General features: G+C 45.6%; 3 protein-coding genes across 3 annotated transcripts; all 3 read left to right on the top strand.

The window, feature by feature from the left end:
- Positions 1-6,741: 6,741 nt before the first annotated feature.
- On the top strand, positions 6,742-15,497 carry LOC126525233 (glutathione S-transferase 1-like). The gene is made up of 5 exons (XM_050173268.3): positions 6,742-7,049; positions 8,852-8,910; positions 10,745-10,886; positions 12,898-13,068; positions 15,146-15,497. Exons 1-5 carry the CDS (start codon positions 6,909-6,911, stop codon positions 15,281-15,283), a joined length of 651 nt encoding a protein of 216 aa, XP_050029225.2. The 5' UTR covers positions 6,742-6,908; the 3' UTR covers positions 15,284-15,497.
- Positions 15,498-38,955: 23,458 nt separating this feature from the next.
- On the top strand, positions 38,956-54,904 carry LOC140216403 (glutathione S-transferase 1-like). Its single transcript, XM_072286757.1, has 5 exons — positions 38,956-39,098; positions 40,667-40,725; positions 43,608-43,749; positions 45,639-45,809; positions 54,753-54,904. The coding sequence occupies exons 1-5, from the start codon at positions 38,958-38,960 to the stop codon at positions 54,888-54,890; spliced, it is 651 nt and encodes a 216-aa protein (XP_072142858.1). The 5' UTR covers positions 38,956-38,957; the 3' UTR covers positions 54,891-54,904.
- Positions 54,905-58,720: 3,816 nt separating this feature from the next.
- Positions 58,721-115,486, top strand: LOC126525246 (uncharacterized). Its single transcript, XM_050173279.3, has 10 exons — positions 58,721-59,034; positions 64,077-64,135; positions 70,252-70,393; positions 76,725-76,895; positions 82,472-82,606; positions 93,373-93,624; positions 102,296-102,354; positions 109,112-109,253; positions 111,019-111,189; positions 114,778-115,486. The coding sequence occupies exons 1-10, from the start codon at positions 58,894-58,896 to the stop codon at positions 114,913-114,915; spliced, it is 1,410 nt and encodes a 469-aa protein (XP_050029236.2). The 5' UTR covers positions 58,721-58,893; the 3' UTR covers positions 114,916-115,486.
- The last annotated feature ends 11,896 nt before the right edge of the window (positions 115,487-127,382 follow it).

The following is a 127,382-nucleotide window of genomic DNA, read 5'->3' as shown; positions in this document are numbered from 1 at the left end:
GCGTGTGTGTTAACGGCCATCCCATCGCCTCTAAAATCACCCATTGATTTGAAGGCGTCGCCGTAGACCATAATATTTCCTGGAGCCCTCACGTAGCTCACATGTAGAGAAAACTTATTTTCATTATATTGCTTCACAAGTTTATTGCTGGGAAAAGGTGGAGAACATCTGTGACTTCTTTGTTGGAGCTGTAGAGAGCACTTTTGGCGGGGATTTCTCCGCTACGTCCAGGCAATGTTTTTATACAGGTGCAAAATGAACCTCCGCGAGCTACAACGCGTATGAGCCCAAGCACTGCGACTTTGTATGGGCCTTCCGTGGTGTTCTTCTAGATTCGTAATGGCCGCCATTGCCGAAGACTGCCCGGCGTGTACACACACAACCGTCGTAACACTCATAATTCGCATGCGCCACTTATCCCGCTTCAAATCACCCCATCTAGCTTCTTTTTCTATGGCAAGACCACGTGGCACATTTTACGATGCTGTGACTGTGCCCCATGCACCTCTTACATCAGCCTTCAAGCCCGCTTCGCAATCACCCACTGCCTTATGCTTCAGAAAGCTCGACTAACCAATGATATCCATGTTATTCCAATGAAAATCGACGTGTCACGGATGGCTGAGACAAGTGCTCTTACAAAAATACATCAGATATGTTCTCAGTGTGATCATCTATATACAAAATGCTCAGTTACTGCAAACGGCTGCTTAAGTGCGGCAGTCTACCCTTCAAGATCAGCATCACTCAGATTCAAATACCCCCTTGCCATAACTTCAACTTAATTGGAACTTGCGGCTTTCAGGGCAGCTGTTGACTACATACATGCACAGGCGCATAGCAGGACCAGCAGGCGGGCGATAGTTCGTGATTCACAGGTGGCACTCTAAGCAATGCGCTCAAGCCTACTTCTTGGTTCTCATGAAAAGCTGCTATCTCAGATAAGAAAATCTGACCATTCACTGTTGAAAATGGACACATAATAAAATTTCAATGGCGGCCGGGTTATTGTGGCATTATCAGCAACGAAAGAGTCGACGACGCAGTAAATTCCGCCTACGAACGAATTATACGGGCACCTATGCCATTTTGCAGACCTACTTGCTCGCCGAAGTACTTTACAACATTGGAATTCACCAGAATCCGCCAACCCACGCATGTACTCTCTCGACCCTTTATTGCAGCTTCGGCTACCTCTGGTATGTGCTGGTTTGTGTTCATGCGACGCAACTTCTCAGTCGTCAGCTTTACGAACGCATACTCTTTCTTAACTGGCGTGATCGGCAGTGCTCCGTGGAGCGTTTGATTGGTTCGAGACCAGAAAGCATATTGTAATAAATTGTACCTATTTTGACAATGATATACAGACATTACGGGTTGCTTTAAGCCCACTGGAAGACAATGCACATTGTTACGCTTAACCAGCGGGAGCTGGCGATCTTCGGGGAAGCGACTGTCGGAAGGGCGCCGGCAGGTCTGCTGCGGCGGCTCGCTTTGAAAACAACAATACCTCAGCCCCCGCCCGTTGGCGCCACCATGTCTTCTGCGACGACTCGCTTTGTAAGGACCACAATGCACCGCGTCCTCAACCGAACGACGCCAAGATGTCTACACGCAGTCGGCGGACCAGGTATTGTTAGTGGATTTGCCGTCACCGTCAAGGCTTCTTTGAAGTGGTGGAACTCCTGGAATAAGTTTTGTGGCGTCGTCTCACGGTTCTTAGATGTCGTCAGTCAATGGACAGACGCGGCGGCCACTGTCTGCGGGGTCGACATTGGGACCAAGAGGTGCCTGTTCAGGTCAAGACCTCTGTCTGCGAGAACCCTCTAATCTCGGTGAGTTCAGTGAAACCTATGCGGAAGTGAGTGGGTAAACCCTCCCCCTCGAAGGTGTGTTGGCTACCGTGACTTGAGACGCACCGAATTGGTCGACGGTTGAACGGCCGTTTACCCTCACCTAGGGATCTAGGGAGGACAGAGTGTTTATAAGGAGCTGTTGTCAGCTCTTCAGTGTGCATTGTCGTTCAGTCATGCTAGACTGATGAACTTTAACGTTCTCATGTAGATACTGTAAATAAATCCCATATTCCTCGTTCTCGATGACAAGTTTCTCCCTTCAACAACGTACTCAGCGTAGATAAGTTGGACGACGGCATGGACCAGCTATCATCTATTTCATGCCCGACCCCAAACATTACAATATTCTCACGTGGTAGTGACGGTGAAGAAAGCAGCAATACGGTGGAATACAAAACTAGCTTTTATTGGGCGAATCTGTGCCCACAAAAACGGGCTACACTTATAGCACAACGATAGCGGTGAACACGGTCGACGATCGTCGGAAATCTGATCAGCGGGTCAAGCGCCTCGGCTTTTAATGAACAGTCGTCGAATGTTCCAGACTAATCGTTCGGACCCGCGTGCCTTCCATAAAGTTCTACACCATTCGCGTCAGGTGATGACATCAGATAACATAAGGTTCGGCGACAACAGGCAGCGGATAGAAGCATCGATAACTTTCCAGAAACTTCGGATACATGCAGGCGCGTCCCACGCTGTGCGATTGCATTTGTTAGGCGGGGAAACGTGGATACCCGATAAAGATAAGTACACGTGTCAAAATGCAGAACAAAAATACTAGCACCACGGCCTCGACTGTAATCTGCGCGGTGAGCCACAAGCGTGACGATTCACATTTCGAACACGACTGAACTATGTGACCGCCTTCACCTCTGCCAGGTGAACACTATTACCTGCGTATGTGCGAACGCCCAGCACTTGTTGTTCCTTTCTTCCTGCCTGGTTTCCATAAACATAAAAGCGAAGCACTCACCCACATGTGATCAATGTCTCGAGACACCAGCTCTCCCGCTAGCCGACACCTGTTGCTGCTTGTAGCATCAGATCTCACCCCTGATCCCTAGTTGTAGCTGTGCTAGGTTATGTCTCGAATCCGGCTCCATATGGTAGCGTGGCGGAGGCTTCGGGTTGAAGAAGTCAGAAGCTCTGAAGTCGGGAAAATGGTAACCAATAGGTTTGCTGGCACTAGAAAAAAAAACTTATCTACATCCTTGAATAGGAAAAACAGAATCCAGTCAAGTGTTTAGCAACAAGAATCTGGATGAGAATGGTTTCCATGGCTCCTAGCAGCTTGCTTTCTCTCCGCACCGTTAATATAACAGCTGTGCTCCAACCCGTCTCATAGCGGTGTTCAATCACACACAGTTCACAACCCACCAGGACGACAGCTAATCAGGAAGCACAAACAACACTGTCGCAGACGGAATATCGGACCGGCAACCCCACCGAGTTCCAGAGGGCGCAAAGGCTGAGAGAGGGTGTGGCCATGGCAATGGGAGGTATCTTTGACTCGCAGCTGGTCTTCCCCACTACTTCACAGTAGAGGGCATATACTAGTTCGTGGCGGCTTTTTTCTAGGAAGCCTCCATGAGCCCTTGGCGTCACCTCTGCCTCCACCGGAGTGGCAAGACTTTCTTCCTTTTGTGACGCTTCTTCTCTGACTATAAGAGGTCGTTACAGGAAAATTAGCAGCACCCAGCATCGCATGGTAACTCTCCCCCGACTATCTTTCCAGCGTAATTCTCGCATTCTAGTCTTGCGCGTGGTAAGCAGCACTTGTCTACAGCAGTCATAGCAATGTGCCCTTCGCGAGGCCTGTGGCATAGTGCCGGAGCAATCCTGTGGTTGAATGTTCCAGTGTTCTGGACCGCTTCATCAGAATGTCAGAGAGATAAATATTAGAGGCCTTTAAGCATTATGCAAGAAAACATTCCTAAGCACGAGTTACTTAAGTACGCCCTTACACAAAAACATTGCATCTTGTCTTTTCTTGCGTAATACACAGCTAAGGACCCAGTTAATACGACAGGAAAACGCTCTTGCTTTGGCACGTGACGGTTATTTATTTAAAGCCTTCTTTATAGCGACCACTCAATGTTTCGATTTCAGAGAGCAACTACTGGGGACAGTAGGTTTGTAAACACAGCTGCTCATGTAATAACATTAAATCGTGACGCGAGTGCCGGTGTGCGAGATTCAATGTTCCTTCTTGTTTTTGATCATCTGTACGTACACACATACCACGCGATGTCATCGACGTCTTTATTTGATCGCTCAGCAGCGACAATTTTTGGCACATGGGACTCGCCGCCTTGTTAGACGTGGTTGATCCGTTTAAGCGTAGGTATCTTCAAACCAAGCGGCTTTCCCATGTCGTCACCCTGCTTGGAGGACTACTTTGTTCTCAGCAGCTGCCGAGATTCGACGACCACGTCCATGCTAGCGAAGTTTTGGAAACAGTTGGCTTGCCCGTAGGCAAAATCTTATTTTGTTTTACAGACCAAGCAAGTAAGAGTGCCTGGTGTTATAATGAACATCTTGAGCAAGAAAATTCGACCTTTCTGCCGAATTTTTTTAGGGCGAACCAGAGGTAAGGGCAAAATCTTTTTTTTTAAGACCGAATTGAGGTGAAGAAATATGGCTGCTCTTCAGCGCCGTCCACGTTTTGCGCCCAGTGGCGCGCACGCACTCTGTAGACTTTTGCGAAAGAGTGCTATCGCGGAGAAAGTTGTATTTTACTATAACCAGCCCTGAATGTGTTCGGAAGACGCCGACGACGGAGTATGCATGTTACATTGTTCCGCACTCGCCTTTCGCTTGCTGGCAGTGCAGTACAATCAACGCAGATAGTGCGGAAAATCTTAACGGCCACGACAAAAACAGCTGCATCGACACGAAGAGCATCACACCTCTACTAACAACCGAGGAACACTGGGAGTTCGGCAATAAAGGGCTGGGTTGTGGGTTGAGTGAGAGTACGTGGAAGGAGCGTAGTAGCCAACACGACCTGATTACTTAGCGCCGTTGTGGTTATGCTCATAGCTGTTTACGAACCAACCCCGTTGATATCAATCTCGCGAAGTGCTGGTCTTCTTTGCAGTTTCGAGCTTGCTATTGAGTGAAAACGGATAATAAATGTGTGTTAAGCCGTTTCTGCGTTTATTTTCGTTGTATACTCTATGTATGTCCACATAAATCTATCGCAACGTGTTTTGTTGCGCGATATTATATATCTTAGCAGTTCTGTGTGTTGGGCGTGTGGGTACGCGAACTTTGATCAGTTGTCTTGCAGAACAAAAGAGATCTGTTCGTTTGAGGCTTTCCCCATAATCTTCAAGCCTGTATGTTGTGTTTTGGTCACTGGTTTTTCACGTTCAATGCGTTTACACGAACCCGGCGCTGCTCGAGGCATAGAGTTTCCTTGGAAAATTATAGCGCGAACCGTGTCGCCAGTGTCCGCGGGGGCTGTAAACATCGTGATTCATCCTGCACGTTAATGATGGGAAGTACGTGGATCTGACTCAACTTCGCTGTTCCAGCCTCGAACGGCTTTCCGACATTAAAAAAAAATTCATTTCCAACCAAATGCTGTGTTATAAAACGAACGATATCGCAATATTCTTTCTTGACCGCAGAGTCTCATTGCCTTTTGGGTTAAGAAATTAGAGCATTGCTTCAAAATTCAAGCCGAAACAGAAGGATGAAGCACAGCAATTAAAGCCGCGTAAACGTTTTACGAAACAAGCATGAAGATCAGACAATGGCCTGCACCGAATATTATGGACATGCTGGCTGACCCATCGCCGCACCAGAGCTCCCTCTACTTATTTTTGTAGTAAGCTCCATGTTTCGAACTGTCTGACGCTCAGCGTACCCCTGAATATTTCTCACACTGTAAAAAAAAAACGAAAGGAATGACACATGACAGCAGCCAGTTTCACTGTAAAAAACAATTTGCGCTTATAATTAACACTAGAATAAGCTACATAATGCGCAACTTTAAGGAAGTGCCATGGAGCTGGAATTGAACTAGATGGCTCGCCAAGCTAAGCGTATTTCTACATGCGGTTCATTCGCTTGAAAACTGAAAACTCGCTTAAAACCTGGTAGAAGAAACAATTTTAAATAATTTTGTTACGTTAACTTCATGTGCGGGAAGTTTTTTTATTACGTGTTAACAGTGCTAGATAATTAAAATGAGCGTTGCGGCTAAATTCGTTGATGCGTTTATGGAACGTTGCTTTTTGTGCCATAAAGGTGCTGAAACGGCGCTTCTTTTCTAAAATATTTTTTGCGTTACAGGCACAATAGACCTCAGTGCACCTCTCACGTTCATGCGTTACGCACCTGGGATTAAAACTCACATTCGATCACCTTCCACAAACAAATGTATTATGTGCGCGCGCGTGCCGGCATTCTTGCGTGCACACGTGCGTTTTCGTGAGCGTGCATGCATGTGTATTTGGGCGTGCCTTCGTGTCTGTTTCAAAACTACTTGCGGATGATTAGAAATCCAGTAGCGCTACCATCACTATGTCGATCTCACTGGGAGTGGGCACGTTCACTAAACGGTGTGCGACCTCCCGGATACGGGGCCCACTTCAAGCTTTATCCGTTCGAGCACCCTCCGAACTATGGAAACTTGGACAATGTGGCTCGCTCCAAATGCCTCGGGATCGACGCCTCGCACGTGTGCCTGTTATCGGCACACCAATATCAGTTTCCCGCCTACCGCCCACCGCTGCCGCAGTTTCCTACTTTTACGCGAGCGTCGGCGAAGCGAAGTTCAGCTCTTCGCCAATACGTTCGTCGGCTCGCTATCGCGCGCAGAGAGAAAGAAAGTTTGCCCACGTGTTTTACGTGTAGCTGCGCTCAAGGCCTTTCAGTAACACCCCCCTCTACAGTGGCGCCGCGCTTCGCGAAAGCTGTCTACACGGCCGTTTGTGCAGCTGTCAGCTATAAAGTGCGCCCCACTGCCCGGTCGCCCTCTGTGCCATTCTCGGTCCATTAAGCCAAGGAGCAACCCGCCGTAGACGATTCCCAGCCGCCATGCCCGTAACTCTGTACAACTTGCCAGGCAGCCCGCCCTGTGGCTTCGTGCGCTGTGTGGCCAAGCACGTAGGCGTCGAAATGAAAATCAAGAACCTGGACATGGCAAACAAGGAACACCTCGGTGATGAATACCTCAAGGTGAGTGAACATTTCAAGACTCATTTCATTTTTTTTCAATGCTTTATATCTTTTAATTTATCATTATTCTACTAGGCAGGAAAAGTCCTTTTAGTTTTAGCTTGTCATTACACAGTAGTACTAGGGCTTATTTCACCTGGGAAGAACGTGTACGCTTTTGCAGAAAGTTCGCCGACTACGCTTATCCTTGAACTTCTGCCACCGAATCTTTATTTTGTGTTCGAATAACTTGTGATTACTCATTTTGTGTAATTTTGGCGCAGTTCGTGATTGAACCCAGTATTGAGCTTAAGGAAATTGTTTCGTGCTGTCGTTGTTATTCCGTATCTCTGTTCTCGCTAGATAGTCCCGTGGTATTTTTTAGTTGTTTCATAGTGGTGTTAACTCCTGTGTTCTTTTGTTTTTACTGAGGCACGCTGATTCCACCCAAGTGTTCAGTAACCCATTTCTCGTGGCGCGCCATGGTTTGAATTCGGCCTTGAGCGAGAATCCAAGAAAGAAAGAAGCAGAGAGAAGGAAGCGTTGCTTGCGCAAGCGTGCAGCCACTGGCGTTGTTTACGTCTCGGGTGTCGTTCTCGGACTGCCACGGAGGCTATTTTTATGCGTTAGCCAAGTTGCCTTTATCTAATCTTATCCAGTTCCCGCTAACGTACACGCCCGCGATGAGTTCAATAAACTGAGCAAGCAGTAAGCGCGTTATCTGCATATTCCTGGCTCTTGCTTTTCGCGTGTATTTGCTCTATTCTTCTCCCCGATTATATGTACTCTTAGGCTGAAACGTTCTTAGCAAATGCATAACGATATTGAGTAGCACCTTAAGAGCCGAACATGCTAGCAATAAATCCGAAGCCCTCAACTGCACCGTATCTCATGGGATGTGCTGCTTCAAGACGTTAAACGTTATCGCATTTAACGGACTACTAGCGCAACTCAGTCGGGAGTACCTATATTTGGAACTTGCCACAGCCTGAAATCACAATGAGCACGTAGGAACAGGGAATAAATGTTACGCCCTAATCCTGCGTCGTAGGGGCGTTGTAAAGAAAGTCGCGCTACACAGGGGAGCGTTTCTAATCAGGTGAAGTTACCGAACCAATGCCAGTGATTTCATTCTACATGACCACTTTAAATTTTAACGGGTAGCTGGTCTTTTAAGAAAAGTGCCTTCAGTTGTCAACATATATGTGGGCGGTAACATTTGTAATTATGCGGTTACTAATGTAATTAATTTAGTTACAGAATGAATTGTCTAGTCTTTTTATTGTAAACTGTGCCCAGCTGTGCAGTAATATGTGTAGTGGCATAATTCAAATGTCCTGCAGGCTTTTTCTAGATGTTCGAATTTAAAAAAAAGAACCCAATGTATACTCATGCGGCCAGTGTGCTGGCTCGTGTGGATAATTTAAATACTCAGCTCAATGTGATGTCCATTGTTTGTGTTGAATGGACTATACTAAAGATAAGTTTAATGAGCAGCTTTCAATTGGGGGGGAAAAGAGGATGAATGTGGTAATTTAACACTGGCCATATGTAACGTTATCTTGTGCTTATGGAAATGCAATAAAGTGTTCAGGGGTGTAGGTTGTAGTGCCTGTTGTTACATAATTTTGAGCATAAGTGTCCTGCGAACACACTAGGAAACGGCAAGGCAAGAGAGAGCAGAGTTTAGATCTTCATCTTATTCGTTCCATCCTCTCGGCTTCGTTTATTTCCCATTCTGTTTGCCGGTGCTCTCTTGCTCAGAATAGGTGGTATGAAGGTTATGATTTTTAGGGTTCCAACTGACATTGTTTCCTTCCCAGGTCAACCCTTTCCACAAAGTACCTGCCATTGACGACGACGGCTTCGTTGTTTACGAAAGGTAAAGCAGTGGTGTTTTCGAGTCACTGGTCGTACACGTAATTGTTCGCTTACATTTATTGCGGCTTAGTGACATAGTGCAGCTTCATGACTGTGTTTGTTACCAGTGCGTTTGACATCGTGAAGTTGCCTACAGGGTGATCTCGACACCTATGTGACGCTTTCTTGACGTCTGACCACGACCACTATGGACATCATATCATGTTCGATTGAAGCTATAATAATTTGACTGCAGGAAAAAAAGAAAGGAAACGCATACAATTTCAATAACATTTTGGCCTATTAGGTAGCATGGGATCATTCTGAATAGACAAATATGCGGCCGGTGAACTTAATTGCTCAATGTTCTTTCAGTCTAATGCATCGGAAGGCATACGAGCATGGTGAGATGCCATACAATAGTTCGCAAATATTTTTACCTATCAAAAAAATTTCGAATTACCTAAACGCCATTATGCAAAAAAGAGGTGAGGCTTGCAGACAGGACACAAGAGTAGAGAAGTGGACAACACGACACGGCGTTCGTGTTGTCCACTTCTCTACCCTTGTATCGTGTCTGCACGCCTCACCTCTTTTTTGCATATTGAATCCTTACCAACTAGCTCAGCTTTCTGTCGTTCTAACTAAAAGCACACGACTGACTTCGAATGAAGGGTATGAAAACATAATCTTGTAGAAATAGCAGAGATTCCACCAGATTTTTTTTTTTTTTTTCAGGTGCCGTATGTAAGGTTTGGTTGAATCAGCACTCCTCTCACTCGCTCAAAGTTCACACGTGTAAAAGTGTAATCGTATCTCTCTATATTCAAAAACGTTTACTTTTGCGAAATCACTTCTGCGGAAAAGCGCAAGGTGCTGGAAGGTTCATGAAATGGACACTTTTCCTCCCCCCAACTGTATAGTGTGCATAACCTACTAATGCTCGCGGATACACCCTGGCGTATCCGCGTGTCTGTGTCACGTGAGATATTCGAGATAATGTGCTCCTCATTAGCCAGATTTTTTTAGCCAACTAGGCAGGCGCTTGTATTAGTTCGTAACGTTCTCCGACTTCCGCGGTGCTGGCATGCTAATATAAAACAAATTCTTAGGCACGGGAGAGACTCATTATCGGCGAGACAATTTGCAGTTAACAATGACTTTCTGTGAAGAGATCACTGAATTGCTTATCTATTATGTTATGATATTCAAAGGCCGTCAAGGAAATCCGAAGTTTGCAGAGAACTACATAAGATATTGAAATCTTTGCACGCCTTAGGCAGTTCGCGTTTAGTTGTCTTCTTTTTGGTGTATTGCACCTCGAGATGGGTAGATTTTCTAGTTTTTTCAAGATTTGTTATCCTGTACGCTATTCTGGTATTCTGGATATTTTCGAAGGAAGGAAGGAAAAAGTGGAGGAGGAAAGGCAGGGAGGTTAACCAGTTTAGGTTAACCGGTTTGCTACCCTACACATGGGAGAGGGATGGGGGATAGATATAAAACCATCAATCCTGACTGTGCCATCTGAACCTTCTTAAGTTGCAGTAAATGCCCGAAATCTTAAGATAACTGTCTAGGCTTTTTTGTTTCGTGCAGTAGTGATAGCCGTAGCTGGATTGTTTCGGAGCTGAGCTCTGACGACTTTGATATCATTGAGATAAGGCAGAAGCTTGTCTGCGCAAGAAAATTTCGCTACAGCAACGTGTGAACGCTGACGGTAGGAGAAAGGCTATTTCGAACAAAATAGTAATAAAAAAAAAAGGCGCTTAGTTATATTGTGGCAGAAGCTTACTCATCCTGCCTATTGGACATCTTAAACCGTGCAGTCGCTCAAATCAGTCGTTCTCCTCTCGCAGCATAGCGATCGCCTACTATCTCCTGCGCAAGTGCGCCCCAAATTCTGAGCTTTACCCCGAAGACGTCAAAGCACGGACCCGCGTCGACCAGGCCCTCGCCGCCCTTTCCGGTACTATCCATCCCCAGGCAGCGGCCTTCTTCGTAAGTTCGCATTTTGTCCTTTCATATTTCGTGCATAAACGCTTCCATGTTGGGTATTTTGTTGTTGATAATGGTTCTAAAGTTCTCCTGCATAGTTCTGAGATGACACACACGAAGAAAACACGAAGACGGACAGGACTTCAGCAGGCGTCCATGTGCATATTGCACGTGCGTTAGCACTCCTTCTATTTCGATAGGTGACAAGGAAATTGCAGTGTTAAATCTACATAATATCGGTAAGCAGCAGAAATTCTAAATGAGCATTCATGCTTCACGCTTTCTTTCCTTCTGTTCTTTGTATACATGTAGACAGTGTGTTCTCTGAAGGTCAGTGAAACAGTCAATTGGTTCACTTTCTTGTGCATCATCGTTATTTCTTCGTCTGTCTTCTGTTTGAACGATGCAGCGCCGCTTAGCATCAATGGTCAATTTGCTCTAATTAGTCGTAAATGTCAACAGCAGTTAGTCGAAGGTTGTGATACTTGTTGAGCCACCCACTAAGACCCTCAACAGGGCAGATGTTTCTGCACTTGCTCCTTTAACAGACGGTCAATTTATGTGTGGTTTATTCGCCCGCTTGCCTTTTCTAGAAACATGCGGCACATTGCAGTGCTGCAAAACAGCTGTGCAAAAAGCTTTCACGTGTGATTATATACTATCGTAACGGCCGTTCAGCTGTTTCCGTCCAATTGACTCATTGTGAACCGATTCGTGAAAAAGAATGTCTCCATGAAACCTCGTAGTTACAGCGCAATGTTACAGTGAAATAGGGTGGGGCGGGGGGGCGGCGGCTCCAAATGCGGCAAACAAGAAACGCCGATTGCAAGTGTACGCTTGTTATGTACTCGCATAGACTGCACAGCTGCACCAGAAAGGTATTTAACATTTTCCGCTAGGCGATTCCATACTTCCACCTCAAAGCAGCGCAGAACTAGCTACGCGGAGCTTGACGGATTGGCTTGTAAACTGAGCCCCAAATTACGCGTCTACCAACAGTACATTCTTCCGCCCAATTTCTGTTCCAGCAGCAAACGAAATTTAATCTACAGAAGTCTGTGGTTAACACCTGAACTTACAAGCTTCTTTCCAGCTTCGAAAAAAAGTACCGAGTAGGTTTTAATTTCGAAGGGGTTGTTTTAGCCGTCTATTTACAATAGCGCATATCTCGCTATACCTAGTAATACGTGCGAGCTGTAGTAAGATTTCGAAAAGTAGCGAGAAAATAAACTGAGTGTAGGTATAAAGCCAATCAAGGTGCCTATATTGAGTAGTACTGGTGCAAGAGAAATTGATTTGAACATAACAGCCTACTTGAGCGACAATAAGTGAAGACCCAATTTCCAGAAAAAAAATGTTTCTTTCGAACGCTTTCATATTTTTGAATGATCCACTTTGAGTACAGTAATGCAAGTACACTGAAAAACGTCAAGTATAGCAGTTACAAAATTGCCACTTTCGAGTAGATGCACGACTGCTTTTTTTTTTTTTTTTGGGTGCCAATGTTTAACGGTCGCTGTTTAAACTTTGCCTACAGATAAGTCATAACATCCAGATTACTTCGTTTGTTGTAAATTATGCAACATCAAATTCTTCCACGACGAATGCTCTAGTCTTTTCGAGCACTTTAATTTCCAATAATTTATGCTTTCTTTACTTTATTAAGTACAAGTAATTTCCGCTGTGTTGTGCTTTTGTCAATGTTTCTATGCTTCTTATATCACTTTAATGTAGTGTTTTTTAGCTTTGCTTGATTAGCAAAGCTATAACCAGATAGCTGATTACTATTTCTTGGATGACCTTGTATTCATTTGAGTCGCACGATATTGGCAAAACTGTGGGAACTGCTAGACCTCTCGTGGTTGCACGAAACTCTGCAACTACGAGGCACCATGTGTTGCGTGAACTGCATGGCGATATCGTCATGGTTATGAATACTTTGCGCCACAAGCACTTTCTTTATTTTATTTTTTTACCACCGCGAATTTATTGTTGCCACTAACTTTCCCTCTAGCGCCCTCGCTTCTTTCTCAAGACAAAGGCCAGTGCTGAAGAAGTGACAGCTTACGAAGAAAATGTTGTCAAAGGTATCCAGAACCTCGTCCGGGATGGAAACTACGCCGTCGGCAACAAGCTCACCCTTGCCGATCTTGCAATTGTCTCGCACCTCGTTCTGGCTCTCGAGGTAAGAACGCGAAGGTTTCTTTAGGATTCGTTTGTTTCAATCAAGTTTCTCCCTTTACGTAGTTAGAATGACTATCTGCGTAGTTCCTTTTACTTGTAGTTTTGACTGGCATTCACTTTTCAAGGCAAAATATTGCTGCTTTAGAACAGCCTTTGTTTGCCATTCAGAAAGCATTACGATATTTAACATAGAAAATAGTCTAACTTTGTCAGCCCGTTATTCAGTTCCTTCGCTCGTTACTCAAATAGCCGTACAGCCTACTTAATTCATTGCCACATTTTGAGCAACAGAGAGGGCAGGCTTCATAGCAAAACATTCAGGTTAACCAACGCTAGCCATGGTTGACAACCCTGTAATGGCGCAAGAGGCAAACGGATGGAACGAGAATGAAAGCGCACATATTTAATAAAGAGTACGAACTTTACCCGTATAGCAGGCACGTAATCAGTATGTTTGCATAGGCCCGTGCAACTCGGCAGCAGGAGTGGCACAGACATAGCCTTCCGCGGAGAGTTAGGTTGGAAACACTGGCATGGAGTTCTGAAAACGCATGGATGTCATAGTCATCAAGCACTCTGAATATCATTTCCCTTTCAGTGCGAAAGTGCGCATGGACAAGCGCAAAGTAGTCTCTGAAAGAAATTGCAGGTATATCGCCGTTCCGAGGCCCTATATGCGAGGTTGCAAGTTCACACGGTGCCTTGCATGGCATTTGTGTGTTAGTTGTCTTGTTTGGACGCGCCTTCTTATGGTTTACTATTGATTGTAACTTGCATTTTCTTCTAGTATTTGAACCCACTCCTTTAACAGTCTCAAGTGGGACTAACAGTATATGCAATTAAATAAATTAACAACTTTGCACTTCTGCCTGATTCAGTATTCAGTTTGTATTTTCTGTGCTATTTGATCTTTGTTTACGGTAGTTCTAACACTTGGCAGCTTGTTCGGTGTTCGCACGCAGCCACTTTGACGTTTCTAAACTTAATTCAGGAACATAATTTTATTTTTATTTCATCTGTTTTGTATCGAAAATTCGGTTTTACTTGTGTGTTTGTAGTACAAAAATAAATGGGTCACAAGCTGTGATACGTATTTTATTATTCATTCTCGCCGATGGAATTAATAATAATGCTATTGCTTAGGACATTCTGTAGATATCAGAGTACACTCTGGCAAAAGAGTGCCAACATTACCGCATGTCTACTCGGCGTATATTTTATACTATCATGCACGAGGCAGCGGATCTGTGCTCATTTACCAGCTATTCGCTAAGGCAATTCCTATCGCGTCTACGCGCGTAGTTAGCCAATAGTGTCCAAATACGTAATGTACCTTCATCGCTAGCTGCGCCAGTAAGCTCCCGTTGACATCTGCACTATCCAGTGCAAACATCCAGTATTAGCTGAAAGCTACTGATTGCAACAATTAGAACAGATTTCCGGCTTTCTCCGTTCACTCTATTGCTTGTTACTTTATTTGTGCAATTCTAAACATTTAGCGTGACGTTGTTGCATGCCCATAGTCTGTTAAGTGCCGCTTTGCTCATCTTGAAATGAACAGTCAATGACTTAATGATTCGCGTGTGTTTACCATCGACCACGTTTTAAGGACGTTTTGGATTAGTGTTTCAAACACTCCCCGTCACCCTGTGAAGGTTACTGCGGCTTTTCAGACAGACTGCGAATTTCGTATGCAACGGTAAAAATTTGTGTGAGTTCTTTCTTTTGCTGTTTTCTTCATGAGCAAGAACTTTTATTCCTAAGCGCCTTCGTTTTAATTTTTTTGCTCTCCTTTCTCTTTCCTTAACATCTCACCAAATAGGAGGTCTACTTGGTGAGGAGGATACATAGGAGGTCCCGATACAGTCTTTGACTATGGGACCTCCTTATGTATACTACGCTCATGTAATTATCTGTACTTTTACTAATAAATTATGAGAATTCTTATGAAAACTTAAAAAGACTAGCTCAGTCCGGCGATTTAGCCCTTGTTTCTGTTACATTATATTTCTGCCTTTCCCAGTCTCTTTTCCACATTCCTATTGCAATAACCATTTGCTCTGCTTGCGTAATTTCAGATCGACTGTGTCGACCATGCCAAGTACCCGAAGCTTGTCAGCTACTACGAACGCATGAAGTCGGAACTGCCTTATTTCGAGGAAATCTATGGACCTGCTATCTGCTACGTTAAGCAGCACTGGGCTTCGCTTCAGTAAACTATGAAACTTACGCTAACCAACTAATAAACGAGAATGTTCATGTCGCGACTGAAAAGCCGTCCTTAAACGGTACAATGAAAACCACGTTGCTTGAAAGCTTTCTTCTTTGGGCTTACTTCGATAGTGCCTTGTGACTCCCATTGCGCACAAGCAGAAAGACCGCTGCTTGTCCTTTATTTTTAAAATAAATGTTTCTCCTCCTCCTCTCCCATTACGGAAGCCTTTCTTGAGTAGAACAGGCATGCAGCTAAGGCAGTTTGCGGTGTTCTAACTTCAAAAGCATTGTTTCGCCACTTCAACCACTTCGCGTGGTGTATGTTTAGTGCGAAAGCATTACTAGCCTACCAACGCGGATTTCGCCTGTCTGTTTGAAGCCTCTTCATAAAGCCTCTTGCGAAGAAGCTGTTCCCGCGCGTTTCGTGAACACAGCCTCTCGTTCTGTGCCCGCGAAGCGGCCAGCTCCCTCAATTTTTCTTGGCCAAGGCTCATTGGATCTGTCGAGCGCGACGTCATTGAAATCTACTGCTGTCCCTATAAAACCAGCACGCGTGTCACGCAGATTAATCACCCCTTCCTTGCGCTTCACCTTGTGTGGGAGCACGCCCGCACGTGTATGTGCGAAATAAACATGGAAAGTGAATCCCTGAAGTACGACAGATTGCACAAGCGTGCGAAGTGCACTGCCGAAACGGATGAACGAGAAGCCCGACTAGCTGCGGACGCTGCTATTCAGAATTTCCGGGAAAAGGGGCTGTCTCCCGATATTCCGTTGTTGACACAGCCAAAGCATCTGAATTTTTGTACCTAAAGTCTATCGCGGCAACTTGGGTTCAATGGTTATGGGACACTGGGTACGTGCCGATCCTTAATGAACCTCATTCACGCAAGCTTTGGTCAATGGATTTTTGCCGCTCTTGAATAAACCACTTACATGCCAGCTTGGGTCGCTGTGCAAGTGCCGGTCTAAAATGAACCTGTTTCGCACCAACCGGGGTCAATAGATCTACGCCAGTCTTCAGTGAACCTTTTTTAACACCGACTTAGGTCACTAGGTACGTGTCTCTGTGCGCGTGCCGATCTTCAATGAACCACTCTACGCCAATTCCTTCCGCTTCCTTGGCTACAACTTTTGTCAATGTGGAACTTGGTAACGACCGCACAGCAATGAAGCTGCAGCGCACACCGACGTCACAACGCGGAGACTCTAAGGTCGGCACTCTATGCCGGCGCCTGAGTGCCGACGCTGATAGACGATGGGAATAAAGATTGGTGGCGCGTGCTCAATTCGCAAGCAAAGCAGGTCCAGTTGCGTTCTAGAAGGCTGCTTCGCTGGTCCTTTTGTTCTGGCGCTCGCCTGCGACCCCTCGCTTCCCGCCTTTGTTGCCCCCGACGACGTGATAATCGCGGCACCAACAAGGACCAGTTCAGCGTCGCCAGCTATACCAAGCGCCGCCTGCAGCCATGGACCAACTTGAAGAACAGGGGCGTCCACCAAAGGTTGACGACCCTTCACATTTGTAAATGTGGCTCTACCGTCCGAACAGCCAAACTGGGGTTCGCGCAGGTAGATGCACAACTACACGTAAATATCGTGTCGTCGCAGCTATGGCGGTACCTGCTTCTCAAGCGATAAATTCCCCGCAGACGCCTTCTATGGTCTTTACCTTCCACCACCAGACCAGAAAATGTACTATGACCTCAGCATCGCCTTCTTTCGACATTTTTGACGTACCAATTCCCCTTCAATTACCCAGCAAGCCATAGTCTCAACGGCTGACGCTTCTCAAAGAGCGGCTTACCCTACGTCGTCCTCTTCGCCATTGGCGCCTCGTCAGAGCTGCAACACTGTTCGCAAATCTTCCGCCGCGCCTACACCACTGGAGACACTGTGGGGAGACAAAAACTTGGGAGTCGCTTAAGCTTTGCCTTTAAGAGTAAAACGTGATAGCATTAGTGGTTCCCTGTCTGCTTCTCACGCTTCCTGGCAACTGCAGATTATGCAACCGTAACCTTTACCAGGAAGCGCTTCCGGCGAACGCTGTGCACGGAGGCGAACTTTCCTGTTCTTTTTTTCCTTCCGCCCAGGTGCTGGCGCGGATGGTAGAAATGCGCCGCGCCGCGCCATGATCGGTTGTAAGCGTGTGGTGTGCGTTGCTCTGTGATCGATTGAAATGTTGCGCGTTCTGCGCTGATTCGTAGACATGTTTCGCTCACAGTCAACGAGCACCCTTAACGCCGCGCATGGCGTGCTCACTGGGCAACGGGGCCCTTACTAACGCTTTGATACGACAGCTGTGCCTCCCGCGTCTCGTTTGTCCCGCGACGTGAAACAACTTCCCGCCCCACCAACTACACAACCGGTGAGTCCTCTACTTCTCAGCAACGATACCTTGCATCCACGCCGGAGCGCACCAATGCGCTGCCGTGCGCCTGCCACGAGTTACATTGCCTTCCCAATCCAAGCCGTGGAGATGATACAGTCGCGAGCCGTGCATTGGCCGCTGGCGAGACGCATATCAATGCAACTGTTCCGAGTGAGATCCTGCGGCAACACTGCAGTGAGACTAGTCCGCCAACTGTCACTTGCACTGCGTTTCGTTTCCTAGCTACGCCGGTGTCCTTCACGTAGTACTCTCCTCTTCTACCCCCCCTCGCAGTGCACGTTCACTTTCTCGGCTTGCACGCCCGAAGACACTGCCTTGAAGCTTTCCGACACACATTGCGCCGTCCATGTACGCTAGAAATTTACGGAGTGCAGGTTGTACTAATAACTGTAATCTTTCTAAAGTTGTATTATGCAGTGTGCAAATTAGCGTAACAGTGCGTCGTGGGCACGGACACGCAAAGCCAACGCGCAGACATTTGAGATGTGCGGTAGCCAACTAAGATTGCTGGAGAGAGTGAAGCGAAGTTATTTGGACTTTTAAGCATCTGTAATTGTTCTGACCCAACGAAAGAAATGAAACAAGGCCATTTCACACTTCCACACAGTACTCCAGACATTACACTTAATGCTTCTGGAAAGTAGCCGCTAATTTAAAGTACCGCTTTTAGAGCGCAGCTCTTTGGCGTCCGTTCCTGGGTTTCGCGTCGTCGTCGGCGTTGTCGTCGGCCTCGTAACCAGCTCCGCCCCCCTTTCATCCCCCCAGCGCTAGCAGCGACCGACTGATACCGCTGGATGCCGCTGACGCCGCTAGAGAGTCAAGATAACGTGACTGCATAGAACACCGTCGCCGCCATGCAGAAAGAGGAGGAAAGGGTCCCCCCCCCTGTTCTTGTGTGGCGGATAGGGTGCTCTTCAGTTGCCGACGCGCCGGTTATTTCACGTAGGCCCCGGCACGTCGACGAATACGTGACCACCTTCCCACGGCTAGACCTGGTTCTTAGCGCTGCGGAAGCGAGGGTATCATATTGTTTGTGTCGGCATCGGCGGCGTTGTCCCTGAAACCAACTCCGCAGCTGGGGTTGACTCACTATCGGCGTCAGCGGCATCAGTCAGTCGCTGCTATCTCTTCCCTCCTCCCTTTATCGTGTTGTCCGCTTGCTGCGCGCGCTTCTGCCCCCATCGTTTGCCGCTGGGTGTACACGCCGCCCCCCTCCCCCCTCTTCCTGCGAGTCTCCGGTTGTCAAAGCGCCGGCTCGAACTTAATTCCTTTCTTCGCTCCTCCTCCAATGCAACCCCTGTGCGGTGGCAATCAGAGAGCCAGATCGGTGGGACGTCGTGCACTTCCTGCAACTCGCATTAACCGTCCATCGATCCACACCGATGTTAGTAGTGGGGGACTTTAATGTTGACATAAAGACAAACAGCAATTTCCTAACACTTATGCGGGAGAACATCCCGTTCCTCTCGCTCGTAACGCGTCCCACGGCTGTGACAACCTCGCGAGGCACTTGTATAGATCTCGTCTTCGAGAATCAAGCATTGGTGTACCAAGTCGAACATATATCAGTCTATTTCTCCGACCACAAAGCTTCCTTCATGACTGTCAAGAACTGTTAGTGGAGTCTTTGTTAAAGGAATACGTGTGAAAAATAAACAAAAAAATTCTGTGATAGCGCATACATGTGTTGCTCGATTTCTTTGCCTCAATCTATCGAAAAGGTGAAACAGCTTATTTGCTGCGCTCAAATTTCGCATTAGGAAGTAACGTAATCGTCGGTAATTTTTTTGTTAGTTTATCCACTGAATTCTATTCAATTGCAAAAAACTTAGTTGAAGTTTTTTATCTTTTAGAGCATAAAAAACTGGTAGTGGCACAAGACACGGGACATAGGAAATGGACGAAGCAATGACTGTCAACCAATAGTTTTTTTTTTTTTACGCACAGACTAAACATTTGTGGGTGCATGAAGTGGGAAGGAGAGAGAGTAAGCTACGTGGCACGAAGGAAAGGCTTCATATTGAAAAACAAATTCACTAAATGAGCACTGTCATCAATGTGCAAAATGCGGCATTACCTTGGTGACGAGTGATTTCGACGACATACACACGCACATGTGACCTTTTTCATCGATACACTAAGCCTTGCCTCTCTGTTGGGCACGCTGGTTGCGATAGCACCTTAGTACTATAGAAACCCTACTACTGCAAAGGTTATGAGCTTCAATGCAGGTCGCCAAGCCTCCTAGTTCATTAAAGGTATTTTGGACAACGGCAGCCAACACACCTTCATTAAGAAACGTGTATCCATAGGAATAAAGCTCAAGGTCTTAGGCTAAGCTGATCCTACCGTCAGCGTTTTTGGTAACAGAAGTTTTGGTCGAAGTACTTGTGGAAGAATAGATGAAGCAGCCTTACGACGTCAGCTCGACGGCATTCATCATCTGATTGAAGCACTAAACATCGCGTGCCACTCCGCAGCCCTTGATGATGAGCCGAAGGCACACTATTATATCAAAGGCCTCTAGATTATTCGTTGGCAATTAGTTGATGCTCTTTGCCTCCCTAACGTCAACTCAGAAAAAAGTATTGCCTTAATTATTTGATCAGACCTGTTGTGAAAGATTATGCATCCCCAGTACATGGGGATGAAAAATACAGGGGTCTGTTCTAAATAAAAATTCTACAAGCTGGGACATTTAAAGGAGTCGCCAACAGCAATGAACATTTGCCTGCATGAACAAAGGTGTATCATCTTTTTTTTATGACATTGTAAGAGGAGGTTTTGGCGCACTAATACCGCGGCAGCTACTGCTTGGCTATTGAATATGCAGTGCATACAAAATACAGTTAAACCATAATATAGACTACATTTAGAACATAGTTACGACAAAGTTGTGTTATCACACGCAAGTCAAAATAACAAGACCAGATTACAAAGACACACTTAAAGCAATGATACGAACAACAGCGTCACAATACAAATAAACACTCGAGCAACGTTTCTAAGAACAGTAAAGGCACATATACACATTTCCAGCAAAAATAAGCTCCTTATAAGTGATTTTCTCCGCGCATAAATGCCGCTGTATTGCTGTTTTCTTATTGATAAAAAATAGCAATCTTGCATTGCTCTTGTTTGTCACAGTCTGAATAATCTTTTTAAACCAGATCTTCTACACTCAAATGCCGTTTATGACGATTTACGTGGGCGTCCTGGTGTGTGACGGCGTGCTTGTATTCCAAGAACTGCAAGAGTTTCGGTAGCTTGAAAACTTATGGTGTACTCGGATGGTCATTTCCGAGCGCTCTAGAGGGCTCTTAAAGGTGGCCACGCGTTCGGGGGGTAGAAGTCGAGCGCTCGGAATACATTCGGATGAATCTTTCGGAGCGTCAGCCTCCGACTCTGAGCGTTCCCAACTGCTTTGACTTAGAAGTGAGAGCGTTGGCGCGATCTGGCCAAGAGGAGTGCCTCGCACATAGGTATCATATGCAACGAGATGGCGGACAGCCCATGGAGCGGTGCCTGGGAATCCATTGAGAAGAGTGCCTCAAGACGACAACAGACTCTTCAGAGAAGCGGTGTTGTGCCACTTCGGTTCTTTGTGGAGCTCACCTCACAAGCCATGTGTGATCAAGGGTCTCAAAAGACACCAAGCCACCTTACTGCTCCGCATTCGCACGGGCTCTGCTCGTACCCCTGCGTGTGCGGTGACATAGAACATTACCTAATGTGCTGTACTGTGTATAACGCGGAAAGGAGGGTGTTATTCGGGTCCCTCAAGAAGACAGGAGTTCCTCACAGCTCTCTTCAGGACATTGTTTTCCCGCGCGGTAACCGGTTGTGTAGGAAGGAGGTCTCTCGCCTTCTTTTAATTTAGCTACAGGACACGGATTTGGCCTCCGCATGGTGAACTGAGGAGTGACCATTTGTATTTGTGAGGTCTGTGTTTGATTATGATTTATTTATTTTAAGTGTCGCTACGGTGGAGCAACTGCCGGCAGCAACTGCAAGGCTAATCCCACCAGTAGCCTACAACAACTCAACTCAGCTCAACTCAACTGCCAGGTGGCAATAAAGAGCTAAATATAGTCCGACGTAGCATTACAGCGCACACCTTTCGTCACGTTGGCGGGAACAACAGCGTCCATAGTTCTACCAATGCTTCGACAGACTGGCGGAGCCAACGTACCCGGACGCTGCCAAAGCGCTCCAACGCGCCTTTAAACGCGCCCGGAGTCGAGCGACGCTCCCCCGCACGCCGAAAGCATCGGTCTATAAGCGCGCCTTAACCACAGGATAGGATAGGAATAAACTTTATTTGTCCAACGGTTGTTGATGTTGGTGCCCGGGGCTAGGCTGCCAGGGGTCCATCGCCCGAGGAAGATCTTTCGAGATCCTCGGCAACGGCCCTGACCCGCTGGACGGCCCACTCCTGGTCTTCGGGTGCCTCGCTGAGGAGGGCGGCTTGCCATCTCTCAGCGAGGCGCCCCGCTTCAGAGGGTTCCGCTGTTCTATTCCCCCTTCCTCGTTGTCCTTGTTCCACGTGGCGTTGGCATTCCCAAAGCACATGGGTCATATCGGCCCGTTCGTGCTCGCACCACGGGCAGCCGGGCGACGGGTGCAGCGCGGGCCACAGGCGGTGCAGGTGGTAGGGGTTGGTGAAAGCGCCCGTCTGCAACCGTCTTAGGTCGACCGCCTGGGACCTGTCTAGACGCCCGTGGGGTTGTGGATATTTTCTTCTTTCTTTCCTGTAGTGACCAGTCACCTCTCTGTACGTTGCCGGAAACTCCTTGACATCGCAGTCGGCGTCCGCGTGATCCCCAGCTCCGTCCGCCGCGATTTGTGTTGTATTGGTAACGACAGCGGCCGCGTCAGACGGAGTGGCAGCCGCCGTCGCCGTCACTCCTCCGCTGGGGTCCCACACAACAACGGCAGCGGCTGCCCTCTGGGTGACCGCGTCGCGGCGGGTAAGTTGCCTCGCGACGAGGTGGGCGCGCTCGTTGTGGTTGGGAGGAGTGTCGTTGGGTCTTCGGCCGTTAGCAATGTTGGTGTCATTGTTGCTGTTACTGCCAAGCTCCCAGACGTGCGCGGGGAACCACTTGAGGGACTTGTTTGTAATGGTGCCGGATCCGAAGTCCCCGGCCCGGGCGTTGAGCATGCGCGCCACATCCGCGGACACCCAACCTTTGATGTAATTCCGAATCGCTGATTTGGAGTCACTGATAATCAGGTTATCTTCCGCACCTCCGTAGAGTACCGCGAGGGCTATGGCCATCTCTTCCGCTGCTTCGGCCGATGGCAGCCTCGCTGATGCCGTGACTCGGATCGTTCCCTTTGTATCTACGACTGCCATGGAGAAGGCGGGCGCCGCCGCCGTCGCCCGGCCGTGTCGATGTTGCCATTGTTGCTGCTGCCGTTGTTGTCGTAGTAGTTGTAGTGGTGGTGGTGTTGGTAACTGCGGCTCGCCTCGCACATTCCCTTGTAGCGGTGGTGGTGGTCGACGTTCCTCGTCGCCATCAGAGTCACCGACTGGCCGCGGGTACCTGGCTGCATCGACGAAGAGGACGCCTTCTTGTCTTCCATGCTTCTCGAGGATTGCTACCGCCCTGCGTATACGTCTTTGCACGTCATGCACCGGGTGCATATTCTTCGGCATGTTTTCCGTCTGTATGGCGTCCCTGACTTCCGGTAGCAGTGATCCTTTCAGTCCACGCGCCTCGTGATATCGAAACCCGAGCAAGTCCAGGATTCGTCTTCCCGTTACGGTGCTGGACAGCCTCTCCAGCTGCGCGATTCTCTGCGCCTCGGCGATCTCCTCGAGCGTGTTGTGTACGCCCAACTCGAGGAGCCTATGGGTTGGCGTGTACTGGGGTACTCCCAGGGCGGTCTTGAACGCCCTGCGGATCGCCACGTTCAGCTTGTCGGTTTCACTCCTGTTCCAGTCGGCGTATGCGGCGACGTACGCTATGTGGCTCAGCGCGTACGCCTGTATCAGCCTCGTAACGCTGTGTTCCTTCATTCCTTTCTTCTTGTTCGCGACCCGCCGCACGAGGTGTGTGGCGGCGGCCATTTTCTTCTGCAGTCGGGCAACCAGCTCGCGGTTGGCACCGTTCTCTTCCAGCCACAGGCCGAGCACTCGCAACTTGGACACCGTCGGTATTCGGGTCCCCTCCCTCGTCGTGACGCGGACGCCCAAACGACGAGCGTCTAGCACGGCCTGCGGAAGGGGTCCTTTCTTGCGCGGCCTGTGGAGCAGGATCTCCGACTTGTCGGGTGAGCAGACGAGTCCCGTGTCTTCGAGGTGCCGCTCCACCTCCCGGACGGCCCGCTGCAGTCGGTCTTGCATTTCGCCGACGCTCGTGTTCTCCGTGGTCCACACCGTCACGTCATCTGCGTATATGGTATGATTGATGCCCTCTATCGCGTCAAGACGTTCCGGCAGGCCGATCATGACGAGGTTGAAAAGCATGGGGGAGAGTACGGAGCCCTGCGGCGTTCCCGCACCACCCATTCGGACCGTTCGTGGTGGGGCCCCGTCGATCTTGACTGTCGCCTCGCGCCCATTCAGGAAGCTGCTGACATATCGGTGGAACCTCGCCCCGAGATCGAGTCGGCTGATCTTGTCCAGTATGGCCATGTGCTTCACAGTGTCGAAGGCGCTCTTGAGGTCTAGCCCGAGTAGGGCGCGCACGTGCGTGCTCGGAGCGTTCACGACCTGTTCCTTGATCTGCAGCATGGCGTCCTGCGTTGAAAGGCACTTACACAGAACACTTACATAAATTTAGAGAAGGGAAACTGTACCTTTCACAGCGCAACGGAAATAAGAGTAGCGGTGGCGTTGTGAATGAAAGTATGCGACCGAAAGATAGCGCACGCAAAATCGAAACTAATATCATCATCATTACGTAGCGAGAAATGTGGGCGCTGCGCTAGCGGCTAATGGGGTTCGTTGCGCTGCTCGCTCGCTGGTCTTGGGCTTTGTGTTACCGCTTTCGGGGCGGTGTTCGTGTAGACGGTACTCTAAAATGACTACAAATATCTTTATTATATCGCCGGGTGACCGAGAGGCCTCAACTGGCAAAAACACGCACCAGACAAGTAAGCTTACATTGTTTATTGTCAATCATGAATGAAGCAGTACATGCCTACAATTTTCGTATAGGTCAGGTGGGGCTAAGGCTGTAAATCACTGAGTTTACAGCATACAGACACACAGATGGTAATTTATTTAATAAAATTGAAAGCTGAAATCAAGCGAAGTTTTCTCATCGTGTTTGGTGTGCTGCTAAAGCAAGGAGAACTGAGCTTCACACAGCGATATTCGTGGTGGGCTACGCTCGTACTACGTACAGTGTTGCTTGACGTGTTTCATATTATAAGTATATTGCCTGGCTTCGAATTTCAGGTAAATAAAACAATAAACACAAGAAGTGCTCGGCAAAGATGTACTGTCAGTAAGATAAGCTCAAGCTGCAATGTTGCATTGTTTTCATTACACATTGGCGACAGGCACGAAGTGTAGAGGTTAAAAAGAAACGTTATCCTAAATTTTAAATCACATATTGTCTGTTCTTGATATTTCTCCTGCACGTTTAGTGTTCAGGTGCAGCAGTAAAGGCTTTTACACAAGAGGAGTACTCGTAGGACGGCGAGGAACGTTATGGAGACAACAGTGCTTACAAGGACCTCTGCAAATATTGTGTAAAAAAAGGATACTAAATAAACATATAAGTATGCCCAATTATTGCTCACGGGTTCTTGGAAAATGCAATTTACAGTTTCTTTTTGAAAAAAAGAAAAGATCTCGGTCTATGCGTTCAAACAACGCAAATGTTACAAGAAGATGAACACTTTAGTTGAGGAACAGAAATGAGCAAGGGAAGCCTCAGCCGGTACCCAACGTTTCAACGATCAAACAGATTTGTGAGAGCCGTGACGAAGACAAGTTCGCACGCTGAGGCTTCCGTTGCTGGTCCGTTGCTGATTGGCTGAATGTTAAGGCAACCTTCGAGCATATTCCAAAAACTTTTTTGTGAACACGCTGTCCTCAGGTCTGTCATCTGCTGTTTGAAGATTAAGAAAAATTATTTTTATTGATTCCTAATGTTTTAGAAGTGAGGAGTAGGCAAGTTGTGTGAGGATGCATTTTCGAGTCATCTCTTACGGTGCAGGGCTAGCCTAGTCACTTATTTCATGCAAACTGTACATGAGACTTTTGTGGTTAACCAATCCAAAATAATGCATATATTGAGATCTAATTCTAATCCCAGCACTTACCTTCTTAAGGACGTCCTCTTAAATTTCTTCATGTCCTATACATATATTGGTGTACACATCACAAAAAACTTTCATTTACCAACATTCTTAACAATGCTATTCACATGCTCGGGTACTTACGACGTAACTTTTCCAAAAAGCTGTATACTTTGAAACTACACCTTTACAAGACTAATAAGCTCGAAACTTCAATATGCATCTGCAATAAGGGATCACAGTCACATTAATCGGATTACTTCACTTTACCTATTACAAAATGACTCTGCTCGTTTCATTCTTTCAAGTTATAACCGTACTGCGAGTGTAACCACAATGAAGCTAACCAGCATTTAATCCCCTAACTACCCACCGCAGTAGCCCGTGTTTCGCCATTTCATAAAATTCTCCATCATACCACACTTCAGGCCGACTTCATAACATGGCCTCAAGTACATTTCAGACAGCATCGATCATCGGAGTGAGGTGGGAATTGATTCTTGTTACATGAAGTCTTTCTTTCAATCTTTCATACCTCGTACATATCAGGAATGGAACCACCTTTCCTCAAGTGTCGTAGCCATCACCAATAACAAACTTTTTTGCAAAACATTAGCTAACATTGTATAATCAGGAGAATCATTGCGTTACCAGAACGCGCTACTCTTGTTCGTTTGTTTTTACCTTACTGATTCGTAACCGCTCCTCTCTTTAATGTCCTATGGCCTGAGGGTACTTTAAATAAAAAATATAATAATAAAGTTAAGAGTGACTGCTAGAGTTTCAGTCAACATGAAGCAACATTTATTCAAAATTGCACTGAGTGGTTTTCAAGGTTTTAAAATTCTTTGCAGTTTCGTGTAACAAACTAACGCTATGAGGGATCATGTGATACTTGGTGGCAATGCCCGTCAATCTGATTTGCAAATAGCAGATGACAGAGTTTGTGAATTAGCAAATAGGAGCCTACTGCATTTCCACTAATGTGCAGTGAATTTATCGCAGTGTATCATTCATGCAGACACCGCAAAAGCTATTTATTTTTTATACTGTACTCCATGTTAGGAATTCCAGCAATGTGCCAAAATACTAAGAGTCTTCTTTGAATTGCCTTTGAAGTGCAAAAACATTATCTTTATTTGGCACTTTCAAAAGAAATTACTACAGGAATCTGTTTTATCCGCCACGCACGCGAAGGAATTCAAAGTTGAAAATGCGAAACAGTGTTTTTTTCACTCAACGGTGGACACACCCGGAGGCTGCAAAGTTAATTCACTTTCGTGGGCAGTTTCCAAACAGACTGTGCTCGGTTCTAGCGACGAGTTTTAGAGCTAGCTAGCACATTTGCTTTCAAGCAACAGGTCATTAGACGGCCAGATGCGGCAGTTCACTGAAGACCGAAGCCGTGTATGTAGCCATTATGCCACTGAAAAGCCGAAGCTGTTAAATTCACCATCTTTAAACACATTGGCCTGGTAGCGGCTATCAAATGTAGGACGCATAAACTGGCTGATATATTATTGTTAGCTAAATGAAACGAACTTGTGTGATGCAGCTCAAAGGAAACGACCACCCCGTTCGCAAATATCACGACCGTACAGTTTGACTCGATAACAATTTGACTGCTGTTTAACACACGTGACTGACTTCTCTTCACCTTTATTCAACTAATAAAGCACGGACTTTAATAACGTAGGTCCAATAAAAACAATAGTCTGTTTATTTTGTAAAAACTTACACCTTAAACATGTTTGTCGGTTATTATGTGTACGTATATAGATAAAATATTTACCCGCGTTGAGCGCCTCTAGCAGAAAAAATACAAATTAACGTATGCGAACAAATTAGAGTAGCTCCACTTGCGCGCTTCATGCTGAAACGCGCCGCGGTTGATTTTTCGCCCTCTGTGGCCATAGCTGGAACTTCAGAGTGAGCGGGCCCTGCCTTAACCGCCGCGGTTTGCCGCGGTTGCCGACAGGTGACAGCGCCAGCGCGTACTTTCGCCGCCGGGCGTTTTGGAGTGTCGTGCGGGTTTGTCGACTTGTGTTCGTTACGTTTTGGTGTGACATTGTGGCCAATTTACATGTAGCAAGGCATAAATGCACTACCTCGAAACGAAGGCAGCTACTAAAGGCGCAGTGATCATCTTTTATCAGTGATGCTTTTAGAGCACCTCGCCACAGAGGCCTTAGAACTTAGCAGCTCCGACGATGCCATTTGTAAATTTCGTGCACGAATGCTTACGCGGCGGCTTCTCGCGCTTCCTGCGCAGTGGCGCCTCAGGCCCGCTGCTCTAAAAGCACTCAATCTTCCAAAAGTAGCGCCCAACCACTTCCCTCTTCCCCCGTTCCCATCCCCCGCTCAGCGCTGCCTCAACAGTGGCGCCGCCTATGCTGGCGTTGCCGTAGCACACAACGGCTAACGCGCAACCGGAGGAAATCCGTGGAACTGCAGAGGAAATCCCTAGTTTTTTAGGCGAGATTTTGCTCCGTCAGTCAGTAACTGGCTTTAATGGAATGCATCATGTAACCGCACTGAAAAACAAGGGACAAGGAAGGAACACACAAGACAGGCGCGGAACTTCAACTAAGATTTACTACGGGAAATCTCACATTTATACAGGTATCGTAATCACCTTTGCCAATCATCGGATAGCCATCACTCGACGTTGGCATGCGGGCGTGAGTGCCGCAAATTTGCTTGTAAATATTTGTATTCTTTATCACTCAATGATACTGAAGAACTGCTTACGCAGCTGCCAGATTGCATTTTTATACAGTAAGCTTCGTATTTCTTCGAGTCATGTTCGGTGGGTAAGTCCTAGGCTAATACAATTTCTCGTTTTCATAAGTGAAGTTAACTTAAATGGCTACTACATCACTGAACTATTTCAGATGAGTAAGAAATATGTATAAAGAAATGAACTCCTGCATAGACCGCCTCACTCCCCCGGCGATCCCCACCTACCTGGTTTCCTAGAGAAACGGAGGCTTCGCGTAGTCTCAACTAATGCGAGACAATCGCAGGTTAACCTTCTGCGACAATACATAATCGTTACAGAATGAATCCGGAAAAGCATTATTCCTTCTACAGATTGCTGATTCCCCTTAACAACCTCCGGCTCTTACTGAATGCACTTTTTACAACTTCAAGTTTAAATATTCAGAATGGAACCGACTTGATCCGCAAGTTACAAATGAAGTGAGTTGGGATGGTTTCAGAAAGGTAATTTAGGAGGTATAGCAACACCTACAAACGCTGTTTCATGGATCGCATACTTTTACGTTACTCGTCCTTGTACCGATTATGTACCTTGGTATGGTTAGCATTTATTTCATAAATTATCATCAATTATGTGCACATGCTGGAGCGAATGTGACCGTGACATCAACAGAAACAATTTTAATTCTGTCTAGTACAGCTGTGAAACGTATAATGGTTTAAACACAATGTACGGGTCGAATAGGAGCATGAGGGCTGTGCCATTTAATTTGAGCCAGCGTGTCTTGCAGCCAAATAAAAAATAATATTTCGTTACCTTTGTGGTTTGCAGTTCATTGCTTTGTGAATGCACTAAGTTTATTTCGTTGTTTTGTTCTGAGAACGTTGATTTGTTAACCGCCGTGCATTATGTTTTATTTTATTTCCTGCTACACCTACTCTTAGTTAAAATCTTTTTACGTACGAATATTTTTCATATGCAATGGTCTCTCTACGAGACTGACAGCATTTCAAGTAAAACGTAACTTGTCAGGCCACCGTTAATGAGAGGCGGGAATAAAGAAATGGTTTTCTATGAACTGGCTCTCATTTTGCGTTCTACTCTATAATGTGGGGCCGACAGGGTGGTAAGCGGTTTTTTCTTTAATTGTTGATTGGCGCACGTGACCGGAATGTTGTACCGCACAGAAACGAACTGGCGCGATGCATTTTTCCAAATACCTTAATGGGCATGTGCTTAATATGACTTCAACAAAAGCGCTGCGCAAACGTTTTCTTTATTTATTTTCATGATATACGTTACCAAGTTAAGTGTGACCAATGTGATTTTATTTTGTGTGGCGTATTTAGCCGGCCATAATCGGGAGACCCAGCGTTATGTAGTAAGGCAATATTTAAATACATGCAATATGTGGCTACATACAAATAACACTGCTTCGCAGCGCGTGCGGTAGGTATAATTTTGCTGTTGAATATTCGAAGCACTTACAAGGCAACAATTAAGTTATAATTTTAGGCACATTACTGCTCAGCGTCTATTAATGTGCAGCGCCATCTGTTTACGTATATTGAGCTCTATCGCTCTATCGTATACCAAGTAACCGCCATATCATGTTCGATGCGTATGCGAAGCTGTCGGCTTGTTCTATTAAGATAGAGAGAGCAACAAAGAAATTAATCTACGAAATACGGAGAGGTTTAACCATATCAATATCTCGTTGGCCACTCTGCAGTTGGAGAATAACAGAAAGGAGAAAACAGCAAGAATACGATAGTGGCACCTTACAACGAGAACAGTCTCTATACAGTCCCGACAATAAAACGCACACAAAGGGAGAACCCTGATTTTGAACCAAATTTTGCTAACTAGCCTAGGTGGTCGTAACTAGGTGACTGGAAAACGGTGGTCTAGTTGGTCGAGCACAACACAGAAACCAGTAAGGAAAAAAACCTTTCGAGGAAACAACACGGATTTTTCGTGGCCCAGTTGAGGACACCGTAATTCTATTGCTGCAAAATCAATGTAGAGTCACGGGAAATGACCAGCAGATGCAGTCTCCCCAATCTGTCCATGACAGAACATACTGCGTCGCTACCCGATGCCGAAGCTAGATGCAGCAGCAAGGCCTTAGGCACGGGCAGCTGAGCTTACATTGTTGCAATCGCGTTCAGCTTACTTCACAAACAAGTGCATTTGTACCCTCAATCCTCGGCCAGCAAAGCAAAGCTCCGCCTTCCACAAGGTTTACCACCGCAGGAGTTGTCATTTGCTCTCTATGGCGTAGAGTAGAATTAGCAAATTGGCATTCTGTTCGGTCGTGCCAAATCAGTGCACGTTATCTCGCCATCTAAATGTCCCCTTACGTTACCCGTTACACCGGCATACACGCACATGCGCACACAGACTGAGAGACACAGCTGTATTTATTTCGATTGCGTAAACGATTTTGCACGCTTTTCACACGCAGAAGCACAACGTTTAATATGTCTAAAAATGATGATACAGATAACTGTGTGTTCTACATTTCTGTAACTTTCCTCCTTTAGGTGCCTCAAAAAAAAAAGGACCAGAAAAATATTAACGTTCTGCTCTTTTGTACTTTATCGCAGGAGGGCACGGCAACCTGAATACTTGCACACCATGTTTTGTGGCGAGAACAACCTGCCCAAGAAGCATCCTCGCTCAACGCTGATAGCTTCATTAGAGGCTCGAATAGTTGCTTCAATATTGGTCAAAGGTAATACACTCCACGGTTGCTTACAATTCAAAGTTATGCTCTCGAGTTAGCGAAATCACTGTGAAAGAGGAAAAGTATGATCCACCTGAGTTGTGACACAAAGCTACAAAGGGGAAAAAAAATCCTCGAAGTTGAAGAAAAATTGGTCCTCCACGGACAAACGCCTTTCCGGGGTTGGTGCTCTACCATCTGAACCAACGAAGATACTAGCAGGTCGCCGAACAAGGGAAAATTATTCGACACCTGAAGGCACTGGGACACTGAATATGAAAAATCAATTCTTCGGAAGCCCTCAAGGGGGAGGAATGTACACGAAGGGGAAAAATTGTCATCCACCTGAATTGTAGCCCACAGCTACAAATGCAATCCGTAAGGGTTTTTCAGTAAGAAATCCTTCAAGCAAAGGAAAAATTAGTCCCGGGCTGGGGTTTTAACACGGGATCAATGCGTTTCCCGGGTAGACACTAACCAGGAGGCTAGCACACTGCTGAGCGTGGGCACATTAGTCGACAACTCGATGCACTGGGACGCTCAATACAATTTTGCTTTACGTATAACTTTCCTCCTCCTTGCGGGCTATCTGAGAACTGCTTTGCCATATGAAGTCGCAGTATACGTACAGAAGGACCTTGGATTAATGCGTGAGATAGATTACGAATAATTGCATTTTGCCGTCTGCTAGCACAAGCCCATATCAAAATGTTTTCCAGGTTCATACCTTGTCTTGCTCTTCTAAAGAAGGTGTCCATTGATAATTCAAGGTAATGTCAAGTGCCAAATATTCCTTCAATAGGCGGTTGATTAGGATAGGTTTGGCAATGATAGACAAAATCAGTCACCACTTCAATGGCTGTTCAAAAATAATGAGTGCATTCTTGCAATAAAATTTCCTCCGTGCATTAATCTTAAGCTATAAAGTGCTCAAGTTCTTTTTGATTAAAACTAAAGCAAAGTTCGTAACGGCAACCAACAGTAAAAGAGCCATAGTTTGACCAAGTTAGTTCCATACATTATATACACTGAGAGCACTTCAGCTCTAAGAGAATACTTGTTATGCACATTGTCAAAGTTAATTTTTTGCATTATAGCCAGCGCTGCTATTGCGCCCTAAAATAAACACAGAAATTAAGGGCATCATAATGATGCTTTCTGAATACTATGGAGACAAACCTTCTAAGTGAAATAGAGACAGGATATGGTTAGTAAAAAAATTGCTTATGATGCAAGAAGCGTTGCGAACGCTAATGAGATTGTCGGAAGACAGATATTCTCGTGCACGATGTTTCCATCATGACAGAGCACTTGACATTTTTTATGCGGTTCTATCCTGCCAAGAAATGGCAAAGAATGAGGGTATCTCTGCCTTGTGTTCCTAGCCTAAACGCAATGAAATGGATAGGTATGCGTATATTTCGGGCATCATTTCATTTACTTCATGTGTTTTAGCTTTCAAGCACTGATACGTCAGCCTCATACATGTTCCATAGGCTCTTTTGTAATTGTCTAAATTGTGTAATAAAGAATCCAATCTCATTTCAATTAGGAGAGCCTTGGAAATCAGCTTCACAGCATGGAATCGGCATGCGAGCTGTGACTGAGCTAGAATTTAGGAAAGTTGGTCAGATATAAACGACGCTTCGGATCGTTAGAAGTGGGTAGAGTGGCCATGCTGTTCTATTTGCTGTCTAGCTATTAGACCCGAAGCAATGTTTTTTGTTGAGCAATGAAAACTACAATATTTTAAAAAATGAGTAAAACACGCATTCTTTAGTCTCTTATGTGAAGAAAATTTAAACTTTGTACGACCGATCAGATCGAATAACATCTTGAACAGTGACAATATATTTTCTATTTATATTAGTTTCTTTTTAATTTCCATCGGGATATTTTCACAGAACGCACGCCAGCGGATGAGCATTAACTGTGTTCACACTCGGCGATACTGGTAGATTTACACTCCATAGCAGTAACTGAAGGAATTAACGAGGAAAAAGTTCCATTCTCTTGTTTCAAGTATAAAAGCAGGAAAGAAATCTGGGAGCAGCTTGTGACAGTAAAATTGTTCTTTCAACTGAGGCTGTAAACTGAGTAATGACAAAACTAGGTCTAGTTCATCCTAAAGCCGAGCGGTGGATGATGGAACTCTCATAAACCTCATAGACATTAAAGAAAGTCTTTCATTCAGAAGTCATGCAATGCAAGCACGAAGCGAATCGCTATTCCAGTAATTTCATATGGAATCGCATCGTCTAGCTGCCAGCAGAAATGTACCTATTAAGTTTTGATAAAGTAAATGCGTTAATTGGAAAAAAAAGAAGTCTGATTTCATAGCTTATTCTGGCAGCACTGTGCACTTGCCATGCTTCTAATACGGGGAAGTTTGGCCTTGACCGAATTTCTCGAGCGCTTGCGTCGCGCTGTGCTCTTCATGATTTCTACCTAGTGACACATTTCTACTGCTGTTTCTTCGTTAGATATTGGTCTACATTAAACCCAAAAGAACAGCCCGAAATTGAGCGGAGTAGAAGCATACCGGGGAGGGGGGCTAGTACAAAAGTTTCTAGTGACAAATTAAGGAGGATGTTGTGGACTGCAGGCGAATATAGCCTTGCCAAGCATGCGGGCAATCGCTCCGCCTGACCGCCTCTTGTCAATATAATTTGTAACTTTTCAGAAGCGCAGCGTCAGATAGGCGAATAACGGCTTGTCATTAACGTAATTCCATTGGAAATCATAAATATGGCGAGGTATTTTTTTCTCAGCATGTAAAAAGACCGTTGCCAGAAACGGAAGCTTTCTAGGGTGTTTCTTTTTATGGCTAATTGTGTGCCGGGCACGCGTTTGTATCCATTCGAAAGAATTATGTGTGTATGCATGCATGCGAATTGAAATTGAATTATCAAGTGATGTCTAGATATTCAGCTCAAGAAAAGAATCAACAAAATGCCGTAGATCAAGCTCATCATCGAACGAATATTGTATTAAACTGATAATGATGGTGAACCCGGTGGGTCTGAACGGATTACAGTAGCCCTAAAATCTTTGACCGTATCCGAATCAGCTGTACAGATGAGCCCTGTGAACAAAACGCGGAATAAAAACGCCGCACGAAGCAAATGCCGGACTGAAAATGGAAGTTTAGGTGAGGTTAATGCAACTATACGCAAAAATTGATAAGGCCCTCATATAAGGGTACACCGTATTATTAGTCTTTTTGATGTAATTAGAGCATCCCGCTTGAAACCTTTACGACATTTCTGAAAAAACTGCAAAAATAACAAGAACTTCGAAGACAAGCCTACACTCTGCTCTATGCAGAGAGCCACTATTCCTATGACGATAAATAATAACGTTAAGAACAAAGCTCTCTCATGTTGGCAAACTTTCGCTATCCAAATCGCAGCTGTTGGAACCGACACCGTTCTCACCGTTCTTGATGTAACGACGGGAACAAGTTCAGTAAATGAAGTTGAGTTTTAAGCAAGTGACGACACTGACACGTTATCTATATTACAGATCTCAGATACGAGAGACATTTACATCTTTGCGCTGGTAACGACCAAGTTCGTTACCAGCACTTCTCACTGGAATCACGAAAGGAAATTGCATGCATTGGAGTGTGCACTGCCTCTTCAGTATCTTTCTTATCGATAAAGCCTGATCCCGTGATGGTGATGATGCCGGCCGATTAGTTTTGGATAGAAAGGCGTAACTGAGTACGTTCTCTTCCCTCGGATAGCAGCTATACACCTGTTACTCGACATGTTACTCGCGCGTCATATCATCTTTGGTAGGCGGAATCTATGCTCCATTTCATAGCGAGACGATCGCATAATACCGGCTTCGCAAGTACGCTTCTTAGTCCGTGGTGTACTATTTCGGCTTTAGGAAACATGCTCGCGTTCTACTGAATTATAGCATGTGCTCAGAGAAGGGTGCTTGACTACCACGCAGTACATGCGCTCAGTAAGTAAAGTTTCATCTTTAGCTTTCCGTTCACGACTCTTAAAGACATTCCTGCTCGACACACCTCACAAACAGCAACATCCGCAGGGTGACCTTGTGGCGGCGGATTCAATGAAAACACCAAGCATGCATTTGGCAGCGCTCCAAGCCTGGAAAATGGCTACGCGGCGAGTTGGAACTGCGTGCTCAGTAGCTCAGTAATAAAAGGTAAATGAATTGTGATTTGCTGTTTTCTTTACTTTTGCATTTCAGGTTGTTCTGATGAGAAATTCGACGGCCAGTCAGTAAATTGGTGTATTAAAGAAGATGATGAATTAAAAGTTTGTGCTCGTGTCGCCATGTTGGTCTATGGACTCCTTGCTCAAACATTCATATACCGATTTTCCGGAAGTATATTTGACGTAATGTGACTCGTTAGACATACATGTACCAATAACTAGATTTAACTGAAATATGCGTGACAAGTTTGTTCATCATCAATCGCCAATTCCAGAACAATTGATTTCGTGCCCAAAGGCTAATATTTCGCGGGCATCTTTACGCCATATATCGACCCTGTATATGGGGGGACACAATCCAGACTGTCGAGGAAGTGACGGTAGTCAATGAGCACGTGGTCAAATGGCACAAGTGTTTCGTCAGTGATGGCATTTTAGACGGTCGGCCACACGCTAACACTAGCCCATCTCGCGATCGCCAGCCACATCTCTCTGGCTAATGAGATAAATCTTCCGTCTGAAGGCTTCGACTTGACTCACTGTTGTAATTTTTATGCAGTGCTGCAGTACCGCTCCGAACATTGTATAGCCTTCAGTGCAAACTCATGTCACTCATACTGCAGAAGAATTCTGGTCGAGAAATACCGGAGGAAGCTCCAAGTGCTTTCAGTAAATAAGTCAGTCCTGCTAAGCGATTGTCGTTCCCAACTATTTCGTGTCTTGTAAGTTTATTGCTCTGTAAAGGCTAGCCATATTTGCTTGGAAACACCGCCTAAAACTATCTCCTTTAAAGCAGGACCTAAAGCATGGTTGTTGCAGATCGACATAATAGATAGCGGCCAGCCGCGATCACTCTTAAACAGTCGAGCATTGCACCATCGCCACATGTGCGCGAAAGACGAGAAAAACAGTGTCACGATACGCGAGACACAGCGCTCTTTTGCCGCCGATCTATAAATTGGAAGGCCAGCAGATGGCAAAAGAAGGGGACAGCATTCAGAGACACACACGTCGCCGTAGTGTGTAGGCACCGGATGTGTCTTTCTATCTCGTCCCGTTTTTTGCGATACGGTGAGGTTACAAGCAATGGCCAACACGGCTAAAGCCTCTGCCGTTGTTCTAAAAACGCTGCCACAGACGAACATATCGTACTGGCGCTTGCATGTAGGAAGAGGACCGCAGCTTGTTCCGGCGGGGGCCTTGCTCCGGATATTTGACGATACTGACGGAAATACACACTTATCTTGGCTCACCAGACGTTTGGCTGGCGAGGTCAAACAGTTCAAGGACGTGCTAGCGCTTGAAAGGTGCAACTTCTCGAGAAACCCGTTATTCGCCTTTTTATAAGAAAGCAAACAAACACACAGTTCGTTTGTCCTCGTGTCATTTGTGCTCCAAGAAGACAGTTTCCAGCGCTAAAGTATCTCTGGAATATGTTTTATTAAGGCCTAAATAAGTTCCCCTTAAATTCGATTATGTTCACTTAACGAACAATGTGTACAGCTACGGTGAAAAATGGCACCAAAGGAGGCTTTCCCCTCAAGGGTTTCCTCATGCGATATTAGTGTTGTCTGTACTCTTGGTTGGGCCTGATTAGCCGTGGAGTTTTCGCAGCCTCAGAAATTTTTATTGCATTTCAGCGCGATGTTGGGTCTTCAATTCCTAAAGGCCAAAACAAATTGCCAAAACGTGGCAAGGGCACATCACCAACTGCTAACCAAATGTTCTTTCAGTGATATTCCACAGATAAAAAAAAATATTCTTCTGCACTCTTTTGCAGACGCCCTTTTTGTAACTTGCACGCAGGAGCGGAAGTACATGCGAGTCGAACAGCAGTGTCAAAGCGTTGCTCGTTCCTCGCTGCTGTGTACAGTTACTCTTGGTCGATTCTGAAGGTTTCATCACCAAACGCTACACCGTGGGTATATGAAAGATGTTGTAGTGAATGCATACGGATTTATGGTATACTGTTGGAATTCTTTTACATGCCGCCATACCACGTTGCGAAAAGTTTTTTTTCTTTTTTTACATTCGCGTGTCGCTAAAAGGCGACTGCCAACCTATCCCACGCCCACGTGCTCGGTCACCAGTGCCACTGCGCAGTCACTTATCTACAAGTGGGATGTGCAATATAAATTGGACACTATAAATGAAATACGGCGTATGTCATGAAGTGGTCATGCCGTGTCAAGTTTGGCACGGTGGATATGCTACCGTAGCTTGAGCCTGCTTTACCTATTGCATTGTATGCACGACGCAATTGGAAAATGCTTACGCTACTGTTAAGAATCACAAGAAGGGCGATGCCGAGAGCTCTAAATTCAGTAGACGGGCCTGCTTGCTTTAACGGAAAAAAGCCAAAGCGCCTAATAACTTTCGATTTTCTTTTTGTGACACAATGCGCGAAAGAATTGCTGATTGCGGTGAAAAAGAGACACTAAAAACGTTTCTCCTTCTAAAGAGTTAAGTGGTTGCTCTCATCTCCATGCGTTTCTCATCTGTTTTCTCTTTCTAAATAGATTCATAATTCTTTTAGCACAGCCGCGTTGGCGCAGCTTACCTCAGTACTTGTTTTTTGCCTGGTTTATTGTATCCAAAAATTTCGAAAATATAAACTCTTTAAACTTCACCAAGCAATCAAACCGACCACAAAAGTAGCAGGCTTCTATCGGATCGTGAATGTTTAGCCCGATTTGTTACTAGCTTTAAAAAAAAATTAGATTATAGAGCTTTACGTGCCAAAACCACTTTCTGATTATGAGGCACGCCGTAGTGGAGGACTCCGGAAATTTCAACCACCCGGTTTTCTTTACCGTGCACACAAATCGAAGTACACGTGTGTTTTCGCATTTCGCCCTCTTCGAAATGCGGCCGCCATAGCCGGGATTCGAACCCGCAACCTCGTGCTCAGCAGCCGTTGTTACTAGTTGTGAATGTAAGGCTTACATTAGGCTCGGTTCGTTCGTATCTGCTAGTGCATTCAAACACACCGAGATCGCACTTTGACAATGTGAGCTGAGCTGAGTTCATCGGGTACGAAGCGTCGTTCTTCTCTCATATTGCCTTCCATGAATCACTTTTCTCTCTTACCTTCCACCCCCCCCCTCCCCCGTCACGTCGTGCGCCTCTACGATAGCCTGTCTACCCCCAACAGTGCCGCGCCGACAGATTGGTCGAGTCGCTGTTGCGCCCATCAACCGGGCCTGTATTTGTTCATTGCCTTTCTGTGACACTTTCTGCAGCAGCGCCCCGCATGGCGCCGTCAGCTTCCACTAAGGCGCAGGTGCAGCTGGCCGCTATAAAGCCTGTCTCACTGAGCGGTCGGACTCTAACCGCTCTTGGTCGGCTTTTGTGAGCGACCATCCCCTAGAGCACAAAGCTAAGAACCATGGCCATCACTGTGTATATCTTGCCGGAAAGCCCACCCTGCGGCTTCGTGCTCTCTCTCGCCAAGTATCTAGGCGTGGAAGTCAAAATCAGGATTGTGGACGTGGCAAACAAGGAGCACCATAGTGAGCAATACCTCAAGGTAAGAGCACTTCAAAGAGCCACGATTTTGTTTATTTCAAATATTGTAATTCTCTCTTTTTTCGAGGCCCAGGTTATTACATTCATCTAATCATAAACAAAAACAAATGAATCGACCTGTACTCGACATAAACGAGCACCCCTAAATAAAGAGGATATGTGCCGACAAAGAAATCCGTTCAGCCTCTTTGCTTGCGCCCCGATATATTTATTTTACGTCGAGAAAACTCGCTATTGCATTTTATGTTGCCCTGTATTTGAACATTTCCATAGAGGTAGTAATATTAAACTTGTAGTGATGCTCAGCAAATTACTTTTTACAGCGACGCTGACCCACCACTATAAGTGCAGGAAAATTTTATACGTGGATGTTCCCATTACCCTGAGGTAACTAAACAATGCACCCAGTTTAAACTGGGATGATTTATTCAACACGTTGAATTTGATATGTGGGTGAATATTGTGGGAGAAAGTCCTCAACTCTTGTTTTCTGTCTGGTCAAAGGTGCTATATGCAACACGTTGACATTTTGGATTTCGTCTTGCCAGACGCACATGCGTCAGTGACTTAAAATTTGAAGAACATGGATCGTATGTTATAGGTGACGTGAGCGTGGAGTAGCGTGCAGGTTAAATTGGGCACTTTGGACATAATCACTAAACACTTGTTTTCTTTCTTAGTAAACTCATAAAGAAAATCGCAGTTTGGCCTGAAAGAGGAAGTATTGACAGCGATAACAAAATAATATATAATTACACGAAGTAAGAATTTAAGATTTATACGCCATCTAAACTACAGGAAACATATCTAACAAGCCTGGTATCATGCATGTACAAACAAACATAAGAAACTGTGCTGCCGCTCGCTTCACCTGTACCGTGTCTCCAAGAATGAGCACACATGAAGCCATCAACCATCCGGGCTAGACCTTAACCCTGGCACCCGCCGCTGATAACTTCCAACGTCCAGCGTGCGGGCCACGCATACGCACATATGCGCTAGCCGCCAGGAGGAGCAGTGTGCTTATTTGTGCACAGCCACTCTCGGGCTACTAGAGAGAAACGTACGCTCGCCTCAAAAATTAAAATGAAAGCACCGATTAACTAAACAACTTGGCGGGTACTAGTTAATAAAATGCAAGATTCGCGAAGGTTGGTGCCATCTCTAGAAGTTTCGAGTGATTTCTACTGCTTTATTTTGAAAAATACCCAGTATCTCTGAAAACTGCCTGGCATCAGAACAAATCAGACCGCATGGGAGTCACTGAGACGAGGTATATGCATTATTCCTCCCGTCAGAGTGGCGTGGTCTATACCGAAGTGTTGGAAACCGCTACCTTGTGCTCCTAAGGTTACGCCACGATAGTGGGTAGGGTATTCTCGACAGTTTAAATAAGAAGCCTTCTGTGGCATTGTCATTTAGACAAACATAGTATGTAGAAAGGTGTGTGATGAAACAGGACGCACACTATTTATGCGATAATTCTAAATTGGCCGTTTGGTTACAGTGATGTGAAGAACTTTTTAAAAATCATTATTGTCCCAAATGCAATTCAATTTCTTCTTGTAGATAAACCCATTCCACAAGGTTCCGGCGATGGATGATGACGGCTTCGTTGTTTACGAAAGGCAAGGACCTGGAGTTTTTAACTCGCGCTCCTACAAACGGCAAGCGTTAGCAGAGAGGCCGTTGTTGTGTGCGATGGGTGTGCCTTTAGCCTTACGCAGTTATATATGCTGTTTTATTATGATCTTTTCGAGGCCACAAGTTTATTGCCCGAATGCCACAGACCCTGCCATTTATTCGTAGAAATCGAATCGGAGAAATACGACTATTGACACTGAAAACACAAGAGCGTTGCAAACTATAACGTGCTGCCATTATCATCATCACAAGACCTATGCATCATCTGACCTCGCGCAATGTTTAGGCACCACAGAAGTTGCCATTATACTCTTACGCAATGTCCGTTTTCAAACATTACAGTTCTACAAGCTGTGTGAAAATGATAGCGCCAGTTCATGATATGCATTCTGTGAGACGGCGGCAGAGCGAGGTCGGAGAAAGCAGACGTTAGATATTTGGCGAGAGAAGAATTGTCTGTAATGGTGTATGCACAGAGAAGTTCGACGCGTACCTGACTGCATTTAAAGAACCTGTAACATTTGTGCCACATTGATACAAGCCCATGCTGGCCGCAACCTAGAATGGGGGGCACAACCAACGCTGCGTGCCAATCGAAACTGTAACTCTAGCAAGGGCAGTCATGATGGCTATTTGCCGCAATTCAAAACAGGAAGCTACGAATCTGGTAGCTTGATTAAACCACTAGCAAAAATTTTTGCTGAGACAGACGGCTTTCTAGAATTGGAGGGGGAGGAGGACAAACCAAATATGGAAGAAAAGGTGAGGAGGTGAACCAAATGGACGTTCGGTTTGCTACCCTACTCGGCATAAGGAGATTAAGGATGAAAAGAAACAAAGGAGAGGGAGGGAAGGAGGTACCTTAAGTATGAACGCGCTTGGTTGCCCATGACTTCACGCCTAAAATCCGTCACTCAGGCCAGCGTTGGCACTTCTTCATGGAACAAGCTTCCTGTTCATGCAAAAAAAAAATCGAGCTATTTTGCGATATTTGAAAGTTATTACAAGGAACTGTATTAGAAGCTTTAATTCCTTATTTGTGTATGTTAACCTGATACGCGGTTAAGTTGATGTTTATATGTATTTGCTGCGTGCAAGTTTATGCATGTAATTGTTGCATGGATACATACTAGCATGAAACAAAGATAACATAATATCAGCATTCCATTAAAAGGTGTGTGCACTCTTGAGACACGAGCCGCACCATGCCTACAAGTGGCAATTTATCTTTTCAGCTTAACATAGGCGGGAACACGGGCACTACATTGTCGGTCAAAATTAGCTGCTATATTGTCGTAGCCCGAACTTACCTTCATCTTTGGCACCCACATGGTTTAATCCCCCCATGTGTCTGCTCCCTTCCTTATTATATAACTCTGGTGGTTATGGCATCGTTCCTCACCTGCGGCAAGTTGTTTTTTTCTTCACTTTCATTTCCGATAATTTATCGTTTCTTTATTTCGTTTATAACCACAAGCTATTTCGCCTTTGTTGTCCTTGGTGTGAGCGTTTGATGGCTTCTGATGACATGAATAGTAAAAATCGGGCCCCTCGGTTAACCCCCTTTCGTCTCGTTTACTACATAACGAGGGTCTCGAATCCGGCAGGATTGATGCCTTCGTTTAGCATGTGTGGGTGCATTGACCAGTTACCTTCACTCAAAAATACCACGTTCTCGTGACGACTAGGACAGAAAGGATGTTCCACATCCGCCGCCAAGGTTTGTGAGCATTGGCGCTGGCTAACACTCCAGGATTCTACTAGGAAAAATAAATACCCAAGAAAGTGGATGGGGAAACGGCACCGAGGTAGCTCAATCGGCAGAGCATCGCACGCGTAATGCGAAGGTTGTGAGACCGTTCCCCACCTGCGGGAAGTTGTTTTTTCATTCAGTTTCATTCCCATTAATTTATCGTTTCTTTATTTCATTTATTGGGCACAAGCAATTTCCCCTATATTGTCCTTGGTGCCAGTGTTTCTTGGCTTCTGATGATACGACTAATAAAAATCGGACCCCTCGGTTAACTCCTTTTCGTCTGGTGGAGGAAGTTTCTCTATTGATATTTCAGGCCGGGGCTTTCCTTACTCCCTCAGCAACCTCGGTCTGAGCCCTAGCACCTGAAGACTATGGGAAATGCCCAAGGTGATCTGAAAGGACGGTAGCCATTTGCTAAGGTCCGAAAAACAAAAAAGTGCTTAGAGCTTCCGGGATACAGATAAACCAGTTCACAGAATATAAACAGTTAATTAGGGACGATGAGTTCCACAGGCCATATATGCAGCTTTTTCACGGAGAATGAGAGACCAGACTGTTGAATATTTTAAATAAAGTTGGTCTGTCGTTTTATCTCTCACGCGCACAAAGAAGAAATACGGACATTTATTTAAACAATAAGCCATATGGCAAATTGTGCGATAAAAAATAATAATGAGCTGGACCATGCGGTGCCGAAAAGCCCGCTGTCTAACAATGGGTTAGACAAATATAAATTTAGGCAAATGAAACGCGCTTTTGAATGTCAGGTAATTTTCAATAAAAGATATGCGTGCGTTGGAGATTCTTACGAGCCGACAATGTGTGCTGTTTCTATGAGACGATTTCATGTTTTATAAGACAGAACACACGAGCTCTCACTGGCGTAATAATTGGGTTCAGATCTGAGCCACTTCCAATCTCCTATAATAGGCCGCTTTCCTATCTCTTACTCTATGACACAAACGAGATGGTCATAAATGATTGGATAGGAGGCAAAAGAAAAAATTCTGCTTTAAAAAGCACACATGACGCACCCATCAGGTTGGTCCTTCTCTCCGATCGGCACTGTAGGCCATGCACGCGCTCACATGATCCGTTGTTGCCTCTCAGCTCGGCGATCGCCTACTACTTTCTCCGGAAGTACGTGCCAAAGTCTGAGCTCTACCCCGAAGACATCAAATTACGCACCCGCATCGACCAGGTCCTCGCCGCCATTTACGGCACCGTTCATCCACAAGTGGCCGCCTTTTTCGTAAGTGCGCATGCAGTTCGTAAACATTTCAAGTGATTTATTTTTGCTAACTTTCGCAGCCCCATTCAAAGTAGCCAATGCTATTTATGGAGGAAACATCTGGTACACTTATGCTGGAGGCTGCTTCTCAAGCCAGTGTTTTTGAGCGGACTGCTCATATCGAGCAGCATGCTGTCCAACTGTCATTCCGTCGTACTACACGTTCACAAATTGCCTGCGTCAGTGATGTAATATAATTGCCCCACTCACAGTTTCGGTTATTCAAAGCGATGTGATAATATTTTTTAAAGCAGTTCGAAGGGGTCATAACGGACTTTCTAGTCAATTTGCACGCGTCAGCACCCAGTGATTACATTCCTCAGGCATCGTATTGTGAAAGCCCGTGCTTCTGGCTCCACAACATCAGGAGCACCAATCTCTTCAGCATGCTGGTAGATAGACGAAGGCTTGTAGGCTTGTGGTACTGGTTATGCACCACTCCTCAATGTACGTCTTTGACACCGCCTTTGAGCATGAGTCTGTACTGCTCCACAATGAACCTCTTTTACGTTAAAGGGTCCGTGAAACATACTTTTTTTGAACAACGCAAGAAAACGTGGCCGATTTGTCGTAGATGCCGCTGTGAACACGTGAGTCAAATATTACTACACTTTATTCAGCACAGTATTTATAATCTCCTGTCAAACACAGAGAAAGATTGCTTGCTCTCGCATCCGCAATGTTCTCGTGCAGCGTCATCGAAAGCACCTGGGCTGTTAACGTTATTAGATAATTTAGTGGTCGCGAGAGCACTCACTGCAATACATAACTGCTAATCGTGAGCCAAGTAAGTGGAAAATATACATGTCTGCGATACCACAAAGACCGCAAATCATTTCATCTTTTGCAGTGCTCGTAGTTTGCGGCAGCTATGCGTGGTCTCCGAGATGGCAGCGACGTGTGGCGTGGCGTAGTTTACCGCGGCCGCCACATGAGGCCATGACGAACCCTTTCACCTCCGCGAAACTCACATTTAAGCAGGGGCATTAGTCTCTTAGTTTCTCCGCTGTGTAGCTTCCAGCGTGCTAGGGGAAGCGAAAAGAGAGAAAAAGTCAGGTATCGGTTCTATAAGTCCATGTGTAGCTGAACGATTCGATTTTTTTTCTTTGCGCCATGAGATTCGTGAGAAGACGTCTTTTAATGGTGTGGCAATTCAGTGGTTAGTTAGTGAAGTGATTAAGGGCACATTTAACTTGCGTAACTAGATATGTGCAAAAGGGTACGCGGCAATCTACAATGACAATGATCATCATTCAAATATCTTACATCCTTGATTCAATCCAACCAGCACTAAGCCCGGATGCATACACGTCTGGTCGTTGGCACCATGGTGTGTCGTTAGATTGCTTCAGTGCTGATTGTATTAAAGTCGACCGTCATCGTGAGGTGAGTACTGCCGCGCTTTTTAATAAGTTCGCTAAATGGGTCTCAGAAACTAATGTTCTGAAGTTTGCCAAGCAAGAATACGCGACCAGTGGAATTATGCGACTCCTACCCCTATGGAAACAGTATTGAGCATCGCACTGAGCACCGACACCGTGGCCACGGCTTGTGAGGGCAGATCCGAACATAAGGTTTTGGCAACATTATTAGGTGTGACAGTACATATGTAAGCCCAAGAGGTGTGACACGACTGGTCTGGTTGCAATGGAAGCGTGCTACTCCGCGCCCTTGAGTAGACTCGTTCATTCCACTTGGCAGCGTTAGGTACGCGTTAGCAGCGTTATAGTTACGCAATATCGCCACGAGTGCGTGACGATATTGTTTTACAGTGAATTATTCTACGCTGATGTAATACGTTGCACTTTTCAGAACCAAGATTACATTAATGCCATTAACTTTCCTTGTAGACTCCTCGCATAGTTCTCAAGACGAAGCCCACTGCCGAAGAGGTGACTGCCTACGAGGATAACGTTGTCAGGGGTATCCAACAGCTCATAGGTGATGGCAAATACGCCGTCGGCGACAACCTCACCCTTGCCGATCTGGCCATTCTGCCCCAGCTGAACTTCTCGCTTGAGGTAAGACGCAATGTGTTACAAGTATAACTATATGTTTTCCTTGTGGCGATGTGCTTTCAGCCGTAAGCAATGCACGTAGCTGGCGCCTATGTATATTATTTGCAAAGTAGTACATAACATCAATTAAAGCACCATCACGAAATATTTTGGGGGAATGGTTCGTAAGCATAACCATTGAAATCGCTCATTGTTAGGTTATTTCACATCCTATTCTTGCATTGGTAACGTATGCAGCTCTAACTGGAATCCTTGCGAAAGGGACCTTTCAGCATATCTCCATTCAACGCGAATATACGTGCCAGTTAGCCGTACGTGTTCAGGTGGCGCTATATGCAGAAATATGTCCTCCCTGCGATCGCATTACGTTAGGCTTCCGTACACGTTCAAGTTGTGCCAGGCTGCATTGCCTGTCAGATGGCTTCCTATAATAATGAATTTTCATATCTTGCTATATATGCTGTGTGTCCCGGCTACCGCACACCAGACTGTTTAAAAAAGGCTACGAGATATCACGATGGGGCAAGAGGTGCTTTCTTAGTATTCACCTTGCCCGCGCTGATGAATCCTTTTGTGATCATGGATGATAGATTGAGTCAAATTTAATTGCCTAAATTCAACAATTCATGTATTATCGCGCAAGCTGGAATGTCAAATTCTGCATCAAATTAGAAAACATCGTGTTCAACAGTTTATAGCTCGCTCCATTTTCTAGACTAATTTTTTCCGGGCTTGAATATTGTGGCGCAAAGCGAGAAAAAGAATTCAGGGCGATTTTCTCAGGTATAGTTGATTTTGGCGCGCAACACATATCGTGAAATGGGACAGAAAAAAGAAGCCAGTGAAGAGCCTTACTTCACTGTCGCTTCACTGTCTTGTTTCTTTCTGTCCATTTTCACGGAATGTATTTCGCGTCACAATCCAGTAAACCTAGGAAATCTAATCACCAACTTCCCAACACGAAGCGCTTTTCGAATTCAGAGCGAAGGTGGGCCCGCGGATTTCGCGCGCGTGACAGCGGTGCTCTCAAAATGTGTTTTAAACAATCAACACTACTCAGTGGCTGACTTGGCGAGCACCAAAAAGTGACAAGGGCGAAGGCTTAGCTGTTGGCTGCTGCTACTAGACTGCAGCCACGGCTCGCGTTCAATGCGAAGCAATCTTAGCCTCATTTCAGGCACATGCATGGCGTTAGGTCGGTAGGCTGATATGAAGGTACAGCATTTCCTCTCTTGCTACCCTTCGCACTTCTATAATAAAATAATAAAATGAAATACATGAACGACAATGTAACTTGAACTTGGCCCTGGTTCACAGTAGCCCGATGCAATGACCACTTCGTCACAATCGCACGCATACTCATCTCGTTCGAAAGCCGACTACCCTTTTGTTTGAAACATTTGGTCCGTGCTTCACGTGCGACATTCTTGCATTGATTCCTTGTGATTCCTACTCCGACGGCAGCTGCGTAGGCGCGCGCGCCCGCCCGGGCCGCGCTACCTTGAAAGCCATTTGCGACGGGGACATAGTCCACCACGCGCTTTGTTTTCTCTGTTTAGTTCGCGTTGATGCGAGAGGCAGCACGAAGGTGAAGTCGCTCGCTGCTACTGGAGCGCTTCCTCACTCCAGCGTTCTGACAGCGAGGTGGTGGTGGTGGTGGTGATGATGTTGAAGCAGGCGGGGTTAGCCTGGCATACATAGCCGGCAATTGTTCCGCCTGATCCTCCTTCGAGTTGAGATCAGGGGTGTGTCACCAGGTGTCAATGAGCCCCGTGTCTCGCAGGAAGGCTATCAGCAGTCGTTGCGCTCTCTTCCTGAATGCCGCGGGCCCTTCGGGGAAAACAACGTCTTCAAAGGTCCTATGCGTGAGACCGCTTTTTTGTAAGTTGTCGACCATCGCTTTTCTTTCTGTGTCAAACTGGGGGCATAGCCAAATGAAATGTTCGATGTCGCCAATGTCACCACAGAAAACACAGAGTGGGGAAGCGCGAAGCCCAGTCTTGAATAACAAAGCTGGGGTGTACGCGGAGTCGATCCTGATGGGGTATAAAAGCGTCGCTTGTTCGCGTGTAAATCCATGAGTCACACAGGATTCGTGTCGATTCTTGTGCATCTCTCTAAAGTGAAGGCGGATTGCACCCTTAGGGTTTCGAAAAGCTTTCGGAGCTTTCACTTTTGGGACACATGTCAGCGCTAGGCGTGCAAGGGCGTCAGCTTCCTCGTTTCCATCAATTCCTACGTGTGATGGAATCCACTGAAACCTTATGTTAAATCCTTTGCTCGTTAGGTCGTCGATCAGTGCCAGAGACTGCCTTGTAAATTTCTCTAGAGGTAGGCCCCGATGTAATCTCTGTAATGCTGACTTGGAATCCGTCAGCATCACGACATCTCGTGCAGAAAAGGCCCGTAGTTTCCGCAAAGCCGCAGTGATTGCGGCGCTTTCTACTGTTGAAGAGGAAACTACGCGATCCAGTCGGCCAGACCATGACACATCAAGGGATGGTATGCAGAATGCCGCTGCACAGCTATCTGTTTGTGCGCACACCGAACCGTCTGTGTACACTTGTAGATGGCTTTCATACACAGTGCTCAAGTGGTCCAGCACAATGAACTTGGCGTCGGCAGTTGAAATGGTGCGTTTCGTCGGTAGGTGGGGTACATTGAGGCTGCAGGTAACGTCCGGAAAAGACCATGGCGGGTCAAGGCGACTTCGTTTAGGCCATTCCGATCCTAAAAATCGGAAGGTGTTCAGCGCCGCATGGAAATGTGAGCGAGTTCTTGCTCTTAGCCGCCGGAGAAGCGCCGTGCCTGCGCGTGACTCGCCCAGCCTTAATAGCTGCGTCAGCAAGGCCTGAGATGCCAAGAGGCGGAGTGGAAGAGATTCAGCCTCATTAGTGACTTTCTTGGTTGAAGCCGCCGTTGGAACTCCCATTGCCAAGCGAAGTCCCTTTCTGTGCACTGCCTCCAAGCGCTCGAATTGACTCGATGACGGTGATATCAGAGGGAGCTGATAGAGAATGCGGCTTGTTATCAGTGCAGCGTTCAGTTTAAGCATGGATATAGGATTGTTTCCCCAACGTACACCTGCCAATCGACGAAGTGCGTTGATTCTTTGCACTGATGCAGCCACAACCCTTTTGACCGCACCACGCCATAGTAGCTTGTTGTCGATGGTGACGCCCAGGAATCGAACATGAGTTGCACGAAGAATTGAATGCCCTCTGATATTCAGCGTCAGACGTGTTGACTTGCGTCTCACTCCCGGAAAAAGCATGAAGGCTGATTTTTCTGCTGATAAAGATAGGCCAAGCGTCGATAAGTGGCGATCGATAGTGGAGATTGCGGCCTGGGCTATCCGGGCCAAACGTTTGTGTTGGTACCCCGAGATCCAAATGCAGATGTCATCTGCGTAGATGGACATTTTAACTGCCTTCCGACCTACTTTCAGGGCATCTGGAAGGCTGGCCATGGCAACGTTAAAAAGCAAGGGGGATAGGACATTTCCTTGTGGGACGTCGAGGGAAATTCGTCGCTTGTCACTCATTATACTTCCGAGCTTAACATGGACACATCGATCACTGAGAAATTCATGGACGAATCGAAGAGCATTTCCCGAGACGCCCATGGCTCGGAGTCCGTTGATGATGCCTGTATGAAGCACACAGTCGTATGTCTTGGCAACGTCCATAAAGATGGCGAGTGTGGAAAGGCCGTCTACGCGATGGTGCTCGATATGGCTTAGTAGATCCAAGACACTGTCCTGTGCACTCAACCGTGGACGAAATCCGGTCATACATGATGGAAGTCTATTTCCTTGCTCAAGATACCATGTTAACCTCGTACATATTAGTCTTTCCATCAACTTTGGTACGCATGATGTTAGCGATACTGGCCGGTATGAGGTGAGGTTTGCAGGATCCTTTCCGGACTTGAGCACTGGCACCACCCATGCTGTCTTCCACGCTTCTGGGATCTCTCCTGTGCTCCAGACGTGATTAAATATGTCCAGAAGTGCTCGTTTTCGTTCATATGGCAGATTTGTCAGCATCTGATTGCTGATCGAATCGGGACCCACAGCACAGCGTCTTCTTAATTTGCTAAGCGCCAAATCCAACTAACGAAAGGTGAACGGCGTATCCATGGTATGGGATGTTTCAGACAACAGAGGGTTCGATACTCCTGCTGATCTGCCAGATGTGTATACGTCTGCAAAATCTTCTGCAAGGGTTTGCAAATCTTTTCCTTGCTTTAAAGCAAGTGCTTCGAATGGCCTGTGCAGGCGAATCTTTCCGGATAGGCAATTCATTACTCCCCATATCCTTGTCAAGGGAGTAAACGCCGATAAACTCTCGCAGAAAGAAGCCCATTGAACTCGTCTTAACCTTTTTGTGTGATGACGGATGACAGCGTTTATCCTGTTGTATTCAGTTTTCGCAGATGGATTTCCCGTTTTTCTCATTAGTTTTCGCTCCGCTCTTCTACGCGCTGCGCAGAGGTTCTTTAGTTTCAAATCAGGAGTAGGGAAATGATCTGGCAGTTTCACCATTGAGGTAGCCTCTCTTTTGCTCCGCAGCATATTTGCGAACAGCTCACCAGGGGATTCGTCCAACACTTCTCTGTATGTGTCCTAGTGGTTCACAGCACAGAATTGTCGCCCAGCAGTGTGAAATCCGGTGATGTTGGTGAAGATCGGAAAGTGGTCACTGCCCATCCTGTCTGGGGCCGTTGTTGACGATACGACAAGGTCTGTAGAATGGATCACGAGGTCTATGGCACTCCATGAATCTGGTGGTGTGAAGAAAGTCGGTTTGCCATCGTTCGCGATACATAAGTCAGCAGCATCCGCGGCTGTGACAAGTTCCTTGCCTCGGGAATCTGCAGTCTTATCTCCCCAAAGCGTATGATGTGCGTTAAAGTCGCCACAGATTATTATAGGAGAGGGGCAACGAATGCAAAGGTCCTTTATGAACGCCTCCATGGAGACCTTCCTGCGCGGACTTATATGCACCGACACCACACTGAGTTTTCGTTTTCCTAAGCACACTTGCACAGCGGCGACTTCCAAGAAGGTAGAACAATGGTCTTGCACTGGTAAGGTGACGTGAGGTATTTCTCGCCTGATGTATATCATCGCACTTCCATTTTCAAGTGATGGTATACTCGGATATCCATGTCTGATGTACCTGGGATCGTCCTTCCATTTGGGAGACCGGCCTCCGAGAGGGCTAGAATTGGTATAGGTATGTCTCGAAGGAAAAGGCTGAGTTCAGAAAGACGCTGTAGAATACCGGCGCAGTTCCATTGCATTATTAAGGGCACTTTTGGACGACGGAATGGGCCAAGTGGGCGAGACATTGCCATTATGCTAATGAGTATGTGGAAGTAGAGCAGAGTATTACTGACTCAAGAGCCAGCACTGCTTCCAGCACATCCTTCGTTGAACTAGCAGGCATCTTCGCGACGTGGTAACGTAGTGCCGTGAACAAAGCGCGTATCACATGCTGGCAGTTTTCCTGCTGACTGTTGCCAAGTGGTACTTGAGGTCGGTTGACTGCGGCCGCATAGGTGCGTTTTTCGGACTCTTTTCGAACAGGTTTCTCAGCCGCTGAGACCGTTTGCGTTGGCTCAATAACTTCGTTTATCGGTGTGAGATGCGGGAAATGAGATGCGTACTCTGTTTCCAAACCAGTTAGTTGTGGTGCTCTGGACGTCTTCTTCGTGTTCGATGGCGCGCTTGCACTCTTTGGACCCGGAACAAACAACTTATTTCTTCGCTGAGCAGCTGTCCGCGCAGGGCATCGACCGTAGCTAGCAGGATGGTCACCGCCGCAATTTTCACACACAAAGTTGTCTTTACTAGCACACGTCTTAAAGTCATGAGGTCCCCTACAGCGCTTGCACCTCTGTTCCCCACGACAGTACTTAGCGATATGTCCGAAGCGCTGACACTTAAAACAGCGTGGTGGTGTCTCCACGTAGTCGACAAGCTCGTGTCTGGTGAAACCAAGGTTGATCTTCTCCGGGCGTTCAGAATTTGGAGCAAATGTGAGAACCACCGAGTTAGTGCGCCTTGACTCCCATTCAGATGACGAGGTTTGGACCCGACGGATGATTCTTCTTGCATGGAATACTCCCTAAGGTCTCAGGTAGGTGAGCAGCTCTTCATCCGAGTACCATTTAGGGACTCCTCTAACAATGCACGTGTTTTTCATATAACTATGTGGGACACGGGCAGATGTGACTATGCCGCCGATATTCTTGGTCTCTAGAATGACGTTGGCTTGTCCTTCTGTCTCTAAATCTAAGAGCAATGCTCCCTGTGCTGTGAAGTGGCTCTTCACTGGTGCTCCACCGAGAATCATTTCAAGCTCAGAATACAGGACAATAGGGTTTACTTGCCTTAAATCATCTCTTTCGGATGTTGCAGTGATTAACACTGGAATGCCCTCCGTCCTGTCTTTACGATGGCGCAAAATTCGGAAACCACCCTCGTCCATGTCTAGGTCTGAAGAGTTCGCCACGTTGTCGTCCTCGATGATAGTTGACTTGTCTTCAGATTCACCAGTGTCTTGTCGCTTGCAGTCAGGCTGGCTTGTACAAACCAGCTGGCGTTTCTGACCCGGTGTCAGCCCTTGGGAGGTCATGGTGGGGTGCTCGTCGGTGCCAGCTTGGTTCCTTCTAGCACCTTGTGAGGCGGCGGGTGCCGCAGCACCCGTCGGTCTCCCATACGGAAGGTACCTTTTCGAGTCGACAGACGTCTTGAACCGTTCTGACCAGTAATATTACCAGAAAATAACGAAAATAACGATAAATGTAGGCAGAGCTACTCAGACAGGCTAGCAGCAGGTTCGTCGTCGTCTTCTTCTTCCTCGTCACGGGGATGGTTTACAACCTTCTGACAGCGAGTTTCCGCGGTCACCAAGTGAGATGTGTTCATGTTTGCTTATGCGCGCGTGACACCATGTTTGTTAGTTTAGTTACTACGCCTATGTTTACAAGTTTATAAGGTCGATAAAGCTATATCCTTACTTAGTATAGCTGTCTACTAATTTGCTATCGCAATCGATGCTTCGGCTTTGGAGCGAAACTGCGACTTTTTCGCCTCATGATCTCCAGTTCCCCCCGGGGGCAGAGGGAAACATGCGACGGTGCTTTAGTAGATTGTGACAGAAAGAGAGAAAGACGATGATTACAGCAGACCGCATTCGTGTCGCCGCATTGCCTTCCAGCCTCTTTGCTTACATGTACACTGCATGACATAGCCATAGGAACGTTTGACCATATGACCCGTAGGCACAATACGTGTTTCTTTGGCTTACGCCTTGTTCAGTACCTGTGTCGAAGACAACAATCGGCGGGCCGTAAGCTTGCCCACAACGGCCGGAGTAGAGATCAACGGCCGGAGTACAGTACAGTCGCATTGCTTATCGCCACCGTAAGCCAATGCTCAATGCTCTAGCAAAGAGCATGAGACCGCTGCTTGCTCATAGCGGCATTGAGCAGCTACACCCTCGCCTTCTGACGTTTTCGTGGTCACTATGTAAGCCATCGAGTAGCGTTGATTCTTCCAAATCCCTTTTAAAAGCGCTGTTGTCGCACGCGCTAAACGAGCGGCTATGATTTCACTTCGCATTCTGATTTGCGTTTTGCGCCATACATTTGAAGCGGGGAAAGAAAATCTGGTGTAAATGTGGCGAAGTGGCAACCGTTCCAAATGGTGCGTTCGGATGCGATGTGCAATTTCGCATTGGTGCTTAGGCAGTTGTGCAAATAATCATAAATTTAGGGAATCAACTTTGACGAATAAACTAATAGATGATAACAGGAAAATTCACCAGTGTACCGAAAGCGACTGTTTACGTGCCACTATTGGTCTCATTGTTGTATCTCGAATTTCTTTTTTTTTAATAATAATAATAATAATAATATATGGGGTTTTACGTGCCAAAACCACTTTCTGATTATGAGGCACGCCGTAGTGGAGGACTCCGGAAATTTCGACCACCTGGGGTTCTTTAACGTGCACCTAAATCTAAGTACACGGGTGTTTTCGCATTTCGCCCCCATCGAAATGCGGCCGCCGTGGCCGGGATTCGATCCCGCGACCTCGTGCTCAGCAGCCCAACACCATAGCCACTGAGCAACCGCGGCGGGTCCTTTTTTTTTTTTTTCTTTTTTAAACAGCTTGGCGCGTTTTATCTTGGACACATGTATCGTTTTCAAGCTATATCCCTTCTGCTGTTAAAAATATTGGTAGGCGACAAGTACTGCACAAGCAAGATTTCTGTTGTTTTTTTTTTACAGACAAGCTTTCTGCTATGCTTTCGGGTGAAGCCACTTGTTTCTATATGATAAATGAAATTATTACAATTAAGAATCAAGATTTTAATCCTGTGTCAATTTACCGCTCCTTCTTATCCTATTTCTCGTAACTTAAAGTACTTAAATGGGCGATCATCTCCGCGAAATGCTGGCTGGAAAAGACAGAGAGGATCTGTCTTTCGACTGTTCGAGAGATAGTTGTTCAGACTTAACGCATGGAACCTGCTGTGCTGAATATTCCGGCACGCCCGAGATAGCGCATAGGTGCAAACGCCACATGAATTAGCACTGGTGTCTCGACTGTCTGAGTGCGCAACAGAAGTTTACATTAAACTTTGAGATCAAACGCACATAAACATTCGCAGTCTTCCTTTACAGGCTTGCGCGTGCATCCCGCTAGATAATGAGCTAAAGAATGGCATAAGTATGACGCTTGCAATAGTTTTAATTGTTCCAGCGTTCATAACGCCTATGGTCGCTTTTATTCTGTGGATTTCAACATCCCACATATAATGAGGTTACAAGCTGTTGTGCTATACTAATGTTGAGTCTGACTTGTACATTTCTTCAGGTTTCCCGCCTTTAAATAGGAATAATCACTTTCTGCTGCTCATTTTATTTCAGATCGGCTGCATCGACCCTTCCAAGTACCCCAAGCTCGTCGGCTACTACGAACGAGTAAAATCTCAGCTGCCTTACTTCGAGGAAATGTACAGACCCATCATCAACCAGTCTAAGCAGCTGTGGGCCGCGCTGAAATAATCTCCTCAACTTGCATTGAAGACTTCATAAAAGATAAACATGAATATACACTGCATTGCGTCAGAAGAGCAGTCATCAAACGACGATAACACAAAATGCAGCCGACTTGTAGGACCCTGCAGAATGACTACTCACTTTCCCACGAAGCTCGTTCTTTTGAGCGTTCGCCAAAAACAATTTCGTTTGCCTTTTTCTTACATCACACATTTTAAAATGTTCCCCGTATGTGACTGGTCCGCTTCATATCTAGGCCGCATAGGAAGCTTTCGGGCACTTGCTAAATTTTTTTAAAGGCAGTATTTCATTCACATGCATTTTACTCCGACAGAACATAGGCTAAATTATGTACCATTCGTGAAACACTCATAAGGTTCCAGAGGGCTTGCATACGTAACTTGTTGCAAAATAGGCATTTACACAACACACTTCCAAATTTCGTTCCAGATCACAAATTTTCTAATCCAAACATTCACCAAAGGCAAACTAGGTGCCTCGTTTAGTTCTCCGAGGACACCATAATAAGCTTCATCTTGGGCACAGTAAAACTTAAAAAAAAAACTAAGAAAAGGCGTTGGCTCTATAATCATTGAAAAGCTCCTAAATCCTAAAGCTCCTAAAAGCTCAATTTGGTTCTTTTAATCGAGCGTAACCGCCAGTGGAGGGTGATGCAGGATGATGCCACGTATCCCTGGCATAATTTACACTGTAAAGGTACTGCTCGAAAGGGTAACTCGGAGTGCTTGAATATCGGAATCCGTAAATGTACAAAACATGTCAGCTTCGAAAGATTTGTTTCATAATTCTTACAAAATTAGACATAGGATAAACAGCCACCACGTAAAAACATTTATGATTCAAGTAGAATAACAGCAGCAGCTGGAACGTAGTTATTTTTTAACGTTTTACATGTTCGTTATTTATAATATATATCGTGAACTTTCGATTGGAGAAACTGCTTATAAATAAAGAGCAGACGCATACTAAATAGATCAGCGTGCCGTCAGACTGCTTTAAGTGGATACAAAATAGGAGGAAAAGACCACTGCCTAAAGCTAAATAGCGGCTTTCGTTTTTGGTGCTGCGTGATAATTTACTCTACAGACAATTTTAGCATGCTTGCCAAACGCACGCGAATGTGAACAGCAGATGTACAGAACACCTACAGGGATGCTAATATTATGGCCCGTTAAGAGTTACGTTCCTAACAACCTGTGGTCGTTGATCAATGTATGTATTATCGAATTGAATGAAAGGTTTGTTACCGTACCGGTGTTATTCTTAAGGACACGCATTTTTTTTTTATTCCTCTTGCGCTTAGTATCATATTCAAGTGCTGGTCACTGATGGAGATATTCTAGGATTGTATGGGCGCATAGCTGCACATAAGAAAAAAGGAAAAAAAAAGAATAAAGAAAGAAAAACGAATATTCATTGGAAGGTGCAGAGGGGCCTGCCAAGGACGTCGACATCACATTTAGTTGGCAAGCGTCCCGCCTTTTTATCCTTTTTCTTGTGACCATGCATTAGCACATGATCAAATTAGCCGTGGGGATGACTAAGCATAAGTTGGCAGTTTTCTCTAGCAGTCCACGGCGCGCATTCGCGTTCTACCATAGATATAATTGGCAATAAATAAATAACACTGTAAATAAGACCCGTTAGGGTTAGCCATAGTGCTGGACCGTATCTACACGACCACGACGTCCGAAGCCACATAGGCGTATACATATTGGAAGCGTTTAAACACGGTTGCTCGTAAGTTGAAAACTCGCTTTCGCTTGTTCTCCGTGGTGAGCCGTCTGCCCACCTCTCGCATCATTATGAACTGCCTAAAACGTGGCCGGATAGCATTTGACCGGTGTTAACCCTCATGCAGCAAAAGATGCGTAACCCTATCGTGTACAATACACGGCGCGTGCCTCCTTTCAAAGACGCCCCCGGCAGCTATGTCCAGACAACTCAAGGCTGGGAATGCGGGTGAGGGGGCGGAAAGGAGGAAACCAAGCGAGTGGGAGATGGGAGGCTGCATTCCGCGTCGTCTGCGCCTACTACTTGGAGTTAGGTGCAGTACAGTAGAAACTGCGGCTGCAGTCTGCTCCACTCTGCTTCGTTGGGTCAATGACCAGGTTAATTCTTTCTTTTGACACGAATTTCACATGTTCTGAACTTGCTTCCGAATTCGCAGCCGTGGCCGGTGTGTTATCGCTCTTCTCATAAGCTCGATTTTTCCATATTTGAACGTGACGAAATTTTCTGCTAATTCGTGCATGTGGAGGGGAGGCGGAACCATTAACAACGAGGATTTTCATATATTTACTCGCATGTCTGCCCGTATTTGGTTTCATAGCACGGTGAAGTTAAAAAAAAATGTTTCATCAGAGCAGTTTCCAGCTTGTTTTACTTTGAGTTCGCCTAAGGAAACAGATTAGGCCGGCGTTATTACTAATTCAATGTTTGACAAGGTGCTGCAAATGCGAAAATCGCAGCCTACGCAATCGGTCCATGAGAAAGCATAAAGTCAAGTTCGCATTCGCGAAAATTGTACCGCGTCAAACAAGCATTATGGCAAATAACAACAGTGATTTCTTTGGGCCGCCACTCTTAGCGTCGTTCGTCTTGGGCTGCCGAAGAAAAAACATTTTTGATCATAGCGTACAATTGTTAGTTGACATAGTCGTTCGGATTTCAGTACACTGATTCAGTTAGTGGACCTGGAAGTGTTAGGCTTCTTTCGCGAAAGAAATCGCTTCGCTTGTACTCGTGAGTTCCAAGGAATGTACCTTTTCGCTTAATATTGCACGTTGCGGATGCAGGACGAGCACCCAAATCGAATAAATTTCAAGGTGATGTTTTAAAGACAGGTTTTCGAAAGGATGCACCTTAAGCGTCAAGCGTAGAGGGGAACTGATTACCATTGCCTCCCCCGATAGGTGCCAAAAGAAAGCAAGCAAATGAGGCGGACTCGTGAGTATTTTTGCAATGCTATTGCTTTCCTGTATATTACTGAGCATACTAGAGAGGCTGGGCGCTATCGCGGTAGTGTGTATCATGTTTGTGCTATCTTGCCACATGCTATCGCACGTGTTTTTGTGTCGATATGTGTTTCTTTTGTTTTCTTTCTTTCGTCTCATTCAGATGTTTTTATTCGTCATCACGTATTAAGCCAAGAGGGACCACTGTGCGAACTGGTACGTATCAAAGCAAAGGGTACAGTGCCGAAAATACAAGAATGGCGCATTGATTGTGGTGGCCGCTCTTCTGTCGCCCATGTATTTTACTTGGATGTTCTAGTGGTTTGGTTGGTTCATACTTGAACAGAGGTTAAAACTGCGGCGAAATAACGAGGACAGCGAAAGAAACACACAACACAACACGAGCACAGTAATGCGCTCGTGATGGTGTTGTGTGTTTCTTTCGCTGTGCTCGTTTCTTCCCGCAGTTTTAGCCTCACTTCATGTATTTTACGAACTGTGCCATTTACCGGATCATATTTTACACCTGGCGAAGCATCTCTCGTTTGTAGCTAACCTCTCCAGTTAACATTAAACTTTATCTGCATGTGTGTGCGTGTTTCTGTCTGTGTTTGACGAGCTGGGCCGGGTGTAATCACAGGGGCTTTTCGCCTCCTTCAACAAGCGCAGCCTTGGACAGCCCTGCACAGAAGCGGCTCTGAAAGAGCGTCCGCTTGCAGCTCAGCAAACTGCGTCTGCCTATCTTGTACAGCGACCATGCTCTCCCCCTTGTACTCGCACCCGCGAGGAAAGGGAGAAAATTACCGTCTGCCTAAATGACCTTGCCCTCTACGGCGGCACTTCGGCGGAAGCGGTGGGTGAGGGCTTCGCCGGGCAAGCCACGCCGACGTCCCCTTCCCCCGAGGACGGCAACGAGAGCCACTGCTCCTCTGTAACCGGACGAGAACGGAGCAGACACCGGCTATTGCGCGGAACGCCAGCATCCATTTTGGAGCATTCGCCTCGCGCGCAGCACCACCGACCCCAGCGCGATGCCGTACACCCTGTACAACCTCTACGGCAGCCCACCCTGCGCCTTGGTGCGAATGTTGGCGAAGCACATCGGCGTCGACTTGGAGCTGAAGGCCGTGGACACTTTCAAGCGCGAGCACATGTCGCCGGAATACCTCAAGGTGCGTTGGGTGGGTCGGCTCGCCGGACCAGTGGGCGTTGTCTGCGTGCGTTGGCATCGGTCAACGCGGATCATTGGAGAGCTTTAGATCAGGGGACGCAAGCCGCTTGCGTCCCCTAATCTAAAGCTCTCTGTTGTTGATGGCCGCCGCGCTGCCAAAATGGCACCGAGTGCCAAATTTGGCAGCGGTCCGTGTTTCGTAGGAGCCTGCGTTGGTCGGCGGACACACAGGTGACGAAGTAGCCTTCGCGTAATTTCATTTAGTAGTGCATGTCTTGCGCAAAATTTAATTCATTTAAAACGCGCATTTATTGCGGACGCGATCACGATACATAATAAGTCATTCTAAGCCATCAACGAAGGTGCATTACTAAATTCTATGCAGCAAAACGTTCGCTGTGTCAAACAGGGGCTTGCCATCTGTCAGCGCCTTAGAGTTCAAGTTTTTTTTTTTTTTGTATAGGATAAGGAGCGACACATTTGCTGTGCTGTGTAATATATGACCAATACATCGAAGCTGGGCCCCTACGATATTGACTTTTGGCTTCACAGGAGGTATTCCGTTTGTGTACTTATGTCGAACTTGTTTTGTGAAAATTTACGCAAGGAACACTTGAACCCACGCTCATTCGGTGGCCATGAACCAATCCGGGAAGTTTTCTCGCGAACTCAACAATTCCCTTGGCAAATTGACTTGTGCAGGCCTTGCCTAACATTATGGTTAGGTGTAAGCGCAAACGCTACTTTATAGCTTATTTTAACTAGAAGCGCAATACCCTACCGAAACAAACAGAGTGTACGCCATTCAGCATTTACATCAAAGTAGTCGACCCACAGGTGTGGTGTAGTGGCTTTGCGGTGGTAAGCTGAAGGGCCGTGACATCACATTCCCGCCAAGGCGGTGGCGTTTCGATGGGGGCGTGATGCAAAACAAAAAGAAAGCTCTGTACCGTGTATTGGGTATGAGTTAAAAACACCAGGGGTGCTATAACGTAAAGCTATTCCAATTCTGCAATCAGCCCTCCATAATTGATCAAAAACTTTCGGGCCACCCGCACTGCACCTGTCTGTGAAAAAGACGTCACGAAAACAGCGATAACTCCCCATCTGATATGACGTGTACACACTGATCATGCTTGATCAAACCAAACGAAAGAAAAATAGTTATTTCTGATTCGACGCCTTTTTGCTAATAACCCTCTGCTATTGGTCAAAAATTTTCGGGCTGCGCCCACTTCACTTGCCTTTCACGCAATGGCACAAAATCACAAATGCTCACCGCGTCGAAGTGAAGGGCAGGCGTTACAAATGTATTAGTATGCCGGACAGTGCCTCTCAGGCACTGGCTGCTCGCACCTGCCGGGAGCATGCGTTTATGTGTGTATAATAAAACTTCTTGCGTGGGCGTGTAACGTTTTCGAGCACTTTCGGCACGTTTTCGACGTCGCTCCGCCAACTCTTCTTTGCTGAGGATCTGTTTTAGCGGCATTTCTAACTCTCCGTTGCATGCTGCCGCGATTTTCAACCAGCCACCGCAAGCTAACTAAGGGAAAGCGGACCAATCGCAGACGCCAGCACCACCCTCTTCATCCGGTTAAATATTTTCAGCGCGCTGGCTCGGCCTCATCGAAATCCTCTCCACTTTAGCCTTGTCGGCGCCTCGTATCACCCAATTAAATAAGAAAAACTGCTCAATGTAGGCAATACTATCCCCTTTGAAAGCAAAAAAAAAAAAAAAACTTGACCTCCCTTAAACGAGGAGAGCGTTTAATTGGGCTTTTCAAACAACGCCGCAGGTTACCTCCCGATGCTTGTCTCACTGGTTACGTCAATGTGACGTAAGGAGATTAGAATAAAATCAGATTGGAACAGCTTTACGTTATAGGGCCCCAGGTGGTCAAAATTGATTTGGGAGCCCCCACTACGGCATACCTCATTCATGTCGCGGGTTTGCCATATAATACAGCTCAATTTGGTGTTATAATCAACAAATTTGCTGGTTAACAGTCCTTACATCACAGCTAAGAGCGCCGCCCAATCGCTATTTCTTTACTTTGACCATTGGCTTTTACATCGTAGGTGCGGACGCTCGTGAGCAAATCGCAATAACACCTGACGACGCCGGTGCAAATGTACAAGAATCTTAGAAGGGTTTCGGTGCGAACTAGTTGGTACGGGTCATTTACCTTAAACACAAATGAACAAGCTAGTTTGGCACCGATCAGCCAGGAGAAGTTGCACTCGCTTGCTCTTTGTCTCCATGACACCATCCTCACCTTCCACGGCTGTCCTAAAGGAGCGCAGTAAGTTTGCCATGGGAAATCCGACCTCATGACGTCGCGAAATATCTAGGCATTGACGGGTGGCCTGAAGCCTGATTACTGTGGTTTTCATGTGAACGCAAAGTTTCTACGGTACTTTTTTGTAGATTAGTTTACTATATATGAGTGACCGACGCTTTCAATCAATGTTGATTGGGTCTTTTAACTTTTGCTGTTCTCAGGTGTGCTCATGACGCGCGTGTTGAAGGGCGCCTGCAATTTCTAAGCGTCACCCTATTCTGACAAACACATGTGCTTGATGCGCCGACTTCGTTCGAAAATAGGCATATTAGTTCGCCGTTACTTCACAGTTGTGCCGTTAAGCTTTTAATTTCTTTCAACTCCTTTCATTTGGTGCCCAGCAAGTCTCGTGAGCACTGGCTGGTAACGAGCTTTAAAGGTGCCGTACAGTGACTCCCAGTGGCAGCTCCTTCCCACAAGAACTCATTTCATTTGATTTTAGGATCCTCGCCAGGCCCAATCAAGTGGAAGGATGAAAACTCCTCGGTAGCATGCAGAGAAGCCACCTTGCTTTGCCCTAAGTGCGCCAGCTGTTGCAGCACTTAAAATTAATAATTGCGATTTGTTAGATTGCTGTACTTCCACTGCTTAAGAGCATAAGTGTTCCGTGTGGTCATTGAGTGAAAAGAAGAAAAAAGGGTGTGTTTATAAAAAGCTTGAAAATGTGAAAATAACGCATTTTGCCTCTAGCGCCCGCTTTTCAAACAATGCTCTGTAGTGAGTATGTGGCAGTCTTTCAGGTCTTCACAGTCACATGATCATCAAAATACAGTCCGGTGTCTTGTTATGCGCTGTAAATGTGCACCTTACCGCGTACCTCTACCTTGCGCAAATTGTTACATTGGAGGGACTGGAAGGTCCGTTATTGCATGGCTCAGAGAGTGTCCTGGCGGAAATCCAAGCATGAGCAGGGACGGAAAAACTCCAAAATTGTCATCATCATCATCATCATCATCATCATGATCATCAGCCTGGTTACTCCCACTGCAGGGCAAAGGCCTCTCCCATACTTCTACAACTACCCCGGTCATGTGCTAATTGTGGCCTTGTTGTCCCTGCAAACTTCTTAATCTCATCCGCCCACCTAACTTTCTGCCGCCCTCTGCTACGCTTCCCTTCCCTTGGAATTCATTCCGTAACTCTCTATGATCACCGGTTATCTTCCCTCCTCATTACGTGTCCTGCCCATGCCCATTTCTTTTTCTTGATTGCAACTAAGATATTATTAACTCGTGTTTGTTCCCTCACCCAATCTGCTCTTTTCTTATCCCTTAACGTTACACCTATAATTCTTCTTTCCATAGCTCGTTCCGTCTTCTTCAATTTAAGCAGAACCCTTTTCGTAAGCCTCCAGGTTTCTGCCCCGTACGTGAGTATTGGTAAGACAAAGCTGTTATAAACTTTTGCCTTGAGGGATAATGGCAACCTGCTGTTGTAAAATTGTTGTAAAAGATAGCATTTTGCAGATTTGCTTGAAGGGGCTGTCTTCCGGAAAAGTACAACAGTGGGAAACGGGTGTCAGTATATGATGAATGTTACTTTAAGAAAGATAGATTATACTGGGTAAAACTTTCATGCTTTAAAACATTTTTGAAAATCGCTTGTGGTAGATGTCGTAATTCTATTCATAGAGCAGGAATATACAAAGAGACGGACATTACCTGCATGATATATCGAAACACATAATCAACCATATGACGAAAATATAATAATTAACCTCCTAATTACTCCACGACACATATTGCTATTTACTAATTGTAGCTGGTTAATTTGCGAAGCGTATCAATTAGCAAAAAATTTAGACAAATGCACGGTTTGGAGATAGGCGCCATGAAACTCGCGGTAATATGCACTGTGTTTCTACTTACCTTTTTAACAAAATGCTCTTTTAGGCATATAAGCTCAAAATGCAATGGAGTGCCCTTGTGCTTCGTCGCGCATTTGGCAATGAAGATTTCGAAACTGGTGTCATCATGCGAATCCTTTCTATATGGATACGCTCTGCAAGCTCACCGGATTCAATTAATAAATTTCTATATCTGCCTAAAGTAATTAATTATTAAGATATCTAATGAATTTATGCTAATTAGTTGAATATGTGTTTGAACTTCTTGTGCAAGTACTGTCCAGCTTTATATCTGTCAGCTCCAGTAATGTAATTAGGCTATCTGCCAGAGGTGGTTTTTAACAACTGTGGTGAGCTTAAGGGACCACTCGGTAAATATGGCAGGTACACAATGCCTGCCACATTGCCAAATTAGGAATTCTAATGCCTCTGTCAGCGGCTACATGGTTCACATGCGTCTTTCTCTGTTTTCGGCTCTACGTCTTTTTTTTTTTCGAGTAAAGTCCGTCATATGCTAGCGTTCCTTCTGCTCTGCTTCTTATGTTCCAAAACGACTAGGCAACATGCAATAATATCGGGACCTAAGTATTTATAAGGCATCACGTATTTTCTCCAGAGTTTGGTTTACTCTTATAAAGGAGAGCACAAAGTGTCGTCTTCCAGTGCAGGACAATAAAACCAAAATTATTAGTCTCAGTTAGCCATAAGTATGTATTTTCAATAGTCGCAATGCCCATAAACATACGTGTACTGCTCACTGGCACAGCAAAGACATGTTTATGCCCTACAATGTTTATAAACAATCAGTGGAATAGCGTAACCTATTCATATGTCATTATTTTGTGTTTCCTGCAGATGAATCCCTTCCACAGGGTTCCTACCTTCTCTGATGATGGCTTCATTATATACGAAAGGTAAGGTCCAACACATGCGTCATCGGCTATGTCGGTGGCCGCTAAATACTTATTAAAGCTTCCAAACTTAACGCTCTGAAAAAAAAATCCTAGCAACGCTTTGGCTCAGTGTCCCGGGTTCAAATCCGTGTGTAAGGGCATGGGAAGCAAGAAGTAGATACTGTAGGAGTGGCCGTTCAATATGTTCTTGTGTTTTGTGACCAGCAGTCCGTTTTACTGCCTATTCTTGTCTCAATGTTTCATTAGGAATGCAGCGATATTCCTTCCTCTTCAGTGTAACGCTCAAAGTGCTGTAAAAAAACTGTATGATAGAAACGCGGAATTAAGCTGCATGGAACGGTAACAAACAACGGGCAGGGCATCACTGCAATGTCCCTTCGGCTGAAAGTGGAGTTACCGTGGCTACGCGACTGTGACTTGCGGCGATGATCGTGTTGCAGTTTTTATTACGCATTCAACATTTTTTAACTGTATCCGGCTTATATTTGGATTTGGAATGTGCATTTTAGTCATTATATTGACAGCATGCGTGACTGCAGGAACCATGAATACACGAACAAAATTGGGACAGAAATCTTTATTGTTCAAATAGCTCATTTCAATAGCTCCTGGCAATCTACGCGAGAGAGAACGCAGCCATCACGAGAATTCACACTGAAGTGGGAGCCATGGGCGTCGTGTATTGGATTGGATTGGAAAAAATTGGAGGACGCTTAAGCTTCGCCTTCAAGAATAGCAATCCTGAATGAGACTAGGAATTAAATATGGGAATGAGAAAGCTTGCATTCAAGAAAGAAGCCACTCTACCTTACAAACACGGAAAGCCGAGAACATTAAGAAAAGTTAAATGCTACATAGCACACAGTGTAAATGTTAATGCAAGACACACGCCAATGCCGCATCAGTTATTTCAGGAGAGGAATTGCACATGGCAAGATACACTAGAGAACACTGCTACAAATGTGTTATGCTTCTAGACAGTGACTGGTATTAGGTATGAGCGAAGAATCGGTTGAACTTTATTGTTTGGATGAGGAAGAGGAATGATCTCTAACAAGATTGTGGAATGAAAAAGCTTGCATTCACTGAAAAAAATTATACTTGGCACGAATTGGCAAGGCCAGGAAGCTCACTATGGAAGGGCAAGCTGAAGGAACACTCTTGGCCAGCGTCGTCTGTGCTTGTTCAGACGTTGTAGGTACATCAGAGGACAATTAATTTTTGTTGTTGAGGTACCTCGATGACTCGGCCAATATCCGTGCTGGTGGAATGATGACAGAGGCTCTTTTCACTCTTGACACAGTCGACCGTAGATTTGATATATCATCCAAATAATTTTGGAATGGCTTCGTTCGTGGTCTTGCGAATTCGGTTCCAGCCCCTTCCTGTTGGTGTAGATGGGGGCTCCCATGATGACCGAGATGTACTTGGCACAGACTCTCTTGGGGCAGAACAGTGACACATGAGATACAGCAGAGATTATCCAAACTCATGTAGTGTTTTCTTTTACGTTCGAACCAATTATGCTGAACTGTAAACATGAATAAACGTTCATACCATCTGCTACAAACAAATGACATGTGTCTCAAGACTAGAAAGCCAATACAGCATATATCAAGCATATTTATTTCTGAACCAGGTGTTGTTTACCTTGCAGTAGTAGCCAAAGTCCACCCAGTGACCTTGTTGTAGCAGGCAGCAGCTTCTGCTTGGTGCATGGAGTGTGTTGCTTTATACTGGTACCGCCCTCCTTACTGCATGTCTGGAACAGAAATTTTGACTAGATCGGAAATTAAAGAAGCACAATTTTGCAATATAAAATGCGAAAAGGTGCGACATATATATCGTTAGGGTTTGTGACTACAGAACACATGCAAATGTACACCGTTTCTTCTAGGGTGCTTAAGCAGCATGGTAAATAAATATTGTTGCTCTCCGTAAAATTGCCTAACTACAACACATCTCAACAGCTTAAGTATTATTAGGATCACAAATGAGAACATTTGGGCGCTAGTTTATAAACTAGAAGAGATCGCACTGCTGGTTTCAGAAGCAAATAGATGAAAGACGAAGCTATTAGAATTGATGCATTTTTTTCTCCATGAGCGTGATGGACTGGTTCACTACTGCAAAAATAAATGTCCTGAGGTAAACCAAACTGAACAGCAACAACATTTGGAACCAACAGGTGCAAAATATGAGTGAATTATCATGCGTGCAACTGTTTAATACATTAAATTCAGTACTGTAGCTTCAGTTTATCAAAGGGTTATTCGGTTCTCTGAACGAAAGAAGCTGCTGGCGGACTTGAACAAAAGATATATTGATAAGGCTACTAAGTCACCCATGGCTACGGCTACAAAGAGATGATAAATGTGACGCGCGTTCCGATATCGCTATTTCTTTCGTGAATGTGTGTATAATGATGGCCTCGCAACTGAAAGTTTATTTCGGAAACAGCAACGGAGGGTCCCGACTGCCCATATGTAATGCAGCGTCTAATTCGTTAACTTAAGTTAACAAGACGAATATATTACATAGCGATTGAAGCAGCGATGTTAAACGGCTCACCGGTATTGCCGTCCCCAGTCGCAGCAGGATGCGGCTCCCATGTCGATGCACACGTGTTCCACATGGCTCACGACTGAAACCTAGCCTTCGGACTTACACCCTAAGTTAAATAACGCGAGATATCGAAGCGGAATAAACTGGTTTTAGCACAAAATAGCCAACTGGTGTACGAACCAAAGAATCCTTACCTGCCGTGTACGCGAACCTACCGGTAAAATATTTAAATCCAGGCCAGAGGTCATGTGGGAGGTCGATGATGCTGAACGCTATTTTGCGTTTAAAATGGCAAAAAACAACAAAGTTGGTAATAAAGAGTACAATGTAAAATTAGGAATGATAATTTTGTACTCTTTGTCATGTAATAAAAACGCTTCGTTTATTCTTGAAGAAAGCTTGTCCGTTAAAATTGCGCTTACTACGGCGCCTGTAGCGGGAGATAATACGCTCATGGGGGACCCTTTTTAATTTGTGTACTAAGGCTGCTCTTCTGGCAGCGCCGCGCGGTCGATTTTTTTGCCCTCTGTGGCCATTTGTTGAACTTGAGAGTGTTCGGGACTGGCCGTGCCTTGCCGTAACCACGCCGCAGCCGGGGCCAGCCAAAGCCACCTGCCATTGGGCCAGCGCGCTGCTCTACCCGCGCGCGCTCCTGGCGCCATCTCTCACGCACGGCGCGAGCCTTCCTCTAGTCGCTCTTCCTCGAATGCCACCCCTGTGCGGTGACAGTCAGAGCTCCGACCGGCTGATCTCGATGATGTGCTGCTGCCCAAGCCGAAACGCATAGCCACCTCCGTTCACCACTGCGTGTACTCCGGTTGCCGAAGCGTCCGCTCGGCATCAGCGGATCACGGTGCGGGCTTCCCAAGCCGAAACGCAGAGCCACCTTCAGTTGATTCGCTAGCAGCGTCAGCGGCGTCAGTGAGTCGCTGCCATCTTTTCTCCCCGCAATGTTCCTATGCGCCTACGCGCTGCGCTGCCTCCCGCGACCTCCCGATAAGCGAGGCAGTTGCGCCAAGCTACGCTCCATTTGCGGCGGCTGGTGCGAAACGTACCGCATGAGGCGGATTGTCCGAGGCTTACAGATGGTTTATATTATAATATAATCCGTCTGCCTACATAAATATTTGTTCTAAGTAAGTTCCTTCTGAGCCATGAGCGAGGCAACCGGTGGAAGTCCTTCGTCTGCCGCGGCTGCTAAACGAGCTGCACAAGCAGAGGCCCAGTGCCGTTGCTTCCGTTGCCGTTGCGTTGTCGCACGTCGGGCGTCCCGTCCGGCGATTCGGCACGGCAAAACATCTCGATTCCGGGTGCCGTTCCGGCACGTCGGACAACGTATCGAACACCGAATCCGACCAAGTGCATCCCGTTTTAGTCGCCGAAGCTGGAGACCTGATACAGCGTAAAGCACGTAGGGTACGTAGCACGCGAATGATGCTATGACAATGCTGCTTCAGGTTTCACCGTGTTCATAATACACGTATTAAGTCCCAGTGCAGCTCACTGAACCACTAGGAGTCCTGCAATATCTTTTGTCAATATAAGAACAAATTTTAAGTTAAAACGTATTGTGTTTCATTGCCATCGTTAACACATTGCTTTACGCGACTTTAAGCGAAGGCTAGGCGGCCTTGAACATGGCGACCTACCAACACTGCGCCGCCGCGACGAGACGCGCGTCGACGCGCGGCAACTCATGCATCGTCCGGGTGCGCGCCTTCTTGCTCCGTCGGGCGCGACGCGACGTTGAGTGACCGCGGAGCGACCGGAGGCGTTCCAACGTGTGCGTCTAGTTTGGGCCTTATATATCTGTGCTTGCGCCGCGCTTAGACTCGTACGATCTGTCCTGCCCAATCTGCGCATGCGTGAGGCTCGGGGGGCGCGAGCTTTTGCGCGCCGGCACGCGTACGTGTAGTTTGGCCTCTAAGCACCCGTTACTGCGGCGAGCGTCGACGTCGGCCTCCGCGTAACGGAATGGACGAACAAAACAGCGAAGGATGAAAGAGCGAATGCGGAAAGGCAGATGAAAAAAACTTGGAGGACGCTTAAGCTTCGCCTTCAAGAGTGGAGCGCGATAGCGTTATCGCACCTCGTTCGCACCGCCCACTCATTCGCTCGGCATGCTCTTGAGTCACACAAAGACGAAACGTACGCATGAGCAAGCGGAATGGACCAAATAACTCGGTGTCTCGGAGGGAGAAACGATCTACGCGAGCCAAACGTCGTGATCGGCATGGGCAGCCGGGCCGCCACGCGCCATGAAGGCGGACGCAATTATGGGGCTGACTCTTCGATGGGATCGTCCTCTATCTCGCTTGGGAGCACCACGCAGACGCATGGCTCCTCGCCATCAGCATGGCACATATCGCAGGGCACGCTTTCCCACCAGACGCGCTACGGCGCAGCGATCACTTCAGACGCGTCCCTCATCGGACGCTGCACCTAGACATCGCGCTGTGAGCGGAAAGAGGAGCCGCGTCGCCTAAACCCGAGGATTCGAGGGACGCACGCTGGAAGTTGTAAGGGGAGAGAGTGAGACAATTTATTAAACGCAAGGGTATTGGGGCATCCTCGCACCGGTCCCCGCACGGCCCCCATGCGCTAAAACGAGAGGAAGGGGAGAAGCCTCCCAGTGGCACGCCACCTGTTGGGGCAACGCCGTCCATTGCGAGGAGGGGGTCTTCTGTGTTTGCCGCAAGATGGCTGTGCGTGTGCGCCAAGCGCAGAAGAAATGTAGCGGAAACATACTTCGCTACTCGTTTAACTGCGACTTTTGTAATTTACATGCGCATAATTACCGATATACACTGCTGTATAACTTTCTACGGCTCATTTCTAAGGCAACACGGCATTCACAAGAGGCGCTTTTGTCGCGCTTTGAGCAATCGAGCTCATGGCTGGGTGGTAGCGTCTCCGTCTCACACTCCGGATACCCTGGTTCGATTCCCACCCAGCCCATATTGCAAGTTGTTTTAATTTATTAATTGCCTTGCGTGATTTTTCGCTCATGGCCAACGCCGCCGACAACGGCTTTTCTGCGACACGAGCTTCTTAACGTTGTCGCGTTTAAAAGACGCGCGCTTCCAATGGCGGAGAGCAATGAGAGCGGCCCCTTTAGTGAAACTGGTTTCATGCGAAACTGCCCGACCGCTCGATGCCTAGTCGTATCTGCGTCTCAGCGGGACCGCTAGTTTCGTACTATCATCTGGTCGCGTATGTTTGGTATGCTGGGTTTGGTCTGGTTCCGGCTTGTTTGCATTGCCATGGCTTGCAATTGTTTGGTAATCTGATTGTATTCGCGACGTGAATTCTGTAGTATTTTCTGGAAGTCAAGCGGCATCAGCGATTTCGCTGGATCCTTCGACAAGTCATGTATAAAAGCCGACGCGATTGACCGCAGATAAGATTTTCGCCGAGGGCCAACTCTGGCACATGTCTCTCTCAAATTCTTTGCCACTGTATATCGCGAAACGAAAACACGTACAGAGCGGCGCTCAAATTTCGTATTGGGGGTCTTGTAATCGTTGGTTGAATTTTTTTTCCCTCCGCAGTTCGGCTATCTGCTATTATCTGCTGAGAAAGCACGCCCCCGAGAACGAGCTCTACCCCAACTGCCCCAGAGCATGTGCTCGTATCGACCAAGCTCTCGCCACGATTACAAGCACCATTCAACCACACTATTTCAAGTTCATGGTGAGTTACCGTAGGCATTCTGTCACGATTAGTGGCCTGAGGTATAGGCATACTCATTTTCATGTTCTATTTAATTGCTGTCATCGGTCTATGCTGTATATTTTTCACTTCTTTTGTCACTTTCCTTTCTTAAGCCTTTTAAAAGCCGTTGTTATTTTTTTCTTTGTTGTAGCCTTGGCACGGGCAATTAGTTTCGATTACTAATATAACATTAAGCATGGACTACTTGCACTCATGATCCAAAATAATCTATTCAATGTTTTCTAATATAGAAACTATCGAAATGACTGTTCTCCTCCAAATAAGCAAAGGATAGGAAATTTTCATAAGGAAAAACTAAAATAACTTTTAATGCAATGAAAAAAGAAAATAGGTAAACAAAGCTTTGCTTTGAGTTTCTCGTCGAAATTCAACACTAGAACTTGCAACTTTTGCTTATAGTCTTACGTAATGTTTCTGGCAGTTTTGTAACATAACATGTTTGTCTTTTTGTATTTTACGCCTTAACCATGCACTGCCGTTTTCCTTGCACAGACCCTTTGACAGTTCCGGCGGCTCGCAAATCCTTCAGCTGCCTTTTCTCTTCTATTAGCAACTTATGATCTCTTTTCCAATATCGGTTTATTTTTTTTTATTTTTTGAAAGATAAAGCCTAAATCAACCATTAATTCTCGGAAAATGTGCCATTCGGTTTTAAAAAAATGCTCAGATGCTATTCGTCCAGTTAGTTTATGAACAAATACTGGTCGTATGTTTTGACAGATTCCCATTGTCCATGATGGTTGGCTTCATCTTTTATCTAGTCAATGCAAGCGTGATAGCTGACTCCACAGAAAGAAATATTTAAGCTGCCAATATATGCGCCTGCGCTTGACTATTCTATATTCGATCCCATATTCAGTACTTTATCTTCGTATTCTGTTGGTATTGGAAAATGCTGATATTCACCCACCTCTACTGTAGCGTAATCTCCGAATTATCTGGTATATTCATTACCTTGCCTGTTCGTTGCTTCCATGTATGAACCCAGACCATTTATAGCTCCATACACGAAACATTTTGCTTCAGGATAACTGTATATTGAAATTTATCAAGCGCGTGACTTAGCCGCACGAGAGTGAAGTCGAAGTTGGCGTCACTCGGTGCTCCCTCAGAGCAGGCGCCCGATGTAGAGGCTTAAGCCCGATCGAGATAGCAGCCTCGCGGTGTGGTCCGCAGCCGCATTCATTTGAGGGTCGCCAGCCCTTTGTGCGCAAACCCGAGTAAGAGCGGGGGCGAGAGAGAAAATCTAGGGGCTTTTGCTCCTACCCTGCATAGGCACTACGGAGGAGGTTCCTTAGCGCGTGTTGTAGGCGTTTGTCCCTAGGCGTGCCTGCATTGCGTAGTGGGGTTGAGCTTGTTTATTCTCGAACGCTGGCGGTCGGCGCAGCGGGTACTGACGCCCGATTTGGCGACCGCTGTGTCGGACAGACTGTCTCGCACCTGCGGCGCTCGTGCTAAGTCAGTCGCGGCGGATCATAGCTTTCTCGCGCCTTACGGCGATGTGCCTTGTAAATAACATCACAGGTCTTTCTGTGGGAGCAGTAGCGACCGTAGTACAACCCAGGCCCCGTATATTGATATAACTCGCGGGGCGTGGTAGTGCTGAACATAGTGTCACAAGTTGGCGGCTGGACGTAATTATATTTATTAAGTCGTGCTTTTTTTTTACTAATCGTAACAACGTGTCATTATTTCGCATTATTAGCGGCGCCTTCCGGACAATAATGCTAGAACCCCAACTGGTCCGCTGGTTGGAACTCGCCGGGGCCGGCGCGTGCCAGAGGTGTATAAGATCGGCTGTCCGCGACAGCGGACAGCCAATTTTTTTATGCGAGCACCCCCTGGCACGCTTCGGCCTCCGCGGCCCCTACCCACGGGCCGCCCTGCTTCCAGCTTTGATCCCCCCGCTACCCATTAGGTGCCCTGGAGATCCTGCGCCGCCTGCTTTGTCGGTTTATCGATTTACCTTAGGTGCTCTCCTGAGGTCTCCGCTTGCCGGTTACATATGCCCTCCTGGAGCAGTGCTTGTGAAAAATCCAATCTATCGTCGTGACGAAAAAAGCGACCCGCGACTTATACAACACCAGTCAGAACATTGACCCTTCAGACACAGCGATCACAAAGGCGCGTCCGCGCCCACTGCCTCACCGCGCGGGCAGCCAGCGGCTGAGCGTAAGCAAACTCGACCGCACTCCGCAATGCCAGCATGTTCGGGGACAAACGAATACAATGCGCGCTAAGAAACCTCTTCCGTAGGGCCTAGTCAGACTCATATATTCAAGGCGCAAAAGCCCCCAGATTTTCTTTCTCGCGCCGGCTCTCACTCGTGCCTGCGAATAAATGGCTGGCGGTCCCTCAACTGAACGTCTCGTCCCATGCACGCGGAGGTGAAACATGTCCCCAGGGTGCCGGGAGGTCAGAGCTGCGCGCCTATTGGCTCTCGCCGCAGGTGATTTGCGCTAGCATGGGGGCAACCAAGGCGGAGGCCTCCGACGCTACCTCCGACATTTAGGTTTGTTTACGCTCCGACGCTGGGCTGCCGCCGCGGTGAACGCGGTGCAGCAGTGGGCACTGACACTCATTTGGGGATAGGAGCACGCATCACTTTCATTGGTGCATCCGAGGCACGTGAAGCAACTTGAAATGCTTCAAGAAACGTCTGTGCAACGTTGCACAAGGGTTATGTGCAGGCCTTTGACAACGCCACGCCTCGTTGCCGCAAGCCGCGTCACTCCGTTGTCAACGACGTGGACACGCGCCACAGCGACAAGGAAGAAGACGGCGGCGACATGACCATACAGCCATGTGTTGAGGCCACAGCAATTCAGAGTACATTTTTCTGAGAACGCTCGTACGATCAGGTAAGTCAACGCCGCATACGTTACGCGGAGCGCGGACTTCTCCAAAATAATTCAACACCACACAGAGTGACTGAGTGCATGCCACGCGGAAAGAGAAGCGCGCACATATTTGCAGAACTACGTCCATAAGCCCTGAAAGCATGTTTCAAACTATAAGCACTTTCCTGCTGTCGCGCCTGTGGCTTAGCTCTGACAGCCCATTCTTCGTGGGATATTATTTTCTTATATCGGCTATGTGTGAAGGGAAAGCGCGTGGCCAACACGTAATTTCCTCGTCTCTTATTGGAGTAAAGCGTAGATCAAGGGACAAGCTGTAGTAACACACTGAGCTTGCTACGATTCTCTAGTTACATAAAAAAAGAAAACCGTAATTTCTGATAGCTTCAATGCATGACACTTCTGTAATGCGGCGAAGCATTTAGTGTATTGCACTGAAACGAGTTAGAATTTGCGCGAATACGCAGTGTAGGAAATGCGTTATAATAAAAACTGTAAACATCACTTGGTCACGCTTCTAGCCTTCAATATCTCAGATGCTCACCTGAGGCCCCCGCGTCGTAGTAAGCAGTGCGTTGCATTGAAGTGAAGAGAGAATTTGCGCGGGTACTAAGTGTAAGCAACATGTTATAAAAACTGGGAACCCCACTGGGCCACGGTTGTAGCCTTTAATATTACCTCGGATGCGGACCTGAGGCATTAAGCTGCCGGTATTTTCGCTTGCTATACAATGTCACCGCAGTAGACATAAGCAGTGTGGAGAAGCTTTTAAAATCGCATTAACCATCATGAATTGCGTATAACCTCCCCCCTTCCTCCCCCCTAACAAACAAGAACAATACCTACCAGATCAATATTGCGCATAAAAGCATCCATGAAATGTATGCAGAAACAGGAGCGTATTCTTCAGAAATCATCCCTCATCTCGTAAATATACGAACATTCCTTCTATTTATTGCCATTGTTTAGATACAATTTTTTTTAAGGAATGCTTATTGCAACAAGATATATAATCTGAAAAAGTGTAGAAGATTGTATAATGCATTGTGGTTACTAGCGCAAGCGGAAATACTTGAGCCACATCTGGTACGCTAATGAGAGACCTCAGAGAGACCACCTGACAGAACAAAGCACGTTATGATGCTTTGTGGCATATTGCCACACTTATTGCCGATGTTAACATATTGGTTATACACTTGGTCTTATAACTCGGAGATAACTGAAATAGTCTAGAAAAAACAGTGTACTGACAGGGAAGCACTTCTTAATTGCTCCTAATTCTCAAGACATGCTGACGTAAGTTTGAGTTCATTGCATGTGAGTATAGAAGTACGGTAAATGAAAATGCTTTCATCCAAACGTATATTGTAGGAGAGCGTTGTCCTCATGAGAAACAGTACACTTGCATGTTGTTATTGTGCCATCAAGCCTACTTCGCAATTTAGAGTTAAAAAGACCTACAAAAAGGAACACATTTCATGATAGTGAATGTGCTCGAAAAGAAAAATAATACCGGCAGCCTAAGGCCACAGGTGCACACCTGAGGTAATAATAAAGACTACAATCGTGGCACAGTGAGCTTTCTGGTTTTTATGACAAATGTTCTCTTCGCTTCACTGCAACACACCGTATGCTTCAGCGCGGAGGCCTTAGGCGAGCAGCTGAGATAATAATAAAAGCTATAAGCGTAGTCGAGTGAGGTTTACAGTTTTTATAATAACGCGTTGCTTACACTGCATATGAGCGCTAATTGTCACTCGCTTCACTGCAATACACTGAATCCTTCACCCCATTAAACAACGGCCGTGCGCTTAAGCCATCAGAAATTACCGCTTCCTGTTTTCATAACTGAAGAATCGTAGCAAGCGCGGAGTTTTAGTAGAGTTTGCGCCTTGGTCCACGCTTTATTCCAATAAGAGGTGAGACAAATTAGACGCTTTTCCTTCAGGCATAGCGGCTATAAGAAAACAATATCCCATGTAGATGGGGGTCAGAGCTAAGCCGCACGTGTGACAGCAGGAACGTGCTTATGGTTTGAAGCATGCTTTGAAGGCTTATCGATGGACATCTGCTAGCATATGCGCGCTTCTCATTCTGCTTGGCATGCACTTAGTCACTGTGTGTGGTGTTGAATTATGTTGGAGAAGTCCGCGCTCTGCGTAACGTATGCGGGGTTGTCTTACCTGATCGCACTAGCGTTCTCGGAAAAATGCACTCTGAACTGCCAGAAAAACTTACCATGTCGTCGTTATTGCTGTGGCCTCAACACGTGGCTCCATGATCATGCCGCCGCCACCTTGTTCCTTGTCGCTGTGGCACGTGTCCACGTCCCGCATGAATGCTTTTTCCAGCGTCTTTGACAAGGGAGTGAGGTGGCTTTCGGCAGGGAGGCGTGGCGTTGTCAATGGCCTGCACACAACCCTTGCGCAACGTTGCACAGGCGTTTCTTGAAGCATTTCAATTTGCTTCACGTGCCTCGGATGCACCAATTCAAGTGATGCGTGCTCCTATTAACAAATGGGCGTCAGTGCCCACTGCTGCATTGCGTTCGCCAGGGCGGCAGCCCAGCGTCGGAGCGTACGCTTAAGTCTCGGAGGCAACGTCGGAGGCCTCGGCCCTGGTTGCCGCCATTCTATCGGAAGTGGCCTGTGGCGAGAGCCAATAGGCGCACTAGTGGCACACTAGTCTATTCTAGTCTATTCAGGAGCAATTAAGGGCAAAATAATGGAACCTAATCAAACTGAATTAGAGGTGGCTAATATTATAACGTCCAATTTCTATGGCATGCCATCAGAATGCTTAAGGCTAGCATGAATGGATGAGGTAAGTAAGTGTCCTAGCGTAATTAGCAATCTTCATCTTAGTAACTGGTGATTAACATAACTATTATTACGCAGACTATTTATTCAATAATAAAAATTAATGGGAATAATTAAACAAAAAGGAACACATGCAAAAACATCGCCATTATACGACCGGATGTGTTCGGATAGCTGAGAGACGTATGTTTGAAAGATGAGACTCTCTAAAGAATACTTACGTGAAATCTCACGAGTCCCACTGGCGAGTTCCCCCGATAATTTTTTCCATAGTGCGTGTCCTTAATCTTTTGTATAACGTTATTTGCCAGACGAGCTTTGTTATCTTTTCTTACGAGATAATATTTTGTTTGCAAATGCAACACAATAAACGTATCTCCAGTATAACTAAGAACAAGCTGAGCTTCTTGTTCTGAGCTTGGTTTCGGGCGGCACATCGCTCGTGGGTCGTTGTTAGTTTTGCTTCCCTGCCCACATGCGTTGGTTATGAATAAGGACTGCTTTCAGAGAATTGTCATATCGCACACGATGTTTTCTATATAGTTAATCTACTATTCGCCCTATGGTGAAGTCACGAATGGGATGCTGAAGAAGTTTACTTTTTCCTTACAGAGACCGCGTTTCTATGATTTGAAGAAGCCTACCGCGGAGGAGGTGGAACAGTTTGAGGAGAACGTGGTCAAGGGTTTCGAGCACGTGCTGGGTGAAGGAAAGTACGTGCTCGGTGACAAGCTTAGCCTCGCTGACCTAAGCTTGGTGGCTCACCTCACCCTGGTTCTTGAGGTAAGCTGTGATGCAAGCTGCCTTTTGCAGTCGCCTGTAAGCACCATATGCCGAGCCGCAATAACAAGGATTGAAGTGTCACGTGTGCAGTAGACGCTACTTACACACATATTTTGTATATAATGTACAATGGCTGGTACCAAACAACTCTATCGGTTGCATGTAAGAATGACACGATATTGCGCATGCGGACAAGCTGGACATAACTTGATTCTCTTTCCATTTTTGTTCGTTTGTTCGTTCATGTTGGGGAACCACCAGTGTGCAGCATTCTTGGAAATGCCATTACGGAAGTCGGCCCCAATTTTGAAAACTGTCAGTTAGCAACATCGAGATGGTGTGCTCTAGTAACAAGTGTATTTATGGCAATTATTGGTAACTTTCCTGCTGCGTTATAGTAGTGTTTTATTAGTGACCGAAATTCTATTAGAACGCGGCGAAGGCTTTACGACTATGTGCCGTAAATACGCATATTGATAAAAGGGCTTAATCTCTCGTCGTTACTCACTGCAAGTTCTTGAATTTCCAGTGGCCTACTGAAACACATTTCATCGAAAACACTGCCCACTGGGTTACGTTGGTGCGCTGCGGTGAAGTTCCACAGATCATCGAAAAAGCAATGTCAAAAATGTCTAGACATTGAGAGCTTGCGGAAATCCTCTCTGATCACCCAGAATCATGAACAAACCGGAACAGAGGCCTACTAATCCTGTGGAAATACCCAAATTAAAAAAAATACTCTTTTTAAATACTCTGTTTTCAAACACGGAGCTTTAGCATAGCGTTACGGTCCAGCTCTTGTCAGCACCAGCTGTCACAACGGCGAATGAAGTGCTAATAAAGCTATCGTGAAGCAGTGTAAAATTAAATATCGATGGGAAAAAGAGACGAGAGAAAGAGCGCCATGTGTTATTTTACATTGCGTCACAATACATCTCTTAGCAATGCACCGAGCATACCAACATAGTACCCTGAGAATGCGAGAACATTACCGGGCTCATGTGCGTTTACCGGAACGGCTCCTGGCCGTTACCTTGATTGCATAGCATAAAAATGCCGAGGCAGCCTGGTGCGGTGTTAATTCGCGCGTGCTTTTCATCCTAACTACAAGAAATGAAGTATCGGCACGACGAGCCACTGAGATGGCACGAAGTCGATAAAGTGGGCAGAAGTTTAGCTAAAAGTAGCCACCATAGCAATTATTGTTGTTGAACGCTGTGGTGTGTTGGGGCGCCATTTCTCTGTGATAGCAATTACGTAGTTACTCCAAGCGAAAGTCCGTGGCTGGCGCCGTCGTCACCATGATGTTCCGAATATATGTAAGTATACTTACGTAAATGAATATAAATAACATGGCCCAACAGGCGGATTCGAATAAAGGACCTCTCGCGCAAAAGCTTAATACTTTAACCATTATGCCATGAACGCCTTCTTTCGGTATTGCATCGAAATGAGTTTAGTATAATGCAGAGCGAACAATATTTACACCACATCTAGACAGAAAAAGACAAACACACAGTGGGATAAAGGTTAAAAAATCTGCAAAACAAGCGCACGCCCCAGCTTGCAGATTAGAACATCTTTAAGAAATTCTTGCATTCATGATGCATTTCGCAATTTCCAGGGTGCTGTTCCTTCTGCCCAGTATGAGCTGCCTTTATTGCTGCGTCGCGCCAATATGTCTCACCTGCGTATAGTTTAAACATCGTTGTGGCCCATGCAACTCGTGTCATACAAACTATCTAGAAGATTGGACAAGAAATGTGCGGTTTATTTCAAGTTACAACCACAATTCCTAGAGAGCAAGTTACCTTGAAAGGTTAAGTAATGTTTAAAACTAAAGCGATAGTTGTAGAAAGAATCAACATCCTATGTTTCAAAAGCACACAAAAATAAAGTAAAAAATTTAACAGTGCATGCGGTTTTCCGTCTGTATAGGTTAATGCCGGACTGCAGAGCAAACACCCCTGCATGCGGATGAATGCCAGATCAGAGGTCCGAACCGAAAGAGTCCAAGCGCGACGTTAAACCTTGCCATGACTGTCAATAATCTGTCCTGCGTGCGAAACTGTCACTTCGTTTAAGTGTTAAGCGACAAACTTCCCCACCTTCAGGCCTTCTCAAAAGGCATAGCGGCGTCAAAACAAATAACTGTTTTCGATGATGACTAAAAGAAACACTGCGTATACCTTCATTTCAGCATGAGATGACAGTGAACGATGGCTGATTTACCATTTTGTTTTTGCTGTGACGACGAATAGAAATAAAACGGACAAATTAAGTATCTAAAGAGCCAGCCTGTGGCTTTCATGCTGTTAGAAAATCATGGTAACCGGTTGGAGCCGTTCCAGTAAATTTACCGGCACCCGGTAAACTCCGCGCATTCACAATCGTGGCGGCTGGTATCGATTACGGTGGAACAGAAACGGTAAGATAAATCTTCGCCACAATGGTACCAGCTGCGTTTTCGGCCGTGTTTCGCGATTCAACGCAGCCAAACAACTTCGCGCCTTTGCATGTCAGCTAACATTGAATAAGTGGAATTCATCAGAATTTGCAGGCAAGCGCCTTCATACCTCTGGACCCAGATCTACAACTTCGCCTTCCGTCCGACCTCTCACGATGTGACTCCACCCTTCTTTTCGCTATGCAGCTTGGAACAGGATTTCAAACAGCCTCCTATTTTACAATTTGAATGTCCGCTAGCACAGTTTGGCAATTTGGCCAGTGCAGTGAAACATTGGCTCATCTTCTGTCCGTGTCTCCTCGTTTCAATCGGCAAAAAGCAGCGCTCTCAACCAACCTAGATAAGCCTACACTAACGTCAGCGGGAAGCACTATAAAAACGCTGCTGCATTTCTTAAGGCACACTGCATTCCACGACAAACAGTAACTGTGTGCTGTATGGGTTTTTGATATTGTTTACAGCTATGTGGCGCCTTCAAGACCGTGTCGGCGCGTTCATTATTTTCGTCTTTTCCTTTCTTTATTCTTTGATTTAAATCTTTTACACCTTTTTCACATTTCCCTGCTACAAAATAGCGCCGACCGGAGATATCCTCTGCTGACCTCCCTCTATTTCCCTTGCTTTTATGTGCAATTTCTTCATAGTCCTTGGCGACGCCTTTGTTGCCTTCAATACCGCCCTGTGTTCGGAGGTTATTAATTTTGAATAAAAGTAGAGTTCATTGTCACACCTCTTAACTGCCGATAAGCTAGAGGTAGATCATTCGCAAGCATTCGACTAAATTAATCTCTTCCTTTGTGTGCACCATAGAAGAAAGTAAGAGTATATTGCGTTATCCTTGTGCTAAACCGGCGTGATAAGCACAAGCCCCAATAATCGGAGCTTGCGAATTAGCCCTATTACCAAGATCTCGTCATAGTATAAGTCTGTAACAAAACAATTGCTTTGATCAGAAACCCACTACATTCTTTGAAGAAACGGCCCATCAAAGAATGATTTGCGGTGTTCATCAGTAGCATGCTTTGTTACACACAATTCTGTAAGCTAAGTAATACAGTCTGATTATTCGAAACAAAAGTGTTATCACTGAATTTCTTATGGCACACACACAGTGAATGTTTTATATTGCACACACATACACGTTCTAATACACCACTTAAAAAATATGCACAATCGTATAAACACTGTTGTCCGCATGAAACTTCATTCAGGCAGTGCTTACTGCCGCCTCAAATTCCATTCATGCGGTTGCGTTAGGTCGTGTGCAGAAAGCAACTGGTTATAGTCGGTTGAGTCATAAACGTGGCTGCTGAAGGAGACAATATTCACAACACTTCTTCAACGTTGAAACATTTTCTACATTGTGTCGTAATTCCTTACCCTACTGAAAAAACCCCGTGTTTCCCATAACTCCTACAACCAATAACATGATATGAGATATAGGAAAAAGGTGTCTTTATATAGGATCCCATATGTTTCATATCGGATTATAGGATGTCGGAGTTATTGGGCGTATGTTTTTTTTCAAAAGCGTTGTCTACATTCTCATTGAACAATACTGTAAACAGCAGAAGACATTTTCTTTTTCGATCGTTATAGGGATAAAATATGGATACAAATACACTTGTTGCAGTACTGCAAATGCGCTTTGTTGTATGGTCAGAAATCAAAAGAACCGCAAATTTTCTGGCCTGATCTTATGACACAACAATTTCGTGCTGCTGTGTATTTTTGTTTTGATAGTGACGATGTCTGTTAGTAAAACGCTGTGATAATTAACTCTATTAGTTCAGTTCGATGCAATGTTCAATTGAAACAGAACAAATTTATCTATGTCATTTCGGTCTAGAGCATTAATCTGTGGGCTTCTTATGCTACCACACGAGTTCCAGAATTTTGACAAGAAATGCAATAGCTTTGGCTTCGCATTCCAAGACATTGGGGGCACTTGATGAAATGATGTGTATTTTCCCGATCAGCGACTGCGCGCAAAACTCGGTATGACGTTAATAACCTAAAGCCCATTGTTCGTCGAAGCGAAGAAATTAAAAAAGAAGATATGACAGGAAAGGTTACACATCAGCGATAGAACAGAGATTGTGAGACCTGGTACTCTTCACCATGAATCTTGATAAATGTCCACAGCTACACAGAGCGTTTTCAAACACGGTATGGTCATCGGCAACAATAATCAAGTGCCGTCAGAAGTTTCGCGGCCTACTTATGAGGCGCTTAGAAAGCTCGGCTCCACTGATTACGGCCGCGGTTATACACCTGGCGCGTCGGCAGAGGGTTATACAGTTGCATTCTAGTAAGTGCCATGGAAAACGCTCGACTTCATTACCAGATCTGATAATGTATAAAGGATAGCCATTGCTGAGAATCGTGCGCAGTGGTGAACAAGTGAACAGAAGCCATCTCCTAATGAATGTCGACGTTAATGCGACTAGCCTTGGAGCACTGTAGCCAGCCACCGCACTACCGCTGCAAAGACGACTCATCTGTGACGCGCATGCGCAGCAGGGTTCCTCTCTCGAGATCCCCTCGGGACACGCCACGCCACCTCAAGGCGCTGCCGCGACAGCTGCGTGCTGCGCATGCGTGTATCCACATTCAGACAACATTGTCTGAATGTATACGATGCGAGTTTGATTCCGCCATGCAATGGAAAACGTGTTTAATGATGTCTTGGCCATTCAAGAGTGACACATTTCCCCTGAGACATACATGCCCATGGACCCAAGCAGGCGTAAAATAGATTGATGGAAAATTGGCAAGCACCAACTGCCGCATAAGCAGGGACGCCGAAATGACGTCACAGAGGTTCATTGAGGAGTTGCACTTACAAAGTGGCACATATCCGGGTAGCAAAGTTGGCGGGAAAGCTGCTCTAGATAGATAGATAGATAGATAGATAGATAAATAGATAGACAGACACACACACATACACATATATATATATATATATATATATATATATATATATATATATATATATATATGCCCAAAGTGTGCCCAGACCTGGGGTACCAAATTATTGTATTCATTTCCGATTGGTGCAACGCGTTATGGCCAGAGAAATTACGCCGATTCGTCCTTTCATTCGCAGGTGCCTTTCCTGGACGCTGAGAAGTACCCAAAGCTCAAGGCTTACTACGATCGCCTGAAGGTGGAACTGCCCTACTTCGAAGCAGTGAACCGGCAAGGAATCTCCGCCTTGGAGTCTCTTTGCGCCGGTCTTAAGTAGATTCCTGCGGCACTAATGTCAGAGCGTTGTGAAAATAAACACGTTCTATATATCTGTACGATCATATTTTGGTAAGATAGGCTCACTTTCAGGTTTCATCACGAGAATTCCAAGAAGCTGAAATAAGTTTCAGCAGCTGTTCATATTAAGACTAATTCCAGGAAGTTGGGACTCATGAGTTTTGGTGATGGTTTGCAGGGGTATGATTTTATTCCGCTAGAGGACAGGCTTCGCACTCAAAGTAGGAGAAAAAACATAAACACTGATACAACCGGAAACTTCAAACAGTATTGCATCGGTGGGCTGGGTGAGCTTTATTTAAACACATGATGCGACGTACATACGGTTAGTTTACTGCAGAAAAATCTCGGCAGACTATATCTCGCGAGGAATTTCGATGTTAATGCGAGTAGCATTGAAAACATGCAGTGATACGCCGCATTGCCGTCTTGCTTTCGCTCTTGATTCTGGACACGCTCCGTCATCTAAAGCGGGATACACCGTTTGATTCGACGTCCCATGATGCATCTGACGCGCACGAACGGCAGCCGGAACCGAGGCGTATTGCCCAGACCAGACGCCCGGCGTGCGACAAAGTAGGCGAGTTTTCGTCGTCTGACGCGTCCGCAACCGCACCGTCATTTTGGCCGCAGCCAATGACATCGCGGTTGGCATGTGACGTTCTCTGACGTTCCCTCCACTAAGGCTGCGCCGGCGGGCCGGTTTCTCGCCGGTTTCTTTTTCTTTTTACCGGCTAAAATTGCTTCTTGACAGCAAATAATTACTAAGTAAGTAAAATAATCTCGAACACGTGCTTGTTCTGCAAAGGACCGCATAAGTACACAAGTACGAAGCTACTGGTGAGATCGGGAGCCGCGATCCAAGGGCACTTCACAGGTACAGGCGCACACTGTCTGCCTAAGCGAGGCTGCTCTCTTCAGGATCAGAATCGGTTTTTATTGAGATGATTAGAAAGATTACAAGTTGTTAATATATAGAAGGAGGTCCCGAAGTCAAAGAATGTTATGGGACCTCCTTTACAAAGTAAACGTAATAAAACAAAACTACAGCAGTTTCCAGAAATCGTTAACATATAAAAATTATAGGCTTTATTATGAATAGCATGATTGAAGAATTACGTATGCATAAATGTCACGAAAAAGAGCACTGTAACATAATCTCGTTGACAACTGATAAAGTAACATCGTAGGTGACGTGACGAACAGAGTCATCATCATCATCAGCCTGGTTACGCACACTGCAGGGCAAAGGCCTCTTCCATACTTCTACAACTGCCCCGGTCATGTACTAAGTCTGGCCATGTAGTCCCTGCAAACTTCTTAATCGCATCCGCCCACCTAACTTTCTGCCGCCCCCTGCTACGCTTCCCTTCCCTTGGAATCCACTCCGTAACCCTTAATGACCATCGGTTACCTTCCCTCTTCATTACATGTCCTGCCCATGCCCATTTCTTTTCCTTGATTTCAACTAAGATGTCATTAACTCGCGTTTTTTCCCTCACCCAATCTGCTCTTTTCTTATCCCTTAACGTTACACCCATCATTCTTTTTTCCATAGCTCGTAGCGTCCTCCTTAATTTAAGTAGAACCCTTTTCGTAAGTCTCCAGCTTTCTGCCCCGTACGTGAGTACTGGTAAAACAGCTATTATACACTTTTCTCTTGAGGGATAATGACAACCTGCTTTTCGTGATCTGAGAATGCCTGCCAAACGCACTATAACCCATTCTTATTCTTCTGATTATTTCAGTCTCATGATCCGGATCCGCGGTCGCTACCTGCCCTAAGTAAACGTATTCCCTTACCACTTCCAGTGTCTCGCTACCTATCGTAAACTGCTGTTCACTTCCGAGACTGTTAAACATTAATTTAGTTTTCTGCAGATTAATTTTTAGACCCACCCTTTTGCTTAGCCTCTCCAGGTCAGTAAGCATGCATTGCAGATGGTCCCCTGAGTTACTAAGCAAGGCAATATCATCAGCGTATCGCAAGTTACTAAGATAATTCTTCCCAATCCAGGTCTCTGAATACCTCCTGTAAACACGCTGTGAATAGCATTGGAGAGATCGTATCTCCCTGCCTGACGCCTTTCTTTATAGGGATTTTGTTGCTTTCTTTATGGAGGACTACGGTGACTGTGGAGTCGCTATATATATCTTTCAGTATTTTACATACGGCTCGTCAACACCCTGATTCCGTAATGCCTCCATCACTGCTGAGGTCTCGACTGAATCAAACGCTTTTTCGTAATCAATGAAAGCTATATATAAGTGTTGTTTATATTCCGCACATTTCTATATCACCTGACTGATAGTGTGAGTATGGTCTATTGTTGAGTAGCCTTTACGGAATCCTTCCTGGACCTTTGAATCACAGAAGTCTAAGATGCTCCTGATTCTACTTGCGATTACCTTAGTAAATAGTTTGTAGGCAACTGACAGTAAGCTGATCGGTCTATAATTTTTCAAGTCTTCGGCGTCTCCTTCCTTATGGATTAGGATTATGTTAGCGTTCTTTCAAGATTCCGGTACGCTCGAGGTGATGAGCCAGTCTTTCTTGAACAATCTCCCCACCATCATATACTATACTGTGACGAACCCAGTATAATTTGCCAACTCGAATGTATATGTGAGGCAGAAACCGAAACCTAATGGAATGGCACTGAAAATGAAAGGAAGGCACCCTGAAAGAATGCTTGTGAGTATGGACTAGGCATCAGTATTCGACAGAATGTAATTTTTATTTGTTTTTTGAATTCGTGAATTTTAATAAATAATTTAATGTATAATGGTAGTGTTTTCCAGAATGCGATAGATGAAAAATGAACGTTCTATTTGCCATAATTAGTATGTATTATGGGTAAAATGAAGTTCCTATTTATTGGAAACCTGGTAATATCAGTATTTAAGAGGAAGCTTTAGCTCGCGCCCAACTCCGACGCGGCCTATTCAAGTATGTGTAAAACGCAAAAACGATTTTGCGATATAACCCCTGGACCGATTTTAATGAAACTTGTTGGATTTGAGAGATAAATTTAAATTCTAGTGACTGTTGGTTGCGGAATTTCGATTTAGGGCTTGAATATTGTTCAAAATATTTTCAAATACTCGATCCTGTGAAAAAAAATGGAAGCATGAAGTTTACAAATTTTTAGCTCAGCACCAAAAACAGAAATCACGGTTGTGTAAACCATTCAAACTGGACAAGTTATTTATGCCATTTTACATCTTACGTGAGTTAGCTAGTTTGGTTACAAGGGTTCTGCAAAAACGATATTTCCGTATTACTAATTTTTTTATATTCATGTGTAACATATCAATTTTGTCCGCTTTAGATGTACTATTAGATGCAGTTCACAGAATTGTGTTATCATTTCTCGTTGTTGAGTTACAGAGTAGTAAACTTGATAGTTTCGTTTTTCGAAAATTTTTAACTGTTGCCGATTTTTAAGAAAAAATGGCCGACGTAACTCAAAAATTAAAACCAAACAGTCACTAGATTTTAAGTTTTTCTTTTAAATGCAACAAAGCTCGCCAAATTTGGTGCAGTGGTTGCCGAGAAAAACGAATTCTGCTTTTACATGTATTTAGGTAGGAACACTCGGGCTAAATCTTCCTCTTAATAGAGAATATTGTGGTATCAAGCTATCGCATCGTGTGTAATTGATTTCACGGAAAAAAAGGGTACCTAGGTTATATTTAACAAATTGTGTGACTGTAATAATGTGATTAGTTCGTAAAAGATATGAGGCGTTGTGGTTATATGGGATTAATGTCATTCTCCAAATAGCCCGATTCTGTTGTATTTGCAATAAGTTTCAACGAGTTACGCAAGTATTTCCCCAGCAAGTAACGCAGTAGTTAATGTGGGAACGAATAAATGAAATGTGTAATGATAGTAATATTGAATGGGCAAACACGTTTCCTGTTTTTAGAAGTACTCTTAACCCGTAGGTAATCCTCTGTTTTAGTCTGGTTAAGTGTTCACTAAGTTTAAGATGTCTGTCGACATCTATGCCAAGTTAATTACATGAAAAACTTCAGGGATACGACTTGCGCCCAAAAAGGTAGATAGATAAAGATGGCTGGCACGTTTGCCCTTCGCATTGGCGGCGTCGAGTAAATTAAACGCACTTAATTACGGGCGCTAGAAGTGTACTCTGCTAATCGTGTTGGCGAAAATAAAACGCCTTTCGACGAATGCGGGCTGGATTGCGAGCGCCGTCAGCCGCGGCGTCCGCTGAGCTAGGCCTTCCAGCCCTTTCGTTGGCTCTCATCGGAGGCGCCAGTGGAAAACCCGCACTTTTTCAACTGTTTTGTTCCAGGCACAGGCATGCTTTTAGTGACAGTGTTCGCGTACATCGTAGCAGCCTTGTACAAAGTGGTTTATTTTGTAATGCTCGACGAGGATGAGAAATCCTTTGAGGGTGCAAGCTGGGGCGCTGCATCTCGGCGGAACTTACGCGCCGCTCGCTCGTACGGATTCACGTCTCCTGTATCTTGAATCCTCGTATGCCGCACGCCGGAGTATGCAGCACCGCACGTCAAAGCGGACGCAGAAACGTACCGTGTGTCTGACTCTTAACGGCGCCACCGAGAATGCCGCGCGGGGCGTGAGGGTAAACATGCACGGTGTCCCAGCTACCTTTAGCCAGATTTAAAAATATCCGAATGACACGCAGCTGGACAGAACCAAGGTAACGTTGTTTGCCGTGGCTTAGATAGTCAAATATGGTTAATTCTGACTAATTAGATAATTAACATTAATTTATTAATCACCTTCTCATATAGCTCCCTATATGGCTTTCTGTTGCTCAATACGTGCTGGATAAAATTGTTTTCCGAGTGTGAAAGAGGACCGCAAATCCAGGGCAAATCGCCGCGTGACTGGCCGCTCGAAGCACTTTTCGTGTATTCGCAGGCTTTCGCGCTCGGAAAAGCTTTTACGTCTCACGTATTGAGCAACAGAAAGCTGTATCGGTAGGTTTTTGTGTCACCCTACAATTTTCTCACGGACACTTCCTATCTAGTCATAATATTTGAGAAGATTAATTCATTAGGACTAATTATCTAATCAGGCGGAACGAAAAAGATATAATCGGAGTTTCTCCAATCGCCGGCGAAACAACATTACCTTGGTTCTGTATCCAGTTATGTGGCATTCGCATATTTTTAAACTCTGGCTAAAGTTAGTTGGGACACCCTGTGTCTTTGCAAATAATTGCCTGGATTTGTATGACGGCGGGTTCAGTTCAGCTCCAGCCCGGCAAAATTGTGAATATTATTAATTTTGTCATTTAAGAATTGCACCTCTACAGCGGCATCTATTTAGTGACCCAAGTGGGTGTTCAAAAGGTTCACTGAGGAGTTCAAAAGCAAACAGCGCTGTAAACGGGATTAAACAGAGATATGGAAGACGGAGCGCCGACTACCAACTGGAAGTTTATTTCCCGCATGGCGGCCTTCGAACGTTTTAAACATGGGTTGAATTTCTGTTTCTTGTTGTTTAGCGCTCCTCCATTTGTTTCAATGTAGCAAAAAGCTCAATTTTCAACCCTTTTAACTTAATTATAGAACGGCTTATACCCAGTGGCACAAAATCAATGACCAAAGTTGGCAACAATGAGGTTTATTGACTAGCGGCACACTCAGTAACCCGAGTTGTCGTTTGAGAATCGCTCATACCCAGTTAACCAGGTAGGCTCGAAGAAAGTTTACTGAAGAGCAGCAAGTATCCAGTGCGACAGGCCCAATAAACCGAGTGTGACGGACGGTTCATTTCGAAGCCGGTTCCGTCAGCATAGAAGTTAAACGTTCTATACTTTAGACCTGGACTGCGTAGTGAGCTTAGATGGCGCAAAAATTATGCAACAGAAAGACAGACCGAGAGATGGAAGGACGAACGGACGGAAAGACGGATGGATGGATGGATGCGGTAAAATTTGTGAAATACCTAAAAATTGCTAATCTCAATAATACAGTTGAGAATTTTGCACTTGTGTCTGTCTCTTGAATTGTTTTTGCCCCTGGATTGCGATCAAAGCCTGCCTTCATAGATTATAGATACGAACTCGTCCAAAGAGTCTCTTCTTGAGTTTTAAATGGGGCAGGTATTATTGGCCTGTTTTTCATTTAATTTTCTTTCATTTTTTCTAGTTCTTATGAAGAAATGAAAGATCAGGAAAAAAAAATGTCTTGAAAGCGGCTTCCCGATGCTCTCTAATGCCACCGATAGATGGTAGGATGAAACCCTACCGTACAATTGCAAGTGCGTCATCCTGTGCCAACTGTCCCAAAACTGGCACTCGACCCTATGTGATTCCTATGAAATTTTGAGATAGTTCAGCATTGTACAAAACGTCACTATATAAAATGTTTCTCGCAGAAAAAAAAAATCTTGCCCAGGTCAAGCCCACTGAAATTTTCTCGTAAGGAGGAAAGTTTACGTGATACAAAGCGTATTTGAAAACCACCTCTATCCACTAAAACAGCAACACTAATTCGTCTTAGAAGACTGAAAAGATGCCTTGCACTTAAAATTGCATTCATGAATCAGCAGCAATTTCACCATTTTGATAGGCCACGAAATATTACTAACATCGTTCATATTTGCGATCGTTAAAGTATGGCTCTGTGGACACCCTAAATTTAAGTTTACGAAGAGGCCAAGATGTGTACAGAAAGCAAAATTATTTGCACATCAGTGCGTTGCGCAAAATCTTGTAGACCGGAAAAGAAAGGCTTAAAAACAGATTTTTAGCCTGTGTTTAGAAACGCACTGAACACTGAGGTGTTCGTGGTAAAAATACAGCGCCAAGCGCACGTGATGGAGCATTGCATTGTCTCTAATTGGAGAAAGCTTGGTGAGAATACTTGTAGTTCTAAGTTAGAAAATATTTTTTGGTCGTGGTACCTCATAGATTTCGAAATTTTCGTCGTGATTCATCGTTACCACAAAGTCTATTGGCCCAAATGTGAAACACATTGAGGCGATTTCCTTTTGCCGACTGAGGGTTTTATAGGAAGCCTAGACTGCTTCTAAGTTTTGTTCTTCAATGCTAGTGTAACTACGATCAGCCTCAGTCAAACAGAACTACAAACCTATGTGACTTCTCTGTTGACTACCTGCTTGGCGCCTTCAGGTCGTAATAGAATATCATCCACAGTAATGTGTACATAATTCTATTTCCTGGGGACAAAACACAGCAAAAGTGGCACTTGACTGCTGCTAATGATTAAGACATATCATAGTGGTAGTAGCGATGAAACTGGAAAATGCATCACGCAGTCACCGTTAAATGAGATAGCAAAAAAATAACAAAATAAAACAACCATCAACAATATTGTCATAACAACAAGCGCAGTGAAGATAGTTTAAATGCAATATTTAAATCCACCTAAATTCGTTGCTCCTGAGGAAGGAGAAGACATAGCTCTGCTCTATTATTTCTGACTTTATCATGCAAGTGTTACGCAGAGCAGGAGAAATGCTTAAAAAATAAAATCGAAGCTTTGTGCATAAAAAGCGTTCAGCAAGGTGGAAAATCTGCGATGTATAGTTCGTCGTCCATAATTTCTCTCTGTGTGTGGCACGGGCCAATGCTCACAGGTGCGTGTGTTTTGGGTTATGGGGCTCCTCCAAGGCATGCAAAAGTAGATAAAAACGTTGTGTTTTGTTTTAGTTGTTTTACACAGACGTGAGCTAACTGATAATGAAATGAATAATTATGGTCACGTCACGAAGTATTTAAATGGCGTCTGAGAGCGGCATTGAAAGCGCCCTCTGCACATAAGGCAATACTTCCTTTTGGTCGTGGATTATTGTTTTGTCTGCCGCAACCTAAGTGATGAGGCGGTGACACAGTTGACAGACTTCCTCAACACACATTGGGAAGCGAGGACAGTGCCAGAAGAATGGAGACATGCGGATGTGGTAACGATTCCCAAGCCAGGGAAGAAGCTACAAGTAGAAACCCTACGACCGATATCACTCACTTCATGCCTTGGCAAGTTGTACGAGCGAATCGTGACAAGGAGGCTACAACAATACATGGAAGACGAAGATCTGCACCCCCACAGCATGTCCGGATTCGGCACCAAGCTATCAACTCAAGACGTCCTATTACAAATCAAGGAGGAGGTACTAAACAAAACCGCCTACAACGGAGAAAACATAATAATGGCACTAGATGTCAAAGGAGCGTTTGACAACCTTAGCCACGTGGCCATCCTCAAGGGACTGGACGACCTCAACAGTGGACGATGAATCCACGGCTACGTGACAGCGTTCCTATCAAACCGAGCAGCCACGGTGAGATTATGAGACCTGCGGACCAACAAGTTCCACACACCCAACAAAGGAACCCCACAGAGATCCGTAATCTCAGCGATCCTCTTCAACGTCGCAATGATTGGATTAGCCCGGAAGATGGAAAGGATCGAAGGCATACGACACGCCATCTATGCTGAGGATATCACCATCTCGACCAACCAAGGCTCGCTCAGCCAAAAAGAAGAACGTCTACAAACCGCAGCAGCATGCGTGGAAGAATGCGTCAGGGAAAGAGTCCTCACCCACTCGACGGAGAAGTCCGAGCTCCTGAGTGTCAGACGAGGAAAGCGCTCGGAAGAGGAACTCAACGTCAGCCTACAAGGACAGAAAATACCAGAAAAAGAAGTCGTCAGAATTCTGAGAATGTGGGTGCAGAGTAACCAACGCTGCACACGCACTATAAGCCTACTCAAGCAAGCGACAACATAGGTGGTGCGCATGATCACCCGTGTATCACAAAAAAGAAGCGGCATGCGAGAGGGAGACACGGTCAAGCTGGTTAGGAGACTCGTAATCAGCCGAATCACTTACTCCTTCCCCTATTACAACACAAAGGCGAGAGGGTTCAGGCCGACGCCATAATAAGGAAAGCCTACAAAACAGCTCTTCATCTGCCGGCCAACACCTCGACAGAGAAGCTGTTAGCGCTCGGACTCCATAACACGTTCGAGGAGCTCAAAGAAGCACAATTAGTGTCGCAGATAGTGAGACTCCAGCAGACTACCACGGGCAGGAAGCTTCTAAAAAGGCAGGGACATCAAAAATAGAAAGGGAAGAACGGAGAACGACAAGCGTACCAAATGATTACCGCAGCACCATCAGGTTAGGGTTCTTGCCAAGAAACATGGACCCAAACCTACACGCAGCCAGGTGCAACGCTAGGGCGAAATATGTAGAGAAATATCTAGCAACCAAGGCGAACACGGTATATACGGACGCCGTGCTGTATCCTCGGAAACGAGGAACAACAGAGCAAAAATTCGTCGTGACAGTAATTGGCATGGGCTATAAGGAGATCACTTGCGCGTCGGCACGGGACTGTACGGTAGCTGAGAGAGAAGAAATGGCTGTTGCTCTAGCGGCCGCGGAGCGTTACTGCGCGAACAAATCCCTTAAAATATTAACGGTTTCTAAGGAAGCATACCGTAACTACATCAATGGCAGAATTGGCCAAAAGGCACTCCAAATCTTCCTCCGCGCTGGCCAACACGAAAGACGAGTTAGATACAAGATTTTCTGGATACCCGGACACACTGAAATTGACGGCTACCGGAGGGCCAATAGCACCGCTCACGAGCATACAAACCGATCGGACTTAAATGGAGACCCCGAGGATTGAGGGACGCTTGTCCTAATCGGGGTTATTCTGCATGGTTTCTTTTAAATAAAGGTATGCTGCGCTCCACGCTTCGCGTACGAAGTTACAAGATCTAGCGTCGTGTTTGTATTTCCGTATTGAAGTGGTTTTTTAACAAGTTAACGTCATCACTATGTGACTACCTGCGTAAATGTATGAGTTTCGGAAGGGTTCAATAATCAACACAAATATTCATCGCATTAAGATAGCAAATGTTATGAGTCAATGCAATCTTCCCTGAACGTTAAGCATGGCGTCGTTCCTGGCGTCGAGCTTCGTCAAGGCTTCGTAGACATAAACTGTAGCTGCAATCCAGATGCAAAAGAAAATAAATGCGCATGATGTCGTCAGGTGCCCAAAGAGTCACACGTGTGCGGTAACAAGGCTCCTGCTAAATACGCATGCAGTTGTGCGAACACGGATAGTTCTTGTTCATAGAACAGTGCAAACGTTCAAAATACAGAGCCTACTGTACGTGACTGAATACTTCATCTACACGGCTGTCAATCTTGGCCGTGCTAATTAATGCGTTAAGAGGCAACTGCGTGTCGTTTGCTTTAGCGACGTTTATCAGTGCTTACGTGTGCTGCCGTAGTCGACACAGCGCGCGTTTTAATATACCGCGAATGATTCTAATAGAGTGAGCAGATTATACGTCATACCCACCGTATATTCACTGAAATGATATTTCACGTTGCTGAAAAAAAAATATACAACGAACCATTAATTTATTTAGAGACACAAATACCTATCGCTTAAGCACGAGTGTTAGCCCATATGTACGAAACGCGTTTCAGGGTATGACCTATCTCCGGATGTATGACGGTGCGCCTCTCTTGATAAAAAATAAACGTTGGCCTGTCGCACTGGATGGAATGCAGGGCAAACAGGCTCGAATCAACTGTTGTGTCGTGCGTTCGAAAACGCGCGCAGGTCTCCCTCAACGGAAGTCGGCCCTCCTCCAGCCACTCTACCCGCCAGAATATTCCACAGGTTCACAGTGCCTTTCCAGGTCTCACTTTACAGACGGTGATATCGTTGACGTTCACGTTACGGCCTATTAGGAAGTTTTGTCGATTGCGCTACCTATCGAAGACTGTTTTCTCGCGGTTTCTTGCGAGTAAAGAATAGTTACGGTGGTGACACTGACGAAACGTCGAGGAGGGCAATGACGATCGAATTGTATGCGATTGTGACGAGAGAACCTTGCTTCTTCATCAGGATGCTGGCGAAGCATATAGGCCTTGACGTCAAGCTGAAGGCTCTGGATTATGGCAAGCAGGAGCACCTGTCTGCTGAATACGCCAAGGTGAGTGCTTCTCTAAAAAAAAACTTTGGCCAAGTTACCTGTGCTCAATTTCGCTAAGCCCAAAAATATCACAGCGGTCTTTAAATAACCGCGCCTTGCTGAAAAAGGTCAGACCGAAACACCATTCGCTAAATTCATCTATTACGATCTCTTCAATTACTGCCGCCAGAACAACGCCTCGGAGATGCAAGCGGATGAGATGATAAATCAGAAGTAGACGGCGACCAACTTTCTAAGAATACGTGTGAGCAAGCCGACGAAGGACACATATAGTTTCAAGTCGGAATGCATTCAAAGGCAGTTATTTTAATGTAAGTACGAGCCTGATTAAGTCTCCTGCAGCAAAAAGACCACTCCCGGTTATTTGCAGTGGCGCCAAAATATTTAGCACCGAATAATGTGTTTGCAAAGGTGCAGCGGCGCCGTAGACGTAGAGCATCCTCCTCGCGTGCAAGAGGACCGTGGTTCGAACCCCGGTGCCGCGCAATTTTCCACCGGATTTAAAAAAAAATCCACGTGTTGATAAAATTGCATAAACAGGCCTGGAGTGCGGCCTGATACCGGTGATCAGAACCGGCAAAGCACTCCCTCAGCAGAGCAGGGTTGGCCACCCTGGTACAGTACTTGACGACAACCTCCTATATGAATGCAACAATCAAACCCCAGCCCTCAGTCCCCAGCAGCTGCGAAGCAACTGACCACGGCGGTGGTCAGACCTGCGATGCAGCAGAGTTTGATAAGAATCCCTGGTTCTGGACAAGCCGCCATTGGAATCTGAACCCGGCAACGTTTAACGCTAGAACGTTATCTAGGGAGGCGAGTCTAGCCGTGCAATTGGAGGAATTAGAGGGCAGCAAATGGGGAAACAATAGGGCTCAGTGAAGTTAAGAGGACGAAAGGAGCACATACAGTGTTAAAAAGCGGGCCCGTCCTGTGCTACCGTTGCTTAGCAGAGAGGCGAGATCTAGGAGTTGAACTGAACTTAAAGAGGGTTACCGATGCGATGGGATCTGCGTGGCGGGGATGCGCAGATGTATGGTTCATGTCTTAGGGCGAATAAAAGAACTTGTGATACAAAACGAGACTGGTAATGCGACGGCGAGCAGAAAGATCAGACAAACCTGATTGCAATTTTAGAGACGATATGCTAACGTCGTATGAGTATGAAGAATGAATAAATCTGGTAGCCCGGTTTTGTACACCTTCGATTGCATTCGTTAAATATGCTTGAGGAGGGTTCCAGATGGGCAATGCGTATTCTAGTTTAGTTCTGATAAGGGATATGTATGCTTGTAGACTCACGTGTTGAGGGACTTCCCGCAGGTGACATTTTAGGAAACTTAATGTTTTATCAGCTGAGGATATTAGGTTAGTCACGTGCAGACGCCAAGGTAAGTCATCAGACATGGTGATGCCTAAGTATTTGTAAGACTGGACGAGGTCAACAGGGGAGTTAGAAACGGTATATTCAAAAACAAAAGGGTTGCGACGGCGGTGAAAAGACATGTACTTACATTTGTTAGGGTTGAGTGTCATCATCCACTGCGAACACTAGTTTAGCACGTGGTTTAGGTTTGCCTGAAGGGATTCTTGGTCAGAAGGGTTAGTTACCGAACGATAAATAACGCAATCATCAGCGAACGAGCGGATATGACAAGATACGCGCTGGGGTAAGTCGTTAATGTAAATGAGGAATAACCAGGGACCGAGGACGGAACCCTGCGGGACGCCGGAGGTGACTGGGAGCGGGTTGAAGGATTGGTTATTAATGAAGACAGACTGAGAGCGATGCGTGAGGATTCGTTAATCCACGCGATGATGTTTGGATGTAGGTTCAAGTGGGAAAGCTTAAGAAGCAAGCGTTGGTGAGGTACTTTTTCGAATGCCTTAGCGAAGTCTAGGAAGATGGTGCCAGTTTGTAGATTAATATCAAGGTTGGCCTCAATGTCATGAAGAAAAATGGCTAGTTGAGTCACGCACGGAACACCCTTACGAAAACCATGCTGTGACGGATGGAAGAAGTTATTGTAATCTAAGAATTGCATGATTTGGGAGTAAATGACATGTTCCATGATTTTGCAGGGTATTCTTGTTAATGAAATGGGCCGATAATTAAGAGGAGAATAAGTATTACCTGTTTTGTGCACGGGAACGACCTTCCCCACTTTCCAGTCGTCTGGAATGGTTCCTTCGGAGAGCGATTGTGAAAACAATAAACAGAAAATACTGGAACAAGCTAGGTTAGCGTTTTTCAAAATTTTTGGATTAATGTGATCAGTGCCGGTGGCAGATGAATTCTTTATTTTATCTATTATGCATGAAATTCCACTACTGTTGAGCGTTATGGCGTCCACGGCTGTAGTAATAATAAGTGGTAATGTAAAACATGTTGCTTCGGATTTGTCGGTAAAAACAGATGAAAATGCAGTGTTAAAGATGTCTCCACAGTCGGTATCAGCCATGATTCACCAGCATTGTTAGTGAGGGTGCTAGCACGCTTCCTTCGGATTTATCACCTTCCAGAATTTTTTGGGGTTATCGACTATCATTTTTGGTAGCAATACGTAAAATGAGCGCTTAGCACTTCCAATCGCGACCAAGTATGCGTTCTCACCTTCATAATACTTTTCCCATGCGTGGGGGTTTGCGTTGCGTTTAGCTGTACGAAATGCGCGTTATTTATTGTTTTCGAGCCTTTTATTGTCTTTGTAAACCAGGGTTTCTGATCATTCTTTCGTAGACTGCATGCCGGAACGCATTTGTTTGTTAGTTCGATAATTTTATGTTTGAAAAGGATCCAGTTCTCATTTACACTTCTGGAAAGATAGGTCGTTTCAAAGGCCGACAGAAAGGTTGTTATTTCAGTGTTGATTGCTTCCCACTTTCGCTTATCGTAGAGCCTAATAGTTTTCTGGGAGGTTTCTTTTAATTCAGGCGAGAAGTTAAAATTGGCATGGATTACTACATGGTCGCTGATTTCTCGGAGGCCTGTAATGAAATTAAGGCTGTCTGGATGAGTGGTCAGTATGAGATCCAGAGTGTTAGCTGCTTCCCCTGCGACGCGTGTCGGGTCGGATACAACTTGGGTCAAGTTAAAATTAAGGCAAACGTCAATGAAGTCATTCGGCTCTTCTTGACGAACTATGGGCTGAGGTTGATTACTCCAGTCAATACTGGGGTAATTGAAGTCCCCAAATAGTGGGATGTGTGCTCTAGTGTGCTTTGAAACTGGTTTATTTAGAGCATTGTGGTGCATGCGGGGAAAGTCGGGACTTTTGAGAGGGGCCTATATCACACACCAATTAATAACGTCAGTGGTGAAGCGCGGCACATAATCCACAACATTTCTATGTGGGACGCGACATTAATGGCAAAACAAGACAATTGTTCGCTGACTGCAATTAGAACTCCTCACCCGCGAGAATACTTGCGATCAGCGCGTAAAAGATTAAAATTGGGCACGCCAAACAGAATTTCTGAGTCAGTGATATCGTTGTGCAACCACGTTTCGGTTAATATAAGTAGATAGCTGCCTGACGAAGTTACAAGGTTCGATACAATATCGCGTTTCGGCAGGAAGCTGCGAATGGTAGTAAAGATTACTGATTGTGAAACGTTGGCACATGGCGTAGGTGGGGGATAGCGCGATGACTGGCAAGGATGAGTTGACTGCTAAGATATTTCGTTTACTGATTCTGAAAGTTCATCAATATGCAAGCTATTAAATCTCAGGGAAAAAGGCACGGACTTCGCCCTGGCAAAAGCGACAAGATGTTTCCGGTAGTTTAGATCGCGGCGCGAAGAGTCTTCACCTACGCTGCAGTCGGTACCTTTGAATTTTGAACCTTTAGAAAGAATTGATTCTTTAGTTTTAAAGGATGTTAATTTAACGATAATTGGGCGTTTCCTGTCCTTAGAGTGTCGTCCGAGGCGATGGACGCGTTCAATGTCGTTAGGGCTTAACTGGGTGTCCAGGTGGTCAGAGCAGTGGCGAATGATTGTCTTCTGTAAGCGAATATGTTTCAGTGGGGTTAGTATCGGGTAAACCATAGAAAGGTAGCTTGTTTCGCCAGGAGCGATTTCCTGCGTCATCTAGACGAGCTTCTAGCACATTGACTAAACGAGTCGTTGCAGCTGAAGTGGTTTGAATCGATAGATCACTGCGGAGTGTAGGTATGCTTTCGCAGTGAGCTTCTAAGGCGCTGAGACGCGTAGTCAGATTAGTCATTTTCTGGTCCATTGAGAGCAGTTGGCCCTTAAGCTCTTGCACTTCATTAACCAATTCAGTCTGGCCAGCAGACATCTTTTTTATTTCGTGAAGGATTACGTCTAGCTTGTCAGGGCCAGGGTTGCTCTCAATGTCACCGCACGTCAGTAATAGGAACCGAACAACATGAAAGCACTCGATACAGGTAGCAAGGCAACACTGGGGGCTCGGAAGCTGTACCAAAAAGTAGTTGCTGTTTTTTTTTTGTGTGTGAGTAGAGTCCTATGGTTACCAACCTGCATGGCGAAGACGAGTGAATTAGACAACTGTGATGTGGCACAGCCACCGAGCACCCAGGGGGCGGTTGACGGTCGCTGCTCATCTACAGTTGGCCGGTAGAGTGTGGTTGCCGACGATGGGGCCTTGAAGTCTGCGCTGACGGTCAAGTAGACTTGAGTCGGCAGAGCGGAAAAGGGGGCGTTGGGGGTTGCTGCGCAGAATGTCCCTCCGTCAGCCGCGACGCGTAAGGGCGCACGCTCTATCGTGGTCGACCAGCGAGCACAAAAGACAGCAGGGAGCATGACGCAGATGATCAAGGGCGAGTACAGCTGCATGGCGAAGACGAGTGGATGAGACAACTGTGATGTGGCCAATCCACCGAGCCCACCATATAGACCACATTCACACTATCAATCAGGTGATAGCGAAATGGGCGTAATATAACCAACCCTTATATGTAGCTTTTATCGATTACGAGAAAGCGTTTGATTCAGTCGAAACCTCAGCAGTAATGGAGGCATTACGGAATCAGGGTGTAGACGAGCCGTATGTAAAAATACTGAAAGATATGTATAGTCGCTCCACAGCCACCGTAGTCCTCCACAAAGAAAGCAACAAAATCCCAATAAAGAAAGACGTCAGGTAGGGAGATACAATCTCTCCAATGCTATTCACAACGTGTTGACAGGAGCTATTCAGAGACCTGGATTGGGAAGAATTGGGGAGAAGATTTAATGGAGAATACCTAACCAACTTGCGATTCGCTGATGATATTGCCTTGCTTAGTAACTCAGGGGACCTATTGCAATGCATGCTCACTGACCTGGAGAGGCAAAGCAGAAGGGTGGGTCTGAAAATTAAGCTGCAGGAAACTAAATTAGTGTTTAACCGACTCGGAAGAGAGCAGCCCTTTACGATAGGTAGCGAGGCACTGGAAGTGGTAAGGGAATACATCTACTTAGGACAGGTAGTGACCGCGGGTCCGGATCATGAGACTAAAATAATCAGAAGAATAAGAATGGGCTGGGGTGCGTTTGGCAGGCATTCTCAGATCATGAACAGCAGGTTGCCATTATCCCTCAAGAGAAAAGTTTATAACAGCTGTGTCTTACCAGTACTCACGTAGGGGGCAGAAACCTGGAGGCTTACAAAAAGGGTTCTACTTAAATTGAGGACGACGCAACGAGCTATGGAAAGAAGAATGGTCGGTGTAACGTTAAGGGATAAGAAAAGAGCAGATTGGGAGAGGGAACATACGCGAGTTAATGACATCTTAATTGAAATCAGGGAAAAAAAATGGGCATAGCCAGGACATGTAATGAGGAGGGAAGATAACTGATGGTCATTAAGGGTTACAGACTGGATTTCAAGTGAAGGGAAGCGTAGCAGGGGGCGGCAGAAAGTTAGGTAGGCGGATAAGATTAAAACGTTTGCAGGGACAACATGGCCACAATTAGTGCATGACCGGGGTAGTTGGAGAAGTATGGGAGAGGCCTTTGCCCTGGAGTGGGCGTAACCAGGCTGCTGCTGCTGATGATGATGATGAACGTGTTTCACCTGCGACCAAAGCAATTCAGTCCTACGGGCATCTTGCAAAGGCTCTGGAGCTTGCGCGCCAGACCTGAAAATGAATACAACCGTGCGATCACTCGCCAAAATGAAAGGCGGCTTTAGGTGTTTTTTACAGTTTGGAGCCTAAAACGCAAAAATTTTCGCGCACTGGAGCTTGTACGTACATCCTTTTCAGATATTTCGCTTTCACTTTGTTCTCTCATTTCCTTCCCCCAATATACTAGACGGTCTAAAAGAGAGAGCAGAGCTAGGCAGTAAAACATTGCGACGCAAGTTTTATTGCACAAGGCAATCAAACAGCAACCCAGGTAAAGCCCAGTTTCTGGGTTTTCAGTTACAAAAATAAAGTACAAGACCACTGCAAGTCATTACTCTATAGATGTAGCGAAATTCATTTGAAGAAGTGGCTTGGTAAAGCTGCATGAATGAGGGGCTGAAGTAGTTGCGTTTGAATATGATGACCTCACTATCAAAAAACTTGTCGTTGTGGAAAAAAAATTACCAGGCCAGTTTTGAGGGCTCAACTTGCCTCGAACCACGTGAAACTTAAGGTCGACCAAGCGTACGCTTGTCAGCGTGCGCTAACTCCCGGTCGCTTCAGGTTGGACACCTTGGCAGACTGATAGCGCATTAAAAATTCACAAGTTGGTTGTGGCTACTATCTTTCGGCCAAGCTGGTGATAGACAAAGCCGGTTCCCACCACGTAGAACGGCCAGACTGCAGTATATGAGTGCGAGCACGCACTAACCCCTGTCGTGCTCTAAGGAAACTCTACGCATTTGCACTGCAGTTGCATGTAGCTGCATGTCTTCTACGTAGCGTAAATACCGGTGCCACCGCGATGTGCCGCCACGAGTACACTGGCTAAGCGCACTGCGGCTCAGTGAGGACAACCGCGTTTGGCTTACGTTTGGATTGACGCGTCATAGGCGCCAAAATGGGAAGTAGTGGCGTTAACGTCCAAAAACAAACTTGAACTTGGCGCCCCTGTAGCATTTATAAGGTGAAGTGGCGTGGGCACGCCCCGCCCCTCCGTAGCCTTCGAGGTGCAAATAATTGAAGAACGGGAGCACCGTGAAGAGGGCGTTTGATTGCCAATAACACCACTCCTGCTGAACGCACTCAACTAGATTTCACGCGAAGTATTTCTAAAATAGCGTATTTTAACGTCGAATCATTCTTACCTGTTTGATAAAAAGTGGTTCAGCGCTTTTCAAGGCCGATTTGAGGCTCGGCCCACGCGCTGTAACGGCCGTCTGCTGCACGCGTGCGTTCGTCCAGAAAATTTAACATGTCGCATGCTAATGCACAAATTGCGATTTACACTGCCTGTGGTCATGCGAAAAATTTCAAACGTGGCACACTGATACAAAATTTGGGTTTACAATGGATGTGCGAAACCTGTGTATATGAAAATTTGCACACCAGTGTTCAATACGCGCAATTTTTCGCATGACCGCACGGTTTCGACAGGCGGATGGTGCGACGTGCGCTTTGACCGTCAGTAGGCGTTTAACAGTGGACCTCAGTGCACATGGAGCAACTCTCAGCAGCGCGGATTCGGGCTGCCTAAACTTGGCTAGCTGTCGATATGAATGAATAAAGATAAGTATCATAATTATCAGTGTCACTGTGAGTGAGAGTGAGTACGCGTGACTGCCAATTAGTATGGATCGATCACTGGAGGCGACAGTGACTGTTATGAGCGCTGGTCCGATTGAATAAGCCTCAGTTTGAGCTTTCACACGTAACCGTAGAAAACAGCTTCGTTTTGAGCTCAACAGTGTGCGACTGGTTCCTTGTGGGTGTGAGCCCCTGCTGGATCCAGTTGAGGATCTTGCATGAGGTCCCGGACTTCCCCAAAGACATTTTCACACATTAGCCCCATTAGTACTACTCGTCCCTTTGCGTTTCCCCACCTGTACCCTCTTGTTATATAAGCATAGAACAAGGGCAAACCATCCTCTCGCTTTGTTGCCTGTCTGTTTAACTGGAACAAATGGGAAGGCGAGCACTGCAAGATGCAGTTAAGGAACCGTTGATATACGTGTTCAACTACGTATTACAAACCTATGTATCAAAGAGATTCTAAAATTATGAGCATCCAGGTCAGAAAAGAAGAACAAAAAGGTTTACGAGAGAGGTAAACCTTTTCTATTCCTGAAGTTACTAAAGTTGACGTGAAGGTGACATCAGGAGAATCAAAGCAGTAAGCATAATTCAACGGTTAAACGCAAACAATGTGACATATTCATTGCTTCACACATCGTAATTCTATCAAATGAACTGAGTGATTTGAAAAGACGAATTTAACGCGAAGAAAAATAATAAAAAGGAGCGAATAACCTTTTCGTGATGTCTTACTCACTTGCTTCCGGACATTTGTTTCAATCGCAGCCTCAAAGGTGATCACTTCTACATACATATTTATGCAATTCGTCTAGTGTAATTTAACGTAATGTGTTTCATATTTAATGCGGGAGGTTTTTCTTTATCGCCACTTTCTTAGTGTAACTAATAGCACTCAAAAAAGTAATGCGCGAGCTGTTGGTGGCTTTGTGGAGGTGGAAACTTACTGGAACGACGTGCCTCCTTTTGCCTTATTTTTTCAGATCAGTCCTTTGCACAAGGTTCCAGCAATCAACGATGATGGCTTTATTTTGTACGAAAGGTGAGTTAACACTGGAAAGGTTCATTTGCTTAACTTTCTTGTAGTTTCATTGTAAACAAATCTGAAAGAAGCAGGTGATGTAGCGTATTTTGCAGACCCACACTTGTTGATGTAAGACGGATGATGAAGCTTTTTAACCACCAAGAAAACTTCCTCTCCTAAAATGTAATGACAATATACCATTCTTACCATTACTAATGTTCTGTCTAAGCTTCCCATAATTAGATGGTAATGGTACGTACCTACTCTAGAGCGAGTGTATTGATAGAAAATAAAGCTTGTTAATAATTTACGAACTTGTTTGATTGCTGACTATCTGCATCCTTTATTAACATCATAGGAACACCTTTTCAGAACAAGCGATGCAAACCTGATGGGGTTGTTTAGTCAAAAAAACTACCTGGTTCAACCGACAGTCTCTAATACCGTGGGCTGGTGATCATAAAACACTAGCCCCATGATCAAGAAAGGGGCTGACAGATGGAATAGCACTCTGTGATATAAAGTTTGTAAACAGGGATAAGGTGTCTCAGAAAGGCTGGTCAACGTTTCGATAGGAGGACCTATCTTCGTCAAAGGTGGCCTCGCCATCCTCGGCATGTTAGCTTTAAAGGGTCGGTGCAGAGACGTCACGTGCGCTCGTCGTTGGTGGCGGCTGGTTATAAAGGGAGAGACTTCAGAGGTAATGACCGCTGTCGCCCGACATCTGTGAGCACCGTTCCCAAGAAGAGGGGAGAAGAGCGGGGGAGTGGGAAGGGAGGGAGAAAAGAAAAGAAAGAAAAGGAATGGAGAGAGAGAAAAACGGGGGGGGGACACAATGAGGGCAAAAGGGGGGGGGGGTAGAAAGAACAAGAAAAAGAAGGAAGAGGGGCATGGGAGGGCTTTGCGGAGGCAAGAGGTTAGAGAGCATTCAGGGGTGTCGTTGGCGGCATGTTTTTGTGGCATTAGAAGAGCCGGTTAGGCGGTCAATGCGCGAGTAACACTACAGAAAAAAAAAATAACCTGAGTTGAAAGCGTGATGCACTCCCAAACGTGAATAACATCCTCAGTAAATACTACCCAATTCTCACCAGCCACCAGGAACTTAACAAGATTTTTCCCGACCCACCCAGAGTCGCCTACAGATGCAACACTAATTTTAAAGATATTGTTGTGCATGCCAAATTAAGAACAAAGACGAAGCTGGGAACCGGTCTCTATGGCCGCCCCAGCTGCTCTACATGCAAACATATTCAATCTACTACTACAGTAAAAAGTACAGCGTCAAATCACGCACACTAGGTAACTTGGGCTTTCACCTGCACATCAAGCAACGTAGTCTACTGTCTAGAATGTGCCACTTGTAGCAAACAATACATAGGTGAGACTGGATAACAAATTCATTCACGACTCAACGGTCACCGCGCATACACAAAACGCAATTTGCCTAAAGCAGTAGCCAGCCACTTTAATGAACATGGTCATATTTTTGACAAAGCAAGGTTCTATCTACAACAAACAAATTTCCGTTCACCTCGCGAAAGGAAATATACGGAATCATACCTCATACACAAGTTTACCTACCTACACTCAACGGGAAACAATTTGGCACGTGGTAGCTTAGAATCATTCAAAGCGGTAAATTAAATCTGAAATTCTCATGTCATCAACCAAGACACCAAGCACATTATGACACCAGCAAACCTTAACTCTTAACCTCACCTATTCCTCTAGATAGAAAATATTTTCCTGTCTAATACTCAATTTAATGTACTCAGTCATGTTTTTACCTTTATATAAATTGTACGACCCCCTTTTCCCATGTACACCGGCCCTCGCCCGCTTCTGCCCACGTCACCCTTCTATTTGTTATTCCGGTTTCGGTTCCCCCCTCCTATGTCTCTTTTTGGTCTGTTTTCTATTATATGCTTTTTGAAACACCCTCACGAACACGTTTAGAAGTCCCAAACGCCATTATACCTTTCTCGTCGCCTGAGCCACACACGGTATCGCCAGTTCTGTATACTGCCGTAATGACACCTACGTTGAGCTACTGGCGCTAACGACCCGGTAAAGACCATGCGGCTACCTTCCAAATACGCCATACATTGCATCCCAGGCTCCTTGTCGCCATCTTAAGTACTTCGAAATTACTCGACGCATTGCTGGTAGGCTACTAAAATGACGCTTCCAACTCAGGGCTTGTGTTTCCTGCTGTGTTATTCGCGCACTGACCGCCTAAACGGCTCTTCTAATGCCTCAAAAACATGCCGCCAACGACACCTCTGAATGCTCCCAAAGGTCTCGCTTCCACAACGCCCTCTCATGCCCCCTTCCTTTTATTATTGCTCTTTCTCCCCCATTTCTCCTCTTGGTGACCCCCTCCCTTTTTTTCTTTTCTTGCCTTTCTTTTCTTTCCTCCCCGCCTTCCCACTCCCCCGCTCTTGTCCACCCATCTTGGGAATGGCGCTCACAGATGTTGGGCGACAGCGCTCATTGCCTCTGGAGTTGCTCCCTTTATAACCAGCCGCCACAGACGACGAACGCGCGTGACGTCACTGCAATGACTCTTTAAAACTAGCATGCCGAGGATGACGAGGCCGCATTTGACGAAGATAGGTCCTCCTATCGAAACGTTGGCCAGCCTTTCTCAGGCACCTTAACCCTGTTTACAAACTTTATACCGCAGTACCTCCGTGATGTGTTACTTCTCGGATACCGCACAATAAAGTTCCATGCCCTTTCCTAAACCTACAAAATTGTAGATATTGACACGTGCACTTGTTTATCTTGATGGGGCGATCCTTTGCCAAGAAAAAACCAGGCTACACTCAGTGCTCAACGAAGGCAGCGAACACGGTCGGACCCGCCGTGGTTGCTCAGTGGCTATGGTGTTAGGCTGCTGAGCACGAGGTCGCGGGATCGAATCCCGGCCACGGCGGCCGCATTTCGATGGGGGCGAAAACACCCGTGTGCATAGATTTAGGTGCACGTTAAAGAACCCCAGGTGGTCGAAATTTCCGGAGTCCTCCACTACGGCGTGCCTCATAATCAGAAAGTGGTTTTGGCACGTAAAACCCCATAATTTTTTTAACACGGTCGGCGATCGTCGAAAGAAAATCAGATCAGCGGGTCAAGCACGTCGGCGTTTATACATCAATCGTCGAATGTTCCAGAGTAATCGCTGGGACCCGCGTGTCTTCCACAAAGTTCTGCACTATTCGCGTCGCGCATGCATACAATCAGTATACACAAGGTTCACTGACAGACAGCGAATGAATCCATCTATAACATTCCAGAAACTTTCGATACATGCAGGCGCGTCCTGCTCTGTGCGATAACATTTGTTAGGCGGAGAAACGCGGTCGCCCAATAAAGATAAACACGTATACGTATCAATTTTCATGAAATACCATGTACAGGCTCGTGCACTCTTAGGGCGAACACGGCTCACCGTGGCCGCGCTCCGCGGGGCGTCAGTGCGTCCGGCGCGGCGCCGCATCGAAGCGAAGCGGCGCAGGCGCACCCTACCCAGGGGGTGGCGCTTCGCGTCGTCTGCTACAGCGCTGGAGCGCGCCGCTCTGGCTTTGCTGCAAAGTACATTTCGCTAGACCTAGGTGACTGAGCAACCGAGGCGGCGTTGCGGGAAGGCGCACTTCACTAACTGGAGCATTTTCCATCTGGTTCGGTCTACAGCTTGTGAACAGCCTGCTTAATCAATTTACATTAACAGAAATAAGCTTCTCACCACATAAATCACTTAGCATGTTTTTAATATGTGATGAGGTTAAAAATACAGCGATTTTTTCGCGCTCTGTATTAGACTGGGGCATAGAGGCGACGCTTGATAGTCGTGCCAGAGACGTCACCCAGCCTGAGGCTGTTCTTAAGTTCCCCGAACGGTGGAGGTCGGGTTTGCAGCAGCCGCCGCAACAATGGTCATGTATTCAGCTTCAGTGGTCTTTCTTTGCCGGGCTTTACGGGGAGCATCCGCAATTCTTCTATCCTTCTTGTAAGCCTGGACGATTCGATGCACAGTTTTCAGTGGCCTTTTTGTCATCTCCGATATAACGCGTTGAGAACAGTTTTGTAGGCAGAGATCTACCATGCGTCGTCTTTCTTTTCCGGTACCCGCGATATGGCTAGTTTCCGAACGTGCACCGGGGAAATAACATCTTGCACTATTACAGCGTTTTTATCGCCGAATTGCCGTGGCAACCAGCAACCGAACAAAATGCAATTCATCATGCAAGTCGACAGAAATGCGTTTAATGGAAACACCTCTAGTGTCTTTCGACTTGACGAGGCATCCCTGAATCTTTAACTAGTGAGCGGCCAGTCACTCACGTGAGCAGCCGTTGGCTGCATCGCATCACTATATTAAGCTAAGATGGGTTAGCATGACCTAAGCAAAAAAAGAAAGGGGCGGGGGGGCGGCCTTGGCGGTAGATCCGGCTGACGCCCATGGTCAGTTAAAAAGTAGACTGGCCCGACCACAGAAATCTGGCTTGGGCCGGGCTTGGCTTTTAAAAATGTCGAGCACGTTGGCCGACCACCGGCATGCTGTCGGCAGACGACACCGGGCCGGCCTCATGACCACCGATTTAATTATCGCGGCCGCGTTCGTCCAACACACGGACCGGCCACTTCCCCATGACGCCAACAGCATCGCTTGTGCGCGGCAAGGGTTCCTGTGCCGTATTCATATCTGGGTTTTACCTGCTCAGCCTCGCCCCCCCCCCTAACCATTAAAAAAAGAAAAAAGAAATCAATTCCTCCTTTTCTCCAAATTGATCCGATGCCCACCTATATGGCGTAACGCAGAGGCCATGTGTCGCTTCGGGACGTATACTGCACTATTAATAAATTATATGCTAGTGAGAATATGCATATGACTTATTCCGAGGAAGAACTCAAATGAAATAGAAGCGAATAACGACTTAATTACCAGGAAAGACGTTATTTAAGCTATAAAACAGACATGTAGAGTGTAGATTTTCCACTCCAATTACCTATTCAAAACGGACAGAAACAGCATTCGCATGCGGCGTGCATTGACTCCAAGAAGAAAAAAAAACAACCAAAAAAAGAAGAACGACGGCGCCACATGTTTTACTTCACCTAATCAATGTAATCAAATAATTGACCGACGATTCCTCTAAATGAGAATGTTACTTCTCGCGTCAGGTCGCCGTCAAATGACTGCCACCGCTTCGGTGATTTTACCCAAACTGTGACAACAAAAAAACGAATTTTGTTTTTTTATAGGATGTAGAAAGATGAAAAAAGGGAGTAAAATTGCCGCCAAATCAGTTGCTATGCCGGGGAGAGCACTTTCCTATATCGCGTAAAGCGCTCCATGCACCCCTACCAGCGACATTAAAGCGTCAATAAGAGAGTCGCGAAGTAGCGGATGTCTCTTCTTGGTTGCTGTCGAAGTAATATTATTGCCCTCCTTAATGGTAAAATCGATGGCAAACATGATGATGCATGATTGAACAATCGCTCTCTAACTTTCTGTGGAATTTCCTGCGTGTTTCGGTCGCTTTCTTATGTCAATTAAGCAAATTCGTTCTAGCATCAAGACATGCGCGAAACGGCGCGCTAGGCTCATCACATGAGTCCAACGAAGAAGAGCGCGCCTAATAGGTTTCTCGGTATGCACTACACCAAGTGCTCTGAGAGTAAAATAACATTGCCCCAGCCTAATAAGGAGAGCGAAAAAAATTACTGTATTTTCACCCTCATCACTTATTCAAAACATGCTAAGTGATTTATGTGGTGAGAAGCTTGTTTCTATTAATGTGTATTGATTAAGCAGGGTGTTCACAAGCTGTAGACCGAACCAGCTGGAAAATGCTCCAGTTAGTGAAGTGCGCCTTCCCGCAACGCCGCCTCGGTCGCTCAGTCACCTGGGTCTAGCGAAGTGTGCTTTGCAGCCAAGCCAGAGCGGCGCGCTCCAGCGCCTCCCGGAGGTCCGTGTGCGCCTGCGCCGCTTCGCTTCGATGCGCCGCCGCGCCGGATGCACTGGCGCCCCGCGGAGCGCGGTCACAGTAAGCCGTGTTCACCCTAAGAGTGGACGAGCCTGTACATTGTTACTGCTGGCTTGTGTGGTGAACACACTCTGGCCAGTCGACTGGCCTGTGAGTTACCTTTATGCGCACTGTCGGCCCTGGGTTGCCCAGATTTCATATCCCTCTAAAAGCTGAAGGTCAAAAACGTGCTGAGGTTGACTTTGGGAGCTGTATTTCGAGCTTTCGCACTAACGACAGTCTGCGGACAGCATACACCTCTGTAAACATCTCAGCCAGGTTTTGCTGCCGTGTCGAGTGCAGTATATAAAAATAAAAGGAAATTCACAGTTCCTGCTATGAGTGCCGGTTAGTCGGCCATTCGCTCGTTTTACGGAAACGTTGCCAGTTCTCAAGCAGGGTGAAAACAGATTAAAGGCACTCGTACGTAATCGTAACCTGCAAAAGTGTAAAATTCATTCCTTTGGCCTGACTGACTGTCTAATTAACTTGCTATTTACATTAACGCTGACATCAATCTTTTGCTATGTTGAGCAGAAATAGCAGAAGTCTGCGTAGACGAAATTATTTTGTTGTTGCATCTTTATGTTTTCGTTTTTTTTGTTTCTGCCGGGGTGATCACTGATAAGCATTTCGATAAAACCGAGTGCACGTAAACAACTTTGGTAGATTAAGAATAACGTTGACTTTAGCGAACGTAGTTGCTAATCGCTAGAGTTTCCTCTTCTGCCACACCCGTTTTTCAGCACTGCCATCTGCTACTACTTGCTGAACAAGTATGCTCCGGCGTCGCCACTCTATCCGAGGGAGGTCGAGAAGCGCGCTCGTGTGGATCAAATCTTGTGCACTGTGGCAAGCTTTGTGCAGCCAGTTGCTTCATCCTACATCGTGAGTGACGAGGTGTACAGGCTAAGCGATAGTGCATCAAGTATGTGTGAGCGAAAGAACTGAGGCGGGTCCGTAGCGCTCAAGTTTTTTGTTAGTCGCAACCATTCGAGAAAACTATAAACCAGATGAAAGAAAAGAGAAATAAGTATGTTTATTTCAAATGCAGATATAATAAGGCAAGTGGAAATGTCGCGTCGAGGAGGAGGGAAAATGGATGAAGAGATAACTTCCTGCAAGTGGGAGCCAAACTCACACATCCTGCGAACGTGTCCCGTGCGGTGCTTTACGAGTTAACCTACCGCGGCAGCTGTCGTCCCGCCCGCCCACTTGTGTATCCGCGCAACATTATTTTAATTTTAAATATTTTATTGCTTTCTTATCTCAAATGCAACCAATTTATTGAGAGTCGGTCCAGGGTTTACCTGAGAAAAGCAATTTTGCGTTTTACATGTATTTGAATAGGCCACGTCGGTGTTGGACCCGAGCTAAAGTTTCCTCTGAATTGTGTTCCATTGTGCGAGGATTGTGACTGCTTTAGCATTTCGCAACCCTCGAAGGCCTTCATTATTTTCGGTCTCATGAAGTGCATTTTGCGTCCTACGCCACGACTAGAGCCCAAAAATAAAGATAAGCGATTGACATCGGAAGTACACATAACAAGAAATTTATATGGCCATTACTGCGGCTGACAGGCCTTGCCGTTGCATTCGCAGCACGACGGCATAGACTCGCAATCTAGCCACAGATACCACAGTTTATATAGTGACGTAGACACAAATCTTGCATTCATTCAGAAACGGTGTATCGCAAAATTCGTTTTCTGCTCTTCGCGGCATTGTCTCACAAGCCCAGATAAAGATTTGCTAAACAAATCCCTTGGAAATTTTCTAAAACAATGGTGCGTTTGTAGCAGTAATATTGTATGGAAGTACAATAATCAAATTGTGTTGGGTCTAGTCAGGGAGAAATGGGTTGGAACATATCGTTAGGTACTCTCGCCAGAATGTGATCGGTTCAAGTGATCGGTTCAGTTCATCTGAGGCGGTGCGAGGAGACAAAGCTTCCTTGCATATTAGTGAAACGCGTTAATCATGTCCTCTATGAAAAGCTAACGGATAACATAACAAGGCAATAAGGCAAAAAGATTGCGCGTAGCTCATTCGAGCGTGACATATTTATTGTGGAATCACACACACATGAATAACCCTTGCTGTCTTTCGTCTCGTTTTCGTCTGGTCCCGGCCGTTAGCTTCGCCTTTCTAGAATGATGACACACAAAAAGCCCAAATGTTAACCTCGTTAATTACGGTAAATTCTTAAATGTTCAGTGGTGAGTCACTGAAAGGTGTTCCACATAAGCAAACGCCTTCGTATAGTGACCCGTTTGATAAAATACGCCACACAGTGGAGCAATGGGAGGCGCACCTAACCAACTCAGACCTGGCAGGACAACAGCCCTTCATGACACAGGTCAAGCAAGCCGCCGAGGCCTGTAGGGCCATGAACTAAGGGGCGTCCGGCCATTCAATGAAAATCCTTTTAAACAATAAAAGTTGATCATCTCTCTCTCGTATACCGATCCAACAAAGAAAGCGCTTCTTTGACGTGGTATGAGCAAAAAAAAAAAGTTGAATTTGCGCTCACAGTTATAGAAAAAGGAAAGAAATAACCACTGGAATTTTATTATAGATGTCAGATAACGGCCGCAGTTTCCTTTGAAAGCGCTCATACGATCTTTCTTTTTTTTTTTTGCTGCCCTTCACAGCGAGGCAGTATCGTCAAGCGGAAAAAACTGACAGGAGACGACCTAAGAACGTTCGAGGCGACCGTCCTCTGTCCGTTGGAACAGCTGGTCGGCGATAAAACGTTCGCTGTCGGTGACGCGCTCACAGTGGCTGACATACGGCTTGTCTCCATCATGTCATGTTTCGTGCCAGTGAGTATACGACATGATGAGACCGCCATCATACCGGCTTTCCGCCCAGTGCAACATGTGCCATGAATGATGAAGGGAAATGATATATTTTTCCATGTGCTCTTTTAATGGGAAGCATTCCTGTCCTAGTGGACGCAGTTTTTGTGGTGTCTAGCATAGGGCCTCTTTCGAGAATCATCGACTAAAAAACAAAGCAAACGCTGTTTCTATAGTCATCTTTCATGACTTTCGCCCAAAGTTTGCAAAAAGCGTTGTGCTCCGAAAGAAAGTGAGTACGAGGGCAAAATTAACCGTGACGTCAATGCGCCTCTTAATTAGAAGCTGCTTTGCATCAAATTCAGGGCACTCATGCTTTATATTAAACGCTGCACTTGTAATAGTTCGAGAGTGCGCTCGAGCGCGTTGCTACTCTGCTCGGCTTCTTTCGGGAACGCTCTCAATATGCACATTGCGATCACACTGAATTAGACGCCTGTGAATTTCTACAGATGCAAATACCAACCGCGACGGGGCATGTGTCATTACATGTATCTATATGAATCATTACAACAATCCTGTACAAAACCAAGCATGCTTTGCATTAGTATATGTGAATTGGACTTGATTCTGGCATTTTTTTGATGGCGTTCATTTCTCACGATATATAGTTGGTTTTCACATAGCCGATAGAAGCTAGTGAAAAGTGAACCTGTCGGCTTAAGTAACTGCTGTTTTGGTTGCAGTGAGCAAGAGGTTTCCTGTACAGTAGGACGCTCGCTCACGTGACAACGGGCTATGTGCCTCTAGCAAATTATGTTTCAGGGCAAGGAGTTTGAGAGCTTTTGTACGACTAATTCCCTTTCTTATTATTTTGCAACTGCTATTTAGCAGCTCGCAAAAGGAACTACCGAAGGAGTGAAAGGCTCGCGTATGACTTTCGCACTTGTTAATTATGCACTAAACAGCGCCAGCTTCAAAGGATAGCGCTAGAATTAAAACTAAAAAGAGCAACAATATGTATCGAAGCCGGAGGACGCAAGAAAAGCTTTCCTGAAGAGCTTCAGCTCAGCTAGCAAAAAGTTGCAGTGAGGCACACATAGTGATATTTGCACGTGGCTAAAGGTGTTGACTGGGGGGGTATTGTAGAGAGTTTCAGCGGATGCAGAATATAAAAGAAACTAAGGCAAAATAGAGGCTGCACGCTAGCCATAGTAATACACTGGGGCCGCTTATATTATGCCAACGCACTCACTCTCTGCAAGAGTAAGTTTTAATAAAGTTGCTGCGTAATACTCGCACTTTCCGCAAAAGTTGCACGAGAAACTTCTGAGAGCTGAGAGGCGTTTTTGCAATCTTATAGGGGAAGGTTTCAGTCAAGCTGAGGAAGATCGTTTAGAGGAAGAAAAACTAAAAAAGACAGCTAGTTATTTGACCAAAAATTCCAAGCACTACCATCTATAACGGTCACAGTATTACGCTGAGCATGGTTCCGAATGTGCGCAACTTCGTACAAAAAAAGAAAGGAATGATGCGCCTCGTGAGAATTCGCTGCGCAACACCTTAATTTATCGCAATTTCTGTCTGTCTGCTGTAGCTTTTAGGGTAACCTTCTATCTTTTGTTCCGTCAAAACGACGAATCATTTGATCACTGGAGCTGCAGAAAGATTAGTTCGTGTGCTGTGTCGAGGCGAGACCTGATCTGCTCAACACGTAAGTACGGGGAAATCACAAACCTCTGATGTGCCTGCGATCTGGAAACCCGGTAATGCTTCTTACCGCGACAGCTTTATTCCAGTCTTCTAATTAATGCTCCCGACACGTTAAAAGCGAGGATTGTGTGAGAAAATTGCCATCTCGCTATTACTCTCACCAGGTATAACCAAATAGCTTGTGAGAATATTCGAAGTTACGAAGATAAATTGAATTATCATTGCTATTACACGCATATACTCGTTAAAATTCACCATTACAAAGTTTTCATATATTGATTCCTGCTTGAATGTAAGGAATAAGAACATTTAATGAATTTTCTCGGGGGAAGAATCGTTACGAGGGAGAACTGTTACGAACCATTTTACTATAGAAGAGCCGTGGTATATAGTTCCACAGATGCGCTAGTTTATGTGAACAAGCAGAAGATGCAAATACTGCTGAAGAATCTGCGGTCACTAAATGTGCGTGTCTTGCATTTAAGCAGCCGCAAGTCTGTCATCACACTGTCGTCACACTGTCCTCACACTGTCGTCACTGTCGTCTGTGCACCACTTTTTGAAAATGTGGTGATTATTGGCAAGGTTAGGAAGAACACCGAAAATACTTGAGACGTTTTATACCAGTGTACGAGAGCATGGAAAATGCGTCACTTTTCCTTCCATGTCTCTGAGCGATAAAGAGATAGCTTTATAGATAAGAAAGTAGAAAGTCGGAATAGTGAGGGCAAAATGATGTGTTTATATATATGAAGAGTTCTGAACCTTGCTCAGGGCATTGAGCATGCGTTAGCGGTTTTATGTTCGAAGGTTGATCCGTTTTTTTCAAACATATGTCATTCGCTACTCCAGCGTTATAGTTTCTGTTATTTCCGTCACGTTCCCGTCTTAATATTTTTCGCTGGGTTTCTCAAGTTGGTATATGAACCAACTGGGCCAGCAAGCAAGATTTCTATTGCCTCAATTTCGGCGAAGCAGGCAATGACTTGGCGAGTCTCACCATGATTGCATTACATAAGAGGTGGTGTATGTCCTTCGATGAACAAAATGTTCTGGGTGCGTCTGGTGAAATGCTGTTTCCTCATTTGAGCCCTGTCATTGCCATTGTGAAGCAGATAACTAAAAGCAGTTTCAGTAGTTTCTCAGCAAAAGTTCTCAGTTTACCGGATGCCTAGTTGTAAAGGTCGTTACGTGCATGCGCAAAATACCGCAAAGAAGCTTTTTGTTACTAAAGATAATATATGCATTACAATTAGCATAGATTAATTTAGCCATAAGAATATATTAACTTCTGGATTCGAAGATTGATGGTCGTTTTTCTGAATGTTTGCATTCAATAAAATTTGGAAATTTCACTATTAAAACACACCGAGAAACCGTGCGTCGCAACTTTCAAAATGATTTACGATTTTCATGAAGAGATCCGATCAAAACCTTCAGGAAATTTTGAGTGAGTTTGAACGCATTTGCTCGCACTTGCAATCATGAACACTCTGTATTCTCCTGGTGTGCTGGTGACACTCGGTACGCCAAGAAAGCATCTACTAGCAGCCATACGAATCAAAGCCATAACATTCGCGCGCATAGATATTTGAGATGAAATCGCTTCCAATTGTGGACAGTTCGGAGTGAGAGACATTGGGAATGCTTTTCCTGAATGTTAGAAAACGTCGTGATATTAAGGCGCCCTTACATATCTCTGCAAGAAAAAAAATTTCCATAACACCACGAACTATCTCAACATTTGAAATTAAGTTTCGTTTTTATTCACCCCTGTGAATAATTTACACGTGGTCGCATATATTGCCCGGAAACCGAAAGTTTCACTTCACTAACTGCATTTTCAAGATGGATATGCAAATGATGCAACTAAAAAACGCCAATGTACCTACATTTCAGCTTCCTGTCGTGGACAAGTCTAGGTTCAGCAAGTTGGTTTCCTATTACGAGCGAATAAAAGCCCTGGTTCCAAGTTTCCCCGAGGCATGCGGCTGGATGCTTGAAGAGCGCAGCAAGGAGTGGGAAACGTACGAATAAACTACATGCGCCACGAAGCAACTGCATTGATTGCGGCGCTACTATTCCATCGATCCTGTCATTTCGGAAACCTGGCTTTTGGCTTCGCTGAAAAATAATAACCACAAGAACTGAGCAGCTTACTTAAAACAATAACGTGTGGTTTATCAGTATAGGCTTGAATGGTGCCGTTATAGAAGCATCTGACTTTTTTTATTCATGCGTATCATTGAGCGTAATGGCGCGGCCTAATTTATGTGCCAATAGTAAGCGTGGCTTGTGTACCGGGAAGCAGTTGTGAGTTCTGCAGTTCTGCAGTGGTGAGCAATAGGACAAGAAATGCCAAATTCGTTTTTAAGCAACGAATACTCATGATACACGGGTTAAACTCTGTCATAATAAGCGCAACAATTCGCTTGCTACCTAAAGAATTCCTATCATTGAACGCTTTTATGCGCGATATAAGTGTTTCGACACCGCGGCCACTTCAAATTGATTTCATTGTTCCCTGCCATTCTACTATATAGCGGGGGTGAGTTTGTATATCATTATAGGAGAAGTATGAGGTGCAATAAACTACTTATTCTTATCACTCTCAGCTATCAGTTCCAATCGTAAAGTAGACGGCGCAGTGGTGTAGGAGCTAAAGCTTTTCAGCGGATGACAGGAAGGCAACAAAGAATCTGAACCGAGAGCTCAGCTTTAAGAGGAAAACGTTGACAAAAACTATTGAAGATGATGGTCAAAGTCAGTGAGAGACTTCATGTGTAACTTGCCGCCTATCGTCATGCAATTCTCCAATTGTGAAATGTTATGGGCACATCAGCAGAATCAAGAAGGGTCAATCTCGCCGCCAACCACAGTTCCAATTGGCACCACAAGACAGTGTATCTTGTTCTAATCACTACACTCCAAATAAATTTCCGTGCAACCCCCCACTATCGCTAGCATTATTGCTCAAACTTCGTTGCAATGGCCATACATCAAACAGCCACGGTCGACCAACGCGCGCGGCAGCTGATTAGGTACCTTGCCCCCTTTCTCCGCACCTGCGTTATCTCTCTATGCTAGGACAGCGATTACTTATCAGGGCACATAATCAGTGACCCAAGCTGACTAAGTGGCGAGACAGAAGCCAGTATGTACCCTTTGGTCCATGTTGTCTATATACACAAAGTAAATATAAGGATACCCGGTGAGGAAACCGCCCATGCGCAGTTGCCCAAGATATACGCCTCGTGCACCGCCTATAGAGGCGCCACTGAAAGCCACCTAGCGGACGCTTCCAACAGTACACGCGGGAGCAGTAGCAGACGATAACCCTTTGCAGCAAGGATGGCTGAAGTTCGCGGCTGGGATTTCTTCTTTGTTCGGGTGCCAGGCTGCTTCTTCTGCGGTGACAGCTGTAGGGAAGATGCCGACCTCTGTGCAAGCGGGTATGAACACGATGTTACCGGTGTTTGGGACAACATGGTCCACATACGTGAAAGGTGTGTTCCGCAGACAAACGCCATGAACCCCATTTACATAACGTGGAGGTCATGTTCACTAACCGATAAATTTTGTTGAGTGATGCGATCTCTCGATGGATTTTTATTCTACCCTTGCCGCAATGCTGCTTCTGTACCTGAATAATAAGCACCCGTCGTTAGTGCAGACTTATATCAAACAAATCCGCACGGTGCGATCTCTGCATATGCCGTTGTGATTTTTATGCCGATGAATACATGTGACATCGCCGAATAAGTGCAGTCAGTCGCCTCAAGAAGAGTAATTGCGAATTTATTATTAGAAACGCGTACACTAGTCAACGAAGTTACCAAACGCATGGGTTATTAAAAGCGCGTGTTAGCGCTGTACCGACGATGCAATTCTGCTGCATACGCCAATGAACTGCCGTTCCCGCTGCAGTTTGTGCAATTTTAAATTCCCCAAGGGAGCTGCTTGGAAACGTACAAAGCTCAAGACTGACTAGCTTTTCAGTAATTTTTATATTACTAGAGAGAGGTGCCACATGATATATTTAAAGGCAGAGCAGTGCCAGTCAAAGTAGATGAGCGCTGGCGGCAAGGCCCGGTTTACTCGTCCTCAGCGTAAGTATAAGAAAGAATTCAGTTGAGTACAAAACTCACATACAAGAAGGGACTACGTTGTGAAACAAACAAATTACTCGGCGTGTTAAGTTTGCTCAGGCAGCATCGAGGTGTGATGACTTCCCAAACGGGACGCGAGCTTTTCAGCGAAAAATGGAACAAAAATACCATATGCAGCAGCTATTAGCAATTCTCGCCCTCAACTACCTATTTTGTAAACACATTTCCAAAAACGCAAGCAATATCTAAGATGCCCTCGGGCGAAAAGAATAAAGCCGTTAAAGAGGCACTTCGTTGGTATCATTCCGATAAGACACAGCGTGATTTATACCCTTTACAAACAAGGCAGGGTGAAAACTTCGCAGCTCAAAAGAATCGACAAGAGTTATGCATGGAACAACTAGCAACAGTTAAACATGTGCGAAGCCACGCATAAAATAGACGTAAAAACATGAAGTGCGCGACAGCTGGTGCGAGGAATTACCGCGCCACATGAAACCAACAATTTCAGTTCTTGCAAACTCCAGTAGCTTTAACATACAACTCAATGCGCTCGTGCAGTCGTGCTGCCTAGCTAGCGCAACGCGGCAAAGAAGCGGAAAACAATATAAGCGGCAAACAGCATTCTGAACTTCTGAAATGCCTTTAAACTTCATGCTGCACTGCAGACGAACTTCGTTGCTCACGCGTCTAACTATGATCGAGTGGAAAAAAACACCGACGAGACAAAGGAAAGGATGAGAACAAGAAATTTCCCTTCGAAGCGACGATCCATTTTTGCTACCACTGCTCCCGCTGATGAGGCTTTGCCGGGAGTGATTACAACCGTATCGCCGGCACGTTTTCACCGGTATTTGAGCCCCCCACCCTGCAACAATTCTTCTTCGACATTCCCTGATGCTTTGGCCACTCCACACGTGCGAATGGTGTTGCCTATCTTGCTCCGAAAACGTGAATAAGACAGAGAAGCACGATCAACGACACAACAAACTACGGCGCGTGCCAGGCTCCTCTCCCGCGTGTTCTGTGCAAGGCCGCCACCAGTGGCGCGTCCGTCGGCGTGCACGGCGCCTATTCACTCGGCAAGATACTATGGTGCGTGATCGGTTGACGTCCATCTGAAACCGTTATGTTTGAACCATAGCGCTCTAGGTTTGATGCTCCCGCGGCACAGAAACCCAGACGTGCGCCAGTGTCTTAGGATGCACGGCTCTGACCTCAGCTTTGAAACCGTGTGTCACAGTTAGAAAGCGTGCGACAGCTACAAACAGCGCAAAATGCGTAAATATTGTTTATTTTAATGCAATTTAACTACACCCACTTTCTGGTAAGATCTGATACTGGGTATCTGCCGCTCATCACTAAACCTCTTCGACACAAAATTGAGTGAGTGAGCATGTGCCACTTTGTACGTGCCTCTGTACGACGAGCCGTTTATTTCGTGGACATCATAGGTAAATAGGTATGCACCACTGGTCATATGTCACTCCTTAATCAACCCTTTCGGCCCAGCTTCGGTCACTGTGGATGAGTATCAGTCTTTAGTGACCTCTCTTACACTAACGTGCGTCAGCGGATATGGTCCAACCCTCAGTGACATGTTTGTGCCTGTATATAGAAAAAAAATTAATGAAAAATGAGGATTGAAACAATATTCTTCAAAGTTTATTTCCCGCTATGAGCGTAAGAACCCACGTAACGCAGGCTTCTCAAGTACAACAGCCCGGCACTTTAGTGAGCTGCGCCACGAATGCACCCGGTCAGCCACGGAACAGCTCTTAGTGTTCGCCTAACGCACCACACATCTTGGAGGCCGCGCGCAGATTTCGCGTTGGCGCCGCCAGGTGGTACACTGTGTCCAAAGGGAAGTATAGCTTAACAGTTGTAGAACTCGGGCTAGTAGGGATTCCATGATGTCACTTCAAAGCGCGGAAGCAAGTGACGAGATAGAAGAAAAGCGACGTACACATGCGCGAGTGTATGTATGTAGCGCTTGTGTGTGACGTTTCCAGACTGTCTCATGCTTTGTTTCCGCGATAGGAATTCACGTCAACGGGAATTGCGACAGGATGCCAGCTGCAGTACACGGCTCGTGCACACCGGTGCGCCATGGGTGCAATCTCGGACGTCATGCAAAGGACTCCGTGCGGACTTTGCTGCGACGCCGTTTGAAAACGATTGAAAAGCTCGACGATTGCCCGTGCCTCGTCCAGTCTTTAATAATCACTCTGTCCATGCACATATCGCTACACTGTCAGTTGCGTCACCTGAATATTTGTAATTATCCTAAAAATTGCCACTAAAGAAAACCTAGAATCAGGAAGTACACGCTTCTTATATGACGCAGAACATACCGAGAACAAGATGAAAGCAGGCGCCAAAGTTTTGGCGAGTGGAATTGTCTTTTTCAATATGCTCTCCTCGACACACTATATAGTGTGAGTGAAGTACATTTAAAGAGGAGAGAGGACAAGGCGTGTGGGCGAGGCGATGACCACAGATGGGTTAGCGGCGAGGGTGTAAAATTGGAAAGCAGCATGTGCTCCTTCTTTTCAATTCTACACCCTCACCGCCAACACCCCTGCGTTCGTCGGCTCGCCAACCGGCATGACCTCTCTGCTCTTTAAATGAACCTTACCAATACTATATAGTTTGTCGAGGAGAGCATATGTCGCCTTGAAAGAAACAAATACACTCGCCGAAACGTTGGCTCCTGATTTTATTTTGTTCTTGTTTTGCTCATCGTCTTGAATTTCCATCTCCCACATTCGCGGTGATTTCCTTAGACACCTATTATAAAAAACATTGCTAATCGCATTGACGTTTGGGTAATGCCAATCACATTTAAATGAAGGCTGAGCTACCAATTTTTTTTATTATTGTGATACAACCATATGGACACTCCAGGCATATTTGTGTCGTCGGCACCGCTGTGATATTCGGTATAAAGTCCGAGAGCAATAACATCACCGCGCACCGCATGCTGTTTGTGCGACCGAAAGCGTGCGAGGCTGAGCCGACAATAGCAGCTGTATTTCGCGCGCTCAAGGGAGGAAAGCGGGGAGGAAGTGCGCCGTCGTCCGTCACGTGCAAGGCACCGGTGGGAGGGGAGAGAGGGGGTGTTCTACTCCGGCGGCGTCTGCATGCGGCGCCGCCGCGCGAGCTTTATATTGAAAGCGATCTGCGACGGCGACTGAGTGCCCTGAGTGCTGATAGCTTCGTATGCGCTGTGTTCTAGCCGCTTTGTTTGCGTTGAAGTCAGAGGCGGCACGAAGGCCAATTCGCTCGCTGCTGCGCCCCCACTTCCTCACTACAGCATTTTGAAAACGGCTGTCCGCGTTCATCGAGTGAGATCTGTTCATGTTTGCTTGTGCGCGCATGACATCAGGCTTGTAAACTTAGTAAGTGAATGTTTTCAAGTTTATACGTCGGATAAAACTACCACCCTTACTTCGCATACCTGTCTACTAATTTGCTGCCGTAATCGATGCTTCGCCTTTCGTGCGAATCTGCGACTTTTTGTAGTTGGCTATTCCAATAGCCTAAAGAGTGACCGTGTCACCCGAAAGTAAGGTTCGTAGTCTTATCGGCGGCGTAAGTTGCAGTAAACATTCCCTTACTAAATAAATTGACAAGCATGGCGTCACCCGCCCTGTCAAACATTAAGAGTTCTCACTCGATGCACACGGGCACTTGCTGTTACAACACTGGAAAAAGGAGGAGCGCCGGCAGCGGGGAACGAACTCTGCATCCTGCCGCTTCACATTGTCTCTGAAACAGTGATTATGCGTCCTCCTAGACAAGGCGAGAGGGACGACCACGTGCATGAAGTCGTCAAGGTTCAAGGCTCGCATTTCTCTTATTACACCCTCTTCCACTGACCTCCAAGATAAGGCGCATGGGGCGCTCAGCTGTGCAGACACAGACATGGAGGGAAAAAAATTCAAGGGGCCCTTGGTTATCCCAGCGTGGAGGAATGCGAAAACATTTCGACCACTGTGCGATGCTTAGACATTACGCTACAATGCAAGGTCGTGGGTTCGACTCCGAACAATGGTAGTGGATTGGCGTGCATTAAATAAGGCTACCTTAATGCACTGTGCCTTAACTTCGCATAAATCAATATCAAAGGTCGCGAGTTTGGCTCCCACTAAAGGTCGTGGGTTCTAGTGCCATAATCAACTCTCTCTTAATTACCTCTGCAACAATTAACTTTGTCTTAACTAACACCAAATTTCGTGGTTTTGACTCAAAAACAAAGATCGTGGGTTCGAGTGCCTTACCTCTATCTGAATACCTTCGCCCTAGTTAATAGCAAAGGTAGTTGGTTTAATTCCTACAAAATGCCAAGCATTTGTTGACTTTTTGGACCATCGGTGGTCGCGCCAACGCCGACAATTACACCGTATTTTCCGCCTCATAAGCCATATAATACTTTCGCATTAAAAGAAAAGGTAAGGAGGTTAATTAGGCGTTGTCCAAGTTTCTACTCTACAGGTGGAGAGGGTGATGGGGGAGGGAAAGGCACAGAGAGAGAAGACAAGTCTATATCATTCACACGCACTAAGCGAGGTGCAGCGTATATACATCAGTCACTCCAATTTGTGGCCGACCTTTACTGTAAAATAGTTTGCCTGGCTTTCTGGGCTGATGAGCTGAGGCCAGGCTCCCAAAGCCTTGCTTCTGTAAAAGGTTAATAGCCTAGTCTACTTAAGGCGCACTGGCGAGGCTGGCGTTTTTTCTGTCGACGCCGGAAGAGTGCCACAAGAAATGATCAATGGACCCTTCGAGCATTCACCTAGCACGCGTGAGCCATTTGAATGCGATAGCTGCAGGGTTAGCGAGGAGATGCGTAGCCAAGGCTCGGCTACGGAAAGGATATAGTTAATATAAACTACTCTAGAGGACAATATCTCCATAGCACCAATGCACTGAAATTGGTAGCCGCACAGGCGCCGCCACGTTGCTACTCTGTGCAGGCACTTAGGCGGAGATGACGAGATGCGATTCAGATGAGACGAGCAATCATGGCGGTTTCAAGCTACATTCGCTATGGTGGTGCAATCTAGCTCAGGCGCATGCAAACGCATCCTTTCACGCACTGTATACCTTGCACCAAAATTTTATAAATAGCCATCGTATATTTCTGAAAAATATATGGAATGATCTTTACACATTGTCGGCAGGTACGTTCTATGTGTATGTGCTCGTTTTCTTCATAATATTTTGAATAATTTTAGCATTACGAAAAGGAGCCGTACCAACATAGCGGTGCTTTTACTGTTCCAGCTTTCTTCGTCCCGATTTTGCTGATGTTTAATATACAAAATCTATGAGGGAAGAAGACGGGCGCTCTGCTCCCCAGTGCACGCATGATCACGTGACTTTTTACATTGGGCGTACGGAAATCTGGTGCACATCATGATGCCACGCTTCTAGGCTGACCCTCGCAAATTTCATTGCTATGGTAATTATATGGAGACTACAGGCGTGTTTCCTCCATCGCGGCTGGCGTGGCCGTCATGTTCCGGATGAAGTTTAAGTGAGATTACATCGTGGCAAGGCGCCGTGTGCTGTATATGCCAATGAAAGCGGGCGAGGGTGAGCTGACGATGGTAGCTCGATCTTACGCACGCAAGGAAGGAAGGCCTGGAGGAAGCGCGCCGTCGATCATCGCGTGCAAGACAGAAAGCCTCTGCAATGTGAGAAGAGCGTTAGCAGAGAGTTGCGCGTACTTGGAATTAAGTAAAATCATCGCTTTAGGCGCTTGTTTTTCATGGGTTATAATTGTCACGTTTCGATCGGCATTTCAAGCTTCGCATAACGTTGATCCCAACAGCTGCTTTGGATGTACCACACGTGTTGTTTTTTTTTCTCAACATCTATAAATGCTTTGGTTTTATAAATAAGAAAACGTTGTACCGCAGCTATGTCACTGAAGCGGAATGCAGGTAAGATAAATAGGCAGCGAGAAGCAGCAGATGTGCGCCACATGACACCGGAAACAAGACATCCTGTGCTGTGCTCATGGAACCCACATCCCTATTTTTTTCGCCTGCGAGAGTCCTATTTTGCTGAGCCAGATAAGCAGCAGTAGGGCGTTTGCACACAAATTCATTTTTACTGCTAGATGGAAATGTAGGGCGTTTTGAATGAATGCATTACGTTCTGCGTGTGCTACGGCTAAGGGAGTATGGAAACGTTCGGTAGTGCATGTGAAGGCCTAATTTCTCTTTTTTTTACCCATAACCACCTATTTAAACAATATCTCATTAGAAACTCCGTTTCTGCTTATACTTACGCTCGGGTAGCATTTGTTCCGACCACTGGGTTCTTGCGAAGGTTGTACGAAAAACGTTTAGATCAGAAATACTTATCTGTTTGATAGCTTAAATTATTAATTATTATCCAATACGTGTCTATTCCAGCCTAGATATTTTGATGCACACACCATCAAGTGTCCAGAACAATGGTTGCGTCAAAAGTTGCTTTGAAGTAAAATATTAATGAACTCCTCACGTCTCAAAAGATACGTCGCCAGATTTACACACTTAGTGTATTGAACTCTGATGCAAAAAGTCAGCGTTCTTAGTTGCCTTGCAATAACTGGCCTCGAAAAACGATCAGCTTGACCGAGCTCAAGCTATTTACTAAATATATCCTAGATGCATCGTATAGTTAATATGGCTAACTTATTATGAAACGAGTATTCACTGGCGCCAATGGAAGCAATATTGCATAATACTGATGTCTGTCGTTCAAAACGACACTGAGCCACCTGGATCATGGTGCATTAGAGTAAATATGGCGATGTGTTGTTGCTTTGAGGAGTGCTATAAACGAGTTTATTGTCAATGTACTGTTTATCTGTTTCTTGCTGATTCTGCCGCATATCAGAGTAGTCAGAAAGCTCAAAAGTTGATTCCGCACTTTAAAAGCATTTAAAGCTAAAAGCGGTGTAAGTGAGTCTACATATCACACCCTTCTGATCGAAGAGCATGTAAGAGTGAGTTATAGACCGATTTCCACCCTTGTTCACTTATAAGTGTGTAAATTATCGAACAGCGTAAGTCTTGTATTTCACCACAAATAGCGTATCCTGGCACTGTAATACTTAATATGAGATTGTTGGAGGAAAACGCCTGTTCATATAAATGAAGGTGCACATTTGTTCTGCGCATTACTTGAGACATTTCTCGGAATTATTGCCGTTTCGCCTGACGGACGAAGCATTGACTGCGATAGCAAAGCGGTTATTTACATGGTTCAACTTTAGCACCGCTCTTCCATTCATGTGCCCACGCAGCCATGGCGCCTCTGATCACGTGAACAAGTGCACCACGGATTCCCCAGTTTTCGAGAGGTATCCAGTTTGGATCACACATTCTCGTCGATCGGCTTAGTATCCTTCGCGAGCAACCAAACGAGCCGACATACCGAGCCCCAGGGAGGAATGCACGGATAGTTTCATATAAATAAACTAATTATGCGCCTGCCGGCGATATCTTTTGCGACGAGGATATTCAGATACCCTTTGCTGTTTGATTTCGCAATTGCACAGAGAAGAGTGCCGGGCTTCGGCATATGTTTAGAACATACACAGATCGGCTATATAACTTGATTCGCTGGCATCGCAACCATTATGTCGGTGAGAAACAAACTCCTTCGCGCCAAACTTCTCATCCTTCTCTCATGTTTTAGCCATTCAGCTTGTTTTACTTTGTTAGAAACGCCATTGCCAACCAACAACCAGCGAAAGAGGTTCTTGGTTTTTCGTGCATTGTTAAAAATGAGCAGTGTCAGTGCTACTTATTAAAGCATAAAGTTAGGCGATTTGATGTGCATTCATAATGGTAACAGCTTGAACAAAACGACGGCGGAGTGAAACGACACAGGACGAGCGCTGACTCACAACTAAGTTTACAGAAACACCCACACCAAGGTATATAAGCGTGAATTGACCTCGGACAAGAATGATTATGCGCATGTGCATGCCCATTGCTGGCAATGAAAGTGCAAGCCTTTGCTCAAAGGGACAACAATATTGTTTAAGCATACTGGTGTATCCACCGGGTCACGCTTGGAAGCAGCCCACATTGAGCGAATGTGCACGTGGTGCAGTAGCCAGACTTTGATCGCGCTTTCAAAGCAGAAATTGACTTACCTAGATAGCTCCATACGTCAACAGATGCGCTGTATTCCCGTGGCCTTGTTGTGCGTACCCTCGATTTAGCATGTGATCGCCCATGTCGCTTATATTCCTTTATGTGTGTGTTTCAGTAAACTTTGTTATTAGTCAGCGCTCATCCTGTGTCCCTTCACTCTGTCGTTGTTTCGTTCGCGCAGTTACTATTATCAGTGCTGCTGTCGGAACTCACCTAATAATACAGGGAAAATTCACTAGCATGTCGATTATTTAATTTGTTTTTTGCTTCACACATAGAAAAAAGCACTCAAAGATAAACGTTATACATGTTGGACAGTAGCCACGAGCTGAATTGACGAAGCTGCTTAGTGTAGAGAGCCATTAGTCATTTGCTTTTTGCCATTGGTAATATGTTTGCTATCTCCGTTAGCCATCACATGTCCTTAAAACAATTCTAAAGCAATTGGTACTTCTTAAGTACGGCGCATCTTCCACCAGAGTCTGATAGTTTGTGTTATTGTTGCTTTTCTTTCATTGCTGTTTCTTTTGTACTTTTTGGCATTTGTATCAACAGCCTTGCTTGGACAATGAGTCCGCAGTATGGTACAAATGAAAGAAATAAAATAAATCTGAAACATATACGCAAACACGCAATGAACCACTGAACCTGGGATATTCCACGGAATTAAGCATCTTCAAAAAACGAGAACGTGGGAGCGTCCTCAGATTACCTTCTTGGTCAGAAAAATGTAAATAGTCCTTTGCATCCACTTCATTTTATTTCTCATCGTCCAGTGTCCTCAGAGTCCGCCGTTAAGCATAGCAATTCTGGGACTCAAACAATTGATCATGACTTAATAAGAAAATAATTGAAATGCGATTCATAGAGTGTATATATTATGCAAAATGATTTCGTATTTGGATTGTTAAAGAAAAAAACCACTAGATTACAGACAAATGTCTGAAATAAATTATTCTTGAAGTTCAGTCCTCTGTTTTCTAGGTGCAAACAAGGATACAAACGGCATAAACGCCTTTGCTGAAGCAGCATTCTACGCAGTGTAATTATCATTTACCACATGTGTTTTACGCGCCCTCATGTGTACTAAAATGCCGCCATTCAATAAAGGTTTGAAGTCAACCATACCACTCTGATAAATCTAATGACTTTCTCCTGCGCAAGTTTCGGATTTATATATTAGCTGCACAGCGATGTGACCAAAACAGTATTCTTAAGTAGGAACCACAAGGAATTAGTAAGCTGTTAGATCTAACTACTTGGTAGATGGTTTTAATGCTTTCTTCACAGATTCAGCAGATAGTTTTGTTTAAATTTATGTTGGCGAGAAGGGCAAATCAAAATATTTAAGTTGATGAATGCCACACAGTTTTGTTCACTGCTGTCGGAATTACTTCAATTTAAAGTATGCGACCTGGAGTACTGGCCATTCTTGATAAACGCTTTATTTGGGGAAGTGAGAGAAGTGCGAATAAAGGCGAATTTGCTATTTCCAAGTGTCACGTAGATGCTGCTCTTTAGGTTATTCTTGATTTGCGAAGCATAATTTGAGTAAAAAATAATATACTACATTCTCACTTCTCTCATAGTCTTGAGCAGCATCCAGAAAGGAACTTCTTGACATACGTGAAAATTTTTATACCCTCATAGTTTCAGATGGAAGACAACCGAAGTAAAGCTTTACATATATTCACTGTGAGAAGTCACAGTGATACCTAAATTGCGGTATTACGCAGCCTCAGCGCAATGCCAGGTAGAAATGGGACCAGTCAGAAGGGCCATATTCAAGGCAGCGTAAACAATACGACGTGAGGGGGCTCAGCGCATGCTCAGTTTGTAAGCACACAACTTTTCTTTGTGCAACACACATACGAAGAACACGTGGCATGTAAGGCTGCCGCAGTGAGGCCAGGAGGAAGAGTAGGTGGCGGCGTACATCTGCCTCTGAATCAGCCAGTGCCTGGCGGTATGTTGCAGCCTTAGTCATCAAAGCAGTCCGTTAAAAACTGAAGCACTGTACGGCAATTTGAAATCTTACAGCATGTAGGGATATGGTGCAGGGGCGATTCAATTATTTAGGACGGTTTTCTGGCGAGCGGCAGTCATGTCGCGTTCTTAGTGACATCGACGTAACGGGGAAACATTAAAAAAATGAAACCCTCCCTATAAAGCCATTGGTTCCTCAAACAGCTGTAGATGAAACAGGCGGTGCAATGAGCTCACTGCAAAT

This window comes from Dermacentor andersoni, chromosome 3, assembly GCF_023375885.2.
Source record: "Dermacentor andersoni chromosome 3, qqDerAnde1_hic_scaffold, whole genome shotgun sequence".
Classification (NCBI taxonomy): domain Eukaryota; kingdom Metazoa; phylum Arthropoda; class Arachnida; order Ixodida; family Ixodidae; genus Dermacentor; species Dermacentor andersoni.
This window is presented reverse-complemented; position numbering and strand designations above follow the sequence as displayed.

Bases quoted from the DNA above. Each gene is read 5' to 3' on its own strand.
- LOC126525233 (XM_050173268.3), top strand. From the start codon at position 6,909: ATGCCCGTAACTCTGTACAACTTGCCAGGCAGCCCGCCCTGTGGCTTC. The intron at 8,911-10,744 runs GTAAAGCAGTGG...CTCCTCTCGCAG, and splicing joins GGCTTCGTTGTTTACGAAAG to CATAGCGATCGCCTACTATC. The intron at 10,887-12,897 runs GTAAGTTCGCAT...CTTTCCCTCTAG, and splicing joins CCCAGGCAGCGGCCTTCTTC to CGCCCTCGCTTCTTTCTCAA.
- LOC126525246 (XM_050173279.3), top strand. From the start codon at position 58,894: ATGCCGTACACCCTGTACAACCTCTACGGCAGCCCACCCTGCGCCTTG. The intron at 59,035-64,076 runs GTGCGTTGGGTG...TGTTTCCTGCAG, and splicing joins TGTCGCCGGAATACCTCAAG to ATGAATCCCTTCCACAGGGT. The intron at 102,355-109,111 runs GTGAGTTAACAC...CCCGTTTTTCAG, and splicing joins GGCTTTATTTTGTACGAAAG to CACTGCCATCTGCTACTACT.
- LOC140216403 (XM_072286757.1), top strand. From the start codon at position 38,958: ATGGCCATCACTGTGTATATCTTGCCGGAAAGCCCACCCTGCGGCTTC. The intron at 40,726-43,607 runs GCAAGGACCTGG...GTTGCCTCTCAG, and splicing joins GGCTTCGTTGTTTACGAAAG to CTCGGCGATCGCCTACTACT. The intron at 45,810-54,752 runs GTAAGACGCAAT...ATTTTATTTCAG, and splicing joins AGCTGAACTTCTCGCTTGAG to ATCGGCTGCATCGACCCTTC.